The sequence below is a fragment of the Schistocerca cancellata genome, chromosome 3 (assembly GCF_023864275.1).
Source record: "Schistocerca cancellata isolate TAMUIC-IGC-003103 chromosome 3, iqSchCanc2.1, whole genome shotgun sequence".
Taxonomy (NCBI): Eukaryota; Metazoa; Arthropoda; class Insecta; order Orthoptera; family Acrididae; genus Schistocerca; species Schistocerca cancellata.
This window is the reverse complement of record NC_064628.1, coordinates 5,902,425-6,030,778: the sequence shown is the minus strand read 5'-3', so window position 1 is coordinate 6,030,778 and position 128,354 is coordinate 5,902,425. Positions and strand designations below refer to the sequence as shown.

General features: G+C 43.0%; 1 protein-coding gene and 1 non-coding gene across 2 annotated transcripts; one reads left to right on the top strand and one right to left on the bottom strand.

The window, feature by feature from the left end:
• Window positions 1-61,518: 61,518 nt before the first annotated feature.
• Window positions 61,519-122,239, bottom strand: LOC126176774 (troponin C, isoallergen Bla g 6.0101-like). Its single transcript, XM_049923944.1, has 6 exons — window positions 122,166-122,239; window positions 109,272-109,299; window positions 108,219-108,362; window positions 90,139-90,258; window positions 85,278-85,409; window positions 61,519-61,741 (listed from the first exon to the last, which is right to left on the bottom strand). Exons 1-6 carry the CDS (start codon window positions 122,166-122,168, stop codon window positions 61,713-61,715), a joined length of 456 nt encoding a protein of 151 aa, XP_049779901.1. The 5' UTR covers window positions 122,169-122,239; the 3' UTR covers window positions 61,519-61,712.
• Window positions 75,066-75,139, top strand: Trnas-cga (transfer RNA serine (anticodon CGA)). Its single transcript has one exon. It is a non-coding gene; the product is annotated as a tRNA-Ser (tRNA).
• Window positions 122,240-128,354: the final 6,115 nt, after the last annotated feature.

Below are 128,354 nucleotides of genomic sequence, written 5' to 3'. Positions count from 1 at the left end.
CATAAGCCCCAGCAATCGATCCCGCGTAAAAATTTCGGCCTGACAGTACGCAGGTTTGATCTTCTGAAAGTACAGCATTTAAATCCGCACGCTCTTCGCTTGTCTATCACACGCTGTCTCGCACGGCGACAGTCCGCTGCTCGAGAGGGAAGTACCGTACAGAAAAGTGGCAACTGATGCCCTCCTATTGAAGAATAGAGTAATTGCTGCAAATGTTGTTCACTTTAAGAGTGCCAACTTTCCAACTCAAAGGTTCAAATGGTTCAAATGGCTCTGAGCACTATGGGACTTAACATCTATGGTCATCAGTCCCCTAGAACTTAGAACTACTTAAACCGAACTAACCTAAGGACAGCACACAACACCCAGCCATCACGAGGCAGAGAAAATCCCTAACCCCGTCGGGAATCGAACCCGGGAACCCGGGCGTGGGAAGCGAGAACGCTACCGCACGACCACGAGACGCGGGCCCAACTCAAAGGAAATAATGCTCAACACTGATGTTAATAATTAAACAGCGTTACACTACTTCTTCAGTGACGCTCTCTCACAGCATTTGTGAATCGAAATATAAAAATGTTCAAAACAAAGACATCGCTGGCACCGGCTACAAGTTAGAAACAACTCACTTTGACACAGTGATCAAAGCACGTTATCACTGTCAAAACAGTATTTCACTTGAAACTGCCTGGCAGATTGAAACTATGTTCCGGACCGAGACTCGAACTCGGGAGCTTTGCTTTCGCGGGCAAGTACTCTACCGACTGAGCCACCCATGCAGGTTCGATTCTGCCCGTACCTCGTCTCCTACTTTCCAAACTTCACAGAAGCTCTTCTGCGAACCTTGCAGAAGTAGCACTTCTCAAACTGTAGAGCATTAGTCCGCAAAAAGGCAAAGGTCCCGAGTTCGAGTATGGGTCTTACACGCAGTTTTAATCTGCCAGGAAGTTTCATATCAGCGCACACTCCGCTGCAGAGTGAAAATTGCATTCTGGAGTATTTCACTTGATGTTGAAAACGATCTGGCTGGCCACTAGTGTAGTGACTTCAATAACAGCTGCGCCGGAGGACTAGCTGAAATAATGGTGCGCAGAACTGCCCGTACAGAAGAGACTGCATTTGAAGGCCGTTGGCCGTAGCCGACGTGGTGTCTAGAACTCGTGTCGAGTTCGTTCCATCTGGTGGTATCGCCAGTATAGAAATTGCGGTGTCTTCTTCTCCGTTCTCTTCATACATTGAGAACCATTTGTGGTTGGTCGGAAAATGAGTCAACAATTTAAATTATTCTGCTTTCATCTTGTACTATTTTAGAAAACGCCATCTGTCACCACATCTGCACACGTTCCGTGTTGACATTTCCAGAAGATAAGGCGACTGCTACAATAATGTCCGCATTAAAGACACTTTGTTTGTCTGTCGCGTGAAACATCCCGGTCGGCTCTTTTAAAACAACAAACAGAGGTGGCAGCAAGAGTCCATCTTCAGACACTGCTGGCATTATTGTAGAGCTGTGCATCGTGTTACTGATGGATTGCAATACTGTGTCGACGCCTTTCGTTTCTTCTTTTGGCAAGAGATCGACAGGGCGTGACTTCTACATGAAAATCGTTCTGACCCGTGTTGTACACATTCTCTCTATCGACCTTTTCCATAATAGGTCTGCTGTTAGCAAAAACTCTGTTCATGGGGTAAGTATGGCTGTCTCACTACGCAGCTTTTTATTGTTGGTAACACGGGCTATTTTTCGCGGCACAGTACCATGTTTCTTCTCGAAAGCGTACACCCATCTGGCAGAAGCTTTAAACTATTTTAGTCACACGTCCATTTTGGCTTGAACGCCCCTCAGGCGTACATTAACTTCGTGGGCCATTAACTTTTCCTGAAGGTGTTGTTAAATTTGTGTAGACATATTGTGTTCACCTTGGAAAGCTTTTGTTGATGTGTACCCTGGTTTTCAAGGTATCTACACCAGGTGTAAAGATCTCTTTTTTGTTTTAATAATTTAAAGTTCCTCTTGACGGTCCTGAAGGATTCCCATTCTTTCCACTTTTCCAAAAGGCGACAGCTCCAATGCTGCTCCAGTGCTTCACGCTGGAGCGTTAAGCGGGTGCAGTGGAGGGGAGCGAGTGACAAACAAGCGGTGTGCTCGCGTGTTCGAAAGCTTTAGATTCAGCAGGTCAGTATAAAGACAAAAAGTTTCGAACGGGATCGATTTTTCGGGCTCATATCTTTCACGTGTGCTTTTTTCCCTTTAAAATATGAAGTTGATTTTGTGATGTTTTCTCGTAAGACAGTTTGCCTAGCCGGTGTTGACAGGCGGGAGGGTATTTTTATCCAGTGACTGTGGAGTGTCACATAAGCGGAGAAAGTGAGTGAGGAAACTGTGTGGCGTCTTGCTATTGCGAAGTTAAGTACAGAAGTTGGTTCCAACAATCAGAGCGCAGACAGTGATGAGGCAAAATGTTGTGATCACCACTCACCGCCGGAATAAATCCGACTGACCGGCAGGCGACGCCGTATTGAAAGTGTACAACGGAAAACAGACACATGTGGAATCATTCGGATGACCGTACGTGCCGCAAGTGGAGCAAATACTGACATAAGCGGCTTTGACAATGGGCGGATTGTGTTGACGGGCTTGGGAACGAGCATCTCGTAAAGGGCAGGCTAGTCGGCTGTTCGCACGCTGTTGTTTTGACCATCTATGGGAAGTGGTTAAAGGAGGGTTAAACCAAAAGCAGATGACTGTGTTGCATGTCCACGCCTCACCACAGAACGTGGAGGTCGGAAGGGCGCTTTTATTTTTTTCATTTATTTATTTTGGCGTTGGGCAGCAAAGACCATACAGCGAATAGTAGTGTCATACACTCAGGAGCCAAATAAACTGGTAAACCTGCCTAATATCGTGTAGGGCATCCGCGAGGACGCAGAAGTGCCACAATACGACATGGCATGGATTCGACTAATGTCTTAAGTATTGCTGGAGGGAATTGACACAGTGAATCCTTCAGGGCTGTCGATAAGTCCGTAAGAGTACGAGGGGGCGGAGATTTTTCTGAATAGCACGTTGCAAGGCATCTCAGATATACAAAATTGTTAAGGCTTTCGTGGCCACTTATTGACATACTGTCTGTTGGCTCCTGTCTCGGGTTCTTAGGCCGACGTTCATCTAACGATTTTTCTGACGTTCATCTAATGATTTTTTTCTGACGTTTCGCCAGCACGAGTAGATGGCATTGTCAAAGCTTCACCCTCCATTGCCGGTGGTGAACTGGAGCCGAGCTCGCGGCCGCAGGCTATATGTACCTGGCGCGCCAACGTCCGAGGGCTTCTCCGCGGTCATTTCCGGTGCGGTTCTCCTCTTACTACCTGCGACGATCGTTCGCTGCAGTACGGGAAGCCAGGACCCGTTTACCTTAAGGCTTTTCCTCTTTGTTGTTCAAACTGTTCGCGTGTTTTTGTATTTCTACAGCTTCTCTGAACAAGCGCGTGTGATAGTGCTTCTCTACAGCCAGAACTTCCGTGTCGGTGAATTTTATTACGTGGTCGGTCTCATTCAGTGCATGCTCTGCCACGGCCGATTTGTCCACCTGTGAGCCGCAACACCTCAAACGGGAAATGCAACACCTGGAAACTGTTCTGAGGAGCAATGGGTACTCTACAAATTACATTAGAAGTGTAACAGAGCCAAACACTCGGCGAAGTAAGGAACCAGAAAAAGAAATGTCGGGTGCGGCCTTTCTGCCATACATACCCAGAGTGACGGACAGAATCGGCCGTATATTGCGCAAACACGGCGTAAAGACGATTTTCAAACCGACAAGGAAGATCAAAGAGTGTCTTAGATCGGCGAAGGAGAAAAGAGACCCACTTGCAACGTCGGGAATATACCGTATACCATGCACATGCGGAAAAGTTTATGTCGGAATGACTGGACGATCAGTTAACACCAGGATCAAAGAGCATAAGCGACATTGCAGGTTGGGGCAGGTGGAGAAATCAGTCGTGGCAGAGCACGCACTGAATGAGACCGACCACGTAATAAAATTCGCCGACACCGAAGTTCTGGCTGTAGGGAAGCACTATCACACGCGCTTGTTCAGAGAAGCTGTAGAAATACAAAAACACGCGAACAGTTTCAACAAGAAAGAGGAAAGCCTTAAGGTAAACGGATCCTGGCTTCCCGTACTGCAGCGAACGACCGTCGCAGGTAGCAAGAGGAGAACCGCGCTGGAAATGACCGCGGAGAAGCCCTCGGACGTTGGCGCGCCAGGTACATATAGCCTGCGGCCGCGAGCTCGGCTCCAGTTCACCACCGGCAATGGAGAGTGAAGCTTTGACAATGCCAGCCACTCGTGCTGGCGAAACGTCAAAATAATCGTTAGATGAACGTCAGAAAAATCGTTAGATGAACGTCGGCCTAAGAACCCGAGACAGAAGCCAACAGGCAGTATGTCATCTCAGATATGCCCATAATGTTCATGTCTGGGGAGTTTGGTGGACAGCAGAAGTGTTTGAACTGAGAAGAGTGTTACAGGAGCCACTCTGTATTCCCAAGTCCGTCGGAATGCACAATGGACATGAATGGATGCAGGTGATCAGACAAGATGCTTACATAGTGTCACCTGTCAGAGTCGTATCTAGACGTATCAGCGGTCCCATATCACGCCAACTCCACACTCCCCACACCATTACAGAGCCTCCACCAGCTTGAACAGTCCCCTGCTGACATGCAGGCTTCACGGATTCATAAGGTCGTCTCCATACCCGTACACGTCGATCCGTTCCATACAATCTGAAACGAGACTAGTTCGACCAGGCAAAATATTTCCAGTCAACAGTCCAATGTCGGTGTTGACGGGTCCAGGCAAGGTGTAAGGCTTTGTGTCGTGTAGTCATCAAGGGTACACGAGTGAGCCTTGGGCTCCGAAAGCCCATATCGATGATGTTTTGTTGAATGCTTGGCAAGCTAACGCTTGTTGATGGCCCAACATTGAAATCTGCAGCAATTTGCGGAAGGGTTGCACTTCTGTCATTTTGAACGATTTTCTTCGGACGTCGTTGGTTCCGTTCTTGCAGGATCTTTTTCCGTCCGCAGCGGTGTCGGAGATTTGATGTTTTACCGGATTCCTGATACTGACGGTACGCTCGTGAAATGATCATACAGAAAAATCCCCACGTCATCGTTACACTATAACACCACGTTCAAACTCACTTAAATCTTGATATGAAATGATAGTTAAATGAAGACCCTAAGCTGTCGACAGGCGTTGATATACATCAACGGGAACAGTTGAAAATGTCCGCACTGACCGGGACTCAAACCCGGGATCTCCTGCTTACACGGCCGACGCTCTATCCATCTGAGCCACCTAACACACAGAAGATGTGCACCTCGCACGCTCGTCATTACCCGCGGCAGACAATCTTACCGAGTCCCGTAAGAGTTCGGGCGATGCGTGTGCACCCAGCACACAAGAAGGAGGTCAATGGCCGGTTAGCTTTAACTATATGAAGATGGTATCTGTTCTTTCGGACATTTCCGAAAGAACAGATACCATCTTCATATAAATCTTGATAACCTGCCATTGCAGCAGCAGTACCCGATCTAACACCTGCGCACACTTGTTGTCTTATATAGGCGTTGCCGACCGCAGCGGCATATTCTGCCTGTTTAGATATATCTCTGTTTGAATACGCATGCCTTACCAGTTTCTCTGGCGCCTCATTGTATTAACATAATAACTATTTACATATTAGAACAATAAAAGCAGTTCGATGTACAAACCTGAGTAGTTAATGGAAGATAAAAACACTAAAAGATGAACATCATGCAGCCAGCAGTAGTCAAGTTAACATTAGCGGCAATTTTCACAACAGAACAGAGATAAGATTTTGAAGTACAAAGATAAGTTCTGTATATAAATTTAAAAAAACACAACCCACGATTCGAAGCAAGTCGGTTCCAGAGTTGAATGACTGTCACCGAAACTTGTAACTGAATGCTGGGCAAAGGTGTCATTTACAACGACAAGTTCTCAGTGCAAAGTAAAAACATAAACAGACATCCCAGTTTGCGAACTGGGATAGCTTCATGGGTTGGTTAATTGTTTGATCCGGGGAAGGGAACCAAAAACCGGTTCATCGCTCCCATCAGAATAGTAAAGGATGGAGAAGGAAGTCGGTCGTGTCCTTTCAAAGGAAAGATCTCGGCATTTGAATAAAGCGATTAAGGGAAGTCACCGATAACCTAAACCAAGATGGCTGGACGCGGGCTTGAACCGTCGTTCTCCTGAATGCGAGTCCAGTGTGATAACTACTGCAACACCTCGATCGGTCCCTGGGAAGAAAATATCCACAGAACTTTTAGATCAAAACTGGATACAGGTGACTTTTAAATAGTTCGTGAATAAATGGTATCTATATATACGAAAACGGTGAAGTAAAGTGTGGAACGTCCCCTTAGAAGAATTTATACATGACTGTGCTTAAACTGACACACAATATTTTTAGCGCAACGCAATCTGACTTTCAATAATCCCTACAAAAGAATGGCCCAGACAAGCATTAACCTATACCTTTCACAAATCACTTACCTCACAAAAATCTTCGTTACTCGAACTACTGCAATACAGCGAGCGCCACTACTGCCAGCTAAATAAAAGATTCAAACTACGGAAGGCACTAACTACTGATAGGCATAGTTAGCAATTGAAAGATGATAATAGAGAACAAACAATGTATTTACCTTAACAGTCATAATATATATAGTAGTTCATAATATCCAGTATTACAAATTATCAAAACTCCGCCATCTCTCTCCCCACATCCACCACTGCTGGCGGCTCACCTACAACTGCGCAACGCTACGCGCTGTTCACATCCAGCTGCCGCTGCCCAACACTGCAATGGCAGACAACAATGCAAACTAGCCACAGACTGCACACAGCACAGCCAGTGATTTTCATACAGAGCGCTACGTAACGTTGCCAATAAGAAAACATAAACAGCCTACTTACAAGTGGTTACACTTTTAGGGAGGCGTAGCCCCTCACGACATATTTTTTGTACAAGATCGCCTGTGCTCCTGAGTACTTGTCACATGCCGGTATAACGTGGTTCAAATCCGCCAGCGCCGTTGTGTCCCCATCACTATGACCAGAAGCGATGGATTTCAACATGCGGATGAGAGAGGTCGCATGATGTCAGCTTGGCTTCACCGAGGTCATGGCCGAGAAGAGACGTTCGGGTGTAGGGCCGCCCCCCTTGTGCTAGGTTACATGCTAGTCACAGTTCCAGTAGCGATAAGCAGCTATCTTGACCGTCGAGTTAACATTCGCACAAGGGATTGGTGCTGGGCGGATCTGCCCTTCCGTAATACTCCTCTTACTGGGGCGGTCATCAGTTTCATTCTGGAGAATGCCTCGATGCCCTTTCATCCACAGTAAGCGGACGTGGTCCGCCGCTCGTGGTCTCGCGGTAGCGTTCTCGCTTCCCGCGCACGGGTTCGATTCCCGGCGGGGTCAGGGATTTTCACCTGCCTCGAGATGACTGGGTGTTTGTGTTGTCCTCATCATTTCATCATCATCCAGGAAAGTGGCGAAATTGGACTGAGCAAAGGTTGGGAAATTGTACGGGCGCTGATAACCACGCAGTTGAGCGCCCCACAAACCAAACATCATCATCCTCAGTAAGCGGACGTCGGTGTCCATTGTCGGCGATTCTATTATGTTCTCCATGACATGTAGCCTGTGTTAGCCAGTTTAACAAACGACAGGTGTTGTGGTTTCTGCAACACATTTTGGGAGTCCGTAAGGTTCAATATGAGCCGGAAAGTCTGCGTACCGAGATAAATATCAGTCCTTCATACTCCCAGCTAGGTTGGATACGCCCACATAAGGCACGCGATCTCCACGCGATGTGCTTACTTCATCGATTTCTTAGCCACTGGTGCCCCCAATACTTATCTTCTCACATTAAACACCTATCATCATTCCACAACCGCAATACCAGATCGGATACGTCTAGCGTCTTGGCTGTACCTTTACATAACACAAAATCTTTCTCCGTGTCATTCTCCATCTCAGCCATACGACTGTGGAACGCGCTCCCCTGTGATATGCGTCTTATCCAGAACCACTCAACATTCAAGAGGGAACTCAAGACTTGCATATTAGGGACGGTATAGCCACCATTTTGTGCCCCTCTCATCTATTTCTTTCTCCTCTCCATCATAGCTTCGAATTTTACCATTCTATTTCTCTTCCTCTAACCTATCTACCTCTTCTATATCTCTTTCACCCCATTCTATCGTCTTATGTCTCTGCTTGATGAGAATAACTCACAAGCTGCAAGAATATAACGAGAAAATTCCCAACTACCAATAGGACTGACATTCATTAAAAAAAATATGTTTACTTTCATATACATAGTCACTACTATTATTATTATTCTTGATTGTTATAATTATTTTTTGATTGTTATAATTATCATTGTACTACTTTTATAATCTCTATTTTTTTTCTGTAACATTAATACTGTGTAACATGTTATATGTCCTTAATGTTCTGTAGAAACTGAAATTTGTTGAATCTGAGTATGCCTAGTTAGGTGTAAGAGAGGGCCTGAAGGCCCTAATCTTGCCAGGTAAAATAAATGCATAAATAAATAAATAAATAAATAAATAGCCTCCATGATGGTCAGTTACTCCACTGTATAGATATACGATTTGGGCGGCAGTACAAGCAATTACTATGTACCGCTAGAGGTGCTGAAGAAGGATCGGACGCTTATCTTCTCGGTAAAGCAGGTTATGCTGTGATCTCTTTGAGATCCGCCGACAGGGTACACTGTTGGAGAAGACACAAGATTTTCGGAGCACACTGTTCAGCGCATGTTGTTGAACATAGTAATCTGGAGTAAATGACCACTACGTGTTACCATGTTGACCCAAGTATATCGTCGATTACGACGGCATTGGACAAAGGATCATCAAGATTGGAGCGTAGATCAGTAATTATGTGACGCCTAGTGGGACGAATCGTGTTTGTTGTTCCACCATGCCAATGTCGTGTGTTCAGACACGCCAACAGCCTGGCGAATGGCTGGTCGAAATCCGGTGGAAAACATCTGGCACGCTATTGGGTGCAAGGTGCACATCCGCGAACCAGAGGCCCATGACTTTTGGGAACTACGTGATCTGTGCAGAGACATGTATACGGTGCTACATCTCTCCCGAAATGTAACAATGACGTGTAGGATCCACACCAGAATCAATGCTACTTGCATTAGAAATTTCGACCACCACGCTATTAACCACGTAGTAATATTTTGGATCATCGGTATGCGGGGTGGTCCATTGATAGTGACCGGGACAAATATATCATGAAATAAGGAAATAAGCGTCAAGCGAAAAAACTACAAAGAACGAAACTTGTCTAGCTTGAAGGGGGGAACCAGATGGCGCTATGGTTGGCCCGCTAGATGGCGCTGCCAATAGATCAAACGGATATCAACTGCGTTTTTTTTAAACAGGAACCCCCATTTTTATTACATATTCGTGTAGTACGTAAATATATATGAATGTTTTAGTTGGACCACTTTTTTCGCTTTGTGATAGATCGCGCTGTAATAGTCACAAACATATGGCTCACAATTGTAGACGAACAGTTGGTAACAAGTAGGTTTTTTTAAATTAAAATACAGAACGTAGGTACGTTTGAACATTTTATTTCGGTTGTTCCAATGTGATACATGTACCTTTGTGAACTATGATTTCTGAGAATGCATGCTGTTACAGCGTGATTACCTGTAAATACCACATTATGCAATAAATGCTCAAAATGATGTCCGTCACACCTCAATGCATTTGGCAATACGTGTAACGACATTCCTCTCAATAGCGAGTAGTTCGTCTTCCATAACGTTCGCACATGGATTGACAATGCGCTGAAGCATGTTGTTCCTGTTCCATAGAAATATGCTACGGGTGCAATTGATGTTGATGTATCATTCTCAACACCGACGTTTTTGAGATTCCAGATTCTCGCGCAATTTGTCTGCTGCTGATATGCGGATTAGCCGCGACAGCAACTACGACACCCACGTCGGCATCATTTGTTCCAGGTGGAGGTTGACTTTTTTTCACATGTGCCCGAACACTTCTTGTTTCCTTAAATAACGTAACTATCCAGCGAACGGTCCGGACACTTGGATGATGTCGCCCAGATTACCGAGCAGCATACATACCACACGCCCGTTGGGCATTTTGATCACAATAGCCATACATCAACACGATATCGATCTTTTCCGCAATTGGTAAACAGTCGTCCATTTTAATACGGGTAATGTATCACGAAGCAAATACCGTCCGCACTGGCGGAATGTTACGTGATACCACGTACTTATACGTTTGTGACTATTACAGCACCATCTATCACAAAGCGAAAGAAAGTGGTCCAACCGAAACATTCATATTTATTTACGTACTACACGAATATGTAATAAAAATGGGGTTCCTATTTTTAAAAAACGCAGTTGATATCCGTTTGACATATGGCAGCGCCATCTAGCGGGGCAGCCATAGCGCCATCTGGTCTCCCCCTTCAACCTAGACGAGTTTCGTTCTTTGTAGTTTTTGTCGTTTGATGCTTATTTCGTGAGATATTTGGCCCGGTCACGATCAATGGACGACCCTGTATACATTCGCAGGATGGCTTACCATGAAGAGTAACAAAGGGGTTGTAGAATATTGTCGACGTACTGCTTTACTGTAAGGGTGCCGCGTATGACAACGAAAGCGGTCCTGCTCGGAAAAGAAATGTCACCGTAGACCATAACTCCCTGTTGTCAGACCGAATGCCGGGCACGGTCAGGTTGGTATCCCAAACCTGTGTGGGGCGTCTGCAGAAACGTCTGCGGTCTGGAATCTCGTTGACTGAAGTAGAACTGTCTTCAGCTTCGTGTTGGGCACCGGTGACCAACGAAGGCGTGTCTAGAGACGCCCCAACAGCGGTTGTGTATCAACGTGACGGTTGCCTTCCATATGGCTCGACAACCAAACATGGTCTGGAGCGCCATTTCTTTTCAAAGCAGGACCCTTGTCATCCGCAACACCCTTACAGTACAGCAGTGCGTCGACGATGTTCCGGGCGCCATTTCTACGCTCTGCATGGCATGCCATCCTGATCTTACATTTCAGCAAGACAATGCCCGCTCGCACAACGCGAGAGGTTCTACTGCTTGTCTTCATGCTGGCCAAACCCCACCGTGGCCAGCAAGATCCCCAGATCCCTCCCCAGTGGAAACTCTTGGAACATTATGGGCAGGACCCTCCAACCGTCCTGGGATTTTAACCGTCTAATTCCAGTTGGACAGAATTTCGCACGACATATCTCAGGAGGCCCACCCAACAACTCTGTCAGTGATTGCCAAGCCGAACAAGTGATTGCATAAAGACCACACGTGATCCATCGTGTTACTGACTTGCTCAATTTGTCAAGCCCTTCTCTAGAATAAACAATCAATTTTTCTGAAATTGTAATCATCACATTTTCCGATTTCTGTCCCAATCGGATAATTCCTTCGCCGTGGGTCGATTCTTTTTTCTTAGAGTGCAATTCATTTATTGTTAAACTTATCAAATTCATCTCTGCTGCTCCTTTCCGTTTCAGGTTTGTTCTGTAGAATAAACATGTGGCTGATTCCGTCTTACTATGAAATTGGGAATATACCCTGAGAATACACACTACTGGCCATTAAAATTGCTACACCACGAAGATGACGTGCTACAGACGCGAAATTTAACCGACAGGAAGAAGATGCTGTGATATGCAAATGATTAGCTTTTCAGAGCTTTCACACAAGGTTGCCGCCGGTGGCGACACCTACAAAGTGCTGACATTAGGATCGTTTCCAACCCATTTCTCATACACAAACAGCAGTTGACCGGCGTTGCCTGGTGAAACGTTGTTGTGATGCCTCGTGTAAGGAGGAGAAATGCGAACCATCACGTTTCCGACTTTGATAAAGGTCGGATTATAGCCTATCGCGATTGCGGTTTATCGTACCGCGAGATTGCTGCTCGCGTTGGTCGAGATCCAATGATTGTTAGCAGAATATGGAATCAGTGGGTCCGGGAGGGTAATACGGAACGCCCTGCTGGATCCCAACGGCCTCGTATCACTAGCAGTCGAGATGACAGACATCTTATCCGCATGGCTGTAACGGATCGTGCAGCCACGTCTCGATCGGGACGTTTGCAAGACAACAACCATCTGCACGAACAGTTCGACGACGTTTGCAGCAGCATGGACTATCAGCTCGGAGACCATGGCTGCGGTTACCCTTGACGCTGCATCACAGACAGGAGCGCCAGTGATGGTGTACTCAACGACGAACCTGGGTGCACGAATGGCAAAACGTCATTTTTTCGGATGAATCCAGGTTCTGTTTACAGCATCATGATGGTCGCATCCGTGTGTGCCGACATCGCGGTGAACGCACATTGGAAGCGTGTATTCGTCATCGTCATACTGGCGTATCACCCGGCGTGATGGTATGGGGTGCCATTGGTTACACGTCTCGGTCACCTCTTGTTTCGCATTGACGGCACTTTGAACAGTGGACGTTACATTTCAGATGTGTTACGATCCGTGGCTCTACCTTTCATTCGATCCCTGCGAAACCCTACATTTCAGCAGGATAATGCACGACCTCATGTTGCAGGTCTTGTACGGGCCTTTCTGGATACAGAAAATGTTCGACTGCTGCCCTGGCCAGCACATTCTCCAGATCTCTCACCAATTGAAAACGTCTGGTCAATGGTGGCCGAGAAACTGGCTCGTCACAATACCCCAGTCACTATTCTTGAGATGAACTGTGGTGCCGTGTTGAAGCTGCATGGGCAGCTAGCTGTACCTGTACACGCCATCCAAGCTGTGTTTGACTCAATGCCCAGGCGTATCAAGGCCGTTATTACGGCCAGAGGTGGTTGTTCTGGGTTCTGTTTTCTCAGGACCCATGCACCGAAACTGCGTGAAAATGTAATCACATGTCGGTTCTAGTATAATATATTTGTCCAATGAATACCCGTTAATCATCTGCATTTCTCCTTGGTGTAGCAATTTTAATGGTCGCTAGTTATGAATTTAAGAACGTTTAGTTGCAAATGACATTACCTAACAATTACTGAAATTCGTTTAGGTGGCAATGGTAAATACATACATTGAAGCTCAAATGAAAATTGAACGATAATGGCATGATTGAAAGTTAACTATTACTGCATTGAAAGCTTTAGAGTCGTGAGAAATCAGTACTGATTTGTTACGAGCAGCACGTAATGTTATTTACAGGGTGAGTCACTAACTATTGCCACCAATAATAACTCCGAAAGGATGATAGGAGCTGAAAAGTTTGTGGGACGTAAGTTGCATGGGACAACGGGGGCCATAATATGACGTTCGTTTTTTGTTGCTAGATGGGGTCGCTTCAGAGATATGAAGGTCAACTTCGTTTTTTTTTTTTTTTAATGGGATGCTACAGTTTGGTACTTATTTCTGATAGCGGCTATCGAGACGAATCCAATGATGTGTAAAAGTAAGTTCTTTGAACGTCAACGAAGGTCAAAAAGGTGGTATGAACGTCCATTTACAGAACTTGTTCGAAGTGTTGACCAGTGCCATCAGTCCAGTGCTGCAATCTTCTTATCATGGATTAAAAGGTATTCCTTATCACTGCGGTACTTATCGAAGCACATGCTCTGACAATTCTCTCTCGTATATCGTTGGTTGGTTGGTTGGTTGGTTGGTTTGGGGAAGGAGACCAGACAGCGTGGTCATCGGTCTCATCAGATTAGGGAAGGACGGGGAAGGAAGTCGGCCGTGCCCTTTGAGAGGAACCATCCCAGCATTTGCCTGGAGTGATTTAGGGAAATCACGGAAAACCTAAATCAGGATGGCCGGACGCGGGATTGAACCGTCGTCCTCCCGAATGCGAGTCCAGTGTCTAACCACTGCGCCACCCCGCTTCGTATATCGTGCAAATAGTAAATATTCGCCGAATACGGCGTATCCGTCTAACGTGCCATTGACATGTAAACACCATTCGACGGTTTCGCAATACAATAGTAATAGCAACGGTAAGACAATATCGTCCAATCAAGCGAATGTGAATGATGTATTCCTTCGAAGAACAAGTCGGTATGCTTCTCATTTACGGAGAATGCCAACGAAATTCAGTGAGAGCTAGAGACTTATACGCTGAAAGATATCCTCAACTTACTTACCCTACAGGTCGTATATTTAAATAAGAGTATGATAAACTGATAACAACTGGATTTTATTACTAAAGAATAAACGGAAATTGGTTCGAAAAAATGGTTCAAATGGCTCTGAGCACTATGGGACTTAACATCTGCGGTCATCAGTCCCCTAGAACTTAGAACTACTTAAACCTAACTAACCTAAGGACATCACACACATCCATGCCCGAGGCAGGATTCGAACCTGCGACCGGAGCGGTCACGCGATTCCAGACTGAAGCGCCTTTAACCGCACGGCCACACCGGCCGGCTCAATTGGTTCGAGATCCTTGTGTTAGTTCCCGTCAAATCACAAGGGAATCTGGCAGGAGTCAGAGTAGTGTTGTTCGTGTTCTGCATCGCCATAAGTATCGTCTTTACAATATCAGTCTCCACCGAGATTTAACTGGTACGGACTGTATGCGTCGCATTGAATTCTGCCGATGGGCTCACTACAGATTCAGAGGAATGACACATCTATTAATTTGATTTTATTTACTGACGAGGCTACATTCACGAACCATGGAAATGTTAATTTGCATAACATGCATTATTGGGCAACTGAAAATCCTTGTTGGCTGCGGCAAGTTGCATACAAAAAACCGTGGCCGGTGAGTGTGTGATTCTGGAGGACAAAATTGTAGGCCCCAATTTTATCGAAGGAAATCTTAATGGTAGGAAGTACACCACATTCCTGCAAGAAACATTAGGTCTGTTATTGGAAGAAATACCTTTAGCAACAAGGAACAGAATGTGGTATCAATACGATGGGTGTCCGGCACATTTTTCGCAGATGGCTAGAAATGAGTTGCAGACACAGTTCCCAAATCGTTGGATTGGACGCGGAGGAGATGAGTCGCGCCGGCTTGTTCGCCAGACTTGACGCCTCTGGTTTTTTTTCTTGTGAGGATTCGTAAAAGACATTGTTTATAAACATGTCCCAACTACACCTGAAGATATGCGAGAGGGAATTGTCAGAGCAGTGATAAGGAATACCACTCAATCCATGGTAAGAAGATTGCAGCACTGCATTCATAGCAATGATGGTAACTTAGAATACCTTCTGTAAATGGACGTTCATGCCACCTTTTTGACGTTCGTTGACCTTCAAAGATCTTACTGTTTCACACGTTGGATTCGTCTCGATAGTCGCTATCAGAAAATAAGAACCAAACTATGGCATCCCATTAAAAAAAAAACGAAGTTGACCTTCATACTTCTCAAGCGACCCCACCTAGCAACAAAAAAATGACGTCATATTATGGCCACCGTTGTCCCATCCAACTTTTGTCCCACAAACTTTTCAGCTCCTATCATATTTTCGGAGTTATTCTAGGTGGATATATTAGTGAGTCACTCTGTATATTGAGCAACGTCATTCACCATAATACTGACCGTTTTCAGGTTTTGAGGAACAATGCCTACGAATAATCAGTACTCCATACGAAATTTTATAACAACTGAGCTTCACAAAATAGATGCAATCAATTTAGATTACTCCGAAACAACGCGAGGCAAGACCATGCAACATATTTATGGGACATATCAAATATAATCAGTTTTAGTTAATTATAATAAATTAGTTCACTGTACCAGCATTTTTGAGTTACTTTTAATACGCACTAAACTTATTTTTCAAATAATTGTAGAATTCAGTTAACGTGCTACAATGAAGTAATGACTTTAGTTAGATTAGATTAGATTTACTTTCATTCCAATTGATCCGTAGTGAGGAGGCCCTCCAGGGTGTAGAACATGTCAGAAAAACAATTATAAATGACAAATATTTACAACTCAAACAAATAAGCTAATGTACCATTCCACAGGTCCCAAGTGCAATGATCGTCATTTTTTAATGAACACTATATGAAAGAATCATTTTACTAATACTAATGCACTAAATTTAAAATAAAAAAGTTTTTTTTTATTTATAAGGTAATAAACAAGTAACAGAACTACTATAATACTTATTTACAATCAACACATTACGGCACTGAAATGGTGCAGAAGTTAGATTGTACTTATACAGACAGACACACACACACACACACACACAAAGTCTGTTGGTTCTACTGAGAAATACATCAAGGAGGAGAAGTTGGCCACCAATAAATCCTTAAGACTTCTCTTAAACTGAATTTCATTGGTTGTTAAGCTTTTTATGGCTGCTGGCAAGTTACCTATTACTGTTTCTCTTTTCATCAAGTAAAAAAATTTAGTTTTAATGGCAAGTGCAATCAAGTTTCTTTAGGTCAAATAATATGTATTTTAATGAAGTGTCACTCGGTGTTAACGATGACAGGAAAGGATCCTACTGACAGTTGTTGACTGGGGAAAATCATCAACATTGAATGATATTTATAGTGTAACTAAAAATACTATAATGTCAGTCTACGATACTGGCAGGTGTTTTACAATACTGCACTGCTAAATGGCACCGCCTTAGTCTGATGCAAATGGCACGATGTAATGCATTTCATGAGAACAATAATTGGCAGTTTGCTCTTCCTTTGTTAACGAGCTCTTTGTATTAACTTTGGCCAGTACTTCATTTTACCGCCTCTTCTTCATTACTTGTAGCCTATTGTGACCCAGACATATGCTTGCTCGTAAATTTACAACGCTTCGTCGCTCTTAGGATACCACATAGACAGGGCCGTTAATCGTGCAGACTGGGACAGCCACTTTCCTTCTGTTCTTGGCCACTGTAAGCTTGCAACTCGCGTGCCCCACTATGCGCGCTCGCGTCTCAACGATGTTAGTCCCATACTCTTAACAATATCTTTGGATTCAACCATAGAGTAAATATCTCTGGAGTGAGCATTGCGTTCTGCGCATGTTGTCAACATTAAACCAGGATTGTCACGTGTTTTCGGGACTTCGCTATGCGTGTGTGCTTTCCGCAGAGTTTGAAGTTTATAATATCAAGAGTTTTTGTTGTGTTTTCACCGTTTGTTGATAGTGTAATAGCGGTGGTGAATTACTGTTGTTGCTATGGATGGAAAGAAAAATATGTGAAAGGAGGGATAGTAACTTTTAATGGGTACACGCCATGTAGCTCTAATTATATTTATCATATTAGTAAGGGCCACTGTATATGTTTAAAAATTTCGACACACATTATAATTAAGGCTTGATTCTGTAGACCTATTTTTCTACGATTTTATGACTATATAACAGATATTACAGCTCGTACAAAAGCTTACAAACAATTGATTCCTCTCGTAAATTTGCTAGTGGAACAGGTAAGGGAATGGTTAGTTGTTTCAGCAAATACTGACCTCCACGCATTTATAAGTGACTTGTCGATTATGTATATAAATTTGAAAGACGGGAGATACATAAATTCAATAGAGTGCGAGTCTGTAATTCTCTTCGTATAATATGTGTGTCCAAACCTTTTTGTTTATTATAACGTTACAGTAGGAGACCATGTTAAGTGTGTCTAGGACATGGAGAATGATTATGTGTGATTTATATTTTAGTTCCCCGAAGGATGAACAACGAGTAAAGATGTGGCTCCAGAAAATAAGGAGGAGTAATTTTGTCCCCACAAAATATTCCAAAGTATGTTCAAAACCCTTTGAAGTGAAATGTTTAGACAGAGAAAAATTTGGACGTGTGTGGCTGAAGGTAGATGCTATACCAACTATTTTTAGTTTTCCACAGCACCTACTACCAAAAGTACCCACACGAAAACCACCTGTAAAACGAAATTTGTCAGGTTCGTATATATAACATGTGGTTATCATATTTACTACTTTCTTTCACTGAGAAATATTTATATAATAAACTGTGAACAAGTACGTAAAATGCGTTAAATAAATACTTCAAAGTGTCACCAGTAAGAAAAATTGTGCTTTAGGTCGTAAAAACGAGAAAATAAATACACAGAAATAGCAGAAAAAAGGACGAATTAGCAGGGATATAATCGCTAATGTGTGGCAAATTCGGTGTTTTTCGGGCACTTGCAAAAGTACTAGCGTACTGTCAAGTCGTTTTGCGAATGGCTCTGAGCACTATGGGACTCAACATCTTAGGTCATAAGTCCCCTAGAACTTAGAACTACTTAAACCTAACTAACCTAAGGACATCACACACACCCATGCCCGAGGCAGGATTCGAACCTGCGACCGTAGCAGTCCCGCGGTTCCGGACTGCAGCGCCAGAACCGCTAGACCACCGCGGCCTCGTTTTGCGAGACTATCACTGCGAAAATGTACGTCAGGCTCTGTAATACTATAAAGTGCCGTATCATACCGAAAACTACCAAAAATCGAGTGCCTCTGAACTGTGACACCTATCGCAAAGAAGCAGAATGCAGTATCATTTGCCCTTAAAAGTTACGTAGCTGGTTTATTCCCCGTATCAAACGAATACCGTTACAATGTCCATATATAAATAATCCACGACGCCTACGAAAAGAAACCGTCTGTACTAGGGTTGTAGTGACATTCTTAATATACGGGGCGTTATACGGACAAACACACGACGTCCCGAGAACACGTGACCAGGCCGGCAATGTATGTTGACAACACAAAATCTGTTCTGCGCAAGTGAATGCTCACTCCAGAGATATTTACTCTATGGATTCCACATTACTCTATGTCCGTGATATCGTAGACCATATATAACATGTCACTATCTCTGCCGTGATAACGCTTGAAAGCAGCATGTAAGTCACGTGACTCGGGTTAGAAAGCTGAGTTCCTGTCATTAAGCGCTGTGTGGAGCTGACAGTTTCTCTCATTTATAGCTGAGATCAAGCACTGATTTTGACAATTCAACGAACTGTAGTACAAGTCTTACAAATTTAGTAGTGCAGGTAACCTAATTTCTCTGAAATTCCTGATTGTAAAGCAGCGGTTATAGTTTTTACATGTGGTCACGTTGAAACGAATTGACAGTTCTTTTAACGACAGTTCTTCTTGTAGTTCACCGCTTCTACAGGAGCGCAATACAAAGTAACAATGCCGAACGCAGCATTAGTATTCTAACGATTTCACAAGAATATGTGTGAAATCAAAATCCTTCAGTAAGCTTTTGTAAGAAAGGAAATTCGTTTATGTGCATAATGTCAGGTATTTACACAAAATAAGCATACACGTTTTCTGATTTTTAATCCCGTACAGATACCGAAACCATATCAAAATAGGAAGCGTAATATGTTACAGAATGTTGATTATACTGGTGAAGTGGGCTACATATTAACGATATGTCCTCTCAAAAGCTTAGTCATTCATCAAGTTTTACATTCAAACACAAACATCCATCCTTTCAATTGATCGATGTATCTCTGCAAGTATTTTAATGTAATTCACTTACACTTAAGATTTTCGTCACTTTACCTAATCTGTAGGATACAAAAAAAGACTAATCTGAGCATATGTGAAGGTCTTTTCTTCTGCATCTAGTAAAAAGCACAGCAGCACAACATTTGACCTGTAACAAAAATGTCATAAATTGTGCACTATAAATGCGTACTCGCCATCGTGCCCCGAGTCACGTGACTTAGATGTTGGTTTCAGTAAAATGGCGTCATGCACAGTCTATGTTGTCTATGGTCTATGAGTGACATTGCCACGGTGTCTACTACATTCCTGAACGATATCTGTTTTAATAGTTCTTCATAAATATACCTTACTTCCCTTCAATTAATGACCACTGACAGTAAAATAAAAAAGACTTACATTTGTATTCAGATAATAATATCGAGATTGCAAAATTAAATAAAGTGATAATTATGAGTTACCGTGTTATAAACGGCCCTGGATTTTTTGGGTGGCAGCGGCCATGGATACTTGCACAGGGGACTTCGTTGTTTTGGTTCGCGTTCTAAGTGATGAAGGCATTGAAACAGAGGATGACACGCGTAAAGCTGAAATACTACACATTTTTCCAAAGCTGTTTCACAGAGGAAGACCGCACTGCAGTTCCTTCACTAAATCCTCGCACAAACGAAAAAATGGTAGACATCGAAATAAGTGTCCAATGAATAGAAAAGCAACTGAAATCACTCAACGGAGGAAAGTCCACTGGACCTGACGGGATACCAATTCGATTCTACACAGAGTACGCGAAAGAACTTGCCCCCCTTCTAACAGCCGTGTACCGCAAGTCTCTAGAGGAACGGAAGGTTCCAAATGATTGGAAAAAGAGTACAGGTAGTTCCAGTTTTCAAGAAGGGTCGTCGAGCAGATGCGCAAAACTATAGGCCTATATCTCTGACATCGATCTGTTGTAGAATTTTAGAACATGTTTCTTGCTCGCGTATCATTCCATTTCTGGAAACCCAGAATCTACTCTGTAGGAATCAACATGGATTCCGGAAACAGCAATCGTGTGAGACCCAACTTGCTTTATTTGTTCATGAGACCCAGAAAATATTAGATACAGGCTCCCAGGTAGATGCCATTTTCCTTGACTTCCGAAAGGCGTTCGATACAGTTCCGCACTGTCACCTGATAAACAAAGTAAGAGCTTACGGAATATCAGACCAGCTGTGTGGCTGGATTGCAGAGTTTTTAGCTAACAGAACACAGCATGCTGTTCTCAATGGATAGACGTCTACAGACGTTAAAGTAACCTCTGGTGTGCCACAGGGGAGTGTTATGGGACTATTGCTTTTCACGATGTATATAAATGACCTAGTAGATAGTGTCAGAAGTTCCATGCAGCTTTTCGCGGATGATGCTGTAGTATACAGATAAGTTGCAGCATTAGAAAATTGCAGCGAAATGCAGGAAGATCTGCAGACGATAGGCACTTGGTGCAGGGAGTGGCAACTGACCTTTAACACAGACAAATGTAATGTATTGCGAATACATAGAAAGAAGTATCCTTTATTGTATGATCATATGATAGCGGAACAAACACTGGTAGCAGTTACTTCTGTAAAATATCTGGGAGTATGCGTACGGAACGATTTGAAGTGGAATGATAATATAAAATTAGTTGTTGGTAAGGCTGGTGCCAGGTTGAGATTCATTGGAGGAGTCCTTGGAAAATGTAGTCCATCAAGAAAGGAGGTGGCTTGCAAAACACTCGTTCGACCTATACTTGAGTATTGCTCATCAGTGTGGGATCCGTATCAGGTCGGGTTGAAAGACGAGATAGAGAAGATTCAAAGAAGAGCGGCGCGTTCCGTCACAGGGTTATTTGGTAAGCGTGATAAGAGTTACGGGGATGTTTAGCAAACTCAAGTGCCAGAATTTGCAAGAGAGGCGCTCTACATCGCGGTGTAGCTTGTGTCCAGGTTTCGAGAGGGTGCGTTTCTGGATGAGGTATCGAATATATTGCTTCCCCCTACTTATACCTCCCGAGGAGATCACGAATGTAAAATTAGAGAGATTCGAGCGCGTACGGAGGCTTTTCGGCAGTCGTTCTTCCCGCGAACCATTGTTGTTGTTGTTGTCTTCAGTCCTGAGACTGGTTTGATGCAGCTCTCCATGCTGCTCTTTCCTGTGCAAGCTTCTTCATTTCCCAATACTTACTGCAACCTACATCCTTCTGAATCTGCTTAGTGTATTCATCTCTTGGTCTCCCTCTACGATTTTTACCCTCCAATGCTAAATTTGTGATCCCTTGATGCGTCAGAACATGTCCTACCAACCGGTCCCTTCTTCTTGTCAAGTTGTGCCACAAAGTCCTCTTCTCCCCAATTCTGTTCAATACCTCCTCATACGCGACTGGAACAGGAACCGTTTGGTGGCTTGCGGAGTATAAATGTAGATGTAGATGTAGATGCTTTGTGTGCTGGTTGAAGGCCATGAGGCACAAAGTCGGCAACTCGCCGATCTTAATAGTGAGGGCATCCAGTCGCAGAACATCGGTGATGCGATGTGGTGTTGCAGACCGTGAACTATTGGCCAACGACGTACGTCCTCCCCTGAATCACTTGTGCGACGCCTTGAACCTTGAACGGACATTCAGGGCTCTGTCTACACTTGTGCCATTCTTCGATGAATTTCCGTTCCCCATACTCCTTACCCTGTCAGGAAACTCACTACACCCGTTTGCTCCTCTTTTTAAGCTTCCATTTCACGGTTTGCAGCACGACTGAGAGCAATGAACAGTTCACGCGTGTGACTGCTCGGTCTGTGCCCCGTGTCTGCAGCGAGTTTGGGACCTCTGCGGTCTTACCTTCACCCGAATGCTATTATATTACGATCAGACACACAGTGGTTACGGTTACAACAAGCCACACCACAAGTTGGGAAACGAGGCCAAATTTCTAGTAGTTTACTGTCGAGTTGAGATTTTCACAAATGTTTTATTCGCATCTTACAGAAACTAGCAGTGCGGCAATAAACAGCCTTTTAAACACGCCGCTAACGGCAATCAAGTAATTTATAGCAATACAACAGTTAAAAAAAAATAAAAAACAGAGAAGTTAGCAGTACGGCAGTAAACAACCTTTTAAAACACGCCGCTAACGGCAATCAAGTAATTTATAGCAATACAACAGTTAAAAAAAATTAAAAAACACAGAAGCTAGCAGTACTGCAATAAACTACCTTTAAAACACGCCGCTAACGCCAATCAAAGTAATTTCTAGCAATACGACATTTTAAAAAAATTTAAAGAACATTAGTAAACAGGCTACTAAAGTAAACACAGAACTTTGTTAATAAAGTACGGTGAGGTAGTGAAGCTACCAACACCGCCATTAAAAAAATTAAACAGGTCTCAGCAAACACACAATTAATGGCAATAAAAGGAATTTACAAACTTGGAGGAATTTAAAAAAAATTTTAAACAAAAGTGTCCTGGAATACCATTAGAACATAACAGATATGACGGACCCGTGTAAGGCGGCCACAAATCACCCACTCAGGGATGCTCAGGCTAGACAGAATACTGACCAATTTAAACACGCCCGTAAACACAATTGCCACTCTCCGGCTGGTCACTGCACCGACTTTTAGCCAGCGACAAATTGTTATAAGGTGGCTTAACTTGCTGACAGAATTAGAGCTAACCTCGTGCAAGGAAACATTACACCACACAGTCCTGAGTGAGCGACCACATGATCAACCATCAAGAAGCATGAATTTACCCATAACCCACGACGGGATAGCGAAACAATTAAACTGCCAAAGGTAGACCTCCCATCGGACAGTAACGAGAGGAGGAAAGATCACTGTCTTCAATTACACCGGTGCCAGGGACAGGAAACCCGGTCGCTGGAGGCCACAAGGCAGAAGAGACGCTGGTTACACAAAATTATTACTTAATGAGTAGACCTCCCACGAACTTAATCTTGCAATTATGCTCGAACAGGCAGTACACGACCTCCGATGGCAAGGATCCACACATCTGATCGCGCACGCGTCGCCAGCGTACCCAAGACGCCACGGTCACGCGACAACACGCTCTGTCACCGGAGTTCACGTCTTCTCTGAAACGTTGACGGGTAGTGACCGCTCCTTCATGTTAGGTGTCTGCTTTTAAACTCCAGTGGTGGAACGGAGGACTTAAAGAATCTTGTTAACGTCCCACCAAGGCGAAATGAACAGCAACTACTCGTGGGGCGACTCTGTATACAACCTACACGCGGGGACCTCTTCCGTCAACTCGACCCGCTCGTTACACACAACCGACATACATCTCGTGGCGACTCGGTACAACCGACCACGCCTGCTTCGCGCTGGAGAGCCACACTGCCCTCCCGTGTCCACCACACTATCTGCCCGCGACCACCTACTTCCGCGCCACCACAAAAGGTTACAACTGGTCAAAGATCTCACTTCCTCCATAGCAGTTTCCCGGAATCAAAAACGCAGATATCGATGTTGTTGTTGTTGTGGTCTTCAGTCCTGAGACTGGTTTGATGCAGCTCTCCATGCTACTCTATCCTGTGCAAGCTTCTTCATCTCCCAGTACCTACTGCAACCTACATCCTTCTGAATCTGCTTAGTGTATTCATCTCTTGGTCTCCCCCTACGATTTTTACCCTCCACGCTGCCCTCCAATACTAAATTGGTGATCCCTTGATGCCTCAGAACATGTCCTACCAACCGATCCCTTCTTCTGGTCAAGTTGTGCCACAAACTTCTCTTCTCCCCAATCCTGTTCAATACTTCCTCATTAGTTATGTGGTCTACCCATCTAATCTTCAGCATTCTTCTGTAGCACCACATTTCGAAAGCTTCTATTCTCTTCTTGTCCAAACTATTTACCGTCCATGTTTCACTTCCATACATGGCTACACTCCATACAAATACTTTCAGAAATGACTTCCTGACACTTAAATCCATACTCGATGTTAACAAATTTCTCTTCTTCAGAAACGCTTTCGTTGCGATTGCCAGTCTACATTTTATATCCTCTCTACTTCGACCATCATCAGTTATTTTGCTCCCCAAATAGCAAAACTCCTTTACTACTTTAAGTGTCTCATTTCCTAATCTAATACCCTCAACATCACCCGACTTAACTCGACTACATTCCATTATCCTCGTTTTGGTTTTGTTTATGTTCATCTTATATCCTCCCTTCAAGACACCATCCATTCCGTTGAACTGCTCTTCCAAGTCCTTTGCTGTCTCTGACAGAATTACAATGTCATCGGCGAACCTCAAAGTTTTTATTTCTTCTCCATGGATTTTAATACCTACTCCAAATTTTTCTTTTGTTTCCTTTACCGCTTGCTCAATATACAGATTGAATAACATCGGGGAGAGGCTACAACCCTGTCTTACTCCCTTCCCAACCACTGCTTCCCTTTCATGTCCCTCGACTCCTATAACTGCCATCTGGTTTCTGTACAAATTGTAAATAGCCTTTCTCTCCCTGTATTTTACCCCTGCCACCTTTAGAATTTGAAAGAGAGTATTCCAGTCAACATTGTCAAAAGCTTTCTCTGAGTCTACAAATGCTAGAAACGTAGGTTTGCCTTTCCTTAATCTTTCTTCTAAGATAAGTCACAAGGTCAGTATTGCCTCACGTGTTCCAGTATTTCTACGGAATCCAAACTGATCTTCCTCGAGGTCGGCTTCTACTAGTTTTTCCATTCGTCTGTAAAGAATTCGTGTTAGTATTTTGCATCTGTGGCTTATTAAACTGATTGTTCGGTAATTTTCACATCTGTCAACACCTGCTTTCTTTGGGATTGGAATTATTGTATTCTTCTTGAAGTCTGAAGGTATTTCGCCTGTTTCATACATCTTGCTCACCAGATGGTAGAGTTTTGTCAGGACTGGCTCTCCCAAGGCCGTCAGTAGTTCCAATGGAATGTTGTCTACTCCGGGGGCCTTGTTTCGACTCAGGTCTTTCAGTGCTCTGTCAAACTCTTCACGCAGTATCGTATCTCCCATTTCATCTTCATCTACATCCTCTACAGATATGGATAGCAGAGGGAAAAGACAACCAAGCAGCCACTTAATGACAGATAACATATCAAACAAATACACTCCTGGAAATGGAAAAAAGAACACATTGACACCGGTGTGTCAGACCACCACCACCTAGAGACAAGGCCGCGGCGCGAAATTCATAGCAGGTCGTGACGTCACTCCAAGCGGGCCACCATGTTGTGTTTCGAAGCGTTTGTTTATTTACACGTTTGTTGGATCGAGTGCTATATTCGTGCTTAAAACTAGCGATTACAGTGTTTGCGTGTAGTGAAGCTACTGTGAACATGGTTTAAAAGTGCTGTGTGCCAAGATGTCGTGTGAATTACGGAATTCGACCGAAAGTAATGTTGTTTTCCTTTCCGAAAGATGCGAATCTGCGTTGGAAATGTCTTTCAGCGATTCATCGGGACAATTTCCAACCCACTGAGCACACGAAGCTATGTAAAAACTATATACCTAGTACAATTGTTATTTTTTCTGGTGGAATATCTTGCATTTTGGATACATTTGACTAAAATTGTGAGCAAAAGTTCGCAGTAAGTAGGCCTAGTATTCGTTATCAAGTGGCTTTATTTTGATTTTGAAAACGAAATATAAATTTGTGGCTCGTGTTACTTTTTATTCGTGTTTAAATTTCTCTGCAGTTCGTATTTTGTTACGCATTACCGATACGTTTTATTCTCTATTTGTGAGTGGGTGTTGTTTTTCACTCTCGCATTAGTTAGCATGAGTGCTAACGAATGTTGAAACTGCTGTTTTCATGTTTAAAAAGCGATCTCTCTGTATGAAGCATATCTGTGTTATTTTTCGATGTGTCAAACAATGGAACAAATTAATCTAGAAATAGGTTAAATTTTTATCTTGACACATTGTCTCATTCCAACTGCTGCAAATGTCTGCTGAAGGTTTGTAGATTTTCACTGTTGACTTATGCTCAAAATCTGCCATATTTTTACAGGAAAGAAAATTTACATTACAATAATAACGCATAATTGTTTTTGTGAGGTGAGTTAAAAGTGATTGTTTGCTTGGGGAATGTACTCATCTTTCCTGAGGGAGCTCTATAAACAGCTACACAATATTTATTTAGGATACTGAAGGCAGAGGAATTTAATATTATATACTGTATTAGTGCAGAATTTTTCAAGTGAGTGTAAATAATAGTTGTCTGGTCCAGAAAGAAAGTACTTTATCACAGTGCATTTTTCACAAATGTACCTTATTTTATCATGTATATAGCAATATTATTTACATCCCGCACTCGTACGTTTTCGCTGGCTATTGATAAGTCTTATGCAATTACATTACCGGTAAAAAAGAATTATAAACTGTAGTTTCTGCTATATCGCGATTGATAAAGTTACTTATTTTAACCATTCGGCAAAGTACTCTCCTCTTTGCGTGGTATCATTTGCCAAGATCTCGTTTCGTTATCTCCAGCGGTTTACGAGATATGACAGGCGTTATGAATATTTCATTCCCGCGCGTTGCGATCGGAAGTGAAGTTGCTGCAGATGCTCAATTTTTTCGAGATTGGAAGCAGATATTGATCCAAAGTTTTACGAAAATTTCAAAACCTCATCTGTATTTCATACTCAGCAATAGAATGTGTAATATGCATCAAACACAAATTCATAGTGACCTCTATTTTTGATGGCAACGTTCTCAAATTTGATACTCATCTGTGAAATACCACAATAGTTATGACCATTATCGAAATGATTAGCACTTCTTCATGAAGCTGCCATATAAGGCTAAAAGTATTACAGAAATTAATTATTTTTTACGGAATAGGTTCTGTAAAACCGTTTGACAAAGATTTGCAGGCCGTGCGTCTCGATTCGTTAAGCGCAGCGCCAAGCCAACCCCGGCCCGCTTTGCGTGACGTCACAAGAGCGCGCCGCGGCCTTCTCTTTAGGTGGTGGTGGTCAGACCCACCATACTTGCTCCGGACACTACGAGAGGGCTGTACAAGCAATGATCACACGCACGGCACAGCGGACACACCAGGAACCGCGGTGTTGGCCGTCGAATGGCGCTAGCTGCGCAGCATTTGTGCACCGCCGCCGTCAGTGTCAGCCAGTTTGCCGTGGCATACGGAGCTCCATCGCAGTCTTTAACACTGGTAGCATGCCGCGACAGCGTGGACGTGAACCGTATGTGCAGTTGACGGACTTTGAGCGAGGGCGTATAGTGGGCATGCGGGAGGCCGGGTGGACGTACCGCCGAATTGCTCAACACGTGGGGCGTGAGGTCTCCACAGTACATCGATGTTGTCGCCAGTGGTCGGCGGAAGGTGCACGTGCCCGTCGACCTGGGACCGGACCGCAGCGACGTAGACCGTAGGATCCTACGCAGTGCCGTAGGGGACCGCACCGCCACTTCCCAGCAAATTAGGGACACTGTTGCTCCTGGGGTATCGGCGAGGACCATTCGCAACCGTCTCCACGAAGCTGGGCTACGGTCCCGCACACCGTTAGGCCGTCTTCCGCTCACGCCCCAACATCGTGCAGCCCGCCTCCAGTGGTGTCGCGACAGGCGTGAATGGAGGGACGAATGGAGACGTGTCGTCTTCAGCGATGAGAGTCGCTTCTGCCTTGGTGCCAATGATGGTCGTATGCGTGTTTGGCGCCGTGCAGGTGAGCGCCACAATCAGGTCTGCATACGACCGAGGCACACAGGGCCAACACTCGGCATCATGGTGTGGGGAGCGATCTCCTACACTGGCCGTACACCACTGGTGATCGTCGATGGGACACTGAATAGTGCACGGTACATCTAAACCGTCATCGAACCCATCGTTCTACCATTCCTAGACCGGCAAGGGAACTTGCTGTTCCAACAGGACAATGCACGTCCGCATGTATCCCGTGCCACCCAACGTGCTCTAGAAGGTGTAAGTCAACTACCCTGGCCAGCAAGATCTCCGGATCTGTCCCCCATTGAGCATGTTTGGGACTGGATGAAGCGTCGTCTCACGCGGTCTGCACGTCCAGCACGAACGCTGGTCCAACTGAGGCGCCAGGTGGAAATGGCATGGCAAGCCGTTCCACAGGACTACATCCAGCATCTCTACGATCGTCTCCATGGGAGAATAGCAGCCTGCATTGCTGCGAAAGGTGGATATACACTGTACTAGTGCCGACATTGTGCATGCTCTGTTGCCTGTGTCTATGTGCCTGTGGTTCTGTCAGTGTGATCATGTGATGTATCTGACCCCAGGAATGTGTCAATAAAGTTTCCCCTTCCTGGGACAATGAATTCACGGTGTTCTTATTTCAATTTCCAGGAGTGTATAAGATGAACATCAACAAGAGCAGAACGAGGATAATGGAATGTAGTCGAGTTAACTCTGGTGATGCTGAAGGAATTAGATTAGGAAATGAGACTCTTAAAGTAGTAAAGGAGTTTTGTTATTTGGGGAACAAAATAACTGATGATGGTCGAAGTAGAGAGGATATAAAATGTAGACTGGCAATGGCAAGGAAGGCGTTTCTGAAGAAGAGAAATTTGTTAACATCGAGTATAGATTTAAGTGTCAGGAAGTCGTTTCTGAAAGTATTTGTATGGAGTGTAGCCATGTATGGAAGTGAAACATGGACAATAAATAGTTTGGACAAGAAGAGAATAGAAGCTTTCGAAATGTGGTGCTACAGAAGAATGCTGAAGATTAGATGGGTAGATCACATAACTAATGAGGAGGTATTGAATAGAATTGGAGAGAATAGAAATTTCTGGCACAACTTGACTAGAAGAAGGGATCTGTTGGTAGGGCATATTCTGAGGCATCAAGGGATCACTAATTTAGTATTGGAGGGCAGCGTGGAGGGTAAAACTCGCAGAGGGAGACCAAGAGATGAATACACTAAACAGATTCAGATGGATGTAGGTTGCAGTAGGTACTGGGGGATGAAGAACCTTGCACAGGATAGAGTAGCATGGAGAGCTGCATCAAACCAGTATCTGGACTGAAGACCACAACAACAACAACAAGACCCTCGTTTTATCAGTTCTAGAACGTTGTCCGTCAGTCTGGTTGGATTAACCGAAGAGGTAGAAATGATCCAAAAAAGAGCTACACCAACCGTCATGGGTTTGCTCCGTATGGGTGAGAGTTGCATCAAAAGAACTCAGCAAACTACAGGGAGAGACTACAAGAATGTCGCTGTGCATCGCGGAGAGACTTCTCAATTTGTAAAACAAATCAAGAAATATACTGATTTCTCCAATATACACTCCTGGAAATTGAAATAAGAACACCGTGAATTCATTGTCCCAGGAAGGGGAAACTTTATTGACACATTCCTGGGGTCAGATACATCACATGATCACACTGACAGAACCACAGGCACATAGACACAGGCAACAGAGCATGCACAATGTCGGCACTAGTACAGTGTATATCCACCTTTCGCAGCAATGCAGGCTGCTATTCTCCCATGGAGACGATCGTAGAGATGCTGGATGTAGTCCTGTGGAACGGCTTGCCATGCCATTTCCACCTGGCGCCTCAGTTGGACCAGCGTTCGTGCTGGACGTGCAGACCGCGTGAGACGACGCTTCATCCAGTCCCAAACATGCTCAATGGGGGACAGATCCGGAGATCTTGCTGGCCAGGGTAGTTGACTTACACCTTCTAGAGCACGTTGGGTGGCACGGGATACATGCGGACGTGCATTGTCCTGTTGGAACAGCAAGTTCCCTTGCCGGTCTAGGAATGGTAGAACGATGGGTTCGATGACGGTTTAGATGTACCGTGCACTATTCAGTGTCCCATCGACGATCACCAGTGGTGTACGGCCAGTGTAGGAGATCGCTCCCCACACCATGATGCCGAGTGTTGGCCCTGTGTGCCTCGGTCGTATGCAGTCCTGATTGTGGCGCTCACCTGCACGGCGCCAAACACGCATACGACCATCATTGGCACCAAGGCAGAAGCGACTCTCATCGCTGAAGACGACACGTCTCCATTCGTCCCTCCATTCACGCCTGTCGCGACACCACTGGAGGCGGGCTGCACGATGTTGGGGCGTGAGCGGAAGACGGCCTAACGGTGTGCGGGACCGTAGCCCAGCTTCGTGGAGACGGTTGCGAATGGTCCTCGCCGATACCCCAGGAGCAACAGTGTCCCTAATTTGCTGGGAAGTGGCGGTGCGGTCCCCTACGGCACTGCGTAGGATCCTACTGTCTTGTCGTGCATCCGTGCGTCGCTGCGGTCTGGTCCCAGGTCGATGGGCACGTGCACCTTCCGCCGACCACTGGCGACAACATCGATGTACTGTGGAGATCTCACGCCCCACGTGTTGAGCAATTCGGCGGTACGTCCACCCGGCCTCCCGCATGCCCACTATACGCCCTCGCTCAAAGTCCGTCAACTGCACATACGGTTCACGTCCACGCTGTCGCGGCATGCTACCAGTGTTAAAGACTGCGATGGAGCTCCGTATGCCACGGCAAACTGGCTGACACTGACGGCGGCGGTACACAAATGCTGCGCAGCTAGCGCCATTCGTCGGCCAACACCGCGGTTCCTGGTGTGTCCGCTGTGCCGTGCGTGTGATCATTGCTTGTACAGCCCTCTCGCAGTGTCCGGAGCAAGTATGGTGGGTCTGACACACCGGTGTCAATGTGTTCTTTTTTCCATTTCCAGGAGTGTATCTTTCTTTCAAGACCATGTCCATTCCGTTCATCTGTTCTTCCAGGTCCTTTGCTGTCTCTGACAGAATTACAATGTCAAAGTTTTTATTTCTTCTCCATGGATTTTAATTCCTACTCCAAAATTTTCTTTTGTTTCCTTTACTGCTTGCTCAATATACAGATTGAATAACATCGGGGAGAGGTTACAACCCTGTCTCACTCCCTTCTCAACCACTGTTTCCCTTTAATGTCCCTCGACTCTTATAACTGCCATCTGGTTTCTGTACAAATTGTAAATAGCCTTTCGCTCCCTGTATTTTACCCCTGCCACCTTCAGAATTTGAAACAGAGTATTCCAGTCAACATTGTCAAAAGCTTTCTCCAAGTCTACAAATGCTAGAAACGTAGGTTTGCCTTTCCTTAATCCTGTATTGGACGTTTTTCGTGTGTAAATCAAACTCCCTTAGTATTGTGCAATAAATTTGACATTCCCCATTACCTCGGTACTCTTCTAGTGCCGTTGCCACAATTCTGAAATAACTGCACAACATTTGACAGACGCCAGAAATAGCTGGTTTCAACTGGAATACGGAAAGGTTTTACATAGTACAGTAAATAGAATCAATTTAACATCCAGGTCGCAGCGAATATCATGCGGGACACATTTTATAGTTCCAAAGCTCGATCTCTGGGACATACTATCAGTATCTTTAGTAAGGTTAATTTTTTGTTCTCATTTCTCATTGTGTGATTGCAATTGTTTCTGCAGTTTTTGCAGAATTTATACAACTGTCCAATTATTGTAAAAACCTTCACATTCTACGAGGGATGTGAGTGTGAGCATGTTTTTCTTTGTTACGTTGGACGTTTATGCTTGATGAACGGTCTCCGCGAAAAAAAGGCAATTGAAATTTGCAAGTTATTATACACTCAAATCAACTACCTTGTCGGTTATTGCACTCGAGATTAATTAATCTTTCTTTTTTTTTTAATTTTACTTGCCTGTGTACCAAAACTGGTAACTTAGCCAAACATTCATGAGTTTTCTAAAGTGATTTTCCAGCTGGGTAGCATACCTGATGAAGTAGGCAGTTAACCTTTCGACTTCGCCTTCGATTACATGCAGTCGTAAATATCTACACAATTTTAGCACACTGGCGGCGTGAAACCTTCTCATGCGGAGTCAGCCGGAAGATGAATGGTGCTGCTCTGTTGCGTTGTACAACGAGCAATACTTGCTCCAAGTCACTCAGTTCGAAGATGGCTGGGTAGTACCGTAGTAAAGTGTGAGACTACAGTTGTCAAAGTATGGGGTTCTAGGCCTGGGCAGCGCAAGTATTTATACCTGCCACTTGCCACTTCATTCACCTTGGACGATGTCTATTCCTGAGAAAAATACCGAGTTTCACCGTGCTTTGAGATCACGTTAAACTGAAGGTCCCAGTTATAACACTCTAAGTTTGCTGGTTCTAAACTCTAAGAACATGCCGGTGTTCGGATTGGTGACATTTTCACCTTACTGTAGCAAAACAAAAATTACCAATTTGAGATACGTCGAAATCCAATGAGTACATTAAAATAACAAACTATCTCAGACGAATACTTATGATTACTTTCATCATGTCTTCTCCATTTATCCTGTCAGAATGTTTCCCCATTCCCATGGTTGTTCCCTGTTGGAGAATAGACACCAATCTCTATTTTCACTAGAATTATGAACACTTCATTTCTGCCCTTGAAATTTTTCTGCGATAAAGTGTAGTCCGAGCATAGAGCATCTTCTTCCTAGTGAAATTTGTAAGTTAGGGCCTATTGTCTTAAGAATGTTTTTCAGCAGGCAGTTACGTATGTAGCCAGATTTAAGGATCTCAGAATATAAATTTCTAAATAATAATAGTAACATGAAAATTAAATAACGTCCTCCGAAAGAATGCATGGACCCCCGATTTTTCATATACGAATTTCTTTCATTTTGCCGTAGAAGGTTGTTCTAGGTACAGCGTATATTTTGGAGTCCCTTTCCGAATCTCTTCCAGTTCGTTTTGTAAATAACACTGTAATTACAATAGGCGTGCCTTCCAGCGTTTTCTTACAAGTTTTCGTCATGGTCCAAGTTACCTTGAAAATTCAAACAGCCGATTTTAAAACTGCCTCAACTAAATACTAGACTTAATTGTTGCTAACGAATCCTTTTTGAGTATATATTTAGAGATGCATACACAGCAGTTCCGTTGAAGAGCTAATGGTTAACTAAATCAGATATCAGATGTGCAGAAGTTTGTTTTCACACTTCAGCACTGCCCTGTTCGGCACTGATTGGAAATCAACAATCATTGTACGACAGTTTTCGCGCGCGAACTCAAGTGAAACAATGAGGATGTCAGGGACTTCACTACACACAGCTTTCGAAATAGTTAAACCATGAAATCAGCAGCTGGTAGCACCAAAAACCAGATTTCACAGCCATTCGGCAAACGCGTTGAGTGAAAAGGATAGTGTTTTGAAAAGAGATTGTTAGGCGAACATCAACAAAAGTAAAAACAAGGGTAACAGAATGTAGTTGACTTAAATCATGTGATGCTGGATGAGGAAAGGAAACATTAAGACTAACAGATGAGTTTTGTCATGGCAGCGGCAGAACAGCTGGCGATGAAAGCAGTAGAAAGGATACAAAATACAGACTGGCTGTAGTACGAAAAGCATTTCGTAAATAGAGGAATTTGCCAACATCTTACATAAATGTAAGTTGTAAAATAATTGGCCTGTAGGTATTTGGAATGTAGCTTTGTAAGGAAGTGAAAGGTGGACTGTATAAACAGTTCATATAAGAAGAGAACCGCAGATTTTGAAATGTGATGTTTAGAAGAATGTTTAAGGTTGGATGGGTAGATCGAATAACTAACGAGGAGATACTGAAACGATCTGGGGTAAAAGAAATACACTGATGGGAAAAAATCGCAAAACCAAGAAGAAGTTGTGAAAAATAAACAAAAGTTGGTAGGCGTGTTTCTACACCTGAAAGATGATTATTCGTATTTCGCACGAGTTGCAAAAGAGGAATTTAAATTACTTCTGACAGCAACAAACACGCCATCGCCAACCATGTTTAGCCTATCCTTTCGGAACGCCGTTAGGTTCTTCGCAAAAATTTCGGCTGAGCTTATATCCGTCTTTAGCCAGCTTTTAGTGAGTATAATGATTTCAGCAGTATAATGATTTCAGCATCAATGATTTCTACTAGCGCTTGGAGCTCTGGTACTTTCCCAACACAGCTACGACAATTTACAACTGTTATATCAATGGTTCCCGTATCTACGTACTTTCTGTGTTCAGCATGCACCCTTTGTGACTGAAGCCCTTCTTGTGTTTTCCCGATACCCTCTAACATAAAAAATCACAACAGGATGATTAATTGAGTCTTTGTAAAAAGTACCGACTCTACTTGGTACATATTAAGAGAAATGTCATTCACATAAGTAAAGAATAAATTTCGGTCCCAAACCTGTTGGACTTCATTCGTGACTTTTACTCATTTACTGAAATGGTCGCCCGTTGGAGAATTATTCACCACCAGTTTTCCATATATCTCACCAACTTCAGAAAATCCAATTTTGATTGCCAAAAGAACTCAAGACCATCTTCATTTTTCTGTTTATTTCGTCTCTCGTCCATCCAGAAAAACGTAAAATTTCATCTGATCGACGTGCTCTATGAGTTCATTGTAAACCTGTACAGCCTTTTTCTATGTGTTCAACACCATTTTAACCTTGTTATCATTCAGGCCTACTTTCAAACTCGTTCTACTAAATCTTTTTACTCGTTTTTAAAGTTTGCCTGAACTGCATCGTTCCCCAGTAAAGTCTACAATAATTATGTGAAGCTCAAGAAACCGATATAAGATCTTTGTTTGAGCTTTACCGCCTGAAAATTGTGACAGATTACATACGAGGGATGTGCAATAAAGAATGATCATAATTTTTTGTGGTCGTAATTTCTAGCGTTAGAATGTAATTTTATGATATTTTAAGTTGATGCTTCCAAGTTTGTTGCTAGTAGTTTTATTGTATTTTGTACAGTTGGCCTCTTTGGGCAGTACTACCATTGTCAAGTACAACTGCGAATACTACAGTTGTTTACATTTCTTCGGAATCCAAACTGACGTTCCCCGAGATCGGCTTCTATCAGTTTCCATTCTTCCGTAAAGAATTCCTCTTACTATTTTTCAACCATGACTTATTAAACTGATTGTTCGGTAATATCCACACTTATATTTGGAAATTGTAGTACTACACTCATCTTTAAGTCTAAGTATAATCACCTGTTTTTACCCATCTTACACTCCAGGTGGAATGCCGTGTCATGGCTGCTATCCCAAGGATATCAGTAGTTCCGACGGAATGTCGTCTACTCCAGGGGCCTTGTTTTGACTTAGGTCTCTCAGGGCTCTGTCAAATTCTTCTAACAGTTTCATAACTCCTTTTCAATTTCATCTACGTCCTCTTTTCTTTCTATAATGTTGCCTTCAAATTCATTTCTGTTGTATAACATCTCTGTATACTCCTTCCACATTTCAACTTTCCCTTCGTTGCTTAGTGCTTGTTTTCCACGTGAGTTGTTGATATGTATACAACTGCTTCTCTTTTCTCCAAGGGCATCTTCAATTTTCCTATAGGCGATATCCATCTTCTTCTAGTTATTATATATGCTTTTATATTCGTACGTTTGTCCTCCAGCCATTCCTGCTTAGACATTTTGTACTCCCTCTCATTGTCATTTTTTAGACTCTGTATTCCCTTTCGCCTGCTTTTTTGCTGCATTTTTATATTTCCTCCTTTCAGCAAATAAATTTAGTACCTGTTACGACACCCAAGAATTTGTACTAGACCTTGTATTTTTTTTATCTACTTGATCCTATGCTACCCTCACTATATCTTCTTCTACTGTATTCCTTTTCCCCGTTTTAGTCAATCGTAGCCTAATGCTTCGTGTGAAACCCTCGACAACCTCTGGTTCTTTCAACTTATCCAAGTTACATCTCCCTAATTTCCTACCATTTTGCAATTAATTTAGTTTTTATCTACAGTTCATAAATTGTTACGACAGCCTACATCTGCCCATGGAAATACCTTAGAGTTTAAAATTTGGTACCAAAATCTCGGCCTTAACATTACATAATCAAATTGAAAGCATCCAGTGTCTCCAGGTGTCTTCCACGTGTATAGTCATCTTTTATGAGTCTTAAAACAAGTTTTAACGGAGCACGGATGCTCTATGCAAATCTAAATGGGACCTTCCTCTTTAATTCCTATCTCCCAGTCCATATTCACCTCCTATTTTTGCTTATTTTCTTTTCCTACTATCGAATTACAGTCCACCATCACTTTTAAATTGTCCTTGAACTCAACTATCTGAAAATTGTTTTGATTATTTCCCTTGTCTCACCATACATGTTTTCATTGTCTTCATCACCAAATAGTTGGCATATAGACTAGTACCATTCTGGTGGGTGTTGGCTTTGTGTCTGTCTTGGCTACGATAATGCATTCACTACGCTGTTCATAGTAGCTTACTCGCATTCCTATTTTCTTATTCATTATTAGACTACTTCTGTATTACTGTGCCTGATCTCGTGTTTATAACCTTGCACTTACCTGGCCAGAAACCTCTTCTTCCTGCCACTGAAGCTATCTCTAACATCTGACATTCCAAGCTCTGATCCGTGGAATGCCAGTAATGTTTCTCCTGATTATGACAGCCTTCTGAGTAATCCCCGCTTGAAGATCCAAGTGGAGGACTATTAATATGCGGCATATTAAAATGCTATTGAAGAGCGGAATTTTAATGACTCTCCTTAAAACACTAGAGTGATTTTGGTAACATGCGAGTAATGTCGGATACTAATTTACTCTGGCCATTTTATAAATTTTCCTCATCTTCTTACATGAGATTTTAATTTCCTTAGTTATCCACGGCTCATTTTCTTTATAGATCTTCTAGATAATGTTTTGCAAATAGATTTTCATACATTGATACAAATTCACTACGGAATAAATTCAATTTGACATTAGCATCTCTTTCTGTATGTGCCTCATTCCATAGCACCCTTTTTAATTTACTTTTAAAGCATTCTGTCCTCTTCTCATTAATAATTCTCACCGCTTTCTATGAACCTTCTCCATGGTTATAAGGTGCCATATTGTTTATTTGCATTAATTGTGCATTAAGATCAGATAGTCCATTAGCGATTGTGTACGTATTAATTGCTGCAGCCTGATCACAGTCTACAAAAATGCTATCATTCAGTGTCCTACTATCTTGTTGCACACGAAATGGAAAACTGCCGAAATGAGATTGAAACACCCAAATAATAATTCTAGTTCAATTTCCCGTCCGTATTTTTCAAGAAGTCTACACTAAAATCCCCACAAACTACTAACTGTTTCTTCTTGTCCGACAGATAGATCAATTATGCATCCAGGTTTCACGTAAATAGTTGAAAGTTTCCTAGAGAGTATCTGTAGACTCTAAGAGAAGTATACTGCAGTAATAGCTCTCAGGCACATGCTTCTAGGTGCTGATCGACTCAAAAACTATTTGTTTCAGTATTGTTGACTTAGTGTCCAAGTTTTCATATGTTGCAACTCCTCCTTTTTCCATATTAAGTCTACACGAGAATTATGCGTGTTCTGACGTCTTCTGGCAAGACATTTGCAAAATCGATGTAATATACGTGAAAAAAGAAACATTTATGTGTATTATTATTATTATTATTATTATTATTATTATTTCATTTGTGTATGAACGGTTGTCTATTATGTAGAGTCTGTAAAAAAGGAAATAATTATTTTTAATTTTTGTGTTTGTAGAATATTCATAGAGTAGAAATATCTCTGGAGTGAGCATTCAGAAGCGCAGAATTGATTTTGTGTTGTCAACATACGTTGCCACAATGGTCACGTGATCTCGGGACGCCGTAGATTTGTCCGACATATCTCCTATAAATTTTGAATGTTGTCATATCGCTAGTAAAGACAGATTCCCTCCATAAGTGCTGTGGATTTAGTATAGACGTTTTGCAGGCACCATAGCAGTTTACGTCTGATATTTGAAATAAATTGGGCTCTTAGCTTTGAAGAGCAAAATGAACGAGCATGACGTCACAGAAGGTTCACGTCAGCATGTATTTACAATGTCTTTCATGTCACATCTCGTCAAGTCGCTCAACACAGTACTGAACGGCGAAATTGGGTTTTTGAATCACCATCCCTAAAATGCATAAAATGTTATAGTATCAGAACTGAGGAGCTAACAACGACAAAATTTGTCAATGGTCGTAGCAAACTTTATAACCTATATTCTTTATCAATTATGTTCGGTAAATTACTGAGAAGTGAGACAACGTTTCAAAACATCGACAATTATTTGCTAGGGAAAATATGTACATTCATACACATCAAAGTAAGCTTCAAACGAATTAATGAAGCCTTTTAAACTTATCCATTATGTTTTTTCTTACGTATCAATAACGTCGTAAACAACTGTATTTTACTCCTTCATTAAAGCGGACTTTTTTGTTTAAAATGTCATATGGTGGAATTTGCTTCGTCTACTTATGCTCTTATACATAAACATTGTGGGCGTCAGCGCCGTTGTGTTATCGTAAAACCTAAATAACTTTTCGCCTTCAGATATACGACCTCGGCTGTGTAAGAAAGTGGAAAAAATATCCCAGTCGTCATGAAACATCTCCAATTTGTCACTAAAACAAAGTGTTATTATAAAATAAAGCTTATGAAGATACAACAGTACAAAATCCACTATTATAAGGAGAATGAGCGCGGCGAAAATAGGTTAACTTTAGACGTTAACAGACTGGTACCGTTAAAATTTTCTTCCCGAGAAACCTTGACGTACCGTGAAATGACGTGACGTTCCGTTGACGACCTGTGCGAATGCCTCCATTCGAAAGGCATTGCAGAATGTTTTGGTGTTATGTGACGAGACGTGACGTTACCTGATAGCGGACGCGAATTGGCGCTAAACAATTGACGTCGTCCCTAGATCCCGTGACAATTCCAGTTTAATGTTGACAACATGCGCAGGACTCAATGCTCACTCCAGAGATATTTCTACTCTATGGTCGGCGAGTGTGGAAATCAAGCAGACAATGATAACTGAAAAAATTAACAAAGATATTTATTAGCGTACTGAATTGATTATAAACAGTGGAGGATTAAATGTTACTATCTCTTTCTTCTTGTAGCCGTTAATGCTGTAAGAGCCTGTGACGCTCGCTTTGATGCTTAGTTAACTTTCTTTTGTTCTTTGTTCGAGAATGACGCCATTGATTTTTTAATGTAGAAATTGTTAAAAATACTTGTAATAATTTATTGCTGGCTTGCCCAGTATTTCATCCCATATTTTTAGCCGTTTTCAGCATATTTAGAATTTTTCATGAAGCAGGGCTGCGCCGCGATCGCGGGAGCTGCTGCTGCGGAAAGTTCAAATTATGATTGAATGAAAGCAGCTTTCCGGCTGTTAAGCGGGCTGGTAATGGTACATTAAAATTATTTCTTTCAACTCCCCGGAGAGCTAAGAGGAGAATTGTGGATTTTATTATGTCATTTTCAGATGGATATGGACAACTGCTATTACAATCTTAGTGACGTAAATAATTTACCTAAATCAGAGTGGTAAAACTTTACTTGTGTGATATCAAAGACTGCTGGCTGAAACCTGTTCTGGCTAATAATAATATTAAACAAATTTAATTCTTTGTTTCATGCTCTCGTGTTAGTCGCGGCAATCAATAGTGTTCATATGTTAAAAAATCCACTGCAACTTTTATGTTTAGCGAACATAGCATACTGTAACTTATGTACGTGTAAATAAGAGTAATTTTCAGTGCATTTCAGAGATGAAAGTGGAGAAGGACATGTTTAATTTCATAATTAGTTACAGTAATGATACCGTGTTCCATTTCTAACAGTCTAGATCAGGGTTATATGAAAATAGTTTGCAAATTAAAGATCACACATACACAGCAGGAAATCTTTTAGTGTTGTGAGTATCTCCACCTAATAGGTTGAGGCGGACAAAGTTAAAGTTTTTCGATTACAGAAAGTAATGGTGAGAATCGCATGTTATCTTTCGTGCTCGCAACAATAAGGAATATACAGTTAATTAAAATGTTATGCAACATAAACTGCATATTAAATCAAAAAGCGCGCGGTGGGTAGATGCGACAGTGTTCATAATCACTAATATTTCACTTGTACATCTCTGTGGTAAAGTGGTGTTCAGAGAGCCCCAGAACAACTATCACATCAGAATCGAACAACTATCACATCGGAATCTCCTACATCTTCTGGGCATACAAGAAGATCATCTGTCTTGTTCTTCCTGAGTCTTACCTAAAATTTACCAGTTTGGCTCCAGTAATCACAGGGGTTTCGTCTAGTGCGCTTGTGGCCCCCGCACACTTTTTACGAGATGCTCACCTAATCTTCCCTTCCCCCTCCCATTAAGGTGCAGTCCAAGAGTAGTGTGTCCCTGCCTCCCAATTGTAACAACTTGCACGGGACTTGTAACAGAGTGTCTAGTGTCTCTGCAAAGGTCTGCCTGCACTGTCGCATGGACTTGCTGTCAGGCGATGCTGCCATATCTGCGCATTGTTTAATCTTTACCTTAGGGAATCCATCGAGTAAACAGAAAATAGTGTCGCAATGTTGTTGTTGTGGTCTTCAGTCCTGAGACTGGTTTGATGCAGCTCTCCATGCTACTCTATCCTGTGCAAGCTTCTTCATTTCCCAGTACCTACTGCAGCCTACATCCTTTTGAATCTGCTTAGTGTATTCATCTCTTGGTCTCCCCCTACGATTTTTACCCTCCACGCTGCCCTCCAATACTAAATTGGTGATCCCTCGATGTCTCAGAACATGTCCTACCAACCGATCCCTTCTTCTGGTCAAGTTGTGCCACAAACTTCTCTTCTCCCCAATATGTCGCAATATCACTTCAAAAGCACTTAGTATATCTGTCCCGTACTTAAGCTTTTTTCCTCAATACGACCCTGATGCGTTATTGTGATGTTTTATCGTCTGCTGTGTATTATGTTTATAGCTACAATTTGTTTTAATTATCGAATGTACCTCTTATGTCATATAGATCTGGCTGCGTGGGATGTAGACTAAATGCGAATAGTACAGAAATAAACTCTAGCACCTTATGGGAAAAACATTTACTATTTACATATGGACATTATACAAGTTTTGGACAAAATTATGAAAAATTCCACTAGAAATGCACGCTTGAATATAGATACAGATGCTAGCGAAGCCTCTAGGTTTCACTGTTTTACTTGACCTCGAACGGCACCTGTGCAATATTCTCAAAGTGGTGGTGCTTACAACACTCTCCTTGGCATTGTAGCGAGAAGGAAGTGCTTCTCTGGGCGGTATCACTAACCTGGTGTCTTGCTGCTTCGGTAAGTCCCTCGTAGCACAGAAAGTAGCGCTCAATCACCAGGTTCCATGTAAGTGGTGATCCCGCTGAATTGGAGTGTTTAGAGATGCCAGTTGTTAATTGTCAACAACGTTTGTATTATACTTCTTTTAATACAGAAATTGCTTTGTCACACACGTCACAGAATCAGCATTTGCAATATGACGGCTCTGGACTACGCCGTTATATTCGACCCTTTACACACATTAATCCCGTTTTCTGACTTTACATAATGATAGACAGTGGCGTTCTTATAACTAATAACTTCTCTTTATATCTTGTTTAACAGCTGAGATACGCACCCGCGACCGTTCATATATATATATATATATATATATATATATATATATATATATATATATATATACAGGGTGTTTCAAAAATGACCGGTCTATTTGAAACGGCAATAAAAACTAAGCGAGCAGCGATAGAAATACACCGTTTGTTGCAATATGCTTGGGACAACAGTACATTTTCAGGCGGACAAACTTTCGAAATTACAGTAGTTACAATTTTCAACAACAGATGGCGCTGCAAGTGATGTGAACGATATAGAAGACAACGCAGTCTGTGGGTGCGCCATTCTGTACGTCGTCTTTCTGCTGTAAGCGTGTGCTGTTCACAACGTGCAAGTGTGCTGTAGACAACATGGTTTGTTCCTTAGAACAGAGGATTTTTCTGGTGTTGGAATTCCACCGCCTAGAACACAGTGTTGTTGCAACAAGACGAAGTTTTCAACGGAGGTTTAATGTAACCAAAGGACCGAAAACCGATACAATAAAGGATCTGTGTGAAAAATTTCAACGGACTGGGAACGTGACGGACGAACGTGCCAGAAAGGTAGGGCGACCGTGTACGGCAACCACAGAGGGCAACGCGCAGCTAGTGCTGCAGGTGATCCGACAGCGGCCTCGGGTTTCCGTTCGCCGTGTTGCAGCTGTGGTCCAAATGTCGCCAACGTCCACGTATCGTCTCGTGCGCCAGAGTTTACACCTCTATCCGTACAAAATTCAAACGCGGCTACCCCTCAGCGCTGCTACCATTGCTGCACGAGAGACATTCGCTAACGATATTGTGCACAGGATTGATAACGGCGATATGCATGTGGGCAGCATTCGGTTTACTGACGAAGCTTACTTTTACCTGGACGGCTTCGTCAATAAACAGAACTGGCGCATATGGGGAACCGAAAAGCCCCATGTTGCAGTCCCATCGTCCCTGCATCCTCAAAAAGTACTGGTCTGGGCCGCCATTTCTTCCAAAGGAATCATTGGCCCATTTTTCAGATCCGAAACGATTACTGCATCACGCTATCTGGACATTCTTCGTGAATTTGTGGCGGTACAAACTGCCTTAGACGACACTGCGAACACCTCGTGGTTTATGCAAGATGGTGCCCGGCCACATCGCACGGCCGACGTCTTTAATTTCCTGAATGAATATTTCGATGATCGTGTGATTGCTTTGGGCTATCCGAAACATACAGGAGGCGGCGTGGATTGGCCTCCCTATTCGCCAGACATGAACCCCTGTGACTTCTTTCTGTGGGAACACTTGAAAGACCAGGTGTACCGCCAGAATCCAGAAACAATTGAACAGCTGAAGCAGTACATCTCATCTGCATGTGAAGCCATTCCGCCAGACACGTTGTCAAAGGTTTCGGGTAATTTCATTCAGAGACTACGCCATATTATTGCTACGCATGGTGGATATGTGGAAAATATCGTACTATAGAGTTTCCCAGACCGCAGCGCCATCTGTTGTTGAAAATTGTAACTACTGTAATTTCGAAAGTTTGTCTGCCTGAAAATGTACTGTTGCCCCAAGCATATTGCAACAAACGGTGTATTTCTATCGTTGCTCGTTTAGTTTTTATTGCCGTTTCAAATATACCGGTCATTTTTGAAACACCCTATATATATATATATATATATATATATATATATATATATATATACACCCAAACCTTCATCCAATGGGCGTTCAGATCGCTGTTGCTAGGCGGATCTGACGTCACGTTTGCGGACATTGTGACGGAAGTTTGTCTCGGAACACTGTCTCAGATTGTAAGATCCTACTCCCAAATAGTCGGATCTTGTCCCTACTAAGGTTGCACAAAATTGCCTCCTATGATTTCATCACTAATGCTCTTGCTGACGCTTAATTGTTAAATGTACATGTAGCCTGGCTACTACTGAGCATTCCCGATCGCATAAATGTGCGTAATACTTGGCTTAAACACGTGAAGGGAATGCATATATGCATTACATGCTCATATGGTGGATACTTCCGTAACCTAGGTAGCCGAATAGTTTCAAGAGGCACCATATCGAAGATTCATACCGCATATAGGGAAAGCGCTAAGTCAAAACGCACACGAAAAGGGTGTGTTGAGGACCGTGATAGACGGTCGTTGAAGATAATTGTGACAAGATATAACAGAGCGACAGCCGCAGAAATCGCTGCAGAACTGAATATCGCACTCACGAATCCTATCGGGACCGAAACAATGCGAACGGAGCTCTATGACCAGGGAATTGCAGAGTCAGATGGAATTCCAAACCCAGTCATCACGGATTCAAACGCCCATATCGGGGAAACGTGATGCCAGTGCCATAAAATCCGGATTAAGGAGCAATAGAAGAAAGTAGTTTGGTTGGTTCAAATGGCTCTGAGCACTATGGGACTTAACATCTGAGGTCATCAGTCCCCTAGAACTTAGAACTACTTAAACCTAACTAACTTAAGGACATCATACACATCCATGCCCGAGGCAGGATTCGAACCTGCGATCGTAGCGGTCGCACGGTTCCGGACTGAGCGGCTAGAACCGCTAGTCCACCGCGGCCGGCAGTAGTTTGGTCGGAAGACTTTTGTTTCATAACGTTTCCAACTGTTGGTCGAGTTTACGTCACAAGAGTGAAACATAGCGGGCATTCGGTGATGATTTGGGCAGCCACGTCGCGGTATTTCATGGGCCCCATTGTTACTCTGCAAAGTCACATTACTGCCATGGATCATGTGACCATTCCGGCTGAACAATGGTACAGTGTTTGGTCCCCAACTGTGACACTATTCAAAGACGACAAGATCCCTCTTCACAGAGCTCACACCGTCCAGGACAGGTTTTGTGAACATGAGGATGAATTGTTGCATCTTCCCTGGACATTAGTCGCACACGTCTATATTACTGAGCCTTTGTGGTCTATTTAGGAGAGAAGAGTTTGTGATAGCCACCACAAAGAGACGATCTCTTTTCAAACACATGTCGCTCATGCTTTTCTCCAGTGATGGCTTTTACTGTTGTCAGAAAATATACTGTTGAGTTCGTTTTAATACATGATATGACAAAAATAGACAAAGACAGAAATCTCATCGATAATACTCACCATAAAAAGTGTTGTATCCTCCAAAGACTGCAGGACCACACCAAAATCGGCAACATGCATTGATACCACAGATACTAGCGATGTCTCGCTGTAATCCACGACGACAAATGGGACGTGCTCTCGAAGACACACCCTTCTCACTCAGCACCGCAGCGCCATCGCATGGTGGTCGATATAGAGACGAGCATGGACACGCACTGCCGCAGTTGCTGACCCCCGATGAAGCGGTTAGCATGTAGGAAGGACATCAGGACTATTCAATTTCAAAATGGTTCAAATGGCTCTGAGAACTATGGGACTTAACATCTTGGGTCATCAGTCCCCTAGAACTTAGAACTACGTAAACCTAACGACATTACACACATCCATGCCCGAGGGAGGATTCGAACCCGCAACCGTAGCAGTCGCGCGGTTCGGGACTGAAGCGCATAGAACCGCTCGGCCACTACGACCGGCGACTATTCAAGTCTCAGATGGAACTGTACTTCTGTGGTGAACCCGAACTTCAAGTGAACAGTTTTTAATTGTGTGCATCAAGTGATGCTTTACTGCTCAAAGACAGTTGCAAATATTCGACCCATTCCTATGGCAGTGGACTTTATAAAGTTAAGGAAATCTTGCATCGTTTATGTAACAAAAGTGAACTAATGTTTCATATGCTGTAGTTGCGATCAGCCATCTCGCAGGGCAATCAAAGAACCCACAGCTATGACCGGATTGTAGTTTCCTTGGATCATAATAAAATAAATGGTAAAAATGAACATTAGTTCATGAAGATCAATCGAGCGAGTTGGTGTAATGACTGAGCCATTAGACTCGCATTCAGGAGGAACGAGTTTCAGATCTCTGTTGTTCTCCTGACTCCGTTAAGTCGATTGATGAGCGGATTCTCTGGAAAAAAAAATGAAGTGGCGATCCTCGTTCTCCATCCTTGCCTTATCTAAATTTGTGCCCCATCTGTAATGAAGTCTTCATCGAGAAGTCGTTAACCCTAAGCTTTCTTCCTTTCCATTGTTCTATCCGGATATTTTATCTGACACATTGCATGCGGGCTTAATTAAATAATAATGCAAATAATTTTAGTAGCTGTGTGTCCGGTTACGAAGTCTCGTAACCGGTTGGCCCCGAGCAGTATTAGTACGCAATCTGACTGCATAGAATAACAATAAAGAATGAAAGGAAATTTACGTTAACACAGTTGATTAATTAAGTCCCCAGCAACTATAAAAGCTACGAAACAACAAAGCACAAGTGTAACTGTTCTGTGTGTGGAAGTGTGATTCAACGTACACATCTGGCACGGTTCTTCCTCAATACGACAAGATATTTTAAACAGCATTTACAATGAAGTAATTAAAAAAATCAGAAATACTATAATTGCACATAGAAACCATAATTACAGTCTAATACATGAACACAAACCAGATGCTTTGTTGACTGAACCTGTGACCGAGAGGCATTGTTATTTAGGAAATTTGAAATAAAAAATTTTTTGGTTACCTTCATATATATTGACGAAAATTACACTGAGATCATTACAACATCCCCAATCGAACAGTGTCTGCTGTCTGGCTCAACATAACAACTGCACACGACATGCCCTCGAATAGTACTGCTATCGACATCCTCTCAACAAGCACTGCCCACGGCAACCTCTGAACTACAACTGCCCCAGTGGAGGCGGCGCAATAATACTCTTTGGCGCAATCTCTGGTGCTGTGACTCAGTGTAGCCACCTTTCAACATATACCTAGTCTGTCGGTGTTATTTCTGTTATTAGCCGCTGTTAGAGCATGTTAAAATCTAGGTAAACTCGTGTTTATTTTCCATTAACGAGACCTTTTGTTTACATATTATTTGAGACATTTTGGTCATCTAGTCAGACTTATAAAGCTGGAAGATGAGAAGAGCTTGTTTCACAAGAATGCATTCAACTCCACTGTAATAGTTCTATAAAAAGAAAAACTTTGCAGAGTTAAGAACTGTTATTTCAAAGTTGCAAAGCATTACAGTTGGCGCAGTTAATATAACAGGTGAACATTCTGCGGAGACCTGTTCAGAGAAGATGATCTGAATATTACCGCGGCTAGAGTAAATCAGTGAAGCAACAGGCAATGGGAATCAGAGCAGGGAGAGCATCGGATTGCTTTCTGACTTGTATGCACGGTTGAAAATTACACCCTTCTTCGGCCATCAACACCCATAAATTCATTAAACTGAAGTGTCGGAGAGGAACTAATAGCTACACAGATGACATAATTGGAAGTCGTAAAGGATGATGCATTGGAGCTCAGAGACAAATACAGTATTAACGAGTAGCTGTTTATCTTGAGATGATGCGAGCTATCTAGACGAGAGGCACAGCGTAGGGCGGCATGATGTATCATTTTATGCTAATGAACGCCTTCATCGATCTTTCCTAAGACAATTTCGTCTTTAAGAAACAAATCATAAAGTGTTAATGTTTCATTGCTTCTTCTTCCACGATGCACGCCCTTTTACGGCAACAAGGAAATGTATTTCCTTCAATAATTCGTATCCTGTATTTTCTTACGACGTTGTTCTCGGACTGTTAATGCTACTGTCGTCCAAGACTGAATGCTGAAATATTCCTTACATGACGTACCTTTTCTTCCTGTTTGTGTTCGTAGGATACATTTTACATCTAGAATACTAATGTATGAGATATGTTTTATTTAGCAATTTCTGTCATCTATAATAACAAATTTATTAGCAGCGTTCTGTTTCCATGTGTAACTTTCCATAGTCATACTAATTTAAATTCAAAAATTTACCCTATGGACTTATCCCTTTATGCACACAATCATAATTCCTGTGGATATTATTAACTATAGTATAAGCTCAGATGAGACAGCAGGAAAAAAAATTATGACACTCAATTGCAGTTCCGGCGCTTGCCAGCACTCACCCTGCTTCAGTGAATGATGCCCAATGAAGTATATAAAATCATCTCACAACGAACAGTGAAGATCCATGTCAAGCAAACATTTTGTCTACTAACAAGGATGTTTAACCAATATCCGCTAAAGACGAGGTTGTTTCACACGAAAACTGAAGATCGTCGACGAAGGTTGATACCAAAAACCTTCAGGGAAGTATTTGTAACACCGGAAATGCATATCCTCCTATTTCCATCTACTATAAATTTGTTTTCCTTATTTTTGTTGCCTGAAGATATAACATTTCTGTGTCTTTGTATATTGTAATTGTTTTACTATTTGTATATATATGCATTTATGTCGATTTATAATTGGTTTGTTTTTTGAATATTATTTGTATTTATACGCTGGGTCTGGCCGAGGGAAAACTATGCTATCGAACGAATACATCGATAGGTCGTGTGAAGAATCAAAGTGTGTAGGATCTTTGGTAGTGTTAACACTGCCGCGTGGAGCGCGGGCAGAGGGGTCTGGCTGGAGTAGCGAGTGGAGCAGGTGTGTTGTGTGAAGCTCCCGCCGTTCTCGCTTCCCACGCTCGGGTTCCCGGGTTCGATTCCCGGCGGGGTCAGGTATTTTCTCTGCCTCGTGATGGCTGGGTGTTGTGTGCTGTCCTTAGGTTAGTTAGGTTTAAGTAGTTCTAAGTTCTAGGGGACTTATGACCACAGCAGTTGAGTCCCATAGTGCTCAGACCCATTTGAACCATTTGAAGCTCCCGCGAGTTGCCGCGCTTTCGGGGTTTGGCAGAATGTAAATGCGCTCGACTTGGGATGATAGTTTCTGACATGGTGTCGCGGACGAGAAGCATTAGCTGGCGCACATCAAGAGCCCGTTTCGTCTGGTGACCGTGTCGAGAAGAAGGCGCGCCAACATCCAGCTTCAGCAACAGCGACGGCTGACAATGAGTGACTGTCGCCACCTCCTCGATCAACGGCTTCAAACCTTCAATCAACCCACAAGGAAGACTGGAAGCACGTAAAGTTTTAGAACTGTATGGCAGACCTCAGCTTTTAAAACTGTTCAAATCACAAAATTATAGCAACGTAGCATGAACGTTTGTTGCTCATTGTCCCAATTGCATTACCAAGCAGGGTCCCTTCCTTTCCCGGAATGAACCCGAGTGTCGTTGAAATTCAAACGCCAGCATCATTTTATTTCACTGCTTTAATTTCAAAGTTCAGTTAAAGTATTCATAGCTGGCTACAATATTTAGATTACACAAGCACAAATTAAGAGTGCGAGTTTTGTTACCGTATTTTAGCTTACCTGTGACTGCAGCTCAGCTTGGTATGTACTAAATTTTACTACTGTTAATTGTTCAGAATCATTTAATTCAAGTTCAAAGTTAAATCCCTTATTTCTAAATTGCGTAGATTCAAGTAGCTTTTGAAATGATTGTTGAGGTAGTCCAAGACTAACCGTATTTTACTGAATTTCGATGTGCTTCAGAAAGAAAGCTCACTATTAACTTCAGTCACTAAATTAACTTTCGATTTTCCGGTTTTATTAATTCTTTTGCTAAATTAAGTCAGAGTGTAGCGAAATTTATTACTTCTGACAAACTTTCAGTTTTCACACTACACTTGTCAACCTTCAGTTGCCACGCTTCTAGAGCTAATTATATGTGTAATAATCTTTCTTTTTCAGTTACTATAGTAATTGTCCTTAGGACTGGCGACCATAATTTCCCCAAAAACTCAAATATCTAATTACCGCTAGTTGATTGTTAACGTAACGGCCGCACATTTACTTTCTTTATTAACTTTACCCCTTTTCAAAATTAATTTCCACCAGTTCCATTAGCATTTTTCCTTTCATTTAGATGTAACCCTTTCCTCCCTCTTTACCGACAAATTAACTTCGGTGACGATTGCTTTTCTCCAATTTCCATTAGGTACACGCGGTTTAGTTTTTCACTGTCATTAAGGTCGATAAGTGAGGGGGAGGTTACATATTTTATCACAGATATATTAGCATGGAACGTTTCGTTTAACAGCGCATCCCTATACCACTATCAGAACACAGCGTAATACGACAAAGGCGTTTTAGTTTTCAGAAAAAACTCTCTACCGAACTCCTAGTGTTAGATATACTGGGGGTAGGTAAAATAATGTGAACAGCGGTAGTAATGGGATGATTGTGTTTGACGGTCAACAATGCAGGTAAGGCACGTGTCGTACTGGACTATGCTTGTTCAGCACAAACTAGGTGTCAGTGAGGGTTGTTTACAGTAGTGCACACTTCGTATTTGTATTCAGATGCCGAGTTCGACGTGCAATGAAAGACCTAACAGAGTTCCAAAGGCGGCATATCATGGTGGCCCGATTAGCTGGAGCATCAGTAACCAAGACGGCCAACTTGTTGAATGTGTCAAGAGCAACTGTTTCAACTGTCATGACAGCCTACACAAAAATGGAAACAAATCATCGTGTAAATATAATAATGGGCGCAAAGCAAAACTAAATAACAGAGAGTGTCATACGCTAACACAAATTATGTCAAAACAACGGCGGCTAAAGTGAGTACAGAGCTCAATATCCATTTTCGAGATCCCGTATCTATCGATACTGTGCGCCGAGAACTCCATAAAGAGAATATTGATGGACGATCTGCTATATCTAACACAGTAGTGACAGCAACCAACACAAAAAAGCGTAAAACACTGGGTCAGGAGCATAAATGCTGGACGGTTGACCAGTGGAAACACGTCATATGGTCCGACGAGTCAACGTTTTCATTATTTACAACATCGCGCCGGGTTTACGCCTGGAGAACGCCAAAAGAAGCCTACAATCCTGTTTGCTTGATTCTAACTGCTAAGCATGGAGGTGAAAGTGTGACGGTGTGGGCAGCCGTATCATGGTATTCTGTTGGTCCCACCATTACTCTCAAACGCCGTGTTACAGGCAACGATTTTGTGAATATTTTAGGTGATAATGTGCACCCCGCGGTTCAAATGTTGTTGCCCAACAATGACGCCATATTTCAGGAAGATCATGCATCATTTCACACAACCAGGGCAAAAATCGTGGTATGAGGAGCATGCATCTTAACCCCAGCGTTTTCCCTGGCCAGCGCAGTCCCCAGACTTGAACTGTGGGCGGTATTCCCCCCAGACACCGGAGCGGATTTCCGCCTCCCTCGTCACTACAGGAGTTAGAAGAGGTTCTGATCGTAAAGTGGCATAACATTCCACTGGAGACTATACAGTAATTATATGTCAGTATTCCAAGAAGAATTGGAGTCCAGTTCCTCATTAATAAACTATTCCCAAGTAAGTACAGGTGTTCACGCTATTTTGCCTCTCCCCTGTTACAGACCGATTAAACACCTGAATCTTTCCACCCCTACTGCAGCTATGCTCCTTGACCAAACAAAAGCTTATGACAAATTTTGTCAACAGTACCTCATAGTGAAGCTTTAGGAACAAATACTAGACCAAATCCATATCACAGACAGTTTTCTAGTAAATCGGACTTTGAGAATAGAAATATCTTGACAAAAGTTCTCCACTGAAAGCATCGACACTGGCTTACCGCAGGGTTCTGTTCTATCACCTATGTTTATTTTAACTTATACGCAAACAATGACCTTTTAGTTAATTTGCGAATGATACAGTTTATTTTGCTGTTAGTGGACACCAACAAAGGAACATAAACGAAGTTTAATGCCATATAGAAGCTACTGAAATTTGGTGTAGTGAGAGAAGGATGCAAATCAACGTTATATTTTGTTGACCAGAAACCACTATCACGTCCGTCTGCAATAGCTACGGAAATGCCATCGCTGTGTTCCTGAATCACAAAATGCAGTGTTTTCGTGCGAGAGCCGCTCTCATCCCTCCTGCAATGACGGTTGCAGATGTGAGGGGCCAGCGGCGGGCAAGATTGCATCTCTGTGGGGATGGGGAGGGGGTGGGGGGGAGAGCGAGTCCTGGACCGAAGGCCATAGCACTCCGACTGGCTGGCATATTTCCCCTACCTCGACGTCACGCTGTCTGAGCGCTTGGATGGGATAGAGGGGGAAACCGCGAACGCGCCCATACGACTTCGTTTTATATTACACATTTGTCAACAACATAGGTCACAAACAAAACAAATTTAGAGTATTCCTTAATTTTTTGAGGCTCTGAACACTTAGGGTCTAATATAATTGTTATCTTGTACAAACTGTCGGCGAACGGACAGATGTACACAATTCCACAGATTTTCTCACTTAAGTCGCTATATAATCGTGAATTATTTAGTCTCATAGTCGAAAAGAGTTCTTTCACACAAATATGTCGATCGAAATATTGTCGTTGTCTTGCAACCTCATTATAGAGATGTAGACGTCCTGGACAGTTTTAACGTAAAAGAGTCTGTCATCAAACCGGGAATTATCTCGCAGATCAGTCAGTTACATCTGCAGGGGCGCTTTTAATGGAAACGGCACAAACGGTCTGGAAAACAGCTCGAAACAGATGTAATACTGACAGTGTCCTCAAAACGTTGAGGAAATTATCCTTGCCCCTGCAGTGATCTTTAGGGAACAGGATTGTGTTTGTCAGAATGTATCCCTCCTACAACACGATTTTCTTTTCAGCTGTATCACTACCAAATCAGAAAGAAGTTGTTTCTCGTCATGCGTATCTTACGGTGAATAGTGCGCCGTCAAGTCGATTTAAAATACAAAGTCTGCAGTCTATTCCGAATGTTCTAATTTTCGTTCCTGCACTACTCCTCCATCATACTCTCAACAATTGCGAGTTTTAAACTGGAGAAGTTTTTCAGACATGCCCCTTGAATTAACCAATGTACTTTTTAGTGATGCATTGCTTTGGTGCGTAAGTATGTAGTGTTTTTCCATAAGTTTAATAAAAACAACAGATATACAACACAGAGACTTTAGTCACCATCAACATACTGTCCATTATTTACAACAGTCTGCCGAACCTAGGGAAACTTCTCGATTCTGCAATTGTAAAAATCACGTGGTTTTGACGCGAATAACTCGTCGACCGATGTTGGGGACACATATTCATCCGGAAACGAATATCCTTGAAAACTGTTCGATAGAGAGCGGAAAAAGTGAAAATCTGACGGCGCAAGATAGGTGAATAACGTGGGCGCAGAATGACTTCCCAATTCAGCTCACGTATAATCTTTTTTGTCAGTCTAGCAGAATGCGACCGGTCTTAATCGTGGGATAGCATCGCTTCACGCAGTCTTCCTGGTCGTCCTTCTCTGACCGCGTCTGCAAGGCGTCTCAGTTGTAGACAATAAATGTCAGCAGCGGTGGTTACACCTAGCGGAAGCAATACATGGTACACCACACGGTTGCTGTCCAGCCACATGTATGACATTATGTTTTGTGGATGCGCGCATGTCTTTCCGCTGCGATTTGCTGCTTTGTTTGGGCTCAATCATTCCCATCTTTTCCTTATGTTAGCATAAAGATACCATTGCTCGACACGAATAACGATACAGGTTATGAGTGGTCGGTTTTGTTCACTAGACAATTGATGATGAGCAAGCAGAGATGCATATATGGCCACCCACGGATTTTTCTGATTTTTGTTTAAAGCACGTGGTACCCGTGCAATCAATTTTTGAAGCTTCCTCATTGCACGCAAATGTCGCACGATGGTGGAATGATCACAGTTGATTACATTTGCCAGTTCTCGAGTACGCTATCGTGAATCGTGATGGATTAATGCGTTTAAACTGTCTTCATCAAACCCCGGAGGCCTTCCCGAACGTGGAAACGATCCACTCAAACGAAAAAGCATTTTCTTGACGTGCTCTGTCCAGTGGCATTTTCCTCATACATGCGCAAATTTTTCTGGCTGCCTCCGCTGCTGTCATCCCTTTACTGAACTCAAACAGAAGACAACGTCCGAATGTTCCGATTTCTCCACATGGTATTCCATTCTATAGCATACACAATTCCACTCACTGTTCCCAAATGACAGAATGATAGCGTGTAAACTCGAATAGCAACAGCGAACTACCAGTACAAAATGACAATCGATAAGCCCGTAGCAATTGGAATTTCAAGACGCTAAACAAAAACGCTGCGAAGTTACGCACCAAACTAATGTAAAGCGAATGTAGGTTGATTCTTACAAAGAAGAAGACAGCAACCAGCCACTATTAATACTGCTACTTATTTGAGTAAACAGCGCCGTAATCGGTTTCGAAGTGGCAAGTTCATCATCAGACAGCTGTTCACATAATTTGCAAGATACACATTACGTAATCATCAGTTTTCGATTTGTATTCTTCCACTGTTGCGAAATATTCTTGGTGTGTTGGTGCCCTACGGTAGGAAACAGTGTTAGAAGCGCCCTATGTGAACATAACTAACCTCGAAACGATGAAATACAGAGTAAACAAATATGTGACGTTAAGTGGTTGTGGTACTTACATCGAAAATTCCGTGAGATTTTGTTGCAAAGTTACAGGATTGTATTTTACAAATATTTCAAAATATATCCAGCACTTATGTAATTTATACATCACCATATTGTGCAACGCAGGACACACACAAACACACACACACTAAAAAGTATTTGCCACATGTGTAGTTATCACAAAGATTGCAGATTTACAAATACAACAGTGTCAGAGACGTCCTCTCTCAGAGACATTACAATATACAGATTGCTTTGATTTCACAGTATGATTGTTTTCAAAGAAAAGACATAACGTAATGAAAATTAAAACACAGAGATAAACCTTGCATTATGAGCGCATAACATTACAGATGAAGTTGACAGATGTAGTAACCACCTTGTGTGAATGTTACTTATATGGTATTATGTAAGTGCTGTGCTATATACTGGGAGCAACATAGAGGTGCGATAAAATGAATAATGTGACAGTAACAATTATATTAACATCATTAACAAGTATTTATATTACAAAGAATGAACATTACATTATGAGCATACCATATTCAGTGAGCATTAATTACAAATAAATTGGGAAAATGTGGTGGCCAGTTGTATGAATGTTACTTAAATGGTATTGTGTAAATACAATGCCATAAACAGGCAACAACATATACATGAGATACATGAATAATGTGACAGTAGTAATTATATTAATGTAGTATGGCAGGATATAGCAAAGTATTTACATAATACCATATAAGTAGCATTCACACAAGCTGGTTACTACATCTGTCAACTTCATCATAATGTAAGGTTTATCTCTGTGTTTCAATTTTCATTACATTATGTCTTTTCTTTAAAAACAATCATACTGTGAAATCAAAGCAATCTGCATATTGTAATGTCTCTGAGAGAGGACGTCTCTGACACTGTTGTATTTGTAAATCTGCAATCTTTGTGATAACTACACATGTGGCAAATACTTTTTGGTGTGTGTGTGTTTGTGTGTGTGCTGCCTTGCACAATATGGTGATGTGTAAATTACATAAGTGCTGGATATATTTTGGAACATTTCAAAAATACAGTAGATGCAATCAAATCAAACGTGACCTTTCATCAATTAGGGCATTACACGTATAAATCGAGAATCGCACTTGTAACGTCATATGCATGTTTACTCATTAATAAACTACTTCTCACATATCTTATCATGACACAGTTCGATTCTAACCCCATTGACAATTTTAGAAATGTCCTGCCGTCTGTGAGTACGATGTACAACTTTTTGCATTCCGTAAGAATCGTACCATCGCAGACTAGAATGAATCATGAACGAATCGTAGGAATCGATTCGCAATGTGAGATTGAATCGTAGGAATCGAATCGGGAAAAAGAATCGTGTTGCCCAACTATACTGGCCACTACGAAAGTCTGGAAATGCTATTCAATTGGCAATCACAAAAAATGGGCCTAGTGCATGATGGTCGAACTCAAGCACACCCGCCGCTGGAACTAATGAGAGGGGATGCTTCCATCTCATTGGCAGAGGCGTGATCGTTCGTGGCTATTGGGAATGCGGTGTTGTAACTGCGGGCGCGCATATTTGAAAGTGAGATCGACCGGGTAACAGCTGATACCGCTTCCATGAAGTCGCGATATCATTTCACGAAACCAGAATTTGGAAACTATTAAAGATAGGGAATCGTGGTTTTTTGTAAAACGTTTAGCAGATCTCACGCTTCTTTTTCTTCCTTTGTTGCAGATTTGACTTGGAGTACATCGAAATGGCGGCAGAGCACGAGTCTCTCATCTGGTATGCACAATCCAAATATGTGACAACAGTACCGCGGAATTATTGGCGCCAGTATGAGGAGGCACAGCTGGCAAAAAGAGAAGCCTAATGATGTGGATCACAAACTTAAAGGAGACATGCGGTGTCAAAGAAGATCACACGGCCCCCGCAATCCACATGTCACGCCATTAGCCTTCTTTTTGTTGGGTTATGTCAAGGATCGTGCGTACACAACAGTCGATGAGATTGCTACCTTCGTGCACGAATCAGGAATCAATCAGGACTGCAGATGGTGCAATGTTGACCCATACTGTAATATAGCCTTGATGTTGTGAGAGAGACGAGCGGGGCATAGACTGAAATTCTGGCAAAACAAAACTCTGAAAGGTGCTAAACGATTTACAACAAACCACGATGTTCATCTGTAATAGTTTCTTTATGGACACCCTATATTTGAGTAACGTAGCTGCCAAACACCGCGTGTAATGATGAGTGTAATCACACTGACGTTGAACGTGGACTTTGAGCCCGATGTATTAACTAGCTCGAAGGCTTTGCGAGTAATAGAACCCAGCGTGTTCTGGATGTCTCATGCGTAGATAACTCAGCAATTCCCCAGAGAAGTGTGATACGAACGTTGCTAATCTCCATGTACATAAACGATACATCACCTAGGCGAGGCTTGATGCTGCCTGCTAATATAGCTATGTTGAAGGTGGTTCAGGATGACAAGGACAGAATGGCAGCTTGCTTTAAATATGGGTAACAGCAAATTAGTGTGGAAGAGTAAGAGAACCATTCCTATAGTGTAAGAATACATTATTAACTGTGTGCTGATTGACTCAGTCACGCCTATTGAATATCTACGTTTAACATAGCGAAACAACAAGAAATGGAAGAAGCATATGTCAGTTTTAGGGAAGGCCAGCTGATTACGAATTATGGGAAGAGGTATGGTGAAGTTCAGTGAACCTATAAAGGAAAAGCGCGTACAGATAACTGTGCAACCGATTCTTGAGTGCTGCAAAACCGTTTGGGAACATCAACTCTTCGGTTTAAAGGCAGTCAGACCAATTCGGAGGTATGGTCCTAGATTTGTGGCCAGTTGGGAATGTTAACAGGAAAGCACCATGTGCTTAAATTGGAATCCTTGTTATTCCCCCAGGGAACACGTTAGGTGATGGTTTTAGATCACCGATGTCAGGAACAGGCTAGACCACCAAGTCTTGGGCGCAGGTGAACCGCAGCTGGATGGGAGATGGCTTGCTTTGCAACTGAAGGCACTTGTGAGATACCGTTAACAAACAAACATTTGTTGTTGTTCTTGTTGTTGTTGTGGTCTTCAATCCAGAGGCTGGTTTCATGCAGCTCTCCATGCTACTCTATCCTGTGCAAGCTTCTCCATCTCCCAGTACCTACTGCAACCTACATCCTTCTGAATCTGCTTAGTGTATTCATCTCTTGGTCTCCCTCTACGATTTTTACCCTCCACGCTGCCCGCCAATACTAAATTGCTTATCCCTTGATGCCTCAAAACATGTCCTATCAACCGATCCCTTCTTCTAGTCAAGTTGTGCCACAAACTCCTCCCCAATTCTATTCAATACCTCCACATTAGTTATGTGATCTACCCATCTAATCTTCAGCATTATTCTGTAGCACCACATTTCGAAAGCTTCTATTCTCTTCTTGCCCAAACTATCTATCCTCCACGTTTCACTTCCATACATGGCTACACTCCATAGAAATACTTTCAGAAACGAATTCCTGACACTTAAATCTATACTCGATGTTCACAAATTTCTCTTCTTTAGAAACGCTTTCCTTGCCACTGCCAGTCTACATTGCAGAATCGTTGTGCAATCTCTCTCAAATATCGTGTCTCTTAAACTCCTTCAATAGCATTTTATGCAAAGATCATCTTCTTTCTTTCAAGATGAAGTGCCCTCTACTGCGACCATCATCAGTTATTTTGCTCCCCAAATACCAAAACTCATTTCCTACTTTAAGTGTCTCATTTCCTAATCTAATTCGCTCACCCGACTTAATTCGACTACATTCCATTATCCTCATTTTGCTTTTGTTGATGTTCATCTTGTATCCTCCTTTCAAGACACTGTCCATTCCGTTCAACTGCTCTTCCATGTCCTTTGCTGTCTATGACAGAATTGCAATGTCATCTGCGAACCTCAAAGGTTTTATTCCTTCTCGGTGGATTTTAATTCCTAGTCCCAATTTTTCTCTTATTTCCTTTACTTGCTCAATATACAGACTGGATAACGTCGGGGATAGGCTACAACCCTGCCTCACTCCCTTCCCAACCACTGCTTCCATTTCATGCCCCTCGTCTCTTATAACTGCCATCTGGTTTCTGTACAAATTGTAAATACCCTTTCGCTCCCTGTATTTTACCCCTGCCACGTTCAGAATTTAAAAGAGAGTATTCCAGTCCACATTGTCAAAAGCTTTATCTAAGTCTACAAATCTTTGAAACGTAGGTTTGCCTTTCCTTAATCTATCTTCTAAGATAAGTCATACGGTCAGTATTGCCTCACGTGTTCCAATATTTCTACGGAATCCAAACTGATCTTGCCCGAGGTTGGCTTCTACCAGTTTTTCCACTCGTCTATAAAGAATTCGCGTTAGTATTTTGCAGCCGTGACTTATTAAACTGATAGTTCGGTCATTTTCACATCTATCAGCACCTGCTTTCTTTGGGATTGGAATTATTATATTCTTCTTGAAGTCTGAGCGTATTTGGCCTGTCTCATACATCTTGCTCATTCATTGTTCCGAAATACACTGCTATCTTCAGGACTGCCACTAGTAGTGACGGGGGAAAGAGCCGGACTGCACTGGCTCCGGCACACATTTAGTGCGTGTCATCCGCTGCAGCTGTGGAGGCTCCGTGACGTCATGGCAAGTTGGTCTCAGCTCGGTCGGCGTCATCCACGCTGACTCTGGTGTTAGCAGCTCAGGGCAGTGGGTTACCAGGGCGCCGTCGCCGAAATCATAGACTGCGCCTCCGTGAGCGTACACTGGTTCTGCATGAGTGTGTGACCTGGAGCGGGCGACACTATGGCCTTCGACATGAGGAAGGCCCGCAGCATAGGAGCACGTCTACAAGGATGGAAAGCGGCCGGCGGCTATGGCGCGCCCCTCCGTGGTAACGACTGTTTCCTGCTTCCTGGCCCGTCCGGTTAAGTCTCCCGGAGGCCTGATGTCAGTGCCGCCCACAGCTTCCCACCAGTCTCGACTACGACAGGTGCGCTGCCGCTTGCAACGACGAAGTCCCCCGGGCAGGACTCGTTGTTCCGACAGAGTTCGAAGAACTCTCGATGAGCAGAGGATAGACCGGCACCGACCTCACGTCCAGGTTGGTGAGCTGCGAACGGAGTAGAAGTATATCAAGCTACCGAATAGGAGTAATGTTTATGCAGAAACTGCCTCACATTTTTTGACATTGCGAGGCGACAATGACTTCACTTGGCTTGCTTTTCTAGACTGATGAGGTTTACGGACACTTTGGCTGTAGCTGAGAGGTATCTTAACTTCGCTTTTCAGAACAGATCTGGATGTATACTGCATTGAAAGTGCTTTGAACAATAGTTCTTACGTCTGACTTATAACTTGTTACTTCACTCCGCATGATCAACACAATTATGGTATCCTTCTCCCTCTGTGACGTCATTCTGTTGTATTGTTACTTTGGACACCCAGCTGTTATAATTTGTAACAATTATCTTTCTCTTGTGGCTATATTGCATGTAGTAACGGCAGTCCTTCCTTGTTAGCATTCCACCCGGCTGTTGTACACTGACCTGATTTACATCTAAAATTCTACTTCACTCCCAAACACATTATTTCTGCGTTCTTTTGCTCTAAAATTCTATTCCACTCCCAAGCGTATTATTTCCGAGCGCTTCATCTTGTAAGAAATAAGATGATCTTTTCATAAAATGCTATTGAAGGAGTTTAGAGACACGGTATTTGAGAGGGACTGCAGAGCGATTCTAATGTCTCCAACGTATAACTCGCCTACGGACCATAAGGACACAATAAGGGAAAATAGGGTTCATAAAAGGTCATACTGGTACCCGCCAGGGTAGCTGAGAGCGTTAATGAGCTCGTTCCTGGACTGTGATAGGCGCGCTGACCCCAGATCGAATCCGCCCGGCGGATTAACGGCGAAGGCCGCTATGCTGACCAGCCTGGATGCGGTTTTTAGGCGGTTTTCCACATCCCTCTAGGTGAATACCAGGCTGGCCCCCACGTTCCGCCTCAGTTATACTCCTCGCAGACATTTGAGAACGTTCACCACCTTCTGCAACTAACACTACAAAATCGATAGTAACACGGCAGACCCCACGTACAGCGGGACAAAAGGCCCAAGAAAGAAAGAAAAGGGCATACTGGCAGCTGATTTTCTTTCGCTTCCTTTAGTAGTGGGACAGGAAAATGATATACTAACCGTGATACAAAGTTCTCTCCGTCATGCAGCATATTTCAGGATTATTTGTGTACATGTAGATGTGTTGTAAATGTAGGTGTAGATGCATGCTAGATGTAGGTGCATATGTAGATGTAGATTTCTATATTGGTGCAGATATAAATGTTGGTGGTGACGTAGTTATTGAAGATAATCTGAACCGACAACCTGTACATGATTAATGCATTAGAGCACGACTTACTCCTCCTTCTTGATGCAACCTCGCGTGGTGTACCCCACTGTTCGAGGAATGTGCCAGTCTCGTCAGAATAAACGACGATTAGCTTCACTCACCATCCAAAGAACTTCTCTAGGATTTGATGGTTGACAGCTTCCCCCTCCGAGTCGTCCACCTACATACTGTTTATTGTTTGTCGGCTCGCATACACAAGGCATGGATGAATTCTCCTCAGGTATGTATCATAGCCGTCTTTGGCTCCTCCATCAATATATAGACACATGGGAGCATCATACAATTTTGTATTTCCAAAGTCAGAGATCGTGTTCAGTTCTATGTTCCTACTCACTTTTACACTGCAGTGTACCTACTATGGTACACGTCATTTCCGACGCGCATATCCTTTAATTTTGTTGCAATTTGCCACACAACTCGGAAACAAAAGATAAAACAAGATTGTATTCGGTTCGGAAAGATTAAAAATAGAGGGTATTTGACGGTTAGAGGAAATAAAACAAGAATTTGTATAAGAAAATGCTTATTTTCATAACTGTTACACAATGAAGTCACCAGCACAAGAATAGACACTATATGGTTCTGCTGATTAACAAAGTAAAAAAATTAAATATATCGTGTTTCCTGGTAGTAGGATGTACTGCAGTGCTTCATACAGTTGTAACCGTAGACCCTGGAGCAGGACGACCACAGACGCCGCCCGGAATGTGTTTCGTGTAATTACTCTCCCGTCATCACCTCCATAAACTCTGCAACCAGACAGAAAAAAAAATCATTAAAATATCTTCCACAACAGCGAACCTAACTCTTGTGAGTAGAGAATGACAAATTCACAATGTTAAAGAAAATACACACGAGTGCACACATACACATTTTTATTTTTGTGTGGGAAATGGGCATATTTGTCATAGAAATATATTAAAAATAGCTGGTACATTCCGGTTCCGCCGGAAGTCTTCTGGAGGTTTCCTTGGTTGCAAGGTATATGCTGAAGCTGGAAATTCCCTGCCGACTACTCCTAACTGGGAGCCAAACAGCGCCATTTCCAGCTCTTGGGGATTTGTCTGAAAAGACTCAGTTCCTCCTGCTGTCATGAGAGGGAAATGAAACACGAAAAAAAGTAACATTATCAGAAAGCGGAATAGAATGCGCCACATGATTTACATGGGCAGGTCGTAATGGACTGTTCTGAAGTTTTGATAGGACAGCTGATTCACAAACATAATACGTATAATGACATGATATTCAGACTATATTGCACATTTCTTATGGTCAGTAATTGGCTAAAGCAACCGCGCGTGTTACGTTTATAAACCTGTGATACAGTAAATAGCTCGCGTATCAATAAAATTCGGATGCTTCTGTTAAAGCGAAACGTTTACTTTAAACCTTGCTGTCGACAAGACATTCAATGTTACAGTAACCAGCAACTAATTAGTACGCTTTCAGCTTTTTCTCTACACTCACAGCAAGAATACCATTTTCCCAGTAAGCACGAAATATCATCTGCAACAAATGCCAAACCTCGAGCGAAGAACAAATACCAGAAAAAGCGCCGTTATAATCTTTTATAGTTCTTCTGAACAGTACAACATGTAGGCGATTAATTTTTCGGGTTAGTGTAGTTGAGATCTGCATTCAATCGCTGTCAAATAATGACCATTCCTTCATTCTTGGTTGTGGTTTTTACTGGTGTTCGAGTTTTGATCACGCTGACTGTCGAGTTGGTGCCCAGTCTACAACTCAGATATCCATCACGTCACGAGTTACGAGTAAAATAAGGAAGTATGCAGGAAGTTTTGTTAATAATGGCCACACATTATTTCTTCTTCTTAGCTGATATTTTACAAGTAAGATGACACAGGAGACGAGCCGGTCGGTGTGGCCGTGCGGTTCTAGGCGCGTCAGTCTGGAGCCGCGTGACCGCTACGGTCGCAGGTTCGAATCCCGCCTCGGGCATGGATGTGTGTGATGTCCTTAGGGTTAGTTAGGTTTAAGTAGTTGTAAGTTCTAGGGGACTGATGACCACAGATGTTGAGTCCCATAGTGCTCAGAGCCATTTGAACCATTTTTGAACAGGAGACGAATAAACATACGAAATCGTTTATAATTACCGACTCATCATAAGGCATACAATTAATGACAAGGGATAATCACGCACAGAAGTCATATTATAAATGTCTCCAGTGCATCAAGTCCGTCGGAATGCACAATGGACAGGAATGAATGCAGGTGATCAGACAGGATGCTTACGTACGAGTCACCTGTCAGAGTCGTATCTAGACGTATCAGGGGTCCCATATCACTCCAACTGCACACGCCCCACACCATTACAGAGCCTCCACCAGCTTTAACAGTCCACTACTGACATGCAGGCTCCATGGATTCATGAGGTTGTCTCCATGCACGTCCAACCACTCCATAAAATTTGAAACGAAACTCGACCGGCCAGGCAACATGTTTCCAGTCATAAACAGTCCAATATCGGTGTTGACGGGGACGGGCGAGGCGTAAAGCTTTGTGTCGTGCAGTCATCAACGGTACACGAGTGGGCCTTCGGCTCCGAAAGCCCGTATCGATAATGTTTCGATGAATGCTTTGCACGCTGACATTTTTTGATGCCCCACCATTTACATCTGAAGCAATTTGCGGAAGGGTTGCACTTCTATCATGTTGAATGCTTCTCTTCAGTCGTCGTTGGTCCCGTTCTTGCAGGATCTCTTTCCGGCCGCAGCGATGTCGGAGATCTGATGTTTTACCGAATTATTTATATTCACGGTACACTAGTGAAATGGTCGTACGAGAAAATTCCCAATTCATTGCTGCGTCGGAGACGCTGTGCCTCATCGCTCGTATGCCGACTATAATAGCACGTTCAAACTCACTTAAATCTTGATAACCTGCCACTGTAGCGGCAGTAACCGATCTAACAACTGCGCCAGACTCTTGTTGTCTTATATAGGCGTTGCCGACCGCAGCGCCGTATTCTGCCTGTTTACATATCTCTGCCTATACCAGTTTCTTTGGCGCTTGAGTGTATGACGGGAGTAGTTCGATTCGTAATTTTACATACGACGGTATGAATCATTTTGCTGGTCTCTGGATGGAAGATAAATGACACATGACAGGTTCTTCCTACTACGTCTATGTTCACATTGAGTGGAAATGTTTTAACTAGTAGGAAATATTCTCAGTGAGACAAGCGCGAAGTAACTAAATGCGATCGTGACGATATTTTCATTTAAACAACTCAGGGCGAGGTTCTGTTTACTAATGTGGCACTCGCCGCAATTGAGTACGCCTAGAGCACGAAATGGTTCAGTTGGCTCTAAGCACTATGGAACTTAACATCTGATGTCATCAGTGCCCTAGACTTAGAACTACTTAAACGTAACTAACATAAGGACATCACACACATCGATGCCCGAGGCAGGATTCGAAACTGCGACGTAGCAGCAGCGCGGTTCCGGATGGAAGCGCCTAGAACTGCTCGGTCATAGCGGCCGGCCTAGAGCACGAATGATCACATTAAAATCGCATGAATTTCGAAAGGAAAGAAGTTTATAATTTCATGAACAAACACTTACACTACTGACCATTAAAATTGCTACATTAAGAAAAAATGCAGGTGATAAACAGGTATTCATTGGACAAAAATATTATACTAGAACTGATACGTGATTACATTTTCACGCAGTTTGGGTACATAGATCCTGAGAAATTAGTACCCAGAACGACCACCTCTGGCCGTAATAACGGCCTTGATACGCCTAGGCATTGAGTCAAACAGAGCTTGGATGGCGTGTACAGGTACAGATCCCCATGCAGCTTCAACACGATACCACAGTTCATCAAGAGTAGTGACTGGCGTATTGTGACGAGCCAGTTGCTCGACCACCATTGACCAGACGTTTTCAATTGGTGAGAAATCTGGAGAATGTGCTGGCCAGTGCAGCAGCCGAACATTTTCTGTGTCCAGAAAGGTCCGTACAGGACCTGCAACATGCGGTCGTGCATTATCCTTCTGAAATCTAGGGTTTCGCAGGGAGAATTGGTACTCACTGAAAAATTGTGGACAGCGAGGCTGAAAAGGAACGGAAGGTAGCTGACACACCCTGCGTTTATCGCTGGTACCAAACACTGTAAGGTCCGGACAACTGCTGCGTTCTGGTGTAGGTTCTCTTATTTCCCAGCGGAACTTTCAAAACAAACTGATTCATCCATTCAGTCACTCAAGAAAAGTTCCAGGATGGGAGGTGGATGAGAAAGATATCTTTGTATAATATGTAAACACATTCTGCCGTTCATCCTTCTCCCAGTGGTTCCTCGTAAAAGAGTAAGGTTGAATGTGACTCACGCATTAATACCATGCTTGGAGATGCCGAGCGACAAATCTTATGAAACGAAACTAACAGTACCGTTTCAGTAGATTTCAGGATAGCTATTCACAGTGATGACCGGAATACTCTCTTTGAAATACTAAAGAGAACAGTGACAAAATACAGGAAGCGAAAGGTTACCAACGAGTTGAGTAGAAACCGGATTGCGATTTTATAGTCGAAAGACATGAAAGGGAAGCAGTAGTCGAGAATGGAGTAAGGGTTGTAGCCTCTCCCAATGTTATTCAATCTGTATATCGTGCAAACTGTGAAGGACGTCATGTAACTTTTTTGAATAGAGAATTGAAGTTCAAGAAGAGGTTCGCTGATAACACTGTAATTGTGTTAGAGACGTCAAATAAACTGGAAGAGCAGTCGAGTGGAATGAATAATGTCTTGAAAAGCAATTATAACATAATCATCCTCAAATATGAAACTGGCTTAACGCAATGCAGTCAAATTAATTCAGAAATGCTTTTCTTGCTGTTCATCTGAAAAGACCGCCCATCGCCACTGAGTGGGTGTGCAGTTGCCTCATTGGCGTGCAAATTCCAGCCTGTGAACAGCAGTCGTCATTGGTATAGGAGCCAGGCACCTGTTGCAGGGGCGTTCGCCGAGCGGTCGTACACTATACACTGCTGGCAGCCACTCGGTTCGTCTGGCGGTCAGTTGCTCAACAGCTGCACCTCTGCACATCTCCGCAGCTGCCATTCACCCCTGTGCACCACAGTTACTTCGGCGCCGTTTTTGGATAGCGCCATTTTTTCATCCACGGTAAATGTAACCCAAAGCGGCACGTTGTTTACAGACTTCACCGTTTGGAAAATTCTTCCACTGTAGGCGCGAAAGCCAATGATTGTGCCCTTTTAGACGTCAGATAACTCGCTCCGTTTCCAAAATACGACAACGACCGCACTGTTTTCTGCGTCTCACCGACATACTTTACACACCTTCCACTGCTAGTGGTTGCGCCTGCCGTTGTGGGTGGCTATTGAATGTTGACGTCGATCATAGGCAGTGGCCACGTTAATGTGACTGGACCGTGTGTTTACGTAACATGACACGAAAAGACGTCCTTCGTTTGAAAATCTTCCTTTTTTCTCACAACAATAAAAATACACTGAAGCGCCAAAGAAACTGGTATAGGCATGCGTATTCAAATACAGGGATATGCAAACAGGCAGAACACGGCGCTGCGGTCGGCAACGCCTGTATAAGACAACGAATGTCTGGTGCAGTTGTTACGTCGGTTACTGCTGCTACAATGGCCGGTTATCAAGATTAGTGAGTTTGAACTTGGTATGACGTTGGCGCACGAGCTATGGGACACAGCATCTCCGAGGTAGCGATGAAGTGGGGATTTTCCCATGCGATCATTTCACGAGTGTACCTTTAATATCAGGAATCCGGTAAAACATCAAATCGCTGACATCGCTGCGGCCGCAGAAAGATCCTGCAAGAACGGGACCAACGTCGACTGAAGAGAATCGTTCACCGTGACAGAAGTGCAGCCCTTCCGCAAATGCTGCAGATATCTATGCTGGGCCGTCAACAAGTGTCAGCCTGCGAACCATTTAACGCAACGTCATCGATATGGGCTTTCTGAGCCGAAGGCCCACCGGTGTACTCTATATCACTAACGTCGATTTGCAGTAGGGTTTTGGAACATATACTGTATTCGAACATTATGAAGTACCTCGAAGAAAACGATTTATTGACATATAGTCTGCTCGACGACCCTTCTTGAAGACTGGGACTACCTGTGCTCTTTTCCAATCATTTGTAACCTTCCGTTCCTCTATAGACTTGCGGTACACGGCTGTTAGAAGGGGGGGGGGGGGGGGGGCAAGTTCTTTTCCTTTGGGGCTTCATCAAGGACCGTGTGTACGTGCCTCCGCTACCAGCAGACCTCCCTGAATTAAGAAATCAGACTGAAGCAGCTGTTGCTACAATCACTGAAGACACACTTATCAACGTTTAGGAAGAACTCGGCTATAGACTTGATGTGTGCCGTATGACAAATGGTGCTCACATTGAACAGTTATAAGGTTCTTGGCAAAACTGTTTGAGTTGCTCTTTCATTTGACATATCATTTATAACTGTAAGTTTAATACAATAAACATTATAAAGCGTTAAAACGCCGATATTCATTTATAAACACCCTGTCTGTAGCGCCCGTCGTCCAATATCCTCATCGCACATAGTGCGCATCTACACTACATCTACATACATCTACATACATACTCCCCAATCCACCATACGGTGCGTGGCGGAGGGTACCTCGTACCACAACTAGCATCTTCTCTCCCTGTTCCACTCCCAAACAGAACGAGGGAAAAATGACTGCCTATATGCCTCTGTACGAGACCTAATCTCTCTTATCTTATCTTTGTGGTCCTTCCGCGAAATGTAAGTTGGCGGCAGTAAAATTGTACTGCAGTCAGCCTCAAATGCTGGTTCTCTAAATTTCCTCAGTAGCGATTCACGAAAAGAACACCTCCTTTCCTCTAGAGACTCCCACCCGAGTTCCTGAAGCATTTCCGTAACACTCGCGTGATGATCAAACCTACCAGCAACAAATCTAGCAGCCCGCCTCTGAAATGATTCTATGTCCTCCCTCAATCCGACCTGATAGGGATCCCAAACGCTCGAGCAGTACTCAAGGATAGGTCGTATTAGTGTTTTATAAGCGGTCTCCTTTACAGACGAACCACATCTTCCCAAAATTCTACCAATGAACCGAAGGCGACTATCTGCCTTCCCCACAACTGCCATTACATACTTGTCCCACTACATATCGCTCTGCAATGTTACGCCCAAATATTTAATCAACGTGACTGTGTCAAGCGCTACACTACTAATGGAGTATTCAAACATTACAGGATTCTTTTTCCTATTCATCTGCGTTACTTTACATTTATCTATATTTAGAGTTAGCTTCCATTCCCTACACCAATCACAAATCCTGTCCAAGTCCACACTGAAGTTATCGTTATCGTCAAGGCACATGTACAGGGCTATTACAAATAATTGAAGCGATTTCATAAATTCACTGTAGCTCCATTCATTGACATATGGTCACGACACACTACAGATACGTAGAAAAACTCATAAAGTTTTGTTTGGCTGAAGCCGCACTTCAGGTTTCTGCCGCCAGAGCGCTCGAGAGCGCAGTGAGACAAAATGGCGACAGGAGCAGAGAAAGCGTATGTCGTGCTTGAAATGCACTCACATCAGTCAGTCATAACAGTGCAACGACACTTCAGGACAAAGTTCAACAAAGATCCACCAACTACTAACTCCATTCGGCGATGGTATGCTCAGTTTAAAGCTTCTGGATGCCTCTGTAAGGGGAAATCAACTGGTCGGCCTGCAGTGAGCGAAGAAACGGTTGAACGCGTGCAGGCAAGTTTCACGCGTAGCCCGCGGAAAATTGGCTCATGGCGCAACTGGAGACCGACAGCGCCGACTTCATCTTTCAACAGGATGGTGCTCCACCGCACTTCCATCATGATGTTCGGCATTTCTTAAACAGGAGATTGGATAACCGATGGATCGGTCGTGGTGGAGATCATGATCAGCAATTCATGTCATGGCCTCCACGCTCTCCCGACTTAACCCCATGCGATTTCTTTCTGTTGGGTTATGTGAAAGATTCAGTGTTTAAACCTCCTGTACCAAGAAACGTGCCAGAACTGCGAGCTCGCATCAACGATGCTTTCGAACTCATTGATGGGGACATGCTGCGCCGAGTGCGGGAGGAACTTGATTATCGGCTTGATGTCTGCCGAATCACTAAAGGGGCACCTATCGATCAGTTGCGAATGCCTAAAAAAAACTTTTTGTATGTGTGTGCAAAGCAATTTGAAAATATCTCAAATAATAAAGTTATTGTAGAGCTGTGAAATCGCTTCAATCATTTGTAATAACCCTGTATGTTATTATATGCATGGCGCCTGTTTTCTCGAACATGTGCGACGGAACAGACACTACGAACGTCATAATCAAACTACATGTTCTGTAGTTCTTCCCTTTTTGACCGTTTGATGTCATTAACTTCCATCGTTTCTTAATGTATCGGATAGAGACACGACCGAAAGGATTTAAAAAGGCAGATCGTATCACTATTCAAGGTCAAATCTAACTTTTGCTCAGAAGGGGCTAAATTATGCTGCACAAAAGTCTTTGGTCACTTACATAATAGCATCAATAGTCTGACAGATAGCCATATAGCATTTAAAAGGAAGTTAAAAGAATTTCTTAATTGCAACTCCTTCTACTCATTAGATGAATCTTTGAATATCGTAAGTGGGTAATTTTCCCATCCCCTACAAAAAAAATTAAAAATATTAAGTGTCATGTAATATTTTGTGTAATGTAATACCTCGTATAGACACCTTTTATTAACCTGACACGTTCCACATTATTACGAAGTGTCGTATTCGTGATCGATGGGACAAGTACTAATCTAATCTAATCTAATCACTACAAATCTTCTCGTGGGAGCAGTGACAACTCGGTAGGCTGCTATTGAATCGTGTCCTGGTTTTCTCAGCCTTGCACCGGAGTGAATGTAAGGACTTCAGTGGCGATCTCAATACGTTTGCGAAATACGGTAACGAATGAAATAACTGCACCGACCACCTCCGAAAATTACTGGATGTGTTCTCCAAGCAGTCGAATATCAAATGTCACCACGGTATATTTCTTTCGTACGATTTAGTATGTCTGGTATCGAGGACATAAGAAACGAATTGCCCAACGCACATTAGCCTCAATCGAAAGCAGGAAAGCTTTCAGCGCCATACGAGGACACCCTTGAAAAATAGTTCGTCTTTTTTATTTGCATTTGGACTATACAAACAGAAATACGGGCGCATCATCCATGTTCATACACCCGAAAGCGAAAAATCATTATAGAAACGCTCACGAACATAATGACACCTCAGATGGCATACTAAGCCAGTTAATGCTGAATCGTCAAAGGTCGATGAGACGAACATTGTTTCATAGACGTCGAAATACAGAAATGAAAGCATGGCTTGAAATATTATAAATAAAAATAAGGGCCACCTAGAACTAACACTGAATGATGAAATAGATTTTTCTTCCTCCCTGTTTTCGGATTCTCCTAGATTGGCTACCGTGAAACCAGATTGGTTTTTCCCCTACTCAAACTCTATGTTCTATCATAATTATGTGGTTTGTGCCAAAAATTCACTTCTTGAACACTGTGAGAATTGTAGCAATCCATTCACTTCCTGTTGTGTAGTACATAATGCAACACAGACAATACTGTAAAGTGGGAAAAAATATATTTACTCTTAAAATTTTAGTTAAATATTACGCCAACAATCTTTCTCGTCTTTCATTTTATTTCTTTTGTACTGAAATATCTCGTTGTACTTCTACCTGCCAATACCTTTTTTATGGTAATATAACGGAAGCCGTAAGACTCAGTAAATGAAGATGGCCTAGTGAGCCGTAGGCCGGTTAACAATAAAAGTAATATTGTAGAACAAAAGCAAACTGGTGCTTTTCATTTATTATGAAAGAAAACTTTGAAATATTAACAGTAGTAAATGAGTTTGCGATCAGAGGCCTAGATCACGTGAAATAAAACGTTGGTAACCATAGGCAAGATTTTATTTATGGTGTCAATAATTATCATGTTTCGCCAACAACCCAATGTCACGTCAATTTAAATGCAACTTTTTTTAGTGTGTCGTTTCTTGCAAGTCTTAAATACCCTAAGAAAGAAATTTCCATATGTGAAAAAAACTTGCATTAATTTTACTGACTGACTAGCTTCGGGCGTAAGTCACTTTTACAAGTCAAATGTTTTTTATTCCAGTCTTTGATCACAATATCAATCCCTTAAACGATGACCGCTTTCAGTCCGTAATGACCATCGTCGGATCTTTTTTACACCATGTAATCAGCACAGCATCGTCACATAGATCTAAAATAAGCTGTAGAATAGGTTCTGTTTTTGTAATTGTGCGTACCTTGTATGGACAGTTATATTTCTGACACGGTACTTTAAGCTCAGATATCAAAACATATAGAGAACTATGTATCCTAGTACAAAATAACAAAGACGATTTCTTTAATAATGCAACGATTCGTAAAAGTTGATTCATCTCAGAACAATACACGCCGAAAGAAATGTTTGAACAGAATCCCATTGTAAAACCATGAGGCAATTCATTTCAAATGGGATGATAAAATAACAGTTGTCCACACAAATTACACATAGTTTCAAATACAGACTATTTGTCTTGTCAAAATATATTACGCCTGAAATTAGCCACCTTAAAAAATAAATCATGGAGTCGGTTCACACTTGAAAATATCTTCTCCATCTGTGATCGCATTACAGTTTTATCCAGTGTTTGTCGTAAAGGATGGGCTATACCGAACACGAACAGGTACGCAAGAATTTGGCCAAAACACAGCATTCCTCTAATTATTAAGTTTCATAAAATCTAGGATGAACAGTAGAGTCAGATTTAAGAGGGTCTTCAGGAAGTGCGTTCAGAGGTATCTGAAACTATAGATAATGCGATACTCAATCCCATAGTAGCTAGTTCAGTTCAGTAGAAGTGAACATCTCTGAAAAGAGTAATAACAGAAGTTTTAAGATCAGACACAGTTATAAGAAGGTTAAATGCAAAGCAAGTGAGAGTAATACTGACATATGAAAGCGGTCACTAGTGCAAGGAAGCTGAAATGAAATGGCTACAGGAAAAGCGTGAGAAAATCGATAAGGTCGTTGGACAGATAGATTCGGCATACGGAAAAGCCAAAATAATTCTCGGCGAATTTAAAAGCAAACATGTCAACACTGGCACTTCAAAAACCCCTACAATTGGGCAGCGCAATCTGAGTGGGGCTCTTCCCATGTCCTCCGCTTGGGAGGAAAAGACGAAAGGTGAACGTGTTCAAAGCAGTCGATATCTGTAAACATCTAACAATCATTGTTTGGTTTTAAATGCTCGAACGCAGTTTGCAGTTCCGATCTCTTAGACTCTATCGAAACAACTACCTCTCTGTCCTTTCCAGCCCACTTACCCCTTTGAATTTGCATTTGTTTTTCTTTTATTTTTTAATGTACTGGAAATCGCTAAACAGTTTTCTGAGGTCACGTGCAATACTTTAATTATTTTACAGCATCTATCCTAAATATATAACTTGGGGAATAATTGTATAAATTCAACATAGTTGCAGTAGAAATTTTAGCTACGTACCAGTTCACCGTTCACATGCACTCCACTTCCCCAGAAAAAAAAATCGCTTCACTTTTTTCTTGACTTATTTTGAACAGGTTCTGATCTCTCTGTTGACCTATCTTCTATGGTTTCATTCTACGAATATTTGCAATATGAGAGGTTTGGTAAAAAATAACGTGAATAATTGTATTAAATACAAAGTAATTAGCTTACATAGAATTTCATTTAATCTCCTTCAAAGTTTTGTCTTTGGCTAGTTGAATTCATGACTGGAAACATTTCTGGAAGGCTTCTTTTTGGAAGGGCTTTCAGCAACTCTGTCGTGGCCCTCACAGTGCCAGGAATGGTGTCAAAACATTGTCCTTAAGGAACGGTTTTAATTTTTGGGAAGAGCCGGAAGTTGCGTAGTGCTAAATCGGGTAAGGCGGATTTGGAACGACAGGAACACATTTTCCGGCCCAAAACTGGCGAATTAAAAGCGAGATCTGGAACGATGCTTTGTCTTCATGAAGAAGGAACGCATTGGTCCTTTTTCCGGTACATCGTCTCGCAAACGCTGCAGTACGTCCTTGAAAAATTCGGCGTTTACAGTTGTTTCACTTGGAACTAATTCTCGTCGCACTATGCCCTCTGTATCGAAAAAATGAATGAGTTTGACTTTGATATCCGTTTCAGACCGACGTACATGTTTAGGGCGAGAAGATTCACTGGTTTCCAATTCAGAAATGAATTTTCGTCTCAAGGTCATACCCACAGACTGAAGTTCATCTTCAGTTAAAATTTTCAACATGAAGTGCGGATCTGAATGAAGACGATCCTTCAATTCTGTGAAAACTGACACACGATTATTCTTCTGTCTGGAAACAAATTTGGCACTAACTCGTGTCATTTGCAATTTATCGATTTTGCACGAATCCATACAAGATGCTAAGTTCTTCGATAAGCTCTCGAACAGTCTTTCGCCTGCTTGAACGATCAATTTTTGTGATTTTTTTGCACGTTTTCTTCTGTTTGTTATGTTAATGGATGTCCAGAACGTTGCTATTTATATTAAAACATCTACATTGTACTCGTATCTTTTGATGATTCCAGGTCTTTCGGACAATACTTAAAGAACTCATGCAAACAATTCTTACTGAATAACTGCAAGAAGTTATTTAGCATTTTTTCAGTCTCTGCAAAGCGAGCAGCGGTGATCTTTGACTGGCAACAATTGGCCGGCATTACGTTGCGTATTTAAATTTATTTTTTTGTGTAACACATCACCACAGCCGGAGCAGAAAGAATCGTTTCAAGTTATTCAATTAACTAAAGTGCAAAGCTTCACTAATTTTATTTCGTCGAAAAATGCATGCTTTCAAAGATACGATTTATTCGAGGTCAGTGAACTTAGCCTGCACTATATTTCGCCGAAAGCATTTGAAATAATTTTTAGGGAGCCTGGCGCTCATTTGAAAAATAATTTAATATTTATTTTGGCCACCTACAAATCAATATATATACATTTCTTATATTATCTCTTTCTTATGTTTCATTTAATAATAATAATAATAATAATAACAATTAATAACTACAGAAAGGAAGGGATTGTAACTGTCCTCCATTTCAACTATGGACGTACGAAGAACGTTGCTCGTCTCCCAACGGCTCATTTCCAATTTTAAATCGCTCATATCACTCATAAACAGTCTTTAGAGTTACAGAATTATCGCTATACACCAATTTCAACATTTGATGACTTTATTTGGCACTTTCTTGCAAGCTGAAACAGGATATATTGTCCTCGCGTTGTCCGAAATTCACGATGCGCGCCAGACACGGTCAAGTCGTTTAAATATTTGGACAAATCGTTTTAAAGCAATACGAAATGGAACGAGCGTGTGAGAACTGTGGTAGGGAAGGCGAATGTCGACTTCGCTTTACTGGGAGAATTTTAGGAGAGAGAGGTTCACCTGTAAAGGAGACCGCATATAGGACGTTAGTACGACCTATTCCTGAGTACTGCTCTTGTCCAGAATGAGATTTTCACTCTGCAGCGGAGTGTGCGCTGATATGAAACTTCCTGGCAGATTAAAACTGTGTGCCCGACCGAGACTCGAACTCGGGACCTTTGCCTTTCGCGGGCAAAGTGCTCTACCATCTGAGCGACCGAAGCACGACTCACGCCCGGTACTCACAGCTTTACTTCTGCCAGTATCTCGCCTCCTACCTTCCAAACTTTACAGAAGCTCTTCTGCGAACCTTGCAGAACAGAAGTTTCATATCAGCGCACACTCCGCTGCAGAGTGAAAATCTCATTCTGGAAACATCCCCCAGGCTGTGGCTAAGCCATGTCTCCGCTATATCCTTTCTTTCAGGAGTGCTAGTTCTGCAAGTTTCGCAGGAGAGCTTCTGTAAAGTTTGGAAGGTAGGAGACGAGATACTGGCAGAAGTAAAGCTGTGAGGAGCGGGCGTGAGTCGTGCTTCGGTAGCTCAGTTGGTAGAGCACTTGCCCGCGAAAGGCAAAGGTCCCGAGTTCGAGTCTCGGTCGGTGCACACAGTTTTAATCTGTCAGGAAGTTTCATACTGCTCTTGTGTTTGGGATCATTACCAGGTCGGATTGAAGGGAGACGTCAAGGTGTTCAGAGGCGGGCTGCTAGATTTGTTACCGGTAGGGTCGAAGTGCTACGGAGCTGCTTCGGGAACTCAAATGGGAATCCCTGGATGGCGGGCGATCTTCTTTTCGAGAATCATTTTTGAGAAAATTTAGGGAACCGGCATTTGAAGCTGACAACCAAATGATTCTATGCCGGCAACATACACTGCGCGTAAGGAGCACGAATGTTAAGATACGAGAAATTTGGGCTCATACGGCGGCATACAGACAGTCGTTTTTCCCTCGCTCTGTTTGCAAGTGCAACTGGAAAGGAAATGACAAGTTGCGGTACAGGGTACCCTCCACCACGCACCGTACGGTGGCTTGTGGAGTATCGATGTAGATGTAGAACAGAACGTTGCTCTAGCGTCGCAGGTTCGAATCCTGCTTCGGCCATGGATTTGTGTGATGTTCTTAGGTTAGTTAGGTTTAAGTAGTTCTACATCTACATCTACATCTACATCCATACTCAGCAAGCCACCTGACGGTGTGTGGCGGAGGGTACCCTGAGTACCTCTATCGGTTCTCCCTTCTATTCCAGTCTCGTATTGTTCGTGGAAAGAAGGATTGTCGGTATGCTTCCGTGTGGTCTCTAATCTCTCTGATTTTATCCTCATGGTCTCTTCGCGAGATATACGTAGGAGGGAGCAACATACTGCCTGACTCTTCGGTGAAGGTATGTTCTCGAAACTGTAACAAAAGCCCATACCGAGCTACTGAGCGTCTCTCCTGCAGAGTCTTCCACTGGAGTTTATCTATCATCTCCGTAACGCCTTCGCAATTACTAAATGATCCTAAGTATGATTCTAAGTTCAAGGGGACTGATGACCTCAGATGTTAAGTCCTATAGTGCTCAGAGCCATTTGAACCGTTTTGAAATCAAGCGTCTCCGGACGCTGACTGAGAAGTCTGAAAGTGTTCCAACTTGACACTTCCTGTCTCAACCGGCCAGACTATCGGACAAATGACATCAAATGATTGTAGCGGCAGCAGTTGCTGCTAAAGAAATACATTCAACCTATTTTTTTTAACACGTATCTGTAGACGTTAATATATGTTCCAAAGTTGTTCAGTTCAGCATCGTCTTTTATGCTATAGTCATTTACTGAATGGCCACGAACTTTTAAGCGAAACATTAAACACTCGAGAACAATCACAGCTTATGTTTTGAGCATGAGTACTTAGTAAAAGGTTTTCTCCATAAAGGTGTGTTTACTACGTTTTGTGTACATGTGGTCTTTACGGGCCTTTCGCTGTCCACTTCTTTGTATTATATTAGCGCTGTCTGTACAACGTTCCCAATCTGTCCCGACGGAAAATTATACGCCGAGTCTGTAAAATGCTCCACATTTGTCAAGTACGTCATTCGGACGTGTTTCAACACGGACGATGTAAACGTTTTTCGTGCTGCCCTGGCGTTATTTGCTGTAGGCACACATAACTCGTCTCGAACCTGCGAGGAATGCGTTTAGCGCCAGCAAAATGGAAGACGTAAATGTCGCCGTCTGCAATTTCGAGAACCGTTGGCAGGGACTCGAGCCGGTGCAGGAGTGACTGTTATTGGCAGGTATTATGAGAGGACCGCCCTCTAATTCTCGCAGGAGGAACTGGTTCCCTAGCACTACTTTATATAGCACGCTCATACGGCTGTAGCCGTTGAAATAATGTAGCGCAAGAGAAAAAACGATGTCACCTCGAGGCTACAGAGGGCGGGCGGTATTATGACAGTGGATGCTTTGTGTTTTGAGACATCTCTCGTCGCATTAGCATCAGTAAGCAAAATAAATTTTCCAGCCATGGTCATGTTTGCCATATTTGGCGAAGGCATCGATTCCGAACTGGGGAGTTTAGTGCCGTCAAAACTATTATTATTATTACAGGAGTTCTGATTACAGTACACTTTATTTCCCTGTTATAACGTCTAAGATTACTTTAACCTAGAGCTTGGCCTGGTAGTCTTATGAAATAATAATTCGGAAAATGTATTTCGTCCTCTTTTGATGAAGCGGAGAGCCAACAAAGTTCAGGACACGCGTCTTCTAGTAACATATGGTAACATGTTCTTGTCGAGGCCCATTGTACAGGGTGGTTATAATTCAACTTTCGATACTTGAGGCAGTGTAGACTGAAAACTATTTACCCTTGCATACCCAGATTGTGCGCTGCAGCATTTGCGTTGTTAGTAATGTTAGAGTCGCTACTTGCCGTTAGGCGCCGGTACTGGTACTGCTGAAACACAATTACCACTGTGCATTACAGTACCAGACAGTGAACATGGGTCTGGACAAGGTGACCAGGGCTTTATTCGTACAGCTGTTTTACCACAGCAATAGTGGTGCTCCTCTTCGCGAGTATCGATACATTAAAGGAATACGAAGAGGTCCTCTCTTGGCACCGGGCTTGAAGAACACGATTCGGAAGTTCGACTTAACCGGTGATTTGGAAACTGCTCCTACGAGAGACCGTAGCCCAATTCCGCCACAAGTCACTGGAGACGTACTGTTGCCATAGCTGAGAATGCTGGACGCAATGTGCGAACTTAAAGCAGTGCACCGGCTGTGTCACGACACCTGAGTATTCCAAGGCCCACTGTTGTTTCAGGTAGCAATACAACTATCTCTAGTGCAATTCCAGGCTGGCGTGGATGAAGATGGTCGTCACATTGAGCGACGTTTGTAATTTCGAACGTAATGATGGTACACAATTAAACAGTTACCCTGTCATGTGAAAGTTAAAATGTGTTTCTTTCAGTGGTTTATTCGTTATTTCTCTTCCACATGTCCATGCAAACGTTTGCAAAACGTTTCATTGCCCTACGATCACTAGTTTGTCATGGAAACCCTCTCACGTAGAGAAAATTTAATTACAACCACAATGTATATGCTCTAAGATTTACAGCCGTACTCAGATTATTATTTTTAGTGTTTAAAATACACTAGAGCGCCAAATAAACTGGTATAATATGCGTATTCAAATACAGATATATGTAAACAGGCAGGCCGACCAGAGTGGCCGAGCGGTTCTAGGCGCTTTAGTCTGGAACCGCGCAACCGCTACGGTCACAGGTTCGAATCCTGCCTCGGGCATGGATGTGCGTGATGTCCTTAGGTTAGTTAGGTTTAAGTAGTTCTAAGTTCTAGGGGACTGATGACCTCAGATGTTAAGTCCCGTAGTGCTCAGAGCTATTTCAACCATTTTTTTTTTTTTTTAACAGGCAGAATAGGGCGATGCGGTCGGCAACGCCATCTGAAGTTTCGGATGAGATTATCTCGAAAACTATCATCATCATCATCATCATTTAAGACTGATTATGCCTTTCAGCGTTCAGTCTGGAGCATAGCCCCCCTTATACAATTCCTCCATGATCCCCTATTCAGTGCTAACATTGGTGCCTCATCTGATGTTAAACCTATTACTTCAAAATCATTCTTAACCGAATCCAGGTACCTTCTCCTCGGTCTGCCCCGACTCCTCCTACCCTCTACTGCTGAATCCATGAGTCTCTTGGGTAACCTTGCTTCTCCCATGCGTGTAACATGACCCCACCATCTAAGCCTGTTCGCCCTGACTGCTACATCTATAGAGTTCATTCCCAGTTTTTCTTTGATTTCCTCATTGTGGACACCCTCTTGCCATTGTTCCCATCTACTAGTACCTGCAATCATCCTAGCTACTTTCATATCCGTAACCTCAACCTTGTTGATAAGATAACCTGAATCCACCCAGCTTTCGCTCCCATACAACAAACTCGGTCGAAAGATTGAACGGTGCACAGATAACTTAGTCTCGGTACTGACTTCCTTCTTGCAGAAGAGAGTAGATTGTAGCTGAGCGCTCACTGCATTAGCTTTGCTACACCTCGCTTCCAGTTCTTTCACTATTTTTCCATCCTGTGAGAATATGCATCCTAAGTACTTGAAACCGTCCACCTGTTCTAACTTTGTTCCTCCTATTTGGCACTCAATCCGTTAATATTTCTTTCCCACTGACATTACTTTCGTTTTGGAGATGCTAATCTTCATACCATAGTCCTTACATTTCTGATCTAGCTCTGAAATATTACTTTGCAAACTTTCAATCGAATCTGCCATCACAACTAAGTCATCCGCATATGCAAGACTGCTTATTTTGTGTTCACATATCTTAATCTCACCCAGCCAGTCTATTGTTTTCAACATACGATCCATAAATAATATGAACAACAGTGGAGACAGGTTGCAGCCTTGTCTTACCCCTGAAACTACTCTGAACCATGAACTCAATTTACCGTCAACTCTAACTGCTGCCTGACTATCCATGTAAAGACCTTTAATTGCTTGCAAAAGTTTGCCTCCTATTCCATAATCTTGTAGAACAGACAATAACTTCCTCCTAGGAACCTGGTCATATGCCTTTTCTAGACCTATAAAGCATAGATACAATTCCCTGTTCCACTCATAACACTTCTCCATTATTTGCCGTAAGCTAAAGATCTGGTCCTGACAACCTCTAAGAGGCCTAAACCCACACTGATTTTCATCCAATTGGTCCTCAACTAATACTCGCACTTTCCTTTCAACAATACCTGAGAAGATTTTACCCACAACGCTGATTAAAGAGATACCTCTGTAGTTGTTACAATCTTTTCTGTTTCCATGTTTAAAGATTGGTGTGATTACTGCTTTTGTCCAGTCTGATGGAACCTGTCCCGACTCCCAGCCATTTCAATTATCCTGTGTAGCCATTTAAGACCTGACATTCCACTGTATTTGATGAGTTCCGACTTAATTTCATCCACCCCAGCCGCTTTATTGCACTGCAATCTATTGACCATTTTTTCCACTTCCTCAAATGTGATCCTACTTCCATCATCATTCCTATCCCATTCTACCTCGAAATCTGAAACATTACTGATCGCATTTTCACCTACATTGAGCAACTCTTCAAAATATTGCCTCCATCTGCCCAAGGCATCCACAGGATTCACCAGCAGTTTTCCTGACCTGTCCAAAATACTTGCCATTTCCTTCTTACCTCCCTTTCGAAGACTGCTAATTACACTCCAGAATGGTTTTCCAGCAGCTTGACCCATAGTCTCCCACCTGTTTCCAAAGTCTTCCCACGATTTCTTCTTGGATGCTGTAATTATCTGTTTGTCTTTGTTTCTTTCTTCAACATAACTTTCTCTGTCTACCTGGGTTCTGGTATGTAGCCATTTTTGATACGCCTTCTTTTTCCTTTTACAGGCTGCCATGACTGTATCATTCCACCAAGCTGTTTGCTTCATCCTACTTTTACACACTACTGTTCCAAGACATTCTTTAGCCACTTCTAGTACTGTGTCCCTGTACCTTGTCCATTCCTTTTCCAATGACTGTAATTGACTACATTCAACTAACTGGTACCTTTCTGAGATCGCTGTTATGTACTTGTGCCTGATTTCCTTATCCTGAAGTTTCTCCACTCTTATCCTCCTACATATGGACCTGACCTCCTGCACTTTCGGCCTCACAATCCCAATTTCACTGCAGATTAAATAATGATCAGTATCATCAAAGAATCCCCTGAATACACGTGTGTCCCTCACAGCCTTCCTGAATTCCTGATCTGTTATTATATAGTCAATGACAGATCTGGTTCCCCTGCCTTCCCAAGTATACCGGTGAATGTTCTTATGTTTAAAAAAGGAGTTTGTGATTACTAAGCCGATACTGGCACAGAAATCCAAGAGTTGTTTCCCGTTCCTGTTGGCCTCCATATCCTCCCCAAATTTACCCATAACCTTTTCATACCCTTCTGTTCGATTTCCAATCCTGGCGTTAAAATCACCCATGAGCAGAACACTGTCCTTGTCCTTTACTCTAACAACTACATCACTGAGTGCCTCATAAAAACTATCCATCTTATCTTGATCTGTCCCTTCACAATGCGAATATACTGACACAATCCTAATTTTCTTGCTAGACACTGTCAAATCTATCCACATCAGTCGTTCGTTTACATACCTTATTGCAACTACGCTGGGTTCCATTTCTTTCCTGGTGTAAAGCCCTACACCCCATTGTGCTATTCCTGCTTTGACTCCTGACAGGTAGACCTTGTATTCTCCCACTTCCTCTCCTTTCTCACCCCTTACCCGAATGTCACTAACAGCTAAAACGTCCAGCCCCATCTTACTTGCAGCCTCTGCCAGCTCTACCTTCTTCCCAGAGTAGCCCCAATTGATATTAATAGCTCCCCATCTCATTACCATATGCTTGCCAAGTCGTATTTTAGGAGTCCCTGGTTTGTCAGTTAGAGGTGGGACTCCGTCACCTCCAAAGGTCCGAGGCATTTTGCTCTGATTGTTGCCAGCATCATATTTAAAGTACCAGGGAAGCAGGTTGCTAGCCTTACTTGCCCCGAGTCCCATTGGGTTTTACCCCTAACGGCTGAGGGACTAACCGGTGGATTTGGTAGTCTTTGCCGTATGAGCACAAAGGTGACCACGACTCAGAATATGTCCGAGATGCCCAGCCTTACTCCAAAGTAACTGGTATCCCGACTGTCGGGACCACTTACTTGGCCACTCATACGTTGCCCGTGGTTCATGAACTAGGACATGACTACAGGAACCCACACCATGAACCACCTCGAAAACTATACATTGGGTAAAAATAGTTGGTAAGACAAGATCGTAAGCTCAAAGGCGAACATCAAATGATACTATACGTGACCGACAGCCCCACCCCCTTGGGTGGGGCAGGGGGCAACTTTTAAATCTTAAACGGAAACCCCCATTTTTTATTGTAAATTCGGATTCTCCATAAAAAAGTATTCAAGTTTTGTCTGAAACATTTTTTAAAATCATTGACAGATGGCGCTAAAATAGAAAAAAATTAAAATTGGGGAAGAACTCCTATTTATTTGGAATGATCCGAGAAGGACGCATCAAATCGATGCAAAATGTACACCAATTCTTTCATTACGCCAAATTAAGCTATATTTTATTTTTTTACAAAATGTGTCGTACCCGCCTCAGTTTATGATGGAGGGGGCAGAATGATATTAAAATGTGAGGGAACTCTCCACAATTGCATTACTCACCCGACTGTGGCGCTACCGTGGCCAAACTGCGAACTATGGCTCAGTATACTGAATCTGCAATAAAAAATGGAGGTTTAAAAGTTGCCCCCCGCCGCACCCTAGGGGGAGGGGGCTGGGGGTCACGTGTAGTATCATTTGATGTCCCCCTTTGAGCCTACGAACTTGTCTTACCCACTATTTTTAGCCGATGTATAGTTTTCGAGATAATCTCATCCGAAACTTCAGATGAACCACCTTGTATACCACAGCAAGTGTCTGGGACAGTTGTTAGATCGGTTACTGCTGCTACAATTGCAGGTTATCAAGATTTAAGTCACTTTTAAAGTGGTGCTATAGTCGGTGCACGAGCGATCGGGTACCGCATCTGCGAGGTAGCGATGAAGTGGAGATTTTTCCGTACGACCATTTCACAAGTTTACCGTGAATATCAGGCATCCAGTAAATCATCAAATCTCCGACAACGCTGCGGCCGGAAAAAGATCCTGCACTAACGGTACCAAAGAGTGCCCGAAGAGAGTCGTTCACCGTGACAAAAGTGCAACCCTTCCGCACATTGCTGTAGATTTCAATACTGGATCATCAACTAGTGTCAGCGTGGATTAGGGACTGAACAAATGACGCCAAGGGAAGGTTAGCAGAGATTCGTGTGTATGTGAAAAGATCTATGCGCGAAGCATACAACTACCACCGTCATACCTTAGCAAAAGATCTGCCAGGGAACACGAGAAAATTCTGGTTCTATGTAAAATCACTAAGCCGGTCTAAGGTTTCCATTCAGTCCCTTGGTGACCAGGCTGGTGTGGCAGTTGAAGATGGCAAAACGAAAGCGGAAGTTTTTAATTTCGCGTTCAAAAAATCGTTCACACAGGAGAATCGTACAAACGTACCGGCGTTCCACCATCGGACAGACTATTCGGATTTACAAAGAATACGCTATGGCGTTGGCCCCTTACCTAGCTTGCATGTATAACGGATGTCTCACCCAACACAAAGCCCCACAAGCGACTGGAAGAAAGCGCAGGTGACTCCTCTAGATAAGAAGCGTAAAAGAACGGACCCGTAAAATTACAGACCAATATCATTAACTTCGGTTTGCAGCGGAGTCCTTAAACATATTCTCTGTTCGAATATACTAAATTTTCTTGAGACTGAGAAGCTTATATCCACGAATCACCATGATTTTAGAAAGCGTGGCTCATGCGAAACTCAGCTTGCCCTTTTCCCACATGATATGCTGCGAACTATGGATGAATGGCAACAGGAAGATACCATACTTTCATATTTCTAGATTTCCGGAAAGCATTTGAGACGGTGCCCCATTTCCAGACTGTTAAACGAAGGTACGAGCATATCGAATAAGTTCACAGATATGAGTGGCTCGAAGGCTACGTAACTTGTCCTCGACGGTGAATGTTCATCAGAGACAAGGATACCGTCAGGAATGCCCTAGGGAAATGTGACATCAAGGATTTGGCGTAATGGGAGGGCAGTAATCTGCGGATGTTTGCTGATGGTGCTGTGTGGTGTGCGGTAAGGTGTCGAAGTTGAGTGAGTGTAGGAAGCTACAAGACGACGTAGGCAAAAGTTTTAGTTGGTGTGATTAATGGCATCTAGCTATAAATGTCGGAAAATGTGAGCTAATGCGGCTAAGTAGAAAAAAACAAACCGGTAATGTTCGGATACAGCATTAGTAGTGTCCCACTTGACACAGTCACGTGGTTTAAATATCTGGGCGTAACGTTGCAAAGCGATGTGACATGCAACGAGCATGTGAAGAGTGTGGAAGGGAAGACGAATACTCGACTTCGGTTTATTGGGAGAATTTTAGGAAAGTGTTGGCAAAATGGTTCAAATGGCTCTGAGCACTATGCGACTTAACTTCTGAGGTCATCAGTCGCCTAGAACTTAGAACTAATTAAACCTAACTAACCTAAGGACATCACACACATCCATGCCCGAGGCAGGATTCGAACCTGCGACCGGAGCGGTCACGCGGTTCCAGACTGAAGCGCCTTTAACCGCACGGCCACACCAGCCGGCAGGAAAGTGTTGTTCATTTGTAAAGGTGACCGTATATAGGTCGCTGGTACTACCTATTATTGAATACTACTCGAGCGTTTGGGACCCGCACCAGGTCGGATTGATGATCAAAGCAATTCAGAGGCGGGCTGGTAGATTTGTTACCGGTAGGTTCGAACAACACGTAAGTGTTACGGAGATGCTTCAGGAACTCAGACGGGAATCTCTGGAGAAGAACAATTTTGAGAAAATTTATAGAACCGGTATTTGAAGCTTACCTACTGATTGTACTGCCGCCAACGTACATTGCGCGTAAGCTCCACAGAGGTAAGACACGGCAATTTAGGGTTCATTCGGAGGCATAAAGACAATCGTTTTCCCTCGCTCTATTTGCGAGTGGAACAGGAAAGGAAATGAGAAGTATTGGTACAGGATACCCTCCGCCACGCACTCTACGGTGGCTTGAGGAGTATCTATGTAGACGTAGATGTATAAATTCGCACTATTGCAGAGAGGTCCTGTGACTGTAAAAAACAAGCACAAACTGTCGTAAAGTTATCCTCCTGAGACAACAGAAAATTGTATAATACTACTTCGAAATTACTAATATTGCAGTAATTAAGCAATTTTCCAACTTTACGATCCTTATAAACATAGTTTTCCGTCAGTTAGATAGGAATAAATTGGTCTGTAATGGAAAATGTGTGTGAAGACAAATACAGACGTACTGGAGTGAGTGAAGTATGATCCAGGCAAAACAATGCGTAGAGGAAAAAAAGGGTGCAACCAGTTTTCTGGAACACAACTTTACACCGTTATTCAGAACGGAATATTATTACCATCATCATCATCTCTATTGGATTTTTAACATTTTCCTAAATGCCAGAATGATAATCGCCAAAATGGACGTTAAACTTCCTGTAAGTACTTTGATAATGGCGCAAAGGTCCATACCTTCGAAATCAACGGTCCCGGACCCGTCCGTATCGATTTCCTCGATCATCATGTCGAGCTCTTCCTGCGTGATCTTGTCATCCAGCTCTCGCAGGATCTCCCTCAACACTCCGGTCGTGATGTAGCCGTTACCTGCAAACAAAAGGACTCTGTGACGACGGGACACGGCGATGCGTAGGAGTACTGGGAAATGCACTGCGTGTAACTTGATGGGCCGTTCTGATAGTATTTCCTGCATCAACAACTTTGTTCAGCAAATCTCAGTAACAGCACGTGGCGATGGGTACTTTACCTGCCTACCAAGAGTTACTACTATTCAGGGTGAAAAGTATTTAAAGCGACAAAAGCTGGGAGGTTGTAGGGGACTATGAGGAGTATCTAAACCGGCAGAGGAAGATTTCTCTGGCGGCAAATTAATTAAACCAACAAACACTCTTCCTCTGCCAATCCACTTTTCTGGGAACCGTCGGTCCAGGAATCGACGCTCACGATGACTGAAATGTGGCGGCTCCCCGTGATGTTGGAACCACATACGTTGTCTTGTAGGGAGCGGGACGTTTTCCAGCAATTTTGGCAATGCTCTGGCAAGAAAATTCCAATAGTGCCTGCCATTTAACGGCCAATGTAGCAGATACGGCCCAATTAAACAGTCCCCAACAACAACGGCCCACACATTAACAAAGAACCACACTTCATGAGCGCTAGTAACTGTGACATGTGGGCTCCCCTCACTCCAAACATTCAAATTGTGCATGTTGAAGACTCCATCATGCTCGAACGTTGCTTCCTCGGTAAACAACACAGAAGATGGAAATGTAGGGTGCATTTCACACTGTTCCAGGTACCACTGCGAAAACTGTGCTCTGGGTGGACAATCAACTGGTTCCAGGTTGTGGACACGCTGTAAGTGAAATGGGACGTAACAATTGCTCTCGAAGGACTGTTCTTACATTCGTCTGATTCGTCCCCATGTTACGTGCAATTGCACGAGTGATGATTGAAGGATCCCTCTCCACATGCTGCAAGACAACTTCCTCACATTGCAGCGTTTTTACCGTGCGACGGCGTCCCTGTCCAGGTAATCTGCTGAGTAACCCGGTCTCACGCAGACGTTGGTACACAGCAGCAAAAGTCGTATGATGCGGGATACGGCGATTAGGATATTGTTGTTGATAAACCCGCTGTGCAGCTCGTCCGTTGTGGTGCGCTACGTAGTACGCACCAACCATATCAGTGTACTCACTTCAGGTGTATCGCTCCATTCGTAAACAGAGACAATGCACTACTACACTGGTGGACAGCAACTGCCTACAACTGAAGAGCGTAATACGCCCTTTAACAACTGAAGAGCGTAATACGGCCGCCGCCGGTTTAAATAATCCTAATAGGAAAAAATGACATTAGGGAAAAATATTTGTTTTGATGTCCCCTACAACCTCCCAAGAGTTTGTCGGTTTTCATACTCTTCACCCTGTAGATCGTCGATGTTTAAGCATCGAACTGTTTAACTAAATGCGTGTGTCCAATAGCAAGTAAACTTCAGAAAATCGCTTGCAAAAACTACTTCAGAAAAGTTGTGTAGCGTAGAAACACCCCCGGCAAGCCGACTTCACGCAAAAATCGTCAACTTGCAGAAGTAACTTTCGTAAGCTTCTTGCTACAAGTACTTGCCGAACTGGCTAGCTGCTGGAAGTTTTTCTATAACTTGCAGAAGTTTAGTGTGCTCATTACCGGCAAGAAAATGTCAGTGTCGAAAAGGAGAATGGCGCAAAGACTGACGGTCCAAAACAGATGTACCACTGCAACCCCTAAACGTATATAATCGACCACCACAATCAAAGAAGCCCGAAATTAATTTACAGATTACCTTCTTTCATCACATGGGAAAGTAGAATGGCAGTAGAGCCGTCTTTAAATTTTGGCTGATTTTTTATTGTAGATTAAGCTAATATGCATTGCGTTTGTAATGAAAGTAATAAATACTGTTTGCAAAAATCGAAGAGAAATTAAAAGACCACATATAAAAGGTCATCTCTTGGTGGTACAAGGTGCCACTTTTTTGTATCCTGTTTTCGAGTATTTGATTCTACAACTGACAAGAGATGTTCGAAAATAGCATACTACATTCTCAGGAAGATTTTAGTCGGAGTGTAGTGCTCTGATTTTGCCAGCACGAGTCGCTGGCATTGTCAAAGGTTCATCGCCCATCAACAGTCTGCCACCGGCAGTGGAGCGTGGACCTCTGACAATGAGGGCCACTCGTGCTGGCTAAACAGTAGAAAAATCGTTAAACATCGTCCGAAGATCGCGAGACAGAAGCCAACAGACAATACATCAAACTAAATCATTTTCATGTATCTTACACACTGAAGTGCCAAAGACACTGGTATAGACATGCGTATTCAAACTCAGAGATAAGTAAACAGGCAGAATGCAGCACTGCGGTCGGAAACGCCTATATAAGACAAGTGTATGGCGCAGATTTTAGATCGGTTACTGCTGCTACAATGGCAGGTTATCAAGATTTAAGTGAGTCTGAACGTGGTGTTACAGTCGGGGCATGAGCAATGGGACACAGCATCTCCCAGGTAGACATGAAGTGGGGATTTTCCAGTACGACCATTACACGACTCTACTGTGAACATCAGGAATCCGGTAAAACATCGAATCTCTGACATCGTTGCGGCCGCAGAAAGATCCTGCAAGAACGGGACCAACGACGACTGAAGAGAATCGTTCAACGTGACGGAAGTGCAACCATTCCCCAAATTGTTGAGGATTTCAGTGCTGGGCCATCAACAAGTGTCAGCGAGCGAGCCGTTTGACGAAACATCATCGAAATCGGCATTACGAGCCGAAAGTCCACTCGTGTTCACTTGATGATTGCACGACACGAAGCTATACGCCTCGCCTGGGCCAGTCAGCACCGACGTTGGACTGTTGATGACTGGATACATGTTGGCTGGTTGAACAAGTCTCGTTTCAAATTGAATCGAGGGGATGGACGTGTACGGCTACGGAGACAACCTTATGAATTCATGGACCCTGCATATCAGCAGGGTACTGTTCCTGTTGGTGGAGGCTCTGTAATGGCGCAGGGCGCGTGCAATTTAAGTGATATGGGACCCCTGATACGTGTAGATAAGACTACGACAGGTGACACGTACTGAAGCATCCTGTCTGATCACCTGCATCCATTCATGTCCATTGCGCGTTCCGATGGACTTGGGCAATTCCAGCAGGACAACGCGACACCTGACACGTCCAGAATTGCTACAGAGAGGCTCCAGGAACACACTCCTGAGAGCCGCGCGGTCTGTGGCGTCTTGTCACGGTCCACGTACCGCCCCCCCCCCCCCCTCCCCGTCGGAAGATCGAGTCCTCCCTCGGGCATGGGTGTGTGTGTTGTCCTTAGCGTAAAAGTTAGGACCTCAGCAGTTTGATCCCATAAGCCCTTACTACAAATTTCCACATTTTTTACTCTTCTGAGTATAAACACTTCCGCTGGCCACGAAACAAGCCAGACATGACAGTATTGAGCATATCTGGGATGCCTTGCAACGTGCTGTTCAGAAGAGATCTCCACTCCCTCCAACTCTTCAGAGTGTAAGTAGGCTGTTTAGGATTTTATGTTGGTTAATGTCACGCATCGCTCTGTATGAAAATCACTGGCTCTGCTGTGTGCAGTCTGTGGCCGGTTGGCATTGTTGGAATATTCGCTATTGTAGTGTTCGGCAGTTGGATGTGAACAGTGCGTAGCGTTGCGTAGTTGGAGGTGAGCCGCCAGCAGTGGTGGATGTGGGGAGAGAGATGGCAGAATTTTGGGAGCGGACGATCTGGACGTGTGTCCATCAGAAAGAGTAAATTTATAATACTGGATGCCATGAACTGATATATTTATTATGACTTTTGAGTATTATTAAGGTAAATACATTGTTTGTTCTCTATCAATTTAGCTGGCAGTATTGGCGCTGGCTGTATTGCAGTAGTTCGAGTAACGAAGATTTTTGTGAGATAAGTGATTCATGAAAGGTATAGGTTATTGTTAGTCAGGGCCATTATTTTGTAGGGATTATTGAAAGTCAGATTGCGTTGAGCTAAAAATATTGTGTGTCAGTTTAGTGTTGATCAGAATAAGTAAAGAGAGAAATGTCTGAGTACGCTCAGTTCTGCTCAGCTGTTTGAAAATCAAATGGCGTAAGAGGTTTATCAGCACTGTAATTCATAAATTTTTCTAAGGGGATGTTTAACGGGTTTATGGACAGTCCTGCAGAATTCATGGTATTTATTCCCTCCAGTACTACTTCAGACATTAGTCGAGTCCATGACGTGTCATGTTGCGGCACTTCTGCCAGCTTTCTGGGGCCCTACACGATTTTAGACATCTGTACCAGTTTCATTGGCTCCTCAGTGTACATACAATGGATTTAGTAATTGATTTACTTAAAGTCTAATGTACCAAACAACAAGTCACTTTTGTCTGACTTCCGCACAATATTTCAGTAATTAATTGAAGTGCTTATTTCAATAGTGGCGCAAGTCCGTTACCTCCACTTTTCTGCCTATAATGCTTCTGAAATTAATGATCCAAACAAACAGAAGGAAAGGTTCATCTCTAACGAGAAGCCATATGCTTGAATATTTCTGGTATCTCAATTGCAGGTGTTTCAGCGCTCATTTAACTTTAGGACTCTGTATCTCAAAATGAACAAAAATGGTCTTGTACCACTATTGAAGTAAGCTCTTCAATTGTCCCTTTGTTTTGCATTTGAATGCAGTCTTTGAACACAGTGTCTGCACATGGAAAATAAACTAGGGTTGATTCCTGAGGGTGGGCGCGCCGCTGCGGTCCACAACGCACCCTCCTTGTCGTACAGGCGGAAGGCCTCCCGCAGCTCCTCTTGCATCGCCTCCGCGTCCTCCTCCACCAGGAACCTGGCCGCCAGGATCACGAACTCGTCGAAGCCCAGCTGGCCCAAGCCTGCAACCACAGGAGGCAGCATTTGAGAGGTTACTCTAGCTAAGGCGAGACCAGCAAATCATGCAGCCGCGCGTGTGTGTGTTACTGGAATGTAAACATTGGTTGGCTAGCGGGTAAGCAGGGGTGATGCTACAGATGGGCAATTCCATGTCAAATCAACAAGTGCTACAACCTGACCCTCTCAGATTTTTTTGAAATTAAGTATGCATATATTACTCATAAATCATGACACATGACAAATTAATTTTTTCACATTTTTCTGACGAAAAGTTACCGAGTAATGGACCTTCAAAAATTGAAAAGATGACAAATTTTTGACTCGCGGAACAATGTTGTTTTCTTTATAACTCATGTTCTAATTAAGCTAGAACAATAAAATTTACCTCATTGGAAAGCTCTTTCAAAGAGCTTTTATATGACACCAAACATCATTAATTTAATATATATACACAAATTGTTGAAAAAACAACATTGTTGAATTTATCGAATTTTGAAAAAGTGCATTTTTAAAAGTCTCTAAAAAATATATGTGAAAGATACACTTTACATCTACATATTCTGAAAGTTTCAACTTGGGATGAGCATGGGATCACTATCAAAAGCAATTTTACGTTAAGGGTGGCGCTCTAAAAATTCGTAAAAACTAATTTATTTTAGATATTAGGCCTACTTGTCACCAGCTGTATGTTGTTGTAAAATGTGGAAATTAAAAATAACTTACAATTGACAAAATAACAAATGTTTTACGCTTCTCTAATTAATAAATACAAAATGAAAACTTAAAAAAATATTTTAAAAAAACACAGAAAGATGAATACCTGAGATTAGACCTAAATTCGTTTAGTAATTACTATTATTCACAAATAGGCATCCTATTAGTGCACTTGTTCATACTTCGAACGAATCAGTGTGTTGCACATCAACATTTCTGCACTGGATAACATATGTTCGCCCTGTAGCAGTTTGAGGGTTCATGATTGCCACTACTTCCCTACTGCTTATGGAAAGAATGTCTGGACGACTCGGAAATGTAAAAGATGGTGACGGTCCGAAACTGTCACCAGTTCAATTTTACTCTCATCAGAGTTTGAATACACTTTTGTTATTATTTTGTCCTTGCTAAAAGGAATAAAAGTGTGAAGTTTTTGTGTCCCTACGATTTTGCAGCATTTCTCAAATCTCTCCATAAGTTTCATTTCTTCATTTTTGTGATCTTCTTTAGTAGGATACTTGAAGTTCATTCCTTCTATGTTATCCTTGGCAAACATATATAGTTGTTTTGTTGTCATTATTTGATCACTGTATGGCCGTTGCAGACTTGCTCGAGCTGCAAGTCGATTAACTGTTCCACCAACACCATAACTAGCTCCCTTCCCGTGCGAGGTGGCTGAAAAATGCCATTCAGCTTCAGTTTGGAAATCTTCTCCACGATGGCACAGGTTGATAGAGTTCTTCCTATTTTTATAATGAGCTGGTGCTCCATCAGAGAAATAATATATTTTTCTTGGTTTTCTACCGAATTTAACAGTCAGGAAGTCCATCAAGTACGATTGGAACAAATGCACAGCAACAGTGTCATGTGTTAGGCATTCTGATATGATTGCAAGACATATGTGCTCCAGTTTGTTCCCATCCTTGTAATAAGCAACAGTGGGGTGAATCGTTGCTTGCATGTTTGTCCAGTGATATATCCTTGAACTTCGTCCTCGATGGCGAGGAGTAATACTAAGAAAAGTCACAGATCGCTAAGACCTCGCCTTCTTTTTAAGTTCATTTCTCAGTCTCTCTTGGAAGGTTGATCGTTGACTAGCAACAAATGAATGTCGTGTAAACGATTTTAATTTATCAAAAAAAAAATCAGTAAAGTTGTTAGATGATTTTATGATTGTTTCTAGAGATGTGTGATCAACGGAAACTCATTGCTGATAAGTTATATTATCAATATCGTTAGTATTCAACAAATCCTGTAAATATGTCTTAAATGTTTCTGGGCCAGGGCAGAATTTACATTCCAAAATGACAACCAGGTAATGACCGATTACATACAACTCTTGCAATGCAGTCTTTGTAAGTTTTTATTGGATTATCTAAATCCTTTGTCAGCTGAGGAATGTTACATCCAGTCAGCATGAGCTTGAAGTTTTTATGGGTAGTACACACACAGACACTATGTGTACCACTACTCTCAGCTAAAACACAATTTTTGGGACGTAGGTCTGCAAACTTCGAAAATCCAATGTGGAGCTCTGGATGGTTGTCTTTAAAGTACGCGTAAATTTCTTTCAACTTACTTAAAACTAGCCGTTTTTGTACTTGCAGTTTTTCTCTGTTATCTCTCACAAGCACAAAGTCTTTTTTCCCAGGCATTGCCCTGTTTACCTCATCAGAACAACGAAAGTTTCTAACAAAATCAGAAGTTGTTTGATCAAGAGTCTTGCCAGGTTTTGGGTTTGGTAAAGACGAAATTCCCTTGGCCTTCACCAAATCTTTTACTCTTCGAGCCATGTAATTTGTTACGTTAAATTCATCTTGAAGGTTCTTAAGACTCCAGATTTTAGGTAAAATGGTAAGAATTTCCATCTGTTTACTTCGAGATGTACATGTACGAAATTTATCTTTTAGCTGACTGATCCCCAATACTCTCAGCTGGAGTCCGTGGGCAAAGAATAAATAAATGAATGAATAAAAGAGGTAGCACTAAAGTTTAATAAGCAGTTATTCGTTTCAAAAGTACAATTTGTGGACCATGTAATAAAATCTAACACTGTAATATTTTCATGTTTATCAAAAAAATAGAAATTCACCTATCTGACTATGATTTTGGAGAATCGTGGTAAACATAACATTGCTTTTGATAGTGATCCCATTCTCATCCCAAGTTGAAACTTTCAGAATATGTAGATGTAAAGTATATCTTGCACATATATTTTTTTGAGAATTTTAAAAATACAGTTTTTCAAAATTCGATAAATTCAACAATGTTGTTTTTATAAACAATTTGTGTATATATATTAAACTAATGATGTTTGGCATCATATAAAAGCTCTTTAAAAGAGCTTTCCAATGAGGTAAATTTTATTGTTCTAGCTTAATTAGAACACGAGTTATAAAGAATACAACATTGTTCGGCGAGTCAAAAATTTGTCATTTTTTCAATTTTTGAAAGTCCATTACTCGGTAACTTTTTATCAGAAAAACGTGAAAAAATTAATTTGTGGCACTATTTACGAGTACTATAGGCATACTTAATTTCATTTAAATCCAAGAGGATAAGGTTGAAAACGATGGTTTCATTTGTTGATTTGACGTGGAATGACTCAGATCCGAAGAGCTGAGGGTCATTTCTCGGTCGGTTGTGCGATTTTATTGAGAGTTATTTTTTGCTTCTTTCACCTGAGGCCATGGTTTCTTAGGGCGAAAAATTTGATTGCGCTGTGTTTCGGAGTCCACGTTTAATTTTATGTTTCCTCGTAACTAGCTATATACTCTTTTTATACTAGATTTGCTATTATTCCTACCTTTCTCGCCTGAAAGTGATTTCCTGAATTATCATCCTCGACGAAAGATCCGTACCCAAAGAGTGGAAAGTTGCACAGGTCACACCAATATTCAAGAAAGGCAATATGAGTCATCCACTAAATTACAGGCCCATATCATTAACGTCGATATGGAGCAGGCTTTTAGAACATATATTGTGTTCGAACATTATGAATTACGTGGAAGAGAACGGTCTATTGACACGGATTTAGTAAACATCCTTCCTGTGAAACGCAACTATCTCTTTACTCACACGTACTTTTGAGTGCTATCGACAAGAGATTTCAAATTGGTTCCGTATTTCTAGATTTCCAGAAGACTTTGGACACTGTACTCAGCAGCTTGTAATCAAATTGCGTGCTTATGAAATATCATCTCAGTTATGCGACTTCATTCCTGATTTCCTGTCAGAGAGGTCACAGTTAGTAGTAACGGGCGGACAATCGTAAAACAAAAGTCATATCTGTCGTTCCCCGAGGTAGGGTTATAGGCTCTCTGCTGTTCCTTATCTATATAAACGATTTGGGGGACAATCTGAGCAGCCGTCTTAGGTTATTTGTAGATTATGCTTATCAACTAGTAAATTCATCAGAAGATAAAAAAATTGCAAAACCATTTAGAAAATATGTAAAAATTGGCAATTGACACTAAATAATGAAAAGTGTGAGGTCAAAAAAATGGTTCAAATGGCTCTGAGCACTATGGGACTTAACATCGGAACTCAGCAGTCCCATAGAACTTAGAACTACTTAAACCTAACTAACATAAGGATCTATCTTTGCAAATATGTGTGTGAATTCCTAAGCGACCAGACTGTTGAGGTCGTCAGTCCCCAGACTTACACGCTATTTAAAATAACTTATGCTAAGAACAACACACACACCCATGCCCGAGACCGTATTCGAACCTGCGACCGTAGCAATCGCGCGGTTCCGGACTGAAGCCCCTATAACCGCTCGGTCATCGCGGCCGGCTAGTGTGAGGTCATCCATATCAGTACTAAAAGTAATCCGTTAATCTTCCGTTATTATTGTGAAGGTGGTTCGACGAACTCTCTGCCAGGCACTTATGTGTACTTTTCAGAGTATCCATGTAGCTGTAGATGTATAATTTATCTTGTATACTCTGGTGTTCTTCTTTCCTCGTACTTTAGTTTTTGCATTACATCTCGAAGTATCGTTTTCTTCATAAATATCGCACGCGTCTGCCCCTCGTAATATTGTCGTATTTCATGGAAGATGCCGTCATTTAGAATGTTGTCCATGTCAACAATTTTTAACAATGTTCTGCAATATCATAATTATCTGACAAAATCCTTCAGATAATTTCCACGGAGATGTGTAACTTAAGACTGCGTCCCCCATGAACAACAGTGACATATATTTATAGTAAGTATTAATTGTCATTTCACTTTCTGACCTCGCTCTATACAGACACACCACACTACGAATAACTTTAAGCAAAAGTAACATCGGCGATTAGTAACATGCAGTAGAGCTACTTAGGAACATTCTAACAGTCCACCAGGTGTAATATACTTTATCATTATTATTTCGAAAGTGCTGAGGTACTGAATGTGGAACTCACTGTTTGGTTACAGTATGAAATCTTCACCCCGCACCGGAGTATACGCTGATGTGAAATTTCCCGGCAACTTAAAACTGTGTGCGGGACCGACACTCGAATTCGGGACCTTTGCCTTCCGCGGGCATACGTCCTACGGACAGAGCTACCCAAACACGACTCATACAGCTTTAATCCGCCACAAGTTCCATATCATAGCACACTCCGCTACAGAGTGAAAATTTCATTCTGGAAACATTCCGCAGGCTGTGGCTAAGTTATGTCTCCCAAAAGTCCATTCTCCCAGGAGTTTCGCAGCAGAGCTTTCGTGAAGTTTTGAAGGTGTGAGATGAGCTACTGGGGGAAGTAAAGCTGTTTACAGTTCAACAATCGCAGCGGCCGATGCAGCCAACGACGCCATTGCGTGGCGATATTAACTTATAAAAAATTAGCGGAAGCGAAAATCTCGCCCGCTATTAACATAATATTCATTTTTCTCCACAGCCGCACTAAGTTGCAGAAAATACGTAGCTTTAAGATTCTTATTTTCAGTACCATAGCCGAGAGACAGAGCCAGGACTCCGACCACAATGCAATGGTTAACGGAGGTAAGAAAAAATACTCTCGCGCGTGTGTGGGCCGCAATTGTAATTAGTAACTAAAGATTTTTTGTTTTAAAGTGAACTGACTAGCCGAGGAAATTAATATGAAAAGTTTATTCCATTGTTCAACTTATATGCTCATGTTTTAAGATTCAGTGAGTCTAACGTTCATTGACGTAACAAATAATTTAAGATTAATATTGTTAAAAAGGAGAACTTCAGGAAAGCATTTAATCGTAAATCAAATTTGAGTGAAATATCATTTTTATTAAGGCCCACCACGTAAGTCGGCAACAATCAAATAATAATAATAATAATATATTAAATTCCGACGGCCGACGGCTGTGGCTAAGTTATGTCTCCCAAATGTCCTTTCTCCCAGGAGCTTCGCAGCAGAGCTTTCGTGAAGTTTTGAAGGCGTGAGATGAGCTACTGGGGGAATTAAAGCTGTGAGGACAGGTCGTGAGTCGTGCTTGGGTAGTTCACATGTTGGCTATGAGGATTCAGGCGGTTTTTGGGTGCTATGTAAGCTTGGGACAGCTCTTTAAGGTACAGTACAACACGCTTACCCTCCCAGCACGAGAAAGGGGCATTTAGTCAACGACAATATGAGGCGAGTGCCATGTATGTTAATACCATACTAGAACGGTGGCACGGCAACTCCCTTACGGGGACGATTATCGAAGAACTAGTGCCAACATCGCATCTTCCCCCAGTCAGTGTCGGCCATACACCTCCCCCGTTAACGTAAGTGCGCGCGTTCATCGCTGAACGTAGTTGCGATCTGGAGCATTTACCGACGTCCAGAGAGCCGACATCGAAGGATGTGCATCATCTGCTTCTTCGACAGATCTGCAAACCGGAAATCCAACGAATGACAGAAAGAACGCAAAACATTTGGCGGATTCGCCCATGTGTCACGGACGACCACCAGCGAGGAGTTGGCTGCCAGGACTCTGGCGAGGAAGATCATAGCGTTCATGCGGCGCACTGTACATACAGCAGTATCTTTCAACACTGTACGTTTTCTAGAGGAAACGTATTTTCCGCATTATAAAACGTACGTAGTTGCATGGATCACTGGTATGATGGTCCATTACGTATACAGAGATACACATATGAACGTACTGGATTACTGGCAATGCTTACAGGACGGACACACAAAACTCTTACAGCTACGAAAGTACAAGGACAGGCGTGCAAATTTCCTAGGAACGGTTTTTGCGGACCCTCCAGATAGTTGGGGTGTGCCAGGTGCGCAAAGATGAGCGGCGGTGTTTGTGGAACCGAGCAAGATAAGTGATCAGCTAAGGAAAACTACGCGAGTATGCGCCAGGAAGAACTAACAGTTGCACAGCTAGCAATGGGATGTTTCTTTAAATTTTGTTTTAATACACGAGGGCTATCCGGAAAGTAAGGAACGATAGGTCACCAAAATGGAAACCACAGTGAAACTCAAAACTGTTTTATTTGCAACTGTTAGCTACACCTTCCAGCTACTTCTACACACAGTCGCCGCTCAGACTTAGACATCCGTCTTAGCGTTGTACGAATTTTTCAATTCCCTCGTTATAGGAGACAGCCGCCAGTACTGTTCGACAATTTTCTACTGAGGACTGCAGCCCGTTTTCTGTGTCAAAATATTGTCTTTATAGCCAGCGGTTCATTTGAGAAGAGATGGACCTCAGGGGTAGCTAATTACGGACTGTATTGTGGCTGATCAAACACTTCCCACCGAAAACGCTGCAGGATTATCTTCGTTGCCCCTGCAGAGTGCGGCCGAGAATTGTCGTGTAGAACGAACCGCATGACAGTTGTGTTCTGTGGATTGCATAGCTTCAGGCGAAATCTGTCGCCAGGCCCTCGTACTTGGCGGGAGGCGCTAATTTCCAGCCACCTTTATGTTCTCACTGTGAGCTCAGAACTGAAAAGAGCCACATGATGCGATCGATGGGCGTACTAGACACAGTGCCCAACGCATCTGTGCAAAGCTTCATCAGATTTTCACTGCATTTTCCATTTCGTGGCCGATCATTCCTTACTTTCCGAATAACCCTCGTGCATAAACAAATTTTTAAAGGTGCCGGAGGTCCCCTACTTTGACTTTGTTGTTATTTCCTGCTGCATTTTTGGACTGCAGCAAGGTTCCATCCAGGACTTATAATATTATAACAACATATTATGGTTTTGTGAATAATAAAGCTACTTGTTTCTCCTACATTCCTTAAAAAATAAAATAAAAAAAGTCTGCAGAACTCTTCCTCGCGAAGGGCAAAGAGGCTGAGTTCGAGCCTCGTTCAGCACATAGTTTTTATCTGCCAACAAGTTTCACTGTGTAGTTAATCAATATAAAGAATTTAGATGCATCTTGTGAACTGGTATTTGCTTAAAGATTGTATGTATGTATCTTTGCTTAAAGATTGTATGTAATGTGAGTGCAAATTCATAATGGAAAAATTGTCTATAAAATATTACTGAGCAATAAATTTTTTCTTCACATTAATTCCTTCTATACTGTTGTCATACATTTCTGTTAGAGGTCGCTTATTCATTACCATAGATATTATTATTATACCATACAAATTTCAGTGTTTATCAACTGAGGATGTCTGGTTAGAGGTTGAAGGCCTTAATATTGCCATCTGAAACAACTGTATAAATAAGTAAATGATGCTACATCTGATCAGTATATAACACTTTTTAAAGAGGAATCTCAATGCACCGTTAGGAGACAATGCTATAACAGTTTATAAGCTAAACAAAAAGATAAGTCCGAAGAAATAATCCAATCCTAAAAAAGAAGATCGAAACAGCTGTGAGAACTAAAGAATAAATAGTATAGATATTGCAAAGATTATAAACAAGAGACTGACAGTAGTGGCTGTCACAGATTAGTTTTACAGAAGGAAGATGGATTTCCTGAGATACGCAAGTAGTTTCTAAAGTTTTTACGAGTAGCTATGGAACTGTGACACCAATCTTTTTTTAGTGGAACTATATTTTTTGCAGTACTGAAAAGAGACATCGAAGAGCAATTCAACGACATAACATATGTGAAACTTGTTCATATTGTAGCGCAAAGTTTCTATATTTGCAAAGACAGCCGTGCGGTTAGAGGCGCCATGTCACGGATTTGCACTCGCGTCGGAGGTTCGAGTCCTGCCTCGAGCATGTATGTGTGTGTTATTCTCAGCATGAGTTCATTTAAGTAGTGTGTAAGTCTAGGGACCGATGATCTCAGCACTTTGGTCCCTTAGGAATTCTCATTTGAACATTTGTAAAGACAGATCACCAGGGCTTGGCAGTATCATAAACCATTTCCGCAATACAAAATTTACGACATTCGCCTCAATCGAATAGTGCTCCACTTTTTCGTCTGCCTTGTACACTGCCGGCCGGGTTGGCCGAGCGGTTCTAGGCGCTACAGGCTTGAACCGCGCGACCGCTACGGTCGCAGGTTCGAATCCTGCCTCGGGCATGGATGTGTGTGATGTCCTTAGGTTAGTTAGGTTTAAGTAGCTCTAAGTTCTAGGGGACTGACGACTTCAGTTGTTAAGTCCCAGGAACCGCGCGATCGCTACGGTCGCAGGTTCGAATCCTGCCTCGGGCATGGATGTGTGTGATGTCCTTAGGTTACTTAGGTTTAAGTAGTTCTGAGTTCTAGGGGACTGATGACCTCAGATGTTAAGTCCCATAGTGCTCAGAGCCATTTGAACCATTTTGAACCTTGTACATTGCGAATGAATAACTAAGCTGTCTCATCGCTAAAACAGCAAAAGACCGACCTACGGGCTTCAAGCGCACATGTGAACATATGAAACATATGTGAGTCACGTGTTCTCTTACATTTCATTCTGTAGGGGAGACTACGGAAGGGCGTGTGAGACGCTGTTACCTTGTTACTTTGTAAGGTGGTAGAAGGTTGGTTGTTTCGGGGAAGGAGACCAGACAGCGAGGTCATCGGTCTCATCGGATTAGGGAAGGATGGGGAAGGAAGCCGGCCGTGCCCTTTCAGAGGAACCATGCCGGCATTTGCCTGGATTGATTTAGGGAAATCACGGAAAACCTAAATGAGGATGGCCGGACGCGGGATTGAACCGTCGTCCTCCCGAATGCGAGTCCAGTTTCTAACCACTGCGCCACCTCGCTCGGTGTAACGTAGTAGTACTTTGTACCTTACAAAGAGCCTTTCCCTCCAATATTACATGATTAAGCGACTACAAGGAGATATGAAATAGGTACTAATTCGTTATTGATTAATTCATATTGTTTGTGCATTTTGGGTGACTGGGTAGAAGCAATTCTGTACCAGCTCAGTGTAACAGAGAGTGGAAGCGTGTGGTTGTACCAAGCTGTTTTCCTTCCGCGAAATTCTTAAGACGCATAGCTGAGAGCATGACTATCGGTCCGTGGTGGCTATCTTTGTAGAGTTCGGCGGTGAATAGGGGCAGCAGTTTATATGTGGAGCACGCACGCATGGCGTGATCCTGCGGAACGTGTAACCAACTTGACGCACATTGTTAGGTTATATTTCGTCGATGAAGTAGGGAGATATTCCAGAAACTTCGGCGCCAAAACCGAAGTCGGAGATTGGTCGGAATGCGGAAGAAATCGACTTCCAGAAACATGATTCGCCACCGACGTTTAAAGAGGAGAAGAACCGAGACTTGGTAGAGGAAACGCAGGATCAGTCTGCCATCTTCGTCGTTCAGATCGGACGCGCTACGTGCAGATTACAGACAGGCTTGCCGTCTTGTGCTCTTTTGTAGTAGATAGCTGTTACGACACTGTACTTGCGGCTGTGCTTGGCATTACCCGAACTTCACCCCTCGGCCTGAGTTCGCGTCTGGTTCAGCAAAGAGTGATAGAGAGCGCTTCATCTGTTGTACAGTGAAGTTATAAGGCAGTATTGGTTGAGCAGTATTTGGACCGCAGTCAACCATTCTGGGTTTCCGAGTCAATGTTCCAGAGATCTGAGAGGCTTCAGCACAGCTGTTGGCGCCGAGGAGGAGCCTTCTGTATTGCCGAATTTCTACGATACCTGTGATATGCATACGGCCTGACGATGATGAATCCGATGTTGTTCACAGCTGGGCACACGCGGAAGAGGCTAGAACGTTGTATTTCACTTTTGACTTGCTGTTTAGCAATGTAGTTTTGCGATTTGTGAAAATTTCATGCTGATGAAGGCACCCCTAGTAGGTGTCGAAATGTAGGTCAATGTACCTACCAATCATGTGCAACCGGTTGGCTGTAAAATACTATGTTGAAAGTAGTATACGGTTGCTAAGTAACGGCCGTGTTTAAAACTATAACTATTCTTTCGGCACTCACATTTCACATTGCTTACTAGGGTAGTAATTTCTTCTGATATTTCTTACATTGGCTGTGATGTCAGTCATTCCATGTGTATTATTAGCAGATTGCAAGCGTTAAACAGGACAGGGCTAAGCAGTGAAGGACCAATACCAAAGCAGCGAAAATCTGTACTTTATATTATTTCAGAGAATATTAATTTTGTCAGTGATTTCAATATCTACGGGTTCAGTATTAAAAAGATGTGATGAAGATAACAGCAATGGTTCTTTCGTAGGTAGTAATTTACCCTGATCATTTAATTTACTTGTGTTTGATTTTTTGATGCAGTATGACTTTTCAGTCAGTTTTAGGGGGACAGGCAACTTGTCTGCTTATCCTGAATAACTAATTTTCCGCAGGATAATTCTAGGAAACGGATGGGCAAACCATTGGCATTTTGCCAGATTAATGCAAATAAGATTAATGAGCTCTTACTGAGGGTACATATGGCACTCATCACACTGCATTACAAAATCTATTGCTTTAAAGAAGCACTCCGTCTTGAGGCCACAAGTGGCCCATCGGGACCGTCCGACCGCCGTGTCATCCTCAGATGAGGATGCGGATAGGAGGGGTGTGTGGTCAGTACACCGCTCTCCCGGTCGTCATGATGGTTTTCTTTGGCCGGAGCCGCTACTATTCGGTCGAGTAGCTCCTCAATGACCATCACGAGGCTGATTGCACCCCGAAAAATGGCAACAGCGCATGGTCACCCATCCAAGTGCTGGCCATACCCGACAGCGCTTAACTTCGGTGATCTGACGGGAACCGGTGTATCCACTGCGGCAAGGCCGTTGCCATTGCGTTAAATAGATCACTAATAATACACCTATGGCCAGTCCCCACCATCACTAGCCAGTGGAGTGAACGTTAGAGCCATAGGGGACGATCAGAAAGTTTCAGTTCGAAGACTGTACAGTTCAGAAGGTCGTACAGTCCAGAATCGGTAAAGCCAATGTGGCAAAATCTCAGTGAGCATTGAGACAATTATCCCACCAACGCACCAGTTTGATGATAAACATTTGGTAAAACACCGTATCCTGCTGCGTGAAGGAATACGTATCTGTCTACTGCATATCCTCGTCCAAAATGAATCTTCGACACTTCAAGGCCTTTCTCAAGTTGCCGATGGTGTGATTATTGCATGGGGAGAGATCAGTATTACAGGGCGGGTGTTCGACTGCCTCCAATTTGAGTTGGCGTAACGTCTGCCTTACGATATCTGCGATATGGGAATATGCATTATACACTTGTCGCACCATTCCACTACGTTGGTTTGCGACAGATATGCTGCCCCGTACACATTATTCATTCTCCAGTGGATGTCTGTCAGTGTTTATCATTCGACAGCCAAGAAAAAAATAACAGCATGTTGGTCCCGTTAGGACCCGTTCGGTAATAACGTCGCCATAGTTCACGCTTCCGCATTTACGACAGGCACGTCCGAAAAGCACGAATGCCACACTAATTCCTTATCTGAATGTTGGTGCTTATATACCCGCATCGGAGTCGCGCTGCGTTGTGTATAAGCTGTAGCAACGACATATATCGGAAATGTTTGATCGCCCCTTATATTTGATCTAGACTCGCAAATGTTGTGTCATTTAACTTCCCAGTGCCACAGAAAAGTATAAAGTTCCATAAAATAAAAAAATATCAGTGTCATAATTCGGTGTCTATAAAGACCAGAAAACTTATTGCCCCCTATAACTTATGGAAATGAAATGAAATGAGCGTATGGCATTGTTGGCTGGGAGGCCCCGTCCAGGGAAGTTTGGCCGCCGAGTGCGAGTCTTATTTCAGTCGACGCCACACTAGGCGACTTTTGTGCCGGTGATGAAGATGAAATGACTGTGAGGACAACACAACACCCAGTCCACGAGTAAACGTGGCCTACAATGCATATCTGAAGAGCTAAGGGCACCTGTTCAGTAGAAGAGATGAGTTTGACAGTACCGAAGACGAACAAGAGCACTCAGCTATCAGGGAATGCACTTTAAAACCCAAGTTCATTAGACTTTTTTTCGTGTTTTGGTCCATACTACCATCTCTCAAAATATGGAAAGCGAAGATTTTGCAGTAGAAGAGATTTGTTTCACAGCGTCGAAGCTGAGGAAGTGCTTATAGCTCTTAAGGCATGGATTGTTGAGCCCATGTTTAATAAAATTTTTGCCTTAGAATGATCGTTCATGTCATACCTCTACTGACTATTCCTGCTGGGACACCCTGCAGATATTGCGTTCCCTAACAAAATACAAAATGAGTTATTGTGATCGTTTCATAGCTTTGGTTACTGATAATAGCTTGACACCAGTGCCTATGAGTTTTAATTCCTCCATTACAGTGCTGAAGACGATCATTATGTGATTGAAAATCGATTTTGTTATCAATAAACCATCAAAATTACGTCCGCAGCTCGTGGTCGTGCGGTAGCGTTCTCGCTTCCCGCGCCCGGGTTCCCGGGTTCGATTCCCGGCGGGGTCAGGGATTTTCTCTGCCTCGTGATGACTGGGTGTCGTGTGATGTCCTTAGGTTTGTTAGGTTTAAGTAGTTCTAAGTTCTAGGGGACTGATGACCATAGATGTTAAGTCCCATAGTGCTCAGAGCCATTTGAACCATCAAAATTACGGCCAACGCTGACCTTCCTTCTAAAAGACAAAACGTCAAATACACAGTAATCTGAAACGAAGTTCCTCGACTAAGCCGGCCGGAGTTGCCGTGCGGTTCTAGGCGCTGCAGTCTGGAGCCGAGCCACCGCTACGGTCGCAGGTTCGAATCCTGCCTCGGGCATGGATGTGTGTGATGTCCTTAGGTTAGTTAGGTTTAATTAGTTCTAAGTTCTAGGCAACTGATGACCTCAGAAGTTAAGTCGCATGGTGCTCAGAGCCTCGACTAAGTGAAAGCGTGCATGCTACCGTAAAGTTAGAGTAAAGACGACACAAAACAGAAGTAGACCTCACACAGGTCAATTTGTTGCCTCATTTGGCCATTTCTAATCCTTCGTGTGGCCGTGAAAAAACTGACAAAAATTATTCCTCAAATCTCTTATTAAGTTTATCTTAATTACACTGAATACTTTCAAGCAAATAAACCCTTTTTTGCAGAACTAGACTTCACACTGGTCAACTTGATACCCCATTTGTCCACTTCCGACTCTTCGTTTGATTATGAAAATTCGGACAAAAAACTACTGTGCAATATATTGGGAGTCTTATTTTCGCACCATTCAATCATTTGACCAACCACATCTGCTTAAATACACTGTAATTGATGAAGTGTAGCAATATAAACAAAAACGGTAAACTCATTTGAAGTAAATTGATGATGTCAGACTACATAAACAAGTAAATCAATATTATGCAACAGGATAGAGGATTGTAGGAAGATTACGTACAAAAAAGACTGTGGAGCGAGCTGCTCATATATCTCGCCTTATTCGTGTTATACAGTAAAGAAGAACAACTTGAAGACAAATATTGGAATATTTATTATTTTGTCTTTGATGTGAACTAAACTTTTCAACATTAATGGAAATAGAGACTACAAATTTGCTGTGATAGAGCCTTAACCAAAATCATTTTGAATATCGTGTCAGATAGCACATAAGAAAAGTGCTTAGATTTTAGAACAAATAATGTCACATGTTTTTGGTATCTATTGCAGAGCGTAATTCATGCGTCATGTTTCTTAACAAAAAAAGCCGTTATCTAAGAAAATTATTACGAATCTGTCCCACTGTATCTATTTGTCATCTTCATTTCCATCTCTCTTCCATCTTTCATTACCGGAGCTGTTTTATTTCCCCCTTATCCTCTCTCTCTCTCTCTCTCTCTCGTTCTTAACTTTCTCTTTCGTGTGTCTCCCTGTGTCTCATTTTCTCTCACTATGATTTTCTGTCTGAAGTCATCTCTCTCTGTATCGCACACACTCACGCATACATACACACTACAAACAAACATATCCTTTCTCTCTTTCTGTATCTCGTTAACTCACTCTATCCCCTCTGACGTGACACTTCACTTCATTTATAGTTTCCTGACACGTGTATATTAGACACGTCATTTACAGTTTTAGAGCTGGGAGATACTGAATAAATCTTAAATGAATGTGGTTCTGTTAATCGCACGCAGCTTTATCATAATGTAGTTTTCGATAGCAGTTGTTGAGCCTTGTGCATCAGTTTCTGAAGCTATGTATAGCATTTCTGTTAAATACAGGGCTATTACAAATGATTGAAGCGATTTCATAAATTCAGTGTAGCTCCATTCATTGACATATGGTCACGACACACTACAGATACGTAGAAAAACTCATAAAGATTTTTCGGCTGAAGCCGCACTTCAGGTTTCTGCCGCCAGAGCGCTCGAAAGCGCAGTGAGACAAAATGGCGACAGGAGCCGAGAAAGCGTATGTCGTGCTTGAAATGCACTCACATCAGTCAGTAATAACAGTGCAACGACACTTCAGGACGAAGTTCAACAAAGATCCACCAATGCTAACTCCATTCGGCGATGGTACGCGCAGTTTAAAGCTTCTAGGTGCCTCTGTAAGGGGAAATCAATGGGTCGGCCTGCAGTGAGCGAAGAAACAGTTGAACGCGTGCGGGCAAGTTTCACGCGTAGCCCGCGGAAATTGGCTCATGCCACAACTGGAGATCGAAAGCGCCGACTTCATCTTTCAACAGGATGGTGCTCCACCGCACTTCCATCATGATGTTCGGCATTTCTTAAACAGGAGATTGGAAAACCGATGGATCGGTCGTGATGGAGATCATGATCAGCAATTTATGTCACGGCCTCCACGCTCTCCCGACTTAACCCCATGCGATTTCTTTCTGTGGGGTTATGTGAAAGATTCAGTGTTTAAACCTCCTCTACCAAGAAGCGTGCCAGAACTGCGAGCTCGCATCAACGATGCTTTCGAACTCACTGATGGGGACATGCTGCGCCGAGTGTGGGAGGAACTTGATTATCGGCTTGATGTCTGCCGAATCACTAAAGGGGCACATATCGAACATTTGTGAATGCCTAAAAAAACTTTTTGAGTTTTTGTATGTGTGTGCAAAGCATTGTGAAAATATCTCAAATAATAAAGTTACTGTAGAGCTGTGAAATCGCTTCAGTCATTTGTAATAACCCTGTAATAATTTCTCACAATTCTGTTCAAAAATTCGTAGATTTTAAAGAGATATTCGGCAGCGATGGAAACAGAAATCAAATTAACATCTCACAACAATCATATAAGAACAATACAAATTTTATAGTAATGAATTTAACAAAGAGTGTTTGTAGGGCGCAACATTTTGTTGATACGAAAAAGTTTGTAAATTACAAAATTATCTCAGAGACTCAGTCACTCTTTTATGTCTGTTGTCTTTGTTTTGCCCGCAACGTTGGCGGACCCGTGATTACAGAGGGGTAGTTCTTCGCGCAGGTTCATGGAGAGTGAATGTATTAACGTGGGAATGGTCGCTAGTGTACTATAACATGTATATAATTTTAAACATCGACACACAACAGTAAATGGTATGAAAAGCCATTTGAAAAAAATTATTTCTCTACAGAAGCAACAACCTAAGGATCGAAACTTCCAGGCAGATTAAAACTGTGCGTGCGACCGAGACTCGAACTCGGGACCTTTGCCTTTCGCGGGCAAGTGCTCTACCATCTGAGCTACCGAAGCACGACTCACGCCCGGTACTCACAGCTTTACTTCTGCCAGTATCTCGTCTCCTACCTTCCAAACTTTACAGAAGCTCTTCTGCGAACCTTGCAGAACTAGCACTCCTGAAAGAAAGGATACTGCGGAGACATGGCTTAGCCACAGCCTGGGGGATGTTTCCAGAATGAGATTTTCACTCTGCAGCGGAGTGTGCGCTGATATGAAACTTCCTGGCAGATTAAAACTGTATGCCCGACCGAGACTCGAACTCGGGACCTTTGCCTTTCGCGGGCAAGTGCTCTACCATCTGAGCTACCGAAGCACGACTCACGGCCGGTGCTCACAGCTTTACTTCTGCCAGTATCTCGTCTCCTACCTTCTAAACGTCCCGAGTTCGAGTCTCGGCCGGGCACACAGTTTTAATCTGCCAGGAAGTTTCATATCAGCGCACACTCCGCTGCAGAGTGAAAATCTCATTCTGGAAACCTAAGGATCATTCTTTTGAATTAGGAAAATGGATCTAAGAAAAACTATAATGCAACACAAACAATAAAGATCGCAAGATTAATATAAAATCTTAGTATTGTTTTCAGTTGACATTGAAATCCTTATCTGCTGAGACTGTTTCTTCTTAAGCTTATCCATTACAGATCTTTAAGGACTCGCAACTGTTTAGTCAAGATAAATACAGAAAACTGCAACCAGTCACTTTTTTGAATTATTTATTTATTGCATGAACCGGTTTTCGAATGTTTATAGGCTCATCCTCAAACGGTGCATATGAGTTGTTCTGTGGAATGGAGAACCTCAATGTGACAGTGGAGAAAAGTATTCGTACAGACCCTTCATCACTGAAGACATGTGGGATATAATGGATATAATGACTCTAGGAACAGGTGATACATAAAAGTATATCCAGACTTTTGTTGTGTATTTTATGTTAAGGCAGAATTCGTTATCGTGCATACTCGTAGGGGGGGTACAAATTGTAGATGTTTCAAAGTGGCCCTGAGGCAAAAAGCGTGTTCCACCGACACGTCACAGAGCATTACATTTTGAAATAGCTACAGTACGCACCCTCCTGAAGGTGAGTCTGTGATGATTCGAAAAACGGTTCACGCAATCAATAACTATTTCAAAAAAAGCGACGGGTTGCAGTATTCTGTATTTAAATTTTTTTTTCTACATAAGGTGCTTAGTGTGCGTTAAGTGTCTGGATAGTGTAGTATTTTCGCTCACCGTCTGCGTCCAGCTCGTCGACGACCTCCTGCAGCGTGTCCGCGTCCAGCTTGATGCCCAGCATGTCCAGGATGGTCTGCACCGTGTCTATGGTGATGTAGCCCTTCTTCTCGTGGTCGAAGGCGTCGAACGCCTTTTTCAGGACTGGAGCAGAAAACGAATGGCCGTTATGACAACTACATTTCAGCATTCCTTTCGCAAGCTACGAATACAATGTAGCAATTGGATTGGAATCTTTGCTCTGTGGAATGGAAAACCTCAATCTGACCGCGAAGAAAACTGTTCATACAAACTCTCAATCACTAAATACTTGGGGGAACTTACATGTGGTGGATATAATGACTTCAGTGTCAAGTATTAGATAAAAGTATATTTTAGGTTAATGTTGAATTCGTTATCGCGTAAATTGCACCAACCGAAAAGTTTCTCTGAAGCAACATATTGGTTTCGCATGCTGTTGTAGAGAATGCTCGCATCTAGATATCTCCTACACCGTCTTGTCACCTAATGGTAAAAAAGTCAGCGACTGATCATGGCGATCAAACGGTTTCAGTTGAAGTGCTTTGACGTTGGGCAGCTTGAAAATGGTTGTCAGAGGATTGAAGACTGCGACAGCTGGATACTAAATTCCAAGTCTGATATGCGCAATTATTTGGTGCTACGTTTTCATTGATTGGGAAGTCAACGGCTCTAATGTTTGACGAGCGTAACCTGTCAGATCCATAGACAATGACCAGTTTCGTGTCCATTTGTATAATAAAAAGAATATAAGAAGAAGAACTGATTTTTTTTTCTCCATTAGTGCATGCAATTTCCTACACGTACGTGCCTGCAACTTCAAAATGGACGTTTACTTAAAGCAAGTCGAGACTTAAAACAAAATTAAATTTAAAATTCAGCAGTGATAGAATTTGGCCCTGTGGCATCCTCTTTCTTATTGATGTCAAGGCTACTGCTCTCAAAATAGGTTTTTTCCCTTGGCCAGCAATTGCATTCGATAAGTGACATTTCAATATTACGTTCATGGAGCAGCAAGATTTTTGTTCTACTCACCTTGTATCTGTTCTGGAGGAAGGTCATCCTGAAATAAGAAACAATAGAATTAGTGACGGGTGCGTAAAATCCAAAGTGTTTATAGTGACTGAAAATCAAGGCAACAGCTGAGAAATATTTTAGCCTGAAAAACTTACTTGAAATGATAAATTATAAATAAATATAAGTTATGTAAATTAAATACTGTTTTTTGCGACGTCAATGAACGGGTTATTAGCTTTTATCTTTATTTGAAAGCATCTTCAGTGGTCACTGTAACAAAATGGTTTTTTCTTACAGTTTTGTTTGCTAGGATCGTGAACAGTTCACATATTTTAAGTTACTTCTACAAACAGTATTAACTATTATATTTACTCACGGTTTTCTGTCGCTTACGTCATTCTTTCTGTTCTTCTACATGTATGTTATAGGTTTTAGCACACAGAAGTTTCACTGACACTAAATATATTCACGGTTTTCTGTTGTGACGAACGACTGCCATCTCTCCTTTTCGAGTGCTTTTGTTTTGCTATTGCGGGAATGCATTCGTCGTTTGTTATCATAGCAGTTCGATCGTCTGCTGCTGCTCTGTATGTACGAGTTTTTATATTTTTTGCTGGTGTATGTGTTTATATTTTCCGACGTGTGTGTGTGTGTGTGTGGGTGTGTGTGTGTGTGTGTGTGTGTGTGTGTGTCTGTCTGTCTGTCTGTGTGTGTGTCTGTGTGTGTCTGTGTCTGTGTATTTGAAGGTAGCTAACATGTTCTAACTATTGTCTGTCTAAATTATTAGCCGGCCTGGGTGGACGAGCGGTTCTAGGCGCTACAGTCTGGAACCGCGCGACCGCTACGGTCGCAGGTTCGAATGCTGCCTCTGGCATGGATGTGTGTGATGTCCTTAGGTTAGTTACGTTTCAGTAGTTTTCTAGGGGACTGATAACCTCAGAAATTAAGTCCCATGTGCTCAGAGCCATTTAAAACTTTTTTTTTTGTAAATTATTTCTTTGCTATGGTACAGTAGTAGGTGATATAGAGTGGGGATACTACCAAGTTTGTGATATTATTTTGTGATGTCTATGGGGGTTTCTATTTATCTATAATATGTTTTATTAATTCAAATAACGTTTGTTTGCTGGTGTTTATCTGGTAATTTATTGTGTGTTTCCTCTCTGTTATAGCTGTTTGGACTTGGAAGTTCTATTGTAGGGATAGCACATGCTTTTTGTTACTAAATCTGACTGTTTTCATTTCCTGTCCAGCTGTGGTGGGGGTTTTATTGCTGAAGGTGCTCTGCAAATATTGAATGGCTGGTACCATACTTCTAGGCCTTTTTATATTCTTTATACCTTATTTCAAGGGTCTGTTGATCTGCCCTAAGTACAGAGCATCGTATCTGTTACACTAGAGTTGGTAAATGCCAGATTTTTGGTGTATATCAGTGTCATCTTCCTTCTTTAGACATTTCTGTATTAAGTTATAACAACTCAATACAAAAAAGTGCAAAGAACTAGATGACACTGACATACACCAAAAATCTCGGTACAGAAAAGTGTAAAGAAGGAAGATGACATTGATGTATACAAAAAATCTCACTGCAAAAAAGTCTAAAGAAGGAATATGACACCGACATATACCAAAAATTTGCCATTTATAATAACTCAGTACAAAAATAGCCAAAGAAGGAAGATGATACTGACATATACCAAAAATCTGGCATGTATAATAACTCAGTACTTGAATATTTAAACAATGTGTAATTTAAGTATCTAGTGGTACAGCTACGAATTGGTAAATGAAATGGGACAAACAAAATAAATCAAAAGCACAGAAGGCGATTCCAACATTGATGCATCTTTTATCTCGTATAGGGACCATGAGAATAAGATTTGAGAGACCATAAAGTCTACCGAGTCACATAAACAGCCGTTTTTCTCTCGCTCAGTAAGTAGATGAAAGAGGACTGAAACTGGCAATGTTGGTACGAAGTGTATTCAGTCATGTTTTGTACAATGGGCTGCAGAATACAAAAGATAAAAGCCGTGAAACTAACATTTCCATCGAATTGTTGCCCAGCCTTTGCGAAAACTGATCGAGCGGTCTGCGTTTCCGGACTGTTTTTCACACTCACACAAATCTCCATTTCGGCAACATACGGAACATGAAAATGAGACGCTTAAAGTTCTAAGTGAGTTTTGTTATTTGGGGAGCAAAATAACTGATGATTGTCGAAGTAGAGAGGACATAAAATGTAGACCGGCAATGGCAAGCAAAGCGTTTCTGAAGAAGAGAATTTTGTTAACATCGAGTATAGATTCAAGTGTCAGGAAGTCGTTTCTGAAAGTATTTGTATGGAGCGTAGCCATGTACGGAAGTGAAACATGGACGATAAATAGTTTGGACAAGAAGAGAATAGAAGCTTTCGAAATGTGGTGCTACAGAAGAATGCTGAAGATTAGATGGGTAGATCACATAACTAATGAGGAGGTATTGAATAGAATTGGGGAGAAGAGGAATTTGTGGCACAACTTGACTAGAAGAAGGGATCGGTTGGTAGGACATATTCTGAGGCATCAAGGGACCACCAATTTAGTACTGGAGGTCAGCGTGGAGGGTAAAAATCATAGAGGGAGACCAAGAGATGAATACACTAAACAGATTGAGAAGTATGTAGGTTGCAGTAGGTACTGGGAGATGATGAAGCTTGCACAGGATAGAGTAGCATGGAGAGCTGCATCAAACCAGTCTCTTCACTGAAGACTACAACAACAACAGTATGGTACATGTGGTTTACTTATTTATTGCCATCAGTGTTCTCACTGGTTTGATGACCCGTCACAATTTCCTATCCCTGTACTTCAGAGTACCGCTTGCATTCATCGTCCTCAATTATTTGCTGGATGTATTCCCAGCTCTGTGATCCGCTACAGTTTTTACCCCCTAGAAATCACTCTAGAACCATGGTAGTTATTCCCCGAAGTTTAACAGACATCATAACATTTTAGCATTCTGTCCCTTCTTGTCAGTGTTTTCCATATGACCCTTTCTTCGTCGATTCAGCAGAGGGCCACTTATATATATATACAGGGTGAGTCACCTATCATTACCGCTGGATATATTTCGTAAACCACATCAAATACTGACGAATCGATTCCACAGACGAACGTGAGGAGAGGGGCTAGTGTAATTGGTTACTAAAAACCATAAAAAAATGCAGGTAAGTATGTTTTTTAACACAAACCTACGTTTTTTTTAAATGGAACCCCGTTAGTTTTGTTAGCACATCTGAACATATAAACAAATACGTAATCAGTGCCGTTTCTTGCATTTTAAAATGTTAATTACATCCGGAGATATTGTAACCTAAAGTTGACGCTTGAGTACCACTCCTCCGCTGTTCGATCGTGTGTATCGGAGAGCACCGAATTACGTAGGGATCCAAAGGGAACGGTGATGGTCCTTAGGTACAGAAGAGACTGGAAGAGCACATTATGTCCACATGCTAACACCTATTTATTGGTCTTTTTCACTGACGCACATGTACATTACCATGAGGGGTGAGGTACACGTACACACGTGGTTTCCATTTTCAATTACGGAGTGGAATAGAGTGTGTCCCGACATGTCAGGCCAATAGATGTTCAATGTGGTGGCCATCATTTGCTGCACACAATTGCAATCTCTGGCGTAATGAACGTCGTACACGCCGCAGTACATCTGGTGTAATGTCACCGCAGGCTGCCACAATACGTTGTTTCATATCCTCTGGGGTTGTAGGCACATCACGGTACACATTCTCCTTTAACGTACCCCAGAGAAAGAAGTCCAAACGTGTAAGATCAGGAAAACGGGTTGGCCAATTTATGCGTCCTCCACGTCGTATTAAACGCCCGTCGAACATCCTGTCAAGGGTCAGCCTAGTGTTAATTGCGGAATGTGCAGGTGCACCGTCATGCTGATACCACATACGTCGACGCGTTTCCAGTGGCACATTTTCGAGCAACGTTGGCATACGCGATGTATGTTGCAGCTGTTTGGGCCCCTGCAATGAAGTGAGGAAAATGTTTCAAGCGTCAAATTTAGGTTACAATATCTCCGGATGTAATTAACATTTTACAATGCAACAAACAGCACTGATTACGTATTTGTTTATATGTTCAGATGTGCTAACAAACCTAACGTGGTTCCATTTAAAAAACGTAGGTTTGTGTTAAAAAACATACTTCCGTGCATTTTTGTATAGTTTGTATTAAACAATTACACTAGCCCCTCTCCTCACGTTCGGTCTGTGGAATCGGTTCGTCAGTATTTGATGTGGTTTACGAAATATATCCAGCGGTAACGTTAGGTGACTCATCCTACATATATATATATCCAACAAGAAAATCGGGCTCCAACCCGTGCGGGAAGACGTCAGATGTGCAACGTAATCTACAGAGGCGTCATTGTGTGATGTCATTTGATCGTTTCATGTACAGAGTATAGCCAAAATAATGTGGACAGTGGTAGTAATGGGATGGTTGTGTTTGATAGTCAACAACGCATGTGAAGTACGTGTCCTGCTGGGCTGTGCGTGTTCACTACGGACTAGGCATGAGTTGACGTTGTTTAGACTGGTGCAGACTTCGTATTTGCACTAAGAGGCCGAGGTTGGCACTCAATGAGAGACCTAACAGAGCTCCAAAGATGGCAGATTGTGGGGGCCCGATTAGCTGGAGCATCAGTAACCAAGGAAGACAACTTACTGAGCGTTTCAAGAGCAGCTGTATCCACAGTCATCACAGCCTACACAAAACATGGAAAGACACCATCGTGTAAACGTAATAGTGGGCGTAGATCACAACTAAATGACACAGACTGTTGTAAACACGAATTGTGTCAAAACAACACAAAACTGCAGCGGCTAAAATGACTGCAGAGCTCAATGTCCATCTCTGAGACCGCGTATCTGTCAAGACTGTGCGCCGAGAGCTCCATAAAACGAATGTTCATAGGCGAGCTGCTATAGCAAAATCTTTACTGAGGACAACCAATGCAAAGAAGCGTAAAACACAGTGTTAGGAGCATAAGTCCTGGACAGTTGATCAGTAGAAACACGTCATATGGTCCGACGAGTGTACGTTTTACTTATTTGCAACATCGGGCCGGGTTTATGTCTGGAAAACACCAGAAGAAGCCTACAATCCTGGCTACTTGATTCCTGTGGTTGAGCATGGAGGTGGAAGTGTGATGGTGTGGGCAGCCATATCATGGTATTCTGCTGTTCCCGTCATTAATCTCAAAGGCCGTGTTAAGCCAACGATTATGTGAACATTTTAGGCAATCAGTTGCACCTCATGATTCATCATGATTCCAATGTTATTTCCCAACAATGATGCCATATTTCAGTAAGATAATGCACCCCTTCACACAGCCAGGACAAAAATCGTGGTGTGAGGAGCATGCAACTCAACTGCAGAGTCTTCCCTGGCCAGCACAGTCCCCGGACTTGAACATTATGGAACCCATGTGGGCGGTATTGAAGCGCAGACTCCAGAGCAGATATCCGCCTCCCTCGTCACTACAGGAGTTAGAAGAAGTTCTGATCGAAGAGTGGCATAACATTCCACTGGAGACTGTACAATCATTGTATGCCAGTATTCCAAGAAGAATCGCAGCTGCATTATGGGGGCCCAAGCCTTTATTAATTAACCATTCCCAAGTAAGTATAGGTGTTCATATTATTTTCCCTATCCCCCGTAAGTACTGAATTTTGAAAACTTACTGGCCCGCAAAAATATGCAGGAAGTCACTATTAGTGCCCTCGTCCGAAATTTGAGTCGCTTTGATTTCCTAGTAACGTAGGAACGGGACCGTATGAGTACACAGTGTTCTTGTGTATAACGTTACCTTCCGAGACCCGTCTACAAAGACTAGAAGAAAATAACAGCAATAGCCGAACATCGTGTGTTCAGAGTCTTGCAACACTGTGCTCAACCCTAAGGTCGTTTTGAACACTGCAGTGTTTCACAATGCTTAATCCTACCAAACGCGGTAGCCACTTACTTCTCTCCGAACTTTGGACTGACTTAACCAGCCAGTAACAAAGGAATCTACTGTTTGCCTCGGATTCTGATCCACTTTTTCAAACTGGCATTCATCTGAAACGTATATCACTGTCAAAGGTGGAAAAAGCGATGTAATTGCTACTGTTGTTGTTGTTCTTGTTGTTGTTACCATTGTTGTTTGTATGTGGTCTCAAGTCCGTTTCTATGCAGCTATTCACGCTACTCCGGCCTTTGCAAGTCTCTTCTCCTCTGGATTAATACTGCAACCTACATCTACTTCAGTACTTGTATGATTTTTGTAATCAGTTCGTACTCTATGTCTACATTTTTTTCAACGTCACACAATTCTCTCCATTACTGACCTAACTATTCCTTGATGCTTCAAGACGTGGCCTATCATGGTATCTCTTCTCTCAGTCAAATTGTGCCGTAAAACTGCCCCTGAACCGTGCAGTGTGCTGCGATGGGTTGGCCTGAGTGAGTCAACGATTCACAGATAGCCTGCCGTACCGTAGGTGCAACCTCATCAAAGCAGTGTCAGACAAGAGCCTAAGAAATGATTCTTGAACAGGGGTACCGACATTTTCTGTAGTTACAGGGCAACAGTCTGCCCGATTTACTGATCTCGCCATGTATCATTAGCTAACATTGTTTTGTTATGTTGGTACTGCGCACTGCTAAAAGCAAGACAACACCCAGTGTACTTCCCGAGGATATACAGCTTTGGTTTTATGATAATGTCGTCCTCCAGTGTTTTCCGGAGAGAAAATAGTCCTCTATTTGGATATCCGGACGGGGACTACTTAGCATTTTGTTATAAAAAATAAAAAATCTAGCTTTGGATAAAGGGAATGTTAGATCTCTTAACCGAGTAGGCAGGTAGACAATCTGAAAAGAGAACTGAATAGATTAGATATGGGCTGCTGAGACTCAGTGAAGTGCGGAAGCAGGAACAACGTGGTTTCTGGCCTGGTGACTCCCGAGTTATCAACACGAAATCGAATAGACGTGCTGGTAACCTAACACGAAGAGCGTAGCGGATAGTTCGCCATAGCCAAAAGGACAAAAAGCCGCGACACACCACAGCAATACATGAATACAGAATGAACCAGAACTGTACCGACAAACCATTAGAGGTTGCTCGGGGATATTTCCTGACAAGAACCGTCACCAAATTGACCTCATGTTTTAAGGAGAAAATAAGGAAATTTGAAAGATTTAAGCCCCAGCAATCGGTCTCATGCGGAAATCTGGGTCATAATTCTGATATTACGCAGTTAAGACCTTCTGGAAGTACAGCTTTTAAATTTTCGCGCATACGGTTTACCACTCGCTTTTGCCCACTGCAGCCGCCTAATGTCATAGTGTGAAGTACTGTACGGCGGAGTCACGACCAGAGACCTTCTATTCGTGGGATGTTGAAGCCGAGGGACGAGGGGGAGGAGAAGGAAGATGGACACATGTGCCCAGCGTTGTTTGGAATCTTGTTCTAGGACACGTTATTCTACCCCAAAAGTAATAATTAATGTGAGTATGTAGTATGTCAGCCCCAGCACATATACGTTCAACATTCCCGCCAGGTTAGCCGAGAGCGCTAACGCGCTGCTTCCTGGACTCGGGTAGGCGCGCTGGCCGCAGATCGAATCCGCCTGGCGGATTAACGACGTGCCGGCCAGCTTGGACGTGGTTTTTAGGCGGTTTTCCACATCCCACTAGGTGAATACCGGGCTGGTCCCCACGTCCTGCCTCAGTTACACGACTAGCACTATTTTATGGCTTACATTAGACACAGACAGCTGGGGTAAACTAATTCCGTCCTGGGGGGTATGGGGTGGCACCAGGAAAGGCATCTGGTCACCCTCTGACAGTAACATCACCAAATCTGTAGTAAAAAGGCCGACCCCACGTCTAAATTGGGACAAAGGCGCCAAGAAAATGATGATGATGATTCTCATACTGATATTCTGCAGCTGCGTGTACGCCTCAAAATCAAAATGTATTAACCCAAGCAACTGAAGAATTATTATGAAGTAAAGTTGACGATTTTCGATTTACAATTTAATCACGCCAGTCGTATTGAATAATAGCGCATCTCCTGCAAATGCAATCTAATTTAACGTGCCAGCTTTAAAATACAAAGAAAATATGATGTTAATAATTAAATGGCGCTGCGCTGCGTCTTTAATGAAGCACTCATTCGTTTCATTCAGTCACATTGCAGTTGTGAATCGCAACATCTAAATGTTCAAAGCCAAAAGATCTCTGGCACCAGCTGCTGCAGGTTAGAAACAGCGCCGGTTGCTGTTGACGTGGTGAACAAAGTACGCTACGAATGTCAAAACAGTATTTCACAAACCTCATACTCCACTGCACATTACTTGGCGACCAGCATTAAGCGGCTGCAACGGGACTGAACGAGTGACAAGTTGCGCATGCGCATGTTTAAAAGCTGTACTTTCAGAAGGTCGTAACTGCGTTCTCTTAGAATTACGGCCCAAATTTTCGCGTGGTATCGGTTGCTCGGGCTGATACCTCGCAAGTGTAGTTATATAATTTTTTCGATTTGATACTGCAATCAATCTTGTTTCTGTGAGAGAACCTCCGTAACAGTGAAGAAGCCACAACCAAAACGTGCACCACGCAACACAGAGTAATGCGACAACTCTAACGCCGCACAGGGAGCAACTGAAAAGGAACGCAACGGTCAGGCGATCTACGAGTATAGGCAACTGGTTGCCGACCAACTGGCAACGCTGCCCCGCATATGGGGTAGCTCTGAAAAGGGAACCTTCAGTTGTCGTGTTGAGTGCACAGGGGGTATTGTTTGTCGCACCCGAGATTCTTTTGGCTACACTCTGCATGTCGAGCACAGATTCAGGTTCAGAGGGAGATATGCTTCTGTATTATTACTTCACACGAATAAGAAAACGAAGGAAGTTTTGGATTGATCCGTACATTGAAAGAAACTTAAACTATAGACTGTATGTAGCAGTCAAGTAGCTGTAGACAGACAGAATCGAAATTCATAGCTCTTTATAGAACGACTAAACAGTGCTATCGTCATTTGGCGCAGTTAATTTCTTCCGCCATAGCACATCGTTACTTATATTTTGAAAACCCAGATAACGTATCCCGAGTTTTACATACACGGAAATGTGGCGATGGTGGTTTGTGCTCGTTACATCATTTGTATATGAGCACAATTGTATTTACGAGTACCGGAGATCTGTGGCTTTGCAGTGTTCGCTTCCACTTGAGAATTTAATTTTACAGTACGACAATGTCTGTCACACAAGAGAATACAGGGTGAGTCCAAAAGGACTGTACAACTTTGAAATGATATAGAAATTTATTGAGATAACTTACATAATGGGTAGATGTGTCATTTTGCAGCAAAAAAACTTAAGTTTAAATTATGTAGTGCATCAGTACCCCATTCGGCCACCAGGAGCGCCAGTGTAGTGCACACTTACACTAGCTCTTTCTTCTTCGTGGAAAAAACTGTCCCTGGTATTGTGTAACTCTGTCCGCCGCCGTAGCGTATCGGTAGCGTTACCGCCTACCACGCAGGGGCCAGGTTCGATTCCCGGCAGGGGACTGGGTGTTGTGTGTCCTTGATCATCCTTTTCATAATTATTGACACGCAAGTCGCCGAAGTGGCGTCAACTAAAAAGGACTTGCAATAAGGAGGCCAAACTCCTCCGAAAGGGGCCTCCCGGCCAACAATGCCATCCGATCATTTTTTCATTTGTCTATCTCCATAGGCTTGAAAATTTTTTAATTCCTCAGATCGATGAAGATGACCGAGATGGGATGGTTTACCACCAACAAGACGGCGCTACACCTCATTTCCTCACGGAAGTTCAAGATTTCCTCGGTAATCCCAGGTCGGTGTATCGACTGTGAAGGGCCATTCGCATGGCCCTCTCGCTGCCCAGACTTGACACAGTCGATTTCTTTCCCTGGGTTTTCATTAAAGACCGTGTGTATGTTCCTCCCCTACCAAACAATTTAGCCGACCTGAGAAATCGAATCTACGCTGCCGTTGCACGAGTTACGCCCGATTTGCTGCGACAACTGTGGGAAGAAATTGATTATCGGTGGAATGTTTGCCGTATCACAAATGGTTGTCACATCGAAGCAAAATTACACTTCACACTTTTACGTTCAAATTCAAATGGCTCTAAGCACTATGGGAGTTAACATCTGAGGTCATCAGTCCCCTAGACTTGAAACTACTTAAACCTAACTAACCTAAGGACATCAGACACATCGATGCCCGAAGCAGGATTTGAACCTGCGACCGTAGCAGTCGCGCGGTTCCAGACTGAAGCGCCTACAACCGCTCGGCCACCGCGGCCGGCCACTTTAACGTGAAAGTTGAGGTTGTTTGCAACAAAATGACACATTACCAGTTGTGTATATTATCTGAATGAATTTCTGCATCACTGCAAAGTGATGAAGTCCTTTTTGACTCATCTTGTACTAATGGTACAATTTTCAGTTTTTTTGTACATTTGCTGCCACTGACATACCGATAAATTTATTTGAAGCAATTTATGTACATGATACTACACACGTCATATGAAATTCTTTTCCCACTTCACATCCCGCTTTCTCTGTCAGATCTCTTCTGTAGTAGCCTGGGGGCTTATAGTTGTATATCATGGAATGTTTTTCGATTTTTCGTACAAACGTAATGTTCACAATCTTCTTGTTGACCTTTAAAGTAAACCAATACTCAACTGGTATGTAGAAGAGCTTCTGCGAAGTTTGGAAGGTGGCAGACGAGGTACTGGCTGAATTAAATCTGTGAGGAAGGGGCGTGAGTCGTGCTTGCGTAGCTCAGTTGGTAGAGCACTTGCCTGCGACTGGCAAAGGTCCCGAGTTCGAGTCTCGGTACGGCACACAGTTTTAATCTCCCAGGAAGTTTCATATCAGCGCGCACTCCGCTGCAGAGTGAAAATCTCATTCTCTAAACCAGTACTCAACTGTTTTCGAGGACACGACGCGTCTCGGATCGCATAGCAACGCGGGCGCCGAATCTCTGGCAACGCGTTTAAGCGAACGACTGGAGAATCACTGTGCAGGCGCGCTGTCTGTGGAGCATTGTTTAGCTACACAGGAAGCGATTCGCTGCGACCCGTGGGCAACACACACACACATCGGCAAAGAGTTGCTTGTGAGTCGCTCCGTGTGCGGAAACACTGAACTGCAATATGGCTGCCTCGACGCGCGGACAGTTGAACATAGCGTCATCGTGGCGCTGTTCCATTGTTTTCAGCGAACCTACACGCGAGGCGCATATCGACAAACTCCACACAGCTGTTTATATTAACGTACAACTAACATTGTTGTAAAAACAAAGCCAAGACAGAACCGAGCAGTACCGAATGTAGGTTTGAAGGCGAAGAGTAAAATGTCTACTACTGTTGTCAACAGCTGGAAGCGTGAGCGAATGGAAACAAGACACGCCGCATACTGTCGACATTTTCACTATAACGCACTGTTTTAACTGTTTACAGAGCCGCTGGAGACGGTGGGTCTCGTAAGGGGTCCGTAGGCCTTTACTATAACTTTGCACTCGGCACAGGTCGATAGGGCGAACAATCGATTGTGTTGCGAGAGCGAGTGTCGAGATGCGCCAGAGTGGTAGGCGGGAATGGTGTGTGTGTGTGTGTGTGTGTGTGTGGAGGCCATTAATTGGAATACAGGGTTTTAACCGAGAAGGGTGTCACCATCGCCGTGGTTAGACCCCTAAATAATAAATAAATACCGGGAAAGTGATGAAGTGTCTTTATAAAAGTGTTCAATGACGTTACTAGTGCCGATATATAGTTTTGCGTCTGCCACGCCAGCCTAACCTTGGATTGCAGTGTTGGATGCAGTGATGGATTAGCGTGTGACGATAATGGCAAATGAAGAAAGCCTCTGCTGAGATTAGCCGTAATTAGATATGTATGGCGAAGGCAGTGGCTGTCTCCTTTTTGTGTTTTGAGAAGAATATAAGTTCGTAATTAGTAAAACTGTGTTGGTGTTCCTCATTACCATACATTCAGTATTACAGTATTGAACAGGACGAACTGGAAAGTAACAACTTCCGTAGCAGTCGATTCCGATTACCAGCCCCATTAGGTTCACGGTCATGTTAATAATAAATATTGGGCTGGCTCTGAGCACTATGGGACTTAACTTCTAAGGTCATCAGTCCCCTAGAACTTAGAACTACTTAAACCTAACTAACCTAAGGACATCACACACGTCCATGCCGGAGGCAGGATTCGAACCTGCGACCGTAGCGGCTGCGCGGTTCCAGACTGTAGCGCCTTTATCCGCTTGGCCACCACGGCCGGCCAAATATTGGGCTGCTATTCGATCAGATCAGGTCGGGATAAAAACGGAGGTGTTACAGTCTCTTACCTCAAAATGCTCAGAAGCTATCCCTGATCAACGTCTTTAAGTCTTTCCGGTCTCACCTTGTATATGCCAACTAGTACAGCGGATGATGAAGTAATTTAAATGCGTGATCGATTTGCTTGTTACTGACTGGCAATGTCAGTTCAACATTACGATACGAAGAAAAGCAGCACAGTAGTCGAACCAATCCTACTATTAACAGAGTATTTACTTCAAGAATCGTCGTATGATACTTATCCAATTAGCCTCCGAACCACACCGTATCCGTCACAATGCTGTGTCATTGCCCAGCACGCTGGAGTCGCATTAAAGTCTGATGTGGTCGCACACATAAAATAATTTTAATCAGACTGAGTAGATACGCCACGGGCACACACACACTGTGGAGCGCACAGTTCCCCGAAGTCGCGTCAGCATGCACGACAATCCGGAGTACAGTACTCGTCGTCAGACGTACCATGATGTCCGGTGGCGATGGTGCAGCGTTCTGTCGCTTCTCAACTACTGGGGCCGTTCGGCTGCGCGCACGTGGTTACTTAAACACTCTAATTTTATGACCGCCGTCGAAATAAGCGGCAGTAACTCAGCACGCGCTCTGCAATGCACTGTATTGTGCCCGTGGCACAACGTGTTGGGCCCGATATAGCGCTCGCATGACTGACATTTGACGCAGTCGTAAGCGTCCACAGGGCACATTCCTCGCCCACTGCATGCCGCGCCAGGGAGCACCGGCCGGCCTTACCAGCATAGTTCGCCAACTGCATCGTGTTAACTCGCTCGTGGACCATTTTCTTCCATCCGCAAAAAAATAGAAAAGAGATCTCTGTCTTCACTAATATGAGATCAGCACGCCATTCGTCCGTTTTCAAAACTTTTATATGCACTTTTACAGATCAATATTGATATCACGAGGAAATTATTTTGCATGATATTTCCGGAAAGATTGTTCAGTGATCAAAGATACAGGGTGTTTCAAAAATGACCGGTATATTTGAAACGGCAATAAAAACTAAACGAGCAGCGATAGAAATACACCGTTTGTTGCAATATGCTTGGGACAACAGTACATTTTCAGGCAGACAAACTTTCGAAATTACAGTAGTTACAATTTTCAACAACAGATGGCGCTGCGGTCTGGGAAACTCTATAGTACGATATTTTCCACATATCCAACATGCGTAGCAATAATATGGCGTAGTCTCTGAATGAAATTACCCGAAACCTTTGACAACGTGTCTAGCGGAATGGCTTCACATGCAGATGAGATGTACTGCTTCAGCTGTTCAATTGTTTCTGGATTCTGGCGGTACACCTGGCCTTTCAAGTGTCCTCACAGAAAGAAGTCACAGGGGTTCATGTCTGGCGAATAGGGAGGCCAATCCACGCCGCCTCCTGTATGTTTCGGATAGCCCAAAGCAATCACACGATCATCGAAATATTCATTCAGGAAATTAAAGACGTCGGCCGTGCGATGTGGCCGGGCACCATCTTGTATAAACCACGAGGTGTTCGCAGTGTCGTCTAAGGCAGTTTGTACCGCCACAAATTCACGAAGAATGTCCAGGTAGCGTGATGCAGTAATCGTTTCTGATCTGAAAAATGGGCCAATGATTCCTTTGGAAGAAATGGCGGCCCAGACCAGTACTTTTTGAGGATGCAGGGACGATGGGACTGCAACGTGGGGCTTTTCGGTTCCCCATATGCGCCAGTTCTGTTTATTGACGAAGCCGTCCAGGTAAAATTAAGCTTCGTCAGTAAACCAAATGCTGCCCACATGCATATCGCCGTCATCAATCCTGTGCACTATATCGTTAGCGAATGTCACTCGTGCAGCAATGGTAGCGGCGCTGAGGGGTTGCCGCGTTTGAATTTTGTACGGATAGAGGTGTAAACTCTGGCGCGTGAGACGATACGTGGACGTTGGGGTCATTTGGACCGCAGCTGCAACACGGCGAACGGAAACCTGAGGCCACTGTCGGATCACCTGCTGCACTAGCTGCGCGTTGCCCTCTGTGGTTGCCGTACGCGGTCGCCCAACCTTTCCGGCACGTTCGTCCGTCATGTTCCCAGTCCGTTGAAATTTTTCAAACAGATTCTTTATTGTATCGCTTTTCGGTCCTTTGGTTACATTAAACCTCCGTTGAAAACTTCGTCTTGTTGCAACAACACTGTGTTCTAGGCGGTAGAATTCCAACACCAGAAAAATCCTCTGTTCTAAGGAATAAACCATGTTGTCCACAGCACACTTGCACGTTGTGAACAGCACACGCTTACAGCAGACAGACGACGTACAGAATGGCGCACCCACAGACTGCGTTGTCTTCTATATCTTTCACATCACTTGCAGCGCTATCTGTTGTTGAAAATTGTAACTACTGTAATTTCGAAAGATTGTCCGCCTGAAAATGTACTGTTGTCCCAAGCATATTGCAACAAACGGTGTATTTCTATCGCTGCTCGTTTAGTTTTTATTGCCGTTTCAAATATACCGGTCATTATTGATACACCCTGTACATACACAGTGGCGGCAACGGAAAGCGTGACTCCATTAAAAGCTTCATTGTGGGCGACGAGACTGACACTCCAGTGTTTTTCCAAACATGTGGGACACGTTGATCAAATTTTAATCCTATGCGACCTTATTTTCAGTACTTGCAGTACAGAAATGAAAACATTTTTACCGATGATTAAAGGTTTAGGTGCGTGATGTTTGCCCTGTGTGTAATGTTAGATGATTCCAGAATGAGATTTTGAGATTTTCCCTCTGCAGCGGAGTGTGCGCTGTTATGAAACTTCCTGGCAGGCTAAAACTCTGCGCCGGACCGAGACTCGAACTCGGGACCTTTGCCTTTCGCAGGCTTTTTTTGTGATCGTTGTGTTTGGTCGTTGCGGGCGCCACACGACATGCGGTCAAGTTCGTTTGTTGATCCTTCCACTCAGTTTTTTTTATTACAGAGGCCAACCAGCTCTCTGACCGAACACGCTGAGCTACCGTACCGGCTATCTGAGCTACCGAAGCACGACTCACGCCCGGTACTCACAGCTTTACTTCTGCCAGTACCTCGTCTCCTACCTTCCAGACTTTACAGAAGCTCTCCTGCGAACCTTGCAGAACTAGCACTCCTGGAAGAAAGGATATTGCGGAGACATGGGTTAGCCACAGCCTGGGGGATGTTTCCAGAATGAGATTTTCACTCTGCAGCGGAGTGTGCGCTGATATGAATGTTAGCTAAGTTTTTTCAGAAGGAGCCTGCAACACAGTGTGCCTAGAAGAGACAAAGCGGACACGCTGCTTGTCTTAGTGCTTTTGGACTTTGAGAAAGGTAGAATCATTGGTATGAGGGACAGGGCAGCATCATACCGACCGATCGCACAGATTTCAGAATGAGTGGCGAGAGAGGGACTCAGTAAAAGTGTGTGGCAAAAAGAGTAGGCCCAGGTCCCAGAAGAACAACAATATGAAGAGTTCTTGGGATTGCTCGACTGGCTCTGACCAACAGCGGAAATCAGGCTGGAAGCTATAGTCTGCGCTGTCACGTGTAATATATCACACCACCCTTGGCAGTGACATTTTATTTTTATCACTGTGGTGTTAAATAACGTTTCTTTTCTTTTTTTTCTTTTTTTCTTTTTTTTAGTAACTATTCCTTATTATTGACCAGGAGCTCACACCAGTAATTTTAACGCTGCTCCTATTTCATTTTCACTTACTGCAAAGCAAATGTAGGAAACCCAACCTAATAGTAGTGTAGTAGGGTATTTTCCTCGTCATTTTGTAGCATGATATCCAACCCACACCACTCGGGAAATTGCGAGTGGTACACTGAGGTCAGGATGTAATCTGATACCAGTCACGCGTCGTGGTAAGCCCTCGTTCCATCGTTCACGCCTCTAGGACATTTGTGTGACTAAAAAAATGGAGGAAAAACGAAGATCACCCATCCACTGTGCCGGAACATTAACCATAATGAAGGTCATCCGCCCTACATTGATCAAGATCAATAGCATTACATAAAAATGGTGGAAAAACAAGTCCGCCATCTCCGCTTCCTCTCTCTAGGAGAACTGAGTGTGGTCATTCGAGCTCTCTGCTCCTTATTGAAAGGATCACTTAAAAGTGGCGGTAAATATTATCCTAATTTATTATCCAAAATTACGTAAGATACAGTGACTACCAAACGGCAAAATATTCGAAGAGTTGCATTGCCCTACTGGCTGCATTACTCTAATTCAATTACCTCATCGCATATTCTGTAAGTGCACCTAAGTGTGACCGCCTTCCATCGCTGTTTACAATTTTATAATAATCGGTTGTATTTATACTCGATTTCTCTCAAACACCAAACTTTCCAGTATCATAATCTAAATACGACACTTGTAATGTTGCACAGTTACGATACTGAGTAATTAAATCAAATAAACAATTACCATATAGCAAGTCTGTATTACACTATAAGGAACTTGTCATTGGATTATTAATGTCTGAAGCCTAAGTACTCCAATGTATAATTCACATCTAATTACAGTTACGGGGTAATTAGTCGAGATGTCCCCCATTTTTTCCAGCTTTCCGTAATCATCATCCTAAGACACTCATAAATACCAGACTTAAAATATTAAGCAATATCCACAGTGTAATACTTTAAACAATTTCCCCGATATCGCATGTCACACAATTAGCACAGTGTGATATTTTAACAAATAAGCTGCTATCCACGTTAAATAATTAGCAAATTGCAACAACTATGCTCTTGCTATGTTCCAAGATAACGTTTCACGTAAGGAAATTATCCCACAATTATTAGTCTCTTAAAATATCAAAGACATCGCTGTAAGACCCACTTAGAGGAGACCGACCCTCCAGGTGTATGGTGGACTTGCAAATAAGGGCGGAAAATCCAAATATGTAGACACACACACCCACGACATGGTTAAATTTACGACGAAAACAATTACCCGAACCTGCTTGTGCTGCTAACCACCAACAACAACATGTAAATTACTTCATAGTTGGTGAAAAACAATGACATCACTAACAGGAATCTCTCAGTTGTGCTGCTGGCCACTGTCTGTGTCGCCTCTCAACATCAGAGGTAATGCTACGTGAGTGAGTGTGGCAGAGGTGGAGAATGATCTGTTTGTCATACCAGCTCGTGCATCCAGGATGGGAAATACACTCCTGGAAATTGAAATAAGAACACCGTGAATTCATTGTCCCAGGAAGGGGAAACTTTATTGACACATTCCTGGGGTCAGATACATCACATGATCACACTGACAGAACCACAGGCACATAGACACAGGCAACAGAGCATGCACAATGTCGGCACTAGTACAGTGTATATCCACCTTTCGCAGCAATGCAGGCTGCTATTCTCCCATGGAGACGATCGTAGAGATGCTGGATGTAGTCCTGTGGAACGGCTTGCCATGCCATTTCCACCTGGCGCCTCAGTTGGACCAGCGTTCGTGCTGGACGTGCAGACCGCGTGAGACGACGCTTCATCCAGTCCCAAACATGCTCAATGGGGGACAGATCCGGAGATCTTGCTGGCCAGGGTAGTTGACTTACACCTTCTAGAGCACGTTGGGTGGCACGGGATACATGCGGACGTGCATTGTCCTGTTGGAACAGCAAGTTCCCTTGTCGGTCTAGGAATGGTTGAACGATGGGTTCGATGACGGTTTGGATATACCGTGCACTATTCAGTGTCCCCTCGACGATCACCAGTGGTGTACGGCCAGTGTAGGAGATCGCTCACCACACCATGATGCCGGGTGTTGGCCCTGTGTGCCTCGGTCGTATGCAGTCCTGATTGTGGCGCTCACCTGCACGGCGCCAAACACGCATACGACCATCATTGACACCAAGGCAGAAGCGACTCTCATCGCTGAAGACGACACGTCTCCATTCGTCCCTCCATTCACGCCTGTCGCGACACCACTGGAGGCGGGCTGCACGATGTTGGGGCGTGAGCGGAAGACGGCCTAACGGTGTGGGGGACCGTAGCCCAGCTTCATGGAGACGGTTGCGAATGGTCCTCGCCGATACCCCAGGAGCAACAGTGTCCCTAATTTGCTGGGAAGTGGCGGTGCGGTCCGCTACGGCACTACGTAGGATCCTACGGTCTTGGCGTGCATCCGTGCGTCGCTGCGGTCCGGTCCCAGGTCGACGGGCACGTGCACCTTCCGCCGACCACTGGCGACAACATCGATGTACTGTGGAGACCTCACGCCCCACGTGTTGAGCAATTCGGCGGTACGTCCACCCGGCCTCCCGCATGCCCACTATACGCCCTCGCTCAAAGTCCGTCAACTGCACATACGGTTCACGTCCACGCTGTCGCGGCATGCTACCAGTGTTAAAGACTGCGATGGAGCTCCGTACGCCACGGCAAACTGGCTGACACTGACGGCGGCGGTGCACAAATGCTGCGCAGCTAGCGCCATTCGACGGCCAACACCGCGGTTCCTGGTGTGTCCGCTGTGCCGTGCGTGTGATCATTGCTTGTACAGCCCTCTCGCAGTGTCCGGAGCAAGTATGGTGGGTCTGACACACCGGTGTCAATGTGTTCTTTTTTCCATTTCCAGGAGTGTAGTTATAAGTGTCCCGCACAGCTGACAGACAACGCTATAGGAGAAACAT

Coding starts and splice junctions, on each gene's coding strand:
- LOC126176774 (XM_049923944.1), bottom strand. Junction 108,363..109,271: donor TCCTCCAGAACAGATACAAG/GTGAGTAGAACA, acceptor TTTCTGCTCCAG/TCCTGAAAAAGGCGTTCGAC. Junction 85,410..90,138: donor CCGCCTGTACGACAAGGAGG/GTGCGTTGTGGA, acceptor TTTTGTTTGCAG/GTAACGGCTACATCACGACC.